Consider the following 121,896-nt stretch of genomic DNA (forward strand, 5'->3'; position numbering starts at 1 on the left):
CTTTAGGTTGCTTTACTAGACACCAGATCCTAGATATAACTTACGATAGTCATCTTGATTTTATAATTTATTGCAGGTACCCCTATCCACGCGTTCTTGCATGCTCATGGGTAACACGCCTCTTTATATATATATATATATATATATGTAGGTATACCTATTCGCACACGTATCATTTACCATAATGGTGTAACACTTATACCTACACGTGGATGTTTTTTTTCTTCCTCTTTGCAAGTTGATTCTTGGATCATAATTCTCGTCAGGCTTTCGTCGATGCGAAGTTTGGTTTCACATATGTATACTGATCTTATCTTTGATTTTTCTTGAAAATAAATCGATTACCTTTTCCTCAATTTCCTTGAGTCCGACGCAGGCATAACCGATCAGATTAGATTACCCGGCTCCTCAAGTGTTTTCCTAGAAACCAAACCAAACCAAACCAAACGAAACCAAACCAAACCGCACCCAATGTTTGTTTAGCATCGCATGCCTATGGCCGGAGTTCAAATAGACGAGAACGTCACCCTGTTTCCACTTTCCTATTATGTATAGATGCCTGTTGAAATATAATGTGTACCCAGTACCTACCTACCTACCTACCTACCTACCTACCTACCTACCTACCTACCGCGAGGAATTCATTATGTGCGTGCGTCGGAATTTCCCGACCAATGAGGAAACAAGCATGAAAAAGAAAAACGAAAAAAAAAAGAAAGAAAAAACAATCGAAAGACAGAAACGAAAAAAGTCACTACGTCAGCTTGCTTCTTACGGACGGATCCATTCTCTCTCCATAGGTAACAGTTTTTCTACCATCCATGTTCTACGAATTTATTTATTTACTTATTGGATTGAAAAAAAAAAAAAAAAAAATTGTGTTTAATAATAAAAAAACTCTCCAAGAATGAAGTTTTATTCATAGTTGCGATAATCACGCATTGGATACACAATGCGAATGATGATGGGGAAAAGTTTGTCATCGTTTGTATGGCGCGTCGAGTGTTAGGTCGAGAGTAGGTAGGAGAACAAACGATATTCCATTTGTACGAATATCCGCTAGGAAATAGCGTGGCTTTTTAACAGCGAACTAGAAATCAGCGGGGCAGATCGGGCATCAAACTATGTGTAGATACGAAGAGCCCGAGGTACGTACGTACCTACGTACGTACGTGACTGACCTCGATTGTAGGTACAGTGTGGAATTAATTATTTGAGAGAGTATAATAACGAGCGCGTACATTAAAGTTTGATCTTAATTAGCTGTAACTTAATTAGGATCAACGCCGTGACGGTTGGGTTGGGGCAGGTCTGCGTCCACGTCCACGTCCACCTCACGACCATACTCGCGAGGTGCTTGCTCGGTATCCGTGCAATAATTAAGACCGTCGTCGTTCAAGCCTCTCGTGCAGCTCCTGCAGCAACAGCAGCAGCAGAAACAGTAGCAGGAAAGGAGCCGCGATCACTGCATGAAGTCGCTTGTTGTAAGAATACTGAAAACTAAACGAACCCGCCGAGTCCAACGCTAATCTTAATTGCTCCGTACGATTACGCCTCCATCGATCCCTGCTGCTTTCCTGATAGTTCATCCGTGCTGGCCTAACCAGACACCTGGGGCTCTCCTCCAATCTTATCGCGGCATAATTTATGTACCTACCCGGCTACTTATACTGGAATAATCTCAACCCCTTATTCACCCCGAGCAACTATCCGCGGTTTTATAACACCGGCTCTGTAATTAGCTGGAATCAACTTGTGTAGGTATGTATGTACCGGCAATGAGAACTTGCGGTGTTATAGTCAAAGTGCAGCGCCGCTTGGATTACCGGAGTACCTTTTCCCGTCGATAGGGATCTCGATTCGGCGATGCTATTCGACTAATCATCGTTCGATTCGTTATTCGATTACCTTATCCTTATATATAGAGTTCACTATATGGTCGAAAGAAAGTCAAGAGCTGAAAAGTTAATCAGAATTTCAATTTTACACGGTAGCTTAGTGCACGGTAAATGTCAGCACGCTACGGGGTTTTCTCTCTCTCTCTCTCTTTTTTCTCTGTTTATTTATGAGGCTGAAGTTAGTAACGTTGACGTAACGAAACACTGGGGGGGATGAATCACTATATTGAAAGTTTATAGTGAGTTTGAAATAGTTGAGTTTTCAAAATGTTAATACATTTTGACTTGTTACGATTTACTGAATTTCAGCCTTTTGATAACTTATATTACAATACGATATATTTGTGATTTAATCCATGCAGCTTCTTCTTACGTTCTTTGATCAGTGCTGGTTGATTTCTTGCATATATAGGTTGCGTGCATATATAAATACATCTGCACAGCTGTATATACCTCAGGTTTCCTCTCTTCTCCGGTTATATTTATTTACCGGCTGCAGGAAGCTGTTAATTCCGCGAGGTCTGTATAGGAGCTATAAATTAAAGGTCAGAACGGTTCAAACCGTGTAAAGTATAAAAATCAACCATTCGCTTACGGCGTTAATCTCTTTAAAACTTTCGAACCGAGATGACGACGAACGATCTATTCCCTCATTCAAGAATTATTGCGAGATTTGCGAATCACATGCCTTCCCCTTCCTCCTCGAAAGCATCGACTTCGTTAATTCGCAAACCCTTTCATCAAGAGACACAAGACACATAACATCGAATGCTCGAGTTGCGTGTGTATAGGACACGCTGTATTATTCGCACTCGGAGAGGCTGATGCCATGGGATTGCGAAAATAGGCGGATACGCACCGCGCTTAACTTTTCTTTTCTTAAGGATCTAGGCGCATGTGGAAACGGGCACATAGGATACGAGGCCCAGTTTTGCGGTGCGCAATTCCTATGTACCTACCTATCTACCTACCTCGCTACCTACCAATCGTGTCAACGCGGGTGCGCGGAATGGAATCATTAGTGTCAGGCGGTCTCCACCGTCTCTCAGCGGCACACAGCTAATGGCTGCGGAGCATAGAAACAAAATAATAGTATTGTACCTCCGTACCGAACCGATCAGATTTCTATCGTTAACAAGACACGTGAGTACATATACCACGGCCATCCCAGTCGCCCATAACTTAGTAGCCACTCCCACTATTTACTGTTTACACAATTCACATTTTATACATTTATGTACAAGAACCGCACACTATTCGTATACCTACTATGTGCCTCCACGCGTTAATTCCTCAAGTATCTTTCGAAGATAAACGCCTTCTTCAACGTCGATGCAGTTCATTTCCAATTCTACCAAATCATCTGTCGTGCAAGGTACTTGGCACTTTTTTTTTACTTTTTTGGTTTTTTTTTTTTTTTAAGCTCTCACTCGGACAATTTGTGTCAAATACTAATGAAAAATATTTAGAGATCGCCACCAGTTATCGTAATGTGTACGTAAAAATGGATAAAAAATATTACAACGATTGGTAGCGATCTAAAAACATTTTTCTACCTCATCCAGGGTTTACGACAGTGTTTTGTATTCAGTGTTTGTTTTAAAAAAAAATAATAATTAAAAAAATGAACCATCCTGGTATCTATAGTCTTGGTTTCAAGTAGCAACGCAGATGCAGCTTGAGAAAGAAAGAGAGGTTGGCGTTGTTGGTTCATTTCGAATATGAGGGTGACGAAGAAACGGGTGATTGAAAGTCCCGATTAAGGACAGTCGATCGGTGGAACTTGCTGTACGTGTCGCTGTCATGTACCAGGCAAATATATAGTGCATGTTGTTGCCGTCCAATGGGGCAGGTTCGTATGGGTATTATCGGTTTGCTCGATGGAGCGCCGGGCTGCGTGGGCCTCGCGTGGTTTATTTCGCTGTCATTTTATAAACGATTCCTCCGCGGTGCTGCAGGTTCCCCCCTTCCTTCCTTCCTCTCACCTCAGTCACCTCACCCTAGTCTTCTTAATGACCGTATACACGCAGGTACTACTCGTGCAGACACTACGACGTAACCACGAGTAGTTCTGTGTAAAAATGGTAAAAATCAAATTGCGGACAGGATCGAGGCCTCTACTAAACTCTTCTACGTCAGTAAATGTGCTTAAGGTACGCACCCAAGGCGGGCTTGCATGACGAATATACTTTATGTCTTGCGATATATCGACGATAAACGATATGCAATATGACGGGGCTTAACAGGATTCAAATCACAGTGTAAATACTGATCGATAATACCGATTTACGATTAGCTAGCTACAAGCTTTTTCTTCAGTCTTCAACTTGCTCCTTCTTCATGGGCAGCAGATGAGCATCGATATCTGGATCATGTGGGAAATAAAGCAGGGCGAAGGGGCTTCTCATGGGTACCTTTACGCTGGGTATAGGATCACATGGGATCGCAGGGTGTTTCTGAATGAACTTGGGCGAGACTGAATGAACCTCTTCCTCCGTCGAACTGGATTGGTCACGTAATGCCATAAGTCGACGGTGCGTGGTCTCAGCTTGCCGACGACGACGACGACGTAAGTAAGTAAGTACAAGTACACGTGAGAGTAATGCTTACTCTCCCACAACGAGGAGGAGCGGCATGAGAGGAGAGATGATATTATAATGGCTAATGTTGGACATGAGAGCCTCGACGAACGGTGGACAGGAAGTTGAGTGAAGAAGACTTCCTCTCGGACTGCCGGTCAAGCCAGCCACTCACAATCAGCCAGCCGGGCTGCACTAGGAACTTCGCATCGCGACGTCAGGATCCTCCGACCAACTCCACCTCCTGCACGCGATTCATTCATCCGTTCGTTCATTCATCCATTTCTACGTTCATTCATCCTTTTCACGATACCTACCTACATACCTACATATTCTATTTACGTTATGCAACAGGCTTGTAAAATTTTTTATCTCATCGATTTTAGCTCGTAGTTTACTTATTAACGCTATTTCGATTTCTTCTTATACTTCTTATTTTGCTTTTATCGGTTCACGAATATGACTAGAAGGGAATCGGTTTCTTGAGACAAATAGTGGAAACGAAACGGAGAATAATAAAAATAAAACCAAACACATTTGCCCGGGCAGAACGGCACGCCTTGCGCTCGATCTAGACTGGTAATTACGGTTCATCGTCCTCCAAAATTTCCTTCGCCTCAGAGGATTCTATATGTATATATGTGTATATGACATACGATACTCACGTTTTTTACATGACTGTACGAAATTTCGCGGGCAAAGGGATTTATAATTAATTGATTATCCTTAAAGAGATTTCGGGATTCTTTTATTCGTAAAAAATATTATTATAGTAGGTATAGGTATAATTTTTTTTTCCTGACTCTTCACAATGCAGACGTGTTTTAACGAATTTTTGTAAAAAATATTTCTACTCCTTCTCATTATTTTGTATTATATTCTTGAGAAATTCAGGCTAATAACTTCATGCACGTCTCACTGTAAAAACCGTCCGACTGCACACGATTCTGTCGATTCACGATGATCGGCTATATCTGTGATAGTTTTTTAAATTTATTCTAAAAGGGTTCAATGTCTAATTCAGCAGCTAGATGTAACAGTTACAATTAGTTTGAGGATCGTTTTGCGTGATCCTGTTTTGCGTATAGTCTCGTTTTTACCGTTCGATCGCAAGGCGCCATTTCGGCTCGGGCGTCCAACTTAATATCGATCGTTTCCTTTCGTATACGAGGGATAAAAATTGAAAAGGAGAAAAATAAAGGGGTGTAAAAAAAAATGTGTTGCGACTACTTTTTCTTCAACATCTTTGCTGGGGCAAAAAGCGTGGATAATTTAAATTACATTTCTCATCATAACGCTGCGTGGAGAGAGGAGAACGCGGAGAGCTGGTTAAACCAACACCAGACCTTTTTATACGCTCGTGCAACCTGTATTCTCCTGCGATATAGCTTATATATATATACTACTTGCGACGACGCCCTGACCCCCACCTAGCATAAGATGGGGAAGAAGAAGAAGACGAAGAAGAAGAAGAAGAACCGAGGCAGCTTCTCGACCTGGACTAATTCCATCGCACGTTAAAACATGATCTGTTGTTACGGATTCCGATGCCCCTTAAATATATCGCTGAATAATATATATCTGTATATACATGTATTAGGGTGGCGCAAAAAAATCGACTATTATTTTTTTTTTTTAGTCTCGTGTGACAAAATATTAGGTTTTGATTTGAAATTTTTTTTTGAGCTGTCCTTTGGAGTTGGCTCTTAAAGCATCAAAAACTAACATTTTGTCACACGAGACTCAGAAAAAAAAGTCGGTTTTTTTGCGCCACCCTAATATATATATAAATATATACCGTCTTACAGGGTTGTTTTCGAATTTTTGTGCTCCAAAAGAAACAAAATTCCCTGAAAATCTTAAGTCTATACATCAACTCTAAAATAATCCGCTTTGTAATTGAAGTATCCTATGGAAATGACGTGGGAAATGCTTTTTTTCCTCTTTGAAATTTTACAAGTCGTTGACGAATATACCGACAATAATGAAAAATACATATTTTTGTTGAGAATTGAACGATGTAGAAAAAGGTTCGATGCATAAAATTCGTAAACGAAAGCGTTCACACACACATATATATATGTTAATTAACGTTGAAAGTTTAATTTATAGAAATTATATAATATTCATATTAATATTATATAAATATTCTGTCAAATATAGCTATGAATTAAACAAGTGTTATCATAAAATATATTACATTTTTATTTTCCATTATTGTCGGTGAATAATATAATTAAATAAATAAACCTTTCACCGTGAAGGTAAAAATACATGAATCGATTATTGTCTATAAAAATAATTCTTTTATCTTCTTCGACTTTACGGTTGCAAAAAATATGCAAATTGGAACGAATTTTCTTTTCGGTGGTGCTCGGAAAATGTCGAGAGTGAAAAACTCGGCCTAATTATTCCGACTTTTTAGTCTCAAGCATGGGAAGAAAAAGCGTTGAAGGTTACTCTCGAATATCACGTCCCTGTCTTATGGGGTTATACATACATACGTAAGGAGGTATTATATGGTCAGAGGCTACGATCCTGGGCACGGATGTGTCCGCAGTTCGCGGTCAGAACAATGGAGTACAGAGAGAGGCGAAGCAGAGTCAAGTCGAGTCGACTCGAGTCGGCTGCTGTGCGTAACTATAATAAGGATCGTCGGCAAGAGGCAAGAGGCAAGAGGCAAGAGGCAAGAAGGGCGTGGATGGAGGAGCAATACGCGCCATATATCAACACTGGACCGATAACGAGGTCTCTGGCAGGCTACCGCGCAGTCTCCATCCTCCTCCTCCTCCTCCTCCTCCTCCTCTTCCTCTTCATGCCGCTTCTTATTCTCCCCCTCATCCTCCCCCTGCAGCATCGCCAATTCTCCTTCGAGCACCTGCGGCTTGCCTCGAATCCACTCTGTGACATGGCATCCCGTTCTTTCGACTTGTTAGGGAATTCCTTTTCATCCAAATCTTATCGGTACCTATATATGTATACCTGGTATATCCTTGATTTGAAATTTTATTATAACTTGATGTTGATTTCAAATCTTCGTGTCATTTTGGATCATTTGATTGCCTCCTTTAAGAGGAAGGAAACGTGCATGCAATAGCTGGATTGCCATCTTGCAATTGCCACTATCTTGGTATATAGAAATGAACATTGAAGTTGACTGAGGAATTATAAAATAAAGTCCACTTTTTGTGTTAGTTTTCGTTCCGTAAAGTGACGCTTTATACGGCAGCGAACAAAGTTGCGGAATAAAGTCTTTATTCCGTAGTTTTGATGCGCAGTTCGAAGTGCGCATCCGAAACTGCCGAATAAAGTAGCTTCGTCGAACAGATCGCGACATAACCTCACTCTTCGTTTTGCTTTTAAATCCCCATACCGTAAAAAATATTGTATCTGGCATGCCCGTAAACCGTTTTTTGGCTCGGATAATTTCAGTACTCGCTTCCGGCTCGCCTTCAGCTCGTCCTGAAATCTTTATCCTTGCCAAAAAAACAGGCGGTTTACGGGCATGCCACATAAATATCTATTTTTTTTTTCTATGAGATCAGTTTCAAAATCGGGTTGAGTTGAAAAACCTTTTACGATAGCAGGGCGGTCTTCAGGGCGTTCCGTTCACCGCGATTATACGCTGTAGGTATCCGTACCTGCGTTCAGAGTGTGGAAATGCTTTCAAGACGGATATACACACGTGTAATCCACGGTGCGGGGCACACTAGAGGCTAGATTGATATCGCGCAGCTGGGTTATGAATAAATAAATGAGTAAACAGCGTTTAACCATTAATGGAAGGATATTTATTAATTGTCGAGGGGGTTAGATGCCGGCCGATATCCTGCACTCACTCCGAGCTCTGCAGGATGCAAATGGAGCCGATCAGATACTCCATGCTGTACGCGCGTTATAGCTATAATACTGCATTGTTCGCGAGTTTTATGCAATCCCCCCGTTATAGGAACTATAGATACGCTGCAATGAGAAGAAGAGATGAGTATGGCGGAACCTTTTTACGAAGGCATCTTTTTTTATCCTTAATATTCAATTTCAATCTACTTAGTTTCTTCTTTTTTTCATTATTTGTTTATGAACTTCATTCGGAGAATTTGATTTACGGATATTCCGAACGTCTACCTAACGACTGCATGGTCCATCGAAAACTAAACTAAAATCCGTGAGGACGAATAACCGTCATAAATTTGAAAGACAGTTCATTGCGATGTATGTTATCTAAACAATTTTCACAGTTGTCGGTGTTGAGCACAATTACTTCCAGCGACAATTGACAGAATTTTTTAGGTTACGTTTATGATCGCTCTCGGATTGTGGCGCGTGCGCATTAAATTTCAACGTACGACTAACCATGCAGTCGTTAGAAATTCACTCTGTAGAACCTCTGGTTCATTACCTACAACGAAAAACTCCTGAAAGAATATATAAAAAAATGCAAAAATAACGGCCGAAGGTTAACTGAAAACAATAGAACGTGAGTGTAAAACTTGATTCTTGACCTCAGTATGTTGAAAAGGGTAGTATTCTTGAAAATAAAGATCTAAAGGTGCGAAACAAATCTTGTTTAACAAATTTTGAGTTTACGTTTTCTTTTTCAGGTTAAAAATTATTTTTCTCTACAATCTTATTACTTTGTTATTACATTCTTGAACAGATTTTCAATACGAAATCGTTCCAAAATTTGTTTCGTACACCTTTTGACCTTCATTTCGACAAAGAATACCACCTTTTACCCAAAGAACTTTTGTGAGTGTTCATCTGTTCTTGGTGGAAACTTGAGAGCAGCAATAAGGAGAAAAACGACACTCAAAGGGGAGCGGAGGTATCGAATAACGCGTTTCGGAACCGGGTTGGTAATTCGCATTCGAATGTTCGCCGTTTTCCCGCGCGACGACGATCGCGCCCCACGTCTCATCCCAGCGAGGAAGGGGGGAGGGGGGTGCGCACTGTATGCATTTGTTGGGACATTGTGGTGCATATAAGGCAGTAGGGTATAAATCAAAGGGCGGCTAATATACCGCGAACTGGACTGCAGAGCCGGCCGTAGTGCCGCGAGAGAGGATAGAGACAGAGAGAGAGAGAGAGAGAGAGAGAGAGAGTGAGCCGGTAACGCAGCGCGGCGTCGAGTCTTTTTATCGACCGAGTAAGACAATACGCATTTACATACGCCGCGCGGGCCCGCCGAAGAGTATATGGGCCTTATTGGAGGGGCCCCGCTTCCCTAGCAATTACTGGGCCGCCCGCGGCGGCTTCGCGGTCCTCTTGTTGGGCCCCTCTTCCTTCTTCTCTTTCATCCTGCTGCTGCTGTTGCTGCTTCTTCTTCTTCTTCTTCTTCTTCTTCTTCTTCTTCTTCTTCTTCTCTGCAGCTCTTCGCCGCGCTTCAATTTTGCCGAATTTTGTATTCTGACGGGCCCAGTCGCTATCCCTACCCTTACCCCCCCCCCCCTCCGCCCCTTGCGCTTCTCCTCACTTGACAAAGCTCACCGCATACCGAGTAGCACCGGCTTCAGATCCAATCGCGAAATATTCAACTCCGTTTCGGTCCCACGTTTCGGAAGGTTCAGGCTCCGTTCAGCCCCCCCCCCCCCCCCTCCATGATCAGCCTTAACCACCAGGGAAATTCTCGAAATTTATACAACTGATCTCAAACTTGTGGAAAAAAAATTCAATTTCTAAGTTGTTATTTCAAAGTTGTAGCGATCATATTATTATTGATATTTTGTGTGATTATAGTGATAATTGTAACATTGATCTGTTTGATATAAACATGTACCTACTTTTTTTCTCCTAAATGTTGCCTCATTCTTGGTAATATTAATATTGTTGCTTAACTGCTGAGCTGTGATGTGAAACAGAAAAATTATTCGTAGACAAGATCGTGAAAATTTTTGAAAAAATTTTTTTCCTTCTTCGATAGATTTTTTTCCCTAGTTTGATCGATGATGAATTGATTTTCCAAATTTAGATCTGGATCGATGAGGTCCGACGAAAATCGCTGTTGATGCAGTAACAAGGATTGATAATAAACGATCAGGCATCGAATCTCTTGAGTTTTGGTTCAGGACTTCGGGTGTCCCGCGGGCTCTTTCGGGGACGGCGAAGGTTGATATGTAGAAGAATTTAGGGACGACGGCGAGCGCAAAGGTCCACCTTGCAGCGGCCGAGCCCTTTGAAGTCTAAAAACAATGCCATTGTCTCTTCAAGTCTAGCGAGTCTGCGTCTGAAGGGTTTCGCTCTGACTGTTGGCGCATTTCAGATTTTTACTCTTTTTGTCGCGATGTGTTTTTATCTTTTCTTTCTACTTTCTTCTCCCGCGTTTTTTTTTCACATTTATCCAGCCGAGGTTCTTTTTTCAAATGTTTTATTTATTTGTTTACTTGTTTTTTTTTTTTTTTGGTTTTTTTTGTTTTTTTTTTTCATCTTCTTTTCGCTAACTTCTCTTATATATACCGGAGGCTACCGGCATAAAGAAATCGGCTACCGAACAGTAAAGTTTCGTCTTCGCGTAACGTTCTTTAGCGATGAAAAAGAAAAAGGTAACTCGTGGAGGGTAAAAAATTTCACATATAAATGAGATGGTAAAAATAAACGAATTGGTAAAAGTATTCAATTATTTAAACCGTATACCGTAAAACTATCGTCAGACGGGTTACCGAAAAAACTGTACATCATAAACGTAATATGTAAGCCGGTCCATTATATACATACATATACATATATATATATATATATATATATATATACGAATATTCGTAGAAAAGTAAAAAAATGATAAGAAACAAAATAAAAAAAAACTTACAGATTAATGTATCGCGGTATAAGTCGAGCTGAATTACGGGCATAAGCGAAGGAATAAGATGAATAAAAATAAGTGAACTTGTCGCAGATATATATATATATGAAAAAAAAAAAAAAAATGAATAAATAATTAAAATAAATAAAGAAATGAAAGAAAGAAAGGAAAATAAGACCAACATAATTATGGTTAATGTGCGTGCGGCGAAAATTGAGCCGCGGCAGCAGCAACGTGATTCAAAATTAATAGGTATTTCATTGAGCGGGCATTACGGTAGCAAGAAGCATTTATTGAGGGACACAACGACGGGCCAACGAAACCGCGTTTATTAATAGGTACAATTAAACCAACGTACGTAATCAATTATACCACTGGATTATAATTTGATATCATTAATTCGTGTTGGTAGGTTGCTGCTGTTGTTGTTGTTGTCGTCGTCGTATTTGGAATGGAAGGTATTATAGGTATGTATTAAGTATACCTACACGTATATATGATACGGAAGGTATATATGTATATACATATGTGGGTATAATAATATAAAGGTAGCCGAGAATCTTTTCCTCGATTAACGTCCAACGCCATTACACCGAGCTCTCGATCAATTAAACCGTTGTGTGTACAAAGCCGCAGTGTGTATAAGGGATTCACGTTGGATGTAAAGTCCGTAAAATTTGAGAAAAGTGACAAATTAATTGAGAAATTAGACGGAACGAATAAGGCGAACGACATGAGGTAAAAACAGAGCAGAGAGGGTAAGAGTAAAATGAACCGAAAGTAAAAAAGAAAGAAAGAAAGAAAGAAAGAAAGAAAAAAAAGAGATAATTAAACTGTCCCAGTGTCTTTCTAATGACAGACATTATATCTCCAAGCGCGATTAAATACTCTGTAAATTTAGGCACGTATATATTAGGTATCTTTCTGTTTATCTAATCGCAAGGGTCTCTGCGGATGAACTTCGAAATGTCAGGTTTAATTACGCTCGATGTATTTTTTGATACGGTCTGCAGGGGTGCCTTATACAATCCCACATGCGGTATGTAATAGATTTAATTCTAAATGTATTAATGATATATACATACGCGTTAAAACGTTCCTCCTATACACATATAATGTACGTACGTATGTATAGGTATGCAGGTGAACTCTGCGGGTGAGATAACGAAACGCTTTTTCATTCACTTCACCGCACCTCGCTGCTCGCGGTGGTCTAGTTCCTCTTAATTAACCAATTAACGAATATATCGTCTCTCTCTCTCTCTCTCTCTCTCTCTCTCTCTCTCTCTCTTTCGCACACACACTCACCTGTGACAGAAACACCGCGTAGCTTTGTCACACGTCGTAATGACCAAGGAATGAGATAAAAAAAAAAAAAAGAAAAAGGAATATAAGAAGAATCGTTATTTCGCTTTCAATTATTGACGATAATTCTTTTTTTTTTTTTTTTTTTTTTGTTGCAAATTTCCTTTACAATTAAGCAAAAAATAAAATGAGAGAAGGAGAAAAACAGGAGAAGAAAATAAATTGTGACGAAACAGAGAGAGAGAGAGAGAGAGAGAGAATCAGGAATTTCGCAGGAAATTACCGAATCATATATTCGTCACGCTTCTGTAGTGATAACTGATGATATGGACTTTTCGGATATTTAGGGTTTTATAGGGGAATTTTGAAAGCCTCAGATGAAGGATTTGAAATTTGAAAATCTGTGTGATCATAGTTTGATGCGAATTGTTGGGCAGACTGTGTAGATTTCTCTCATGAGATTCTAAATACTATGCGAAACCTGCATATTATCTCGGCGAGATTTGAAAGACGATTATATGGAACCCAGCGCTATACGACGTTTTATAGCCACTTAACGTTGTTGACTCTCTCGGTATGTTGAGATTTATCGCGAATCTAAGCAACGGACATAAATAAAAGAAGACAAATAGAATGAAACTTAAAAATCCAGAGGAAATCTTAGAGAAACAACGATTATAATTTCTAACTTTACATTTTCTCGACACTCTTCCAAGCGGGTCGTCCTAGTTGACTTTGACGTGACGTATGTACGTACAAATATCCCATTCCATACAAAATTCTGAACAAAAACATTATCACAAATTTTCATTTGACGCAGAAATAAAAAAAAAAAATTGTAATTATTCTACGAAATCGTATTAATACTAAATTCTTAGCATTTATATCATATCTTTATTGCTCTTTCGAATGAAATTTTGTCAAAATTGACTATCGTTATCCTGCATTCATTCGAAAGATGAACCAACTCGCAGCCCGGGTTTCGTGCGTATTTTTTCGGCGTTTTCTTGCCCGTAAATCCGCTCGGAAATCCTAATCTCTAATCTAAATCCATGATCCAGTTACATCGCTGGCAATCCCCGGAGCTGGAGGCGGACGGATGGATAATCGAGACGGTCACGTCGCGAGTTCCCACCGCGACACGTAACACGTGGTGGCCCCCGGGACCTGGGAGACGACCCCCGAGGATCCAGGAGACCTCGATGACCTTTAACCCTGGACGCGATGCCCCTTCTACATATAAATGGGAAAATACGCTGCCATTTATCGGGTTCTGGTCTGCACGCGTTGTCGTCTGCCTCGTGTATCGCATAAATTACGTCATTACGGCCATGTCGCGAATACATGTTATGTATATATATATATATATATCTAATGCCTCTTATACATACTTCACGTGATATTTGTCTTTGGCAAAAAAAATTCTTCAAATTTATGCCCGAGATATCTACAAACTGAAGGATCAGCAGAAATTTGATGACTTATTTGATGAAATTATCAGAGAGTGTTATAAAGCGGCCGGGCAATTCAGATTTTATACTCGTTCAATGGGATTTGGAATCAATTTGCTGCCATGGATTGATTTCAAAAAGTTTAAGAAGTCATATTTACGGGGGGGGGGGGGGGGGGGGGAGGTATTTTTAGGAGTTTTTATTTTATTTAAAGAAAATGAAAACACTTAGAGCAATTTGAGTTTGAAGGTTTTATTATTTATTGTTTGAAGAAAATATTAGAATTTTTTTTATTGAAATTAGTAACAAAATGGCGCATATACGTAGCGAGCTACGTGGACTCGAGGACTTTTGCGGTGCCGGTAATGGATAGAATATAGTTTTTGAGTTCAAAACACCTTTTCGGGTTCGAGATCGTAACCTAGATGTTACGAAGAAAAAATCTCAAACAGATACCATCTTATTAATCGGTGACCAATCGACAGCAAACCGCCCCTAACAATTCCGCACTTGGCTGTCCTCGTCTTTTATCCGAAAGAATAATCGAACCGAAATTCGAGTGTTGCATCACCTTAACGTCCCTGTTTCGTTTTCAGTACTGATTTTTATGAACGATGATTAATTGGACCACGACACGAAGAAATAAATTAATATACATATATATTAGGTTGCTCCTTATTTAGGGTGTTGACGAATTTTTGCCGCTCCACCCCCCAAATCAACCTCTAATAATTCGAAAACAATTGCCTAATTTTTTCAGATTTCTACCTCAACTCTGGGATAGTTTGCTTTGTGATCGAAGTTTCTTATGGAAATAATATGAGATGAACTTGTTTCCTCGGTATATATTTTGTTGCAAGAGTAATGATATTGAAAAAAGTCTGTAACCGCGAGGTTTTAGTGGGCATTAGTGCTACTATCTGTAAAAAAATTTACATCACGATGCCAGCAAGTCTAGACGAATTGCACTTCCTCTAAATAAAAAAAAAAGGTCAGATTTCGAGGGTGTGCAATTCGTCGAGATTGCGTGAGATGATTATGTGAATTTTTTCCCAAACGGCAGCACTAATGCCGACTAAAACCTCACGGTTACAAATTTTTTTTCAACATTATTACTTTTACAATAAAATATATACTGAAAAAAAAGTTTTCCCCATATTATTTCCATAAGAAACTTCGACCACGAAGCGGACTATCTTAGAATTGAGGTAAAAATCTAAAAAAACTAGGCAATTGTTTTCTAATCATTTGAAGTCGATTTGGGGGTGGGGTTGCAATAATTCGTCAACACCCTAAATAAGGGACACCCTAATATATACATTATACAAGTCCGTAAGATTTACACATAAAAATAAATACAAAATATTACGATAATTCGTAGTAACCTCTAAATATTTTCCTACCTCCTCCAGGTTATACCTAAAAAAAAAAAAGAAAAGAAAATCGTTAAAACATGAACCACCATAGTACGCACACATTGGACAATTCGGACGCGATAAGCATCGCGGGCAAATCTTGGAGTGTAATTCAAGGACGTCAAAAAAGCGATACGAGAGTGCTGCAGGGTGTTCGATGTTCTCGGGGCCTCATGGGGCCCGGTTCATAGGTCGCCGGGTCTCGGGTAGATCGTCCGGGTCGTCGGGGTCGGCGAGGTCGCCGGGCCAGCTACGCGGGCCCCACGTTCTCCGCTTTCGAGGTTGGCTTATGGAACCTCCGGAGGTTCGAGCCGTGCACCTCGGCTCCGGTGCTCCGGGTCTTCAGGGTCTCCTTCGAATCCCACAGGCCGCATTTTACCGCGATATCTTACGCGTCTGAGAGATCGTCAAGATCGGCGCAACTTGTATCACGCCGCATATTTCCGGAAGGAAAATTCGCCGCGAAACACGTTCCATTAAAATAAGAATACATGTTTTATTAGTCAGGAAATTTTCGTCTTCGGAGTCGAAAACTCTCGTGTATCCGAGAAATTTTTTAAATTTGAAAAAAAAAAAAAAATTCTAAGATTGTTAGTTAAATGCGAAATAAAATTAAGCCTCGTTAATAATCATCAACATTTATTAATCATTCAGTCTTGTTTAAATTGAGATTTTAATTACCTACTTAAACATTTTTCTAACAAAACTGGTTAAATTAAACATTCAGTATCTTCCCAAAGACAACACAGGTCCACAAAGAAAAAAAAAAAAAACATTCGATCAAAGAACCATAAGAAAAAATTACTAAATCATGGTTCTGATGAACCTTCATGGTTTTTTCAAAATCTTTCACATTGATTCCCAATTCTGACTTCAGGTTCGTCGTGTTTGGCGGTAAAAAATACACAAGAAAAATATAGTCTGACCCCCATCACGCATAACTTTTTTTTTTTATCTTTTTTTTGTAGACCTGTGCAATCTTTAAATTAAATTTACACACACCGTATCTATAGTTCTTCTAGATTTCTCAACACTTTATTCTCGTCTCGAGTAAAATCTCGACGAGAAAACTTTAAGCTCAGCTTGCAACGTGCTACGGATTGTGCGCAGCGCATCTGGATCGGCGCGCTTGTGCGTTTAGTTCGTCGTCGTCGTCGTCGGTTGACGTTTGACATTTGAGAAGAGCGTGGGTCAGGCGGGTCGCGTAGGTCGCGCATTGAGCGCAGCCCTGACCCTTGGCCCATCCATCCCCCACCATCAAAAACTGCCCGAGAAATTCCGTCGCGCGGGTGCCGCCTGCGGCTGCGATCAGGTTCACAATCAGTACGAATCGAAACAAACCAGCCGCCGCGACGCGTTTGACGAATAAACGCCGAATAATTGTTATTGAAATAAGTCGGAGAATTTTGTTGTTTTTTGTTGTTTTTTTTTTTTTTGTTACTTAAAATCAATCGATTCATCTTCATTTATAACACATCAAGCGGGTGAAAAAAGTAAAAGCAATGATTTCTCATATCATTTTATAATATAATAATAATATTGGAAAATATTCTTAATGGAAAGAATTAATTTATTAAACTAATAATTAGTGAAAACTATGTAACTATTAGAAAAATTTTAATATTTTTTTTATTTTACAAATATATTTTATAAATTGATTACTTTTAGGTTTTACTATTTTTTATAACGTAATCATCGGTCTTTGTTATTTTAAAGAATGTGTTTTTTATTTCAATTATTTATTATAAAGTTTCTATTCTTTTACGTTCTTTTGACGTGATCGTTACCTGGAACGTGTGAAATGCTCCAGGCGAAGTGTGTGACAGATTTTCCAAAGGAATCTAGAACGACTTTGAAAGTTGATTGTTTCTGCCGTTTGTACGCTCCGCGCTGACTTGTGTGTTACATTGGTGATGCAGCCTGCGAGTTTTTTTCTGCCTGCGTTGCGTTTTGCCGCCTGCAATTATATTTAACAGTACCGCATTTTAAACGTGAGATACTGCAACACCTGTCACCGAATTACTCCTGCAGTGCACCTGCTCTACATCCCTAATAATACCCTGCGTTTAGATCTATTCAGTACAGTATTGGTAGGTACTTGGTGAAACGCACGTAAAAGAGTTTCACAAAATTAACTATGTAACACTTATTAACACTAATACGGTGGTTCAACAACCTGGCGAATGAATCGAAGCTTCTAGCCGACAAAGATTAATTACCTCAAGCACGTATTACAGGTGTAACGTTGAGTGCAGCAGAGTATTCATTTCTGTTGGAACGATTTTGCTATTTTTATTAAGTTCTATTTTTATATTTTTTCAAAGAAGTGAGGATTTTATGGCGAACGTAAACTTTCGTCGGTTTTAAGCAGTAGAATATCATGTATATGTACATTAGGGTGGTCCTTATTTAAAGTGTTGACGAAGTTTTGCCACTTCAACCTCCAAATCAACTTCAAATAATTAAAAAACAATTATCTAATTTTTTTAGATTTTTACCTCAATTCTAAGATAGTCCGCTTTGTGGTTGAAGTTTCTTATGGAAATAATATGGGAAAAACTTTTTTCTCAGTATATATTTTATTGTAAAAGTAATAATGTTGAAAATAAAATTTGTAACCGTGAGGTTTCAGTCGGCATTAGTGCTAACGTTTGGGAAAAAATTCACATAATCATCTCACGCAATCTCGACGAATTGCACACACTCGAAATCTGACCTTTTTTTTTTTATTTAGATGAAGTGCAATTCGTCCAGATTTGCTGGTATCGTGATGTAAATTTTTTTACAGATAGTAGCACTAATGCTCACTAAAACCTCGCGGTTACAGACTTTTTTCAATATCATTACTCTTGCAACAAAATATATACTGAGGAAACAAGTTTATTTCATGTTATTTCCATAAGAAACTTCGATCACAAAGCGAACTATCCCAGAGTTGAGGTTGAAATTTGAAAAAATTAGGCAATTACTTTCGAATTATTTGAAATTGATTTGGGGGGTGGGGTGGCAAAAATTCGTCAACACCCTAAATAAGGACCATCTTAATGTACATCTTGGGGTTGATTGGTAGAATTAGTCTCAAATTTTATCAACGTCATTGTCATCATTAGGGCCCGGATTAATATATAAATACACATTTTTTTATTTAAATCATTTTTATTCCTTGTCAGGTTTTTCGCATATTAAAGTAATATACTTGGTGGCAGAAAATGCAGTTTCTATTTTCCATATTTCAGTTCTTTGAGTCTGTATTATATGCGCATATTTTTTGATTATTAATACATATCCATCAGGGTCCTAATCATTGTACATGTTCTTTTTTGTTGGTCGACATCGTTAGCGACCGATTTTCGATGTTATGACCGTCAGATCAGATGAAGTGAACTCGTTGATGTACATACATAATTATATACGGTGTGTATTTTTTGCCATCCGTTTGGCGTAGGTCAAAGGCTCGACGGCTCTCGACTACTACTCGGCACGTCGTCGTCGTGTCGTATAAGATAATAGACGTCAAATGTCGTGTCAAAGTTCAAGTGTCATAAGGCTAGCTCATTGTAGGCAAATGCCACCTTATAACACCAACTGCTTTTCTGCTTTGCACGCATTATATATATATATATAATGATAAAAATTGTAGAACATTCGAAACCTGTCGAAAAAATCTAAAAAAAACGAGTGCTTTTCAATTTTTTTTCTCGTTACGATATAATTTTATAGATAAAAAAAAAAATAAGTTTCCGAAAGTTTCAGTTCAAAATTTGAATTTTGAAAGGTCGCTCATAATTTTTTTTCAATTTTTTGGTGCATTTCTTTAGATCTTTTCGAGCGACCTTTTAATATTCATATTAAAATTTCATCAATTTTTTTTCTTTTATTTAGTAAGAAATAATCGATAACAATACACCACGACATGAATTAAAAATCAAACAAAATACTGAAAATACAATTTTTTTAATTCAATTTTTTGACGATTTTTGACATTTTTTAAAATTTAGAACGACGTCTTAAAATTTTTTTTTTGAGCTCTTCTTTGGAGTGGGCTCTTAAAACATCAAAAACTAACATTTTGTCACACGAGACTCAAAAAAAAAAAAAGTATTCGGTTTTTTTGCACCACCTTAATATATATATTGTTTTCACTTTGAAAAGCACTCGTTTGTTTTTTAGATTAGTTTTTTCGTCTGGTATCGAATATTCTACAATTTTTCAAAACCATCTTATTGATCGACACAATCTGTAAAATTATGAAAAATCATGTATCAGCTACCAAAATTTTCAAGCCTACAGTCGGAGTGGGAAGATTTTTCTTTCTTATCGTTTTCAAGCTTAATCTATTAAAAAAACGTTAAAAAAATTAGAAGTGCGAGTCATTTTATCATATGTCATTGCTGAAACATTTTCATAAGTCTCACCGGATTTTTGAATATTTTATAGATTTTTTGGAACCATATTACGACTTGCAATTTTTCTTATCATCAAAATGAAGAGGAAAAAAATGTCTCGCGAAAAATCTGACAAAGTTCTCAACAATCTAATGTGAAATACAAAAATGTTTGAGCAATCATCCATAGTATAACGACTACCGCTTCTAATTTTATGAAGTTTTGTTTTGAAAACTGTAAGAAGGAAAAATCTCACTTCGGCTCTAAGCTTGACAATTTTTATGCCTTGATTATGCCTTTTATGCATTGATTAAATGCCCACGCGGTTCGCTCGCTCCTCTGTCTCCCCCTTAATTTTATCCCCGTGTTGCGAGAAGAGAGCTGATCTCTGACTCTAAACGAGCCTCACACCTCGCGGAAGCCTCGAAGCGAATAGTGTGTGTACGTGTGTGTGTGTGTGCAGTTCCCTTAAGCCGTAAGAAAATTCTACCAACGCTCACAATTACCGCGACCAACTTCCATCGCGCGTGTCGTGGAAATCAAGACTCTGGTATATCCAGCTACTTCAACACTTCCGCACCATTGTTAAGCCTTGATCCGATTATACGGTTACAGATCGGTTAATTGCACAATTGATAAACACTCGCTCGAAAGTTGTTTAATTCGTACAAGTTCACTGTTGTGGAAATCATTTTTATCGTTTTTTGACAAAGCTGATATAATTATATAGGTAAGCATATGTCATATTTCATCGGTTCATCATTAATTTGTATAATCGAACAATTCTTCGAAAATTAATTTCTTAGCTTCAGTCTCCTTTTTTTTTGTCTATTCTCGTCTATTCTCGTCAGATCATCTGTCAATAAAATTTGCTAAAATTGCTTAAACATCATCAAACGTTGTATACCTATACATTTTTTAGAACAATTATAAAGCAGCGAAAAATTTCACAGAGAATCCTTGTGTTTTCATCGACACAAGTCCCTAAAAATCAGTTGTTGTTTCGGGAATATAGGCTTTGGAAGGCGCGTGTATAAATTTTTTATATCAAAATTAATCAAGCACAAAGCTTCAAGGGGGACTTGAAATCAAATATATCACTCAAAAACTGCACAACCGATTTGCAGACGCGTAAAAAACAGGACAAGTCGATTATCGCAAGAGTCTGAGGGTCTCGTTCTTCACGCGAAATATGACGTTGCATCTCCTTCCGGTAAACCAGCGAGTCAATGAACGGAATGGATGCATTGACGGAATCAATCTCAGCATCCTGCCTATCCTTGATAATCAACCGTGCAGTTTTTTGACTGATTTCTTTGACCCCAAGTCTCCTTAAAGCTTTACAATTCATAATAGTCCCAAAATCCATAGATAAAAAAAAAATCTAAATCGCCGTTCTTACGAAGTCTGTATATCTCGAAAGCTGCTGATTTTTCGAATCAGTTTGCAGAAAATCCAGTCAATCCAACCGAGATCCAATTTCCACAAGGATTCCACGGAGTACGTCCTTTCGACCCTTTGCGATAAAAAATGGTTATTTTTTTCTCTAATTCTCTCCAGTAAAAATCAAATGTACAATATTAAACACGAAGTGTTTACCACCGTTTCGTCATCTAAATAACCGAACCTCGTTTCGACGCGGATTTTGGTACAAAATGCTGCTGGATATAAACGAATTCGAAATCGATCTACGCCGAATTTCGGACGAGTCGCGGGACCCGAGAGAGGATCGAGGCAGATATATTTATCCCTGCATGGCCTGGAAGAGCAGCTCTTCTCGACAACGCCTCCTCCAGCCTCCACCACCTCCCGGAGGTCCGCCCACCGGGGTCCTCCTCGATCCCGAGGCTCCTTCTTCTCGCCGCGAACTCCCACGCGACGCGATCTCGACTCTCTTCTCCCAGCCTCTCGCCTTCCACGGCCTCTCCTTCATCTCGTTCGCTTATAGGTATTACGTGGATACCTATGGAGGCTCGAGTTCAGACGCTGGACCCGGACCCACCCAGCATCCTTCTCTGGCGCCGCTCGCTCTCGACGATTAAAACCGCGCGACTCACCTTCGGGTATCAGCGAATTCGACCTCAATTTCTACTTCGGGTGATCGATAGTTTGGATTCTTATTGGCATGAATTTAAAAGATAGCTGAATAGGAATAAAGAAATTAAAATGGGGCCTGATTTTGGATGGATCGTTTTGGTTTGATTTATTTTATTTGATTTTTTTTTTCTTTTGTTTTGTTTGTCAGTAAAAAAAACTATAAATTTTCATTCTATTTCTCTGCGATGGTTTGCCGAAAAAAATTTAAGGAAAAGAAATACTATTATTATAATGACAAGCTTAAATATGTATAATATTTGTAATTTAAAATCCTTCAAAAACGATTAAGAAGGAAAAAAAAAACAATCCATCGTATTCCTTTCTCTCGCATTGAAAGGATATTTTCATGGATTTTGAGTATATATAAGTTATATAAATTTTACGTTCACTCAACGAAGGATTATCTAATTATAAAATGAATAAATCAACATAATCGATTCTGAACCTATCAACCTCTTGGAAAGCAATTGATATACATACATGTACACTGACGAGTTACAAGATCCTCGTAAATTTCAGAAACTGAACGTGTTGTAAATCACTAATTAATTTGAAAGGTACACTAAGGAGAGAAATAAGAAATAGAAGCAAAAAAAAAACAAAAAAAAAAAAAACATGGCGATTGAAATAAAGAAGGATTGTAACAGCCGTAGTGTAATCTAGCAATTTAAGACGCACGGTGCGATGGTCGTAAGTGATACACGTACACAACTGCATCAGATTTCACCAACGCGGGTAATAAATTTTCCTAACTAATGTGCGGAAAATTAGTCGAGGTTTATTTGACTTTACGATCTTCCGTGGCTATGTATGTATATCTTATACTTACATGTGTGCACACTGTACATAATAGGTAGGTAACTACGTTCATATGCGCGTTTAAGTTCGCAAATAAGTATTTTCTATACCTTCAAGTTATACGTATATGATGTACACAAAGTTTTTCACTAACGGATATTATATGTATAACATTTACACACACGTAATATACAACCTAACTCGAAAAGGTGTGTAATATTATGTCTGCGATGTGTAAAGAAATAATTCTCATTAGCCGAGACATGCGACGAGAGTGGTGTACTTGTATTAATAAACGTTTAGTGCAAATAAAGGAGAAGAGAAAAGAAACAGGAGACGAAAGAGAAATAGAGAAAGATTAATGAATACGGTAAAATATACGCGCCATAATTCATTGTACCATTTACATTATTTCTATGGAAACGGGGAACATAAAGCACATGTAGTGGATAATAAATGCAATGCTTGAAAGTATAGTTTTTTTGTTTATTGAACAAAAAATGAAAAACGTTGGAACCGTTCGAAAGGTTAATTGCAACGAGAAATCGGTACTCGAAAAAATTATTTGATGACGTGAATTTAAAGGAAAAAAAGAATTTCGTAAGTTTAAAAATAGCTATTTATGTGGCATGCCCGTAAGCCGCTTGTGTTTTTGGCAAGGATAAAGATTTCAGGACGAGCTGAAGGCGAGCCGGAAGCGAGTACTGAAATTATCCGAGCCAAAAAACGGTTTACGGGCATGCCACATAGAATATTTTTTACGGTATGGGGATTGAAAAGCAAAACGAAGAGTGAGGTTATGTCGCGATCTGTTCGACGAAGCTACTTTATTCGGCAGTTTCGGATGCGCACTTCGAACTGCGCATCAAAACTACGGAATAAAGACTTTATTCCGCAACTTTGTTCGCTGCTGTATAAAGCGTCACTTTACGGAACGAAAACTGCCACAAAAAGTTGACTTTCCAATGCCTATGCCGTAAAAAAAAATTGTTCTAAAAAGTTGTTTCACGCATTTCGGATGATTGAATTTTTAATTGAAAAAACTTAGCTAAGTGAACAACTTTTCGATATTCCAGATTCCAGCAATTCTATGTTATAATCGAGAGGGCGGTGTTTACTGCTTGTTACTGTGTTATGTGGACACAGAGCTACCTACGGCATAGTTGACAGTGTTACAGTAGACAGGGACTAATAGACCTTATCGCTAGAAGTGTATTTATGCATGCCGACGCCGCGGCGATTGACAGACAAGGTTTATGCCCGAGCTGCTGACTTTATCGAGTGTTAAAACGCACCTCGGATACCTATAATACTTGCTGCAAGCCGACGCGTGTTATTCGATCACAGCTCGTTTGTCTATGATAACCGTATTTAATATTTCTAATCCATAATAAATGTGCGCCATTTTTGTTTCAAAACATACCTACTTTATGCATTCTCGCGAAAAACCAGATCATTCAAATTCTAAACTTCTCGATTATGTGTGATATTTAAAACTGTTATTCGCAGTCTGAAGTGATTCGTCGTTCTGGTGCAAGTGAAATGAAACTTTGAAATTTTTCCCAATTCAACGTGTAAACGCGACATGTTTAGTCTTGGCTACGGTTTTCAAATTTTATCAGATTTCTTCAGAGGTAAGATTATCTTTAAAATTTTATATGCATATACTTTTTACGCTGTTTTTTTTATAGTATTATGGTGAAATAGTCAAAGCTCAATTTTTTTCTTCTGTAATCGATCGGCACCTGCTTAATTTCAAGTTTCATTTGTTAAATACGTGCAGTTATTGAATTTATGTGAGAAAATGAGGACAGAAGATGACCAAAAATTGAAGCGTATTTTATCGATAATTTTTTAAATAAGAAGAAAAAATTTACACGTATAATACAAAGACCGGTTTTTCGAAAGGTTGTATTCATGCCTAAGAATTACCGGCGCCTCGTCCGCCACTGATTTGCATATACCTACTGCAGTAGTTCAAAAAAGCTTCGAAAACACGGAATTCCAGTGGTTAGTAATCAAGGTACAAGAGCGGTGACATGAAAAATAGATGGTCAAAAACACGATGAATCGGTGAATGACTCTTCTTCACCTCGCACCATCATCGTCACCGTAATCGTGCCGATGAACAAAAAATAACATAATAAAAATGTCGGGCCCGTCGTCTCATTATACAAAGACGCCGAAAAATTCCACGAACTATGTTATTACAGGTGGAGTATGAAAATTATAGAAACAGTCAACAGTCTCACGTGATCCAGGTGTTGCGGCTGCGTCAGCGTAATTTTTCCCAGATTTTTTTCTTGCAAAGAAATTCCTTGAAACTGGGTATAAAAGTGAGGTCGCTGATTTCAAAAATGGGGTTAGATTTAAGAAATTTTTGAAATTCAAAATGGCTGGTCTGTTATGGTACACTGAAAATTTGAAAGTGATCGGAATGGTTTGAAAATACACATTCAGGGGTTTTGTGGTCACCAAATACAACCCCGAAAACCCACGAGTAACAAATTTCAAGCGAATCGGATCAATTTTTGTATTTTCAATCCGCCATATTAGATATGCTATCTTCAATTTGGAAATTTTTATATTGGATTCTGTTTTAGCGAGCAAAAAAAAAAAAAAAAAACATTATAAGTAACAAATTTCAAGAAAATCGGATCGATTTTGATATTTTCAGGCCGACATATTGGATCCGGTATTTTGAATTTCAAAATATCGACATTGGATTTGTTTTCAGCGACTCTAAAAACCCAGGATTACAGAGTTTCACTTTCACAATCCCCACAACCTTCCCACAATTACATTTATTCTGTAAAAACAGGCATTTTTAACATATTGTTTATCTATAGCGTTCAATATATTCGCGGAATCCTCATAATCCCTCTTAAAACATCAAAAAAAGAAGAAAAAAAACTGACATCCTTATCTCAAAAATTGTATATCAACCTTGAATAATCGATTCAAAAATGGTGTCTCATAATATTTGAGACGATCTACCGTAAAGGGGTAAAAGGACTTAGATTCAAAATTGCTTTTGAAACGGATATATTGCATCTAATGCATCTAATGCAGCTGTGAATTCGTAACAACGGGTAAGTATGTACATACATGCACTGTTGCACACATGTATAACACGAGACATGCACGATATATGGAAATCGTAGTAGCGGCATCAAGTTCACGAGGTCCAATTAAACGGGCGTTCTCCACTGCATTATATGTATATAGTTGTAAGATTTTTTATTGCCTTAATTGACTCGTTAATGAGACGCGATTGGAAAATTAAAAGAGGCATAAAAAATTAGTTTGGAAAAACGAACGAGAGAGAGAGAGAGAGAGAGGAGAGGGGGTAGAAAAATCTGTACCTTCTTACATGTATATATGTATATGTATATACACCGTCCGCGGTTAACAACCACCCTCCATCTCTCCTCCTTCTTCTTCTTCTACAGTCGATCCGATCCTCGGTGGTCAGTCTCGTATACATCACTGATCAATTACGAGGGCTGCCCTGATTTATCAACGTATTTCTAATCAACTAGCCGGCTATGCGATGCCCTGTATCGGGGGGATGGGGGCCACCAGGACCCCTGAATCGGTATTAGTTAACGTTGTCAGATAGCCGGGCGCACCGGCTACGCTGCCGGCTTCATGCTCCTGGATCGATCCTCCAGGTCCAGCATGCTAAACAGTGTTCGGCTTCGTGGGTGGCGTCTGCATTTAAAGTCGACTTCGCCCGGAGAAACGCAGGGCTCAACCGGACCTGACGATATCCGCTTGACGTATCGACCTTGATCAATCCGATCATCCGGCATCGAGTCTTTGTCCAAATTTTTACCGCCATGATCGCGTCGTTTCTTTAAGAGCCCACTTCAAAGGACAGTCCAAAAAAAAAAATTTTAAGAGGTCGCTCCACATTTTTTAAAACGTGAGAAATCGTCAAAAATCGATTTTTAAAAAAAAATTTTGTCTCGTTACGGAATAATTTTATGGACAAAAAAAAAATAAGTTTCCGAAAGTTTCAGTTCAAAATTTAAATTTTGAAAGGTCGCTCATAATTTTTTTTCAATTTTTTGGTGCATTGACGCTTAGCAATCAGGGTTTATCAAACTGGTTCAATCTGATCGAAGGTGCTTTGTGGAAGTTTTTCTGCAGAGCTACGCCATCATAATTAATTTTCTTATACTTTGCGGACACTTTTTATATATAACGGATAATCCTTCGTATAGGTGCGATGAAATCGACTCGAAATTAATTGACAGTATTTGATTTGTGTGACCTCCATCGTTAAAAGTCTTCCATTTTTTAATGTTCCAGATTCCGAGATCAACGCAGCATCGGATGACACCTTCGTCGGAAAGCCTTTCGGTGAGTCTTTGCAACTCGACTTTAATTATTCGTTAATATAATGGTGATTCGATAATCGCTTAAGTGAGGAAGCTTCATTTCTTTAATCTAAGTTTCGCCAACAAAAAATTCACAATTTCACGCTTTCGGAGTTTTTCAAATTCGGAATTTCAACTCCGCCCCATTTAAGTACTCATTTCGACCCTCTTTCCCGCAAACTAACACCATACTGCAGCCACTGTGCAGTGGAGGTAGGATTCTATGAACTGTAATCGCCACTGAGTTACGAGCGGAAACTGCAGCAATTTTATGCCACGGAGCGATCTCTTTACCGATATAATTGCCCAAGAGTAAATTGCCTTTCCGTGAAAATTACTCGTTATTGCACTACGCCTTAGTGTCTGTAATTCCTTTTTCAGCAGCACGATTTCGAAGAAGGGTTAACGCCCCAATCCGATTCACCTAAGCTCATCAGGCTTCTTGTGCTATCCAAACGAAAGTGTTTTTCTTGGCCCATTTAGTCCATTGATAAAAATTATGGAACTCGATGGGACATTCAGTCTGACCCTTGCAAAGAACCCCATCAATTAATGCGGAGTCAAACCACATAATGGCTTATATACATCGTATCAAATCACGGTCTTACCTTAGTAAATAAATTTTCCTTGGAGGTAAGAGAGGCCGGAAGATGGTTGTAAAAGTAATCCAAGACCGAAAGCATGAAAACGCGAGCGACCTTCTCGCCCGATCCACCATGGGCAGATTTTGCACGAGGAGATGGAAAGCAGCGGATACCTGCTCACATTGCACGCGTGTGCTGCACGTCTCTCTGATGAACTTGCACGCTGCAGTTGCATTTCTGCTGCTGGTGCAGCTACTGCACGCCGTGCCAAAGACATATAATATATACGCGTGTGTGCATGCTTCGGATGATTTGCACGCGATGCTATAAATTAGCTCAAGCTGAATTTTTTCCCCTTAGCCGCGGCAGGCTCTGATTCAAGATTATTTATTTTACTTATTTATTTCTTTTTTTTCTCTCTTTCTTTCCTTACCGTATCTACGCTTTCCTGCCACGGAATGATCGTTTTCTCGTATATATCTCGAGAGCGAGAACCGATGCATATATTTCCAGCTTCAGCTCTGCGTCTGTATCCTGCAAGTTTAATACTCCGTTCAAACTGTCAATTGAGCAATTAGATTGTGTATTTATAATCCCTCTTCCAGCTTCTATACATATATGTTCGTATAATGCGTGTATGTATATATATATATATGTAATATTTTCTGCGGATAAAATACCGGCGATAACTTACCGAACGACGGCTGTATAATACCGGTGTCATTCAATCTGGATATCGTTCACTATGATTTATCGTATAAAAACTCGATTAACATCGACATCTTCTGCTGCTGCTGCTGCTGCTGCTGCTGTTGATCTGTTACTCCATGCGTTAAGATCACTTGCTTCGATTTACGGTCTTAAATTATATGTAACAGAATTGCATGTATACACAAGTTAAGGTGAAATTCAGGACTAATTAAGCTAACAGGAAAAAAAAAAAAAATATCCGATATACTCATCAGTAATTAATACGATTTCAGAAACCGAAGGAAATCATTCGTCGGATATTCATTCAGATAATAATTATTCACAATTATTTTTTCACCGTTAAAATTATTCCTCAAAGTGTGTAAGTAAATGGATCAATATTCTATTGCGGGTGTGAATAATCAAAGTGTAGAAATTATTTCTAATTCTTATTTTAATTCTTTTTCTCTTCACGCTGAACTTTTATTGTAAAAAGAACAATAATTTCAATATGGACGTAAAGGACGAAACAAATCTATCCACCATATCATACCACCGCGAAAACGCGAAACGTTATACTTGGAACTGCGCCATCAGTTAAACGCGATTCGTACGTATATATATAATATACAACCTGCAGGTATTAATAATAAGGGCGTGAGAGAAAGAGAGAGAGAGAGAGAGAGAGAGAGAAAGAGAAAGAGAAAGAACTCGGTTCTCGGTCAGCATACCCGAGTATAAGGTCCACTTTTTTACTTCGAGCAATTTTTGTTGGCCTGCTTGTTTTGTCGTCTCTCCCCCTCTTCTCTCTTCCCTTTCTTTTTATTTCACTTCCTAGCTTTTTCGTATGAAATAATCCATCGTCCAGATCTCTATACGCACGCTAGATGCATGAACGTATAATCCGTCTATGGGTTTTAGGTTGGTACCACTGCTGGGGATGCGTATAGAACTTAATTCCACTCTCTTTCGTCGTCGACGTTGTTGATCATGGTTTTTTTTTTTTTTTTTTTAAACCCTTTTTTTCACAACTTTTTCTTTCTTTCTTTTTTTCTTTACGCACAATTTTCCTCTCCCTTTACCTGCGCGCGCACGGCGCTTCGGTCGGTAGCTCTGCACCAGGAGGAGGCCTTCCTTGGGCCTTGAAAGTCTCCCTTCGGTCGTGTCCGGCACGCCCACGGCTACCACTGCCACGGGTCCAGCGGCGATAGAAGCTGAGGAGATGTGCTGCGCCGGCAATCAACAGTTTTACACCTCGATTACTCACCTACACCATCTCACACGTGTTACGATCCGCTAGATGCACTCAGGGTTCGCTTGTCCATCGCTCACGTGCATGCTTCTCGAACCCTCTTCTTCTTCTTCTTCTTCTTCTTCTTCTTCTTCTTCTTCTTCTTCTTCTTCTTCTTCTTCTTCTTCTTCTTCCTGGGATGCAGTAAGCACTCCGGTACAGCAGTGATCTCATCGATAATAATACAAGGAGACTTGATACCGCGTGTAAACGACCAACTACTCGAAATCATACTCTTTTCGATATTTTGTTTTTTATAAGGCAATCGTCGAGGAACTTCGTTTAATTATATGCATATGACAAATCGTAGTTTATTGCTTCAAATTTTATTTATAATTGCGCTGGTCGGTAAGTCAACGGCTGAAAAGAGTTGAGAAAATTGATTATAAAATGCAGAAGACATCCGATGATTTCATTCTGCGGTTACCTTAAATCGAGGGAACACAAGACAGCTGCGAATAGTCAAACTGCTTTATTCTTTCAATTCACCAAACTTTTATCATAAAAAAATAAAGAAAAAAACGAGATTCCATTGTTTGGAAAATGAGAGAATTGCAAATTACGCGAGTCGCGTACGGTACGTCGTCCTGTTGAACAGAAAATCTAAAGTTTTTCCGAAATTCTTCGGCCTCTTTCTTTATCGACGTTATATGGAAATTTAGAAATCACACGTCCGTAATATGAGGGAAAAACGACTGCTCTTTACACTTAATAATCATACATACATTGAACTCGGTGACAGATATTTCGAATAAATATATAGGTATATGTATATTATGCACACAGACGCAGCTCACCAAGAACCCGCTTGTATCTACTTATACACACCTAACTTCACTCTGGATGGATCTTTTGAAATTTAAAACTACTCAAGAAACGGCTGTATGAAATGAATTTGAATACATTATCACTTATATGCGGGTAAATATTATCTATACTTATAAATATCTGGAAGAGTGCGTGCAGAGTTTAGTCTGCTGACGACGCGACTTCCCGCTGCATGAAATCACTTCGGAGTACCTATTATCGTATTTATTTTCTTTTTTTTTATTTTCTTTTTTTTTTCTACTTTTTCTTTTTCAAACACGAGGAAAAAGAAGGTGATAAACCTGACGTTAAACGGCTTATTTATTACTTAGCCACGTATACCTTATTACGAATTTGAATCGAACCTCTTTTTGTCCACATCTTCGAACCGGAAAACTCGACGATCTGGCTGCGAGACGTCTCGCTCAGTCGGCATTGCAGGCGTTTTAATTGAGATCTTATGGACGTGGAATGGATATTCATGGTCCGTAAATCAACGGACGTTTCCTTATAAAACGCGGTTTATAACGTGACTTTGTTATCACCGGATTTCACCCGGGATTTCATTTTGTGAAAAATATTTCTTCGTTACTTCACCGAGGCGTAGGTAGTAATAATCCCATCGAAGTACCCGTGTCTTTTGATTAAAATTAATGACTAAATGTTTATTATACGTAAGTCGCGTTATTCTTCCGATCATTCGTAAGGTTGAATAAATTTCTGAATATTTTAGTCACTTTGCGGTGTTAAATTAATTTTTGTTATACATAATTTTCAACCAAACTTACTTACTTATTATCGAAATCAATATTCATATCGATTTCGTCGATTGTATTACACTTTTTTACAGCAACGATGTGAATCTTTTACTTTTCTCAATTCAACGTCTATACAATATTTCTTCTAAGTTTTAGTGCGTGTATAAACGGGAACAGAAAGCGAAGCGTTTACCTCCGTGTCGTAATATTACATATATATATACATATACATATATATAATACATAGTACAATATTATGCTGTCGGCTGAGCGAGACATTATGTAATACATAAAATACGACGACGTTTATTATCCGGTAGGTATAATTGAAAATGCATTTTATCGAAGTTAATTTATATTGAAACAATTAAGCATTAATGTCCGTTGATAATTTCTGCCTTTGGCCGTTACTCTCGCCGCTAGTATAGTCGAGATATATGTCTATGTATACTATATATACTATATATATATATATATATATATATATATATATATATATTAGGTGCATTACTACACGCATCTCTCTTTTTATCACTACCTACGAGTCAAAAAAGAAAAAAAAAAACCTGAAAAAATCTCACCCGTTAAAGATAACTTACCTGTAATATTTTATACAGATATATTATTTAAACATATTAGCGAGGTTGAATTTTTTCTTACGTACCTTTACTTACTTTTCATCTAATTCAAGTATTATCCATTAATTCTAATAAAATTACTACGGTTGCGCGGTGAATCGTTATTAATGTAGAAAGTAGTACAACAACACCTGTAACTATAGACTTAACGGGTTTTTCAAATCACTCTACTAAACCGGAACAGATGTGATATAGTGAATTATTATTACAGCGCTGCAATAATTTATTGACCATATTACGTTGTAGTACGTACGTGTTTTTTTTTTTTTTTCTTTGTCGAAATATTTGGTCAGAATTAGTCTAATTCATAGAGAATGTTCTCGGGTTTGATTTTCATTTTGTTACGAAAAAATGCGATCTAACAAAAAATTTTCTGTGTATTTGAGGGAAATTGAAGTGGATACAATTTTTGGAAATACAAATGTGATCGATATTAAATCTAGACACTGTAATCTATAATTTTAATTTCAGGAATCAAGCATTTGCTTATAGAGTATATAAATTCTGCTCCAATTATAATCCGTACATGTCAAATAGATCTGATGCTCCTCGCGTAGACGGTGTACCTATTCATATCTATCTATCTATCTATCTATTTATCTATCTATCCATCTACTACGTGTATAAGAGCAACGCGAGTGAAAGCCGAGGTGAGAAAGATACAGATCGATTGATAATGATCCAATATAATGGTACATCAGCGTGAAGTAATTGCGCAGTAATGCTGCTGGCTCATTTATTTGTTTGATTTGAATAGATGAATTTATAGTTTAATATTACATAAGTAATAATTTATTTATAAATGAATAGAGAAACAAAATTAAAAAAAAAAAATCACAGTACTCTTAATTCCTACCTTCTTCTTGTATCTGAATCAATGCGAATTCACGTCCCGCGGGAGAAGCGTAATTTTTATCCAAACCAGGAAGAGCAGCAAAATCGAATGAAAAAGAAAAAGATAAGGTAAACGAAGAAGAAAAAGAATTACTACGAAAAGCAAGGGAACGGGAGGAAGAGGAGCAAATCTCTCCGCGGGGTCGTCACGGGGCAAAAAGTCACGCTGGATAAATCTATAGCAACGGCTCTCGGCTATTATTGTGGAGCCAACCATAGCCGGCTAGCATGGGTTCAGGTGACCGGAAGTGCGTCATTGGCGGACGTGCAGCACCGAGAGAACCAGCTGGGTCTATACTCAGCGCTTCGATAACCATGCCGAGTCGCGATATCATCTCAATTCCACTCAGCTCAGCTCAGCTCAGCTCAGCTCAGCTCAGCTCAACTCAGATCTACGTGCTCATTTATGATACACAATACGTCTTCTTCGTCCAACACTAATTCCTCTCCTCGTCTCCTTCCGGAATAGAAGTGTGAGTTGTATACAGTGAAGGAGAAATTCCATGAGTGCCAATCAATCAAACTTCATGATCAATTAGTGCAGGTTTTTGGGACATTCTTCAAACGTATGTGAATGAAAATTGTATTTGATCCTGATTTAAGGTCTATGCTATGTACGAAATGTACGTCATACTGACCGTGGAAATGCTTGACAAGTGGACCACGTTTTGGGAACGTTAAACCATGAATCCATCGCATTTTTCTGCCATAGAATAATTTCGATTCTAGGTTAAAAGGATTTCCGGTATTGTTTATTTTACATGGAAGTGTCTGCTAGTCGATGTTACAGAGTTTGCGAATGCAATCGGCGATCGGCGATCAGCTTTCCGGACCCGACACATCGATCTCTCCGTCTCTCTCATCCAGAGGTAAGAAGCTGCCAAGTGCTTCCCAGCTTAACGCGGCACCCAAGGAACCAGAGCCCCGCCTCCTGGGCACGAGTTGTTCTTTATAGATCGAAGATTATATCGATTGTTGGCGAGCCAAAGAAAAAGAGAGAGAGAGAGAGAGAGAGAGAGAGAGAGAGAGAGAGAGAGAGAGGGAGTATCGGTTTGCCGAATTGAAACGCCGCGAGTATGGAACAAGATGGGCAAACTCATGGTGAGGAAGCTCTCGCGATGGCCGCCTTCCTTAGCCATTACGTCAAAACGATACCGGATTGGAGAATTGTCGTCGTTGGATATCCTTTTTCTTTTTTGGCTTATTGAAAAAAATATATATTCTATTTTTCGAGCATATATATATAACTGCCGAGATAGTCCGCGTATGAAGAAGAGGATGTGTAATGTTGACATTTTTATATGTGATCTACGTTGATCATAATATATCCTGAATGACGTAGTCTGATTGATTCTCGAGGCCGTTGACTTGACGTAAAACACGTGGAAATTTTTCACATCTCGATTAAACTTCGGTTAAAGTGCTCCCTCGTGTTTCTTCTCGTTCGTATATCGTATTTTTCTTTCTACCCTGGTGGATTCGGATCACGCTTCGCGTACCCAGAACTATGCCTGCAGACCGTCGATATAATGCACCGGGAACTTTCATTGACTAAATTTTTTTCTCTCTTTCTCTCTCTCTCTCTCTTTCTCCTTGACAACAAACCTGTACATCCATTGCAACGAACGAAAATCCTGACGAACTTGGCTCGCGTCGCGACTGAAGAACTATAGCTGAGCTTGAATTGCGAGCTAAGTTTACCGTCCATCTCTCTGCGGTACTTCTTTTTGCGACCGGACTTTAATACTCTCGGTGTATCATTATAGCGGAGCCAAGTGAGCCAGTCGTTCTTGGCAGATCACGGACTGTGCATTGAGTGACCGCAACAATACACTCGTTTGAAACCCCATTTTTTCGGCCCAATTTCTTTTTCTTCTTCTTCTTCTTCTTCTTCTTCTTCCTGTTCTCTCTCTCTGCGGGTCATCACGCTCGTTCGACTGCCCGACAGGTGATCCTTGACGAGCTTTGTAACGTCGAATGAATTATTGTAGGATACTCCGTAGACGAGGTTGGTTCAATCGTCTTCACCATTCCCGATCTCTAGGATTCTTGAGAGTCTCTTAAAAGAGGGTAATTGAACCGAGATAGCGGTGATTATTTCTCGAATCATTCAATGTGCGACTCTATATCCTTGTAATCTGGACCAATGAAATCACCAAAAAATTCATTCAAGTCCCTATTCACCAACCAACATCCTTAACCAAGACAAGGAACCTACGGATGGGTGAAAAAACACACAGTTGTAGCATCTCGTTATATTATTACACAAACCATGGAGGTAAGACGCGTGAACGGGTCTTTCAAGATTACTTGAGGAGTGAATTATGCTTGTACAGCTGTATATCTACTGGACACACATCGGTCAATCCTACACTCGTGAGTTATACACGAAAGGAAACACTTGGACGATCGACTGATCATCGAGAGTGAGTGCTGCTGATGCTGCTGTTGCTGCAAACGTGGCAATGGAAGGGAGCAGTTGATGGATCTTGAGTGGATCTCGTCTTGGTCATGTCGATATATTGAATAGTTTACAGCTTTTAGAATAAAATTCTAGATCTTTCGCTGTTTCTTCTCTCTTCTTCGTATGCCCTCCCCCTCCCTCTCCTCTTCATCTTACGTCTTCCATGACTACTCGGCTGCAGATCTCTTTTCCATGGAAGTGGGTAACCACTACCACCATATCCTTCCTTCCCTCGGTTCCACAGCTACCCCCGAGGCACCTTCCCAAACAATTTTCTCGTCTCCACCGGCGTGCAGATCGCTCGTAAATAAAAGATAATCTATTCCACACCGGAGATAAAAAAATGAACAATGCAGCTTCGGGTCAGTTTGTCTCGGCGAGGCGCATCCGAGCGCCAACCATGCACTTTCAACGGCGAACAGACCGACCAACTACTACTGCTGCTGCCGCTTTTGCCGATGCTGTACTCCAGGGTGAACGATCTTCCAGTTATTCATTTTTAGCCTCGCTCATTCCTTCGATTTTATGACGCAAAAATTATTAAATTGCACTTTGTGCCGCTCGAGCGTCGGGGCGGCTGGTCCGCTTCCTAAGAACGGAAGAGAACCGAGCATCGAGAAGTACTTCGAGTACAACTCGAAGCTCTCTTTCCACGTGACGTAGCCATCCGTACACTCCAATCCTGCCTGAGACCATCTTACACGATTAATCGCAATAAAAGTATATCATCGTTTGATTTTACTCTGCAGAAACGATTCTTCACCATCGGGTCCAAGTCATTCATCTCTGATCATGCGGTTTAGCTTCACCGCACCGTGATCTTAGTTAGCTATGGAAAGAAAAAGGAGACCAGCATCGAGTGCGACTGGTTAGGTTACATACCTACACTAATTCGTAAGAGAAATCTCATTTTGTTGCAGTTACTTGGAAATGAGTATACCTATATAGTAAAATCAGCATCTTCTCGGTATAGTTTTGAAATATAGTAATTAAATACTACATTTATTGTCGGTTGGAACGTTAAATCTGTTTCTTCATTGGACTGCATTTTTTCTGTCCAACAGGCTGTTGAAATTACTTTCAATTGTAGGATTAAAAATTTAATAACCACCATAGAATTTTCGATTATTTGTAAAGCAAAGAAAAAAAATCGAAACTCGTTTTCGTATCGAATAATCCTTGTGTGAAATTGTAAACAGCGATATATGTATACTCTGAGTGCCATGGATGCCTGAATGATATGAAAATGGGCGTAATAGGAAATGGCCTGCTGGAGATTCGAGTTATCTAAAACACACTAAATTCACTTGTCCGTCATATTATATATATATAGGGTGTATTATAATTGCGTAGTACATTTCACGGGATGGTAATTGAGAGAGAGAGAGAGAGAGAGAGCTCGTTGAGTCGTTCTACGATTTTGTAAGTCGACTCAAGTCTTAAGTCGAACGCTCGCGGCTGCGTAAACGCGTCACGTGTCGACGATGGCGTCTCGTGAATATTATGTGAAAAAAAAGCGCATTCCGTGAACGTCGAACGTCTTCATTGCCGCTGCAGCGCTTCGGAGTTATTAATCGTAAATCTCCCATTATCGGTCTCTCTTCTTTGACGTTGGTCGTCGCATCGGCGACACGAGTTCCTCTCTTCTCTTTCTCTCTTCTACCTCTCTCTCTCTCTCTCTCTCTCTCTTTTTCTCTCTTATCCTCGGGCATTTCGGAGAGGCGACCGCAGGAAATTAATCGCCTAGTCTCGGATTACCTCGCGTTACTAATTGGATATCGATGCAAACACACGACCGGCAACCCTGGTCTAATAATGTTATCTGATTGCCCGATGAACGTTAGAATTTTATGCTCGCGGACATATTTCATCGACCCTCGTTCTCCGTTGTGTTTGTTTGTTTGTTTGCTTTTTTTTTTTGAATTCTGATCAATTCCGCTTTTCCGTGTGTCTGAGAGGAAAATATATATTTTCTTTTCTAAACTAGTGATTACCTATTTCTTATTCTGATTCAATCAGATTTAATTACATATTTATTTATTTTGGTTTTTGTCTTTGTCTTCTCGCTTTAGACTGGATCAATTTTATTGTCATTTTGATATCCGGTCTCCGATTCTTCAGTTCTTTATTTTCATTATTTTTCTTATTCCTGTTTTTATTTCTACTCTTCTCTTTCATTTCGTTCGTGGGGCAACGGTACTACTCTAATTTCCATCGGTCATCCATCGGAGGGGGAATTTCTGTGTCGTGATGCAGGATCGAACGCGGAGAGTTAAAAGTCAACCATGTAAAATTTGTTAACGTCAATCGTTCCAGCTATGCCCATTCAACCAGATCGACCGCTTTTATCAATGACTTTTGTAACCCCGAAATCTCTCCATCTCTCTCTCTTTAATCCTCCTCCCCCCCTCCCTCTCTTTCCTCTCCTCTTTTCTCTCGACGTAAATTCGGCCCGTGACGTATATATACATTCTGTAGCTGCACTAAATTTAATTTATCCATGTTTTAACGACTGTTTCTCGAGTCAGGTGAATATTGCGATCGTCTTTTGCTCGAATGCGATTTATTAAGCAACATATTGCGAGAATATGTGAGGCGTAAAGTTTACTCGATGTTGTTTTCTTCTACTCGGTTCACTCAATTCACTTATTTGCGCAGCTTTACTGATGCGGTAAAGAAGTATCGAGTCATCAACGTATGTATGGAAAAAAGTTGCGAAAGTAATGATATTCAGGTTGTAAAATTTGCAAGGAGAGACAATTTTGACGGTGTCGTCGAGACGACAACGACAACGACAACGACGCGATTACGGCTTAAAAAATATCCTACGAAGTGTATAAAGTAAACACGAAAATTCTAAACTTGTTGCGAGAAGGTATGTTTTGAAATTGTCGTTAATTGAAACGGTGAATCCCTAATTCGTTATTCCCGAGAAGCGATTCGATATTTAACAAATTTACGATTGATGTTTGACGTTCGATATATACGTACGCTTTCGGCGCCTCGGACGTCTCAATTTATATACTTACAAAGTTACATGAAAGATTTGTCGTAAAAACGCGAGATCTCTTCAACGCTTGCTTATAACTCGATGATAATTAGCCGGAGTAAGGAATGAAAAATAAATTATAGGCGTATAATTATGCGTGGCATGTATCGGTACAGCAATAAACTATACAATACAACGCGAAAGGGCGTGGCTAAAAATTCGGCGAATATTTTCGACGATAATCAACGGTGTACAAGAATTCCGCAAATCTTGATCAGTGCAGGATAATCACGGCACAAGTGGGGAAAATCCGTTATATCCATGTTTGAATAGTCTTCTACGTTTATCTACTCATTTATTCAAATAATATAATATCGCATATTCGTGCTCATTTATCTTCTCTCAAGTGAACGATGAATTAATAAGGAAACCGGTATAAAATATAAATATTGAGCTCATTTGAAAGGGGGGGAAAAAAAAGAAACGGTTTAATATTAAGCTTGAAAAATTTCTGAAAATAACAAACGGACCGAATGTCAGTAATTTTCAATAATAATTTAGGTACATTACCAGTAATTGCATACAATTTCAATGAACTCAAAAATTGGTCTTTTCGAAATCGGAACAAACCTTCTAACTTCCATTTTCTAATCACGCTGTTCTCTATAAATCTAGCGACTTGTTCCGGCTTTCCCCACGAATTACGTTGATGACGATCTTAAGTTTCTTTCCGTAACAGCTCCGGGTTGTCTAGACGTAAAAAACCCGATCCAGACGACATCCCAGGTTCCAGGGTATCCGCCTTCATTCCGACCCGAAACGCTGTGCCTGGTCAGGATATCCTATCTTTTCTCTGGATTTTAGTGCCGTTGCGACGAGCTCAATACGACGTCTCAATTAACTCGCTCATTCTCTTGCAGCCTCCTCATATATTTATGTATATATATATATATATACATACATAGGTTTGTTTACACTATATATTGAAATGCTTTTAGGTGTCCACGATGGTGGTTTTTTTTTTCTTCTTCTTCTTCTTCTTTCTCTTCTCTCGTCGTGTTTTCATCCTTTTGGACCGATAAATGTGGCCAGGAAACGAGGCTGTAACGAGACATCGACGTGAAAGTGTCAGTTTTATGAGGGATTATATATAAAAAGCTCTCGAATTCCCGATGGAGAGATCCCGTTTGATTGGAAAGAAATAACCTTAAATAGTCCATGAAACAATGATGTGAAATCAATGAGAAGAGAAGAAGAAAAAAATAATGATAAATGAACAAAATGTATATAATAGCTATTTATGTGGCATGCCGGTTTACGGCCTCTTTTTTTTTTGACAAGGATAAAGATTTCAGGACGAGCTGAAGGCGAGCCGGAAGCGAGTACTGAAATTATCCGAGCCAAAAAACGGTTTACGGGCATGCCACATAGAATATTTTTTACGGTATGGGGATTGAAAAGCAAAACGAAGAGTGAGGTTATGTCGCGATCTGTTCGACGAAGCTACTTTATTCGGCAGTTTCGGATGCGCACTTCGAACTGCGCATCAAAACTACGGAATAAAGACTTTATTCCGCAACTTTGTTCGCTGCCGTATAAAGCGTCACTTTACGAAACGAAAACTGCCACAAAAAGTGGACTTTCCAATGCCCCTGCAGTAAAAAAAAAATTGATACGGAACAGAAATTATACACAGATTTAAGTGAGAATTATTCTTCAATCAACGGTTTTTCTTTTTCTTCTCTTCTCTAGAAAGCGTTATTCAATAATCTCAACTCTTATATCCTCTACGTTCCTATTCGTATTACTATTATTATTATTATTATCCATTGCGCAATGGGTTCGAGCACTCGAACTATGCCTACAAGTATTTGCTCGCATCCTGCACTCGCTGGACCGATCTTTAAGCACGTATGTATTTACTGACTTAAGGTACAAGGTACACCTGCCCGTAATATCTGCTTAGCAAAACAGGCGATCGTATACGGTTGTAAAAAATTGAGCGTCGAAAATTCTTTTGTCGGTTAATATACGACGTAATGCCAATATATAGATTTAATATTTTCAGTAACTAATTACGGGAACAATTACAGTTTCTTCGTGTACCTCTACGTGTTTTTCCTTGATTATAGTTCACCTGAGGTACATACACGCCTCGACTAATATACTTTGCGACTGTGCACAGTGCGGTTCGTATACTCTGACCTCGTAATTAGGGATACTTTGCTTTCCGTAACGCGATAAAATCCTCTGATAATTTTACTGGTCAAGTCGATAATCTTTTCTTCCATTTATTATCCCTGCATTCCTTATCCTTGACTCTTGATCTTCTTGTATGTATATATATATGCAAAGTTGAACGTACATTTGCGTTACGAAATAAAGAAGAAATAAATTAGGCTTCGCTTATTTTCGTTTTTTAAAGCCAATTTCTCTCTTGCTTATCGTTAGTCCGATGTATCGTAATTGAAGAGGAATATTTTTATTATCGCATGTGTTTTTTACAATGTCGATGTATTTTTATCGTTTTTTTTTTTTCGACAATTTTCTTATACTTTTTCAACACACGCCGATTGTTAACGTTAAGTGTTGATCGTTTTGCCGTTATTTAGAGATATTTTCGACGAGTTGCTATAAGCCCGCAAACGGTATATTCCTTGCTAACGGTATCAAGTATACAAAACTCATTGAACAAGTTGCACCTGCAACAAGACTACAAGCCGCGAATTGTTTCAAACTCCATTTGAATAATTGCCAAATTACTGTCTACCGTAGGTATTATCATTTCTTTTGGACCGGCTAAAACTCACCACAATTTATCATATCGGCTGATAAATTCTCAACGTCTTCGCGTCAAAGTATACCGTTAGGATCAATTCATCGATCATTAATTCAATCCCTGCAGCCGTAACTCTAAGTGTTGCGATCTTCGGGTTAATTTGACGACAAGTGTTTTTTTCTTTTCTATTTTTTTCTCCCATTCGTATATAACTTTATAGACATTCGTATTTCGCGTCTTGCCAACTTCTCTTTAAAGGTTAATTCGCGTAATTCCTTATCGCGGCGTCTTCTTTGAAACCGCAGTCCGATTAACGGATATTATACTGCAGTCAAGTTCACTGCTTGTCGTCACGACGCGATGCTGCAGTTCGAAGAGGTTGATTTCCTCGTCGATGATATATATACATATATATATAGCTGTGTATACGACGATTAAAACGGTTTTAATTACCGCCGCCATCAAGGCATTCGCGTGTCCTCCTGTAACGTATAAACCACATCATACTATATGGGATGCATGCATGGGGAATCGACTTGAGGCACCTCGCGAGGCGCGCGCGCGCCGGCTTCTACGCTCAAAACGTATAATTTTAGACACGTAGTTCCTTACGAAGAAGAAGAAGAAGAAGAGGAATAATGTGGCAATAAAATGAACGAAAAGTATGTATCGTCCATCCAGCGCTCACGCATCGCTGCGTCGTGTCACGACCACCAGTTCCATTCCAGTATCAACCCTCTTTCTCTCTCCCTCACTCTCTTTCTCTCTAAGTGGCTGTGCGGTGTTACTACGCGTGTGGAGTACACGCTTAACAAGTGCGCGGTGGATATCTGGTTTAATAGTTAGGCGAGGATATAGTGTACCTGCGTATTTGCGGCCTCTCTCACAAGCTCTCTTGCCGTTATATTGCTACAGCCTTCGAATACGAGTCAACCTGCCGCCGGTAGCCTCCGTGGCTACCTAATCCGTCTGTCCGCATCACGTTTTATTACCCTCGGTAGCTCGCGTTTCCTTCAAATTTCGATATCAGTCCGCGACCCGAGATGTCCTGATACTTAAATGCGAATTGAACTTTTGGTCCGACGCGAGGGTGGCGGAGGGGCAACTTATTCTAAAAAAAAAAAACATATATTTTATAACAGAATGTGATGTTACTAAAGATAATATTGAATAAATTTAACGAGATCGAAAAGGAAAATGGATAGAATTGAATGACGTTTGACTTACGTTCGGATACGTAAAATCGGTTTCAGGTGGGGGAAATTAATCTGCAGAGACAGGTTGGACACAACAATTACGTTAAAATTTATTATTAATGAGAAATTATGTAAGGAACTTACCAGGTTGTTGAGCGAGATAAAAATATGTTTCTATATCTAAGAATCTAGATCCTTATATTGTATAATACAATCAGGATCGATTTTTTGCACACTATGAAAACGAGTCTCATTTTTTTTAACGCGATTTATCGTAAAATTAAATCACCGTTGTTATCGTCAAATTCCTGGAACGAAATGACGGTAAAAAAGATGGAGGGAAAAGAAAGACGGGAATTATCCATTTTACCAATATACGGGAGCTGCTGACGGGCGTGAACTGGACGTAAATCATCGCCGATGTTGAAATTGCTTTTGTCTGAATCCTCTGCAATTAATTTCTACCGTTAGCAAAAAATAGGCGGAGGGAAGCTGCGGTACATGAAGACGTTGTAACCTCTTGTCTCGCAGGAGCTCCCTCAGGAACCTGAACGCGCCTATCCAGGCTCCTCCGGTCGTAAATCCTCGGAATAAATACACGCTCGATATACGCCGCTGGTTAGTAACGTGCGGTGGGCTCCGGTTTTCTGGATAAATGCACTCACGGCTTATTACTTACTGCACTCGACTCGCTGCTCTTACGTTACACGCGAACTTTCAATCACTCGAATTTAACGACACTGCGAGCGATGATGGCGATGATTTTTCTTCAAGAAGTTCAAATCACGGTAGCACGAATAGTAAGCCGGAATCGGTGATTCAATGAGCTTGAAGGTAGCAACGTTAGTGGCTATAAATGAAACATTTTTTTTTTTTTTTTTTTTTTCTAAGAAGAGGAATAAGAAGAAGAAGAAGAAGAAGACGAACCGATATCTTGCAGCCTAGAGATTGTCTGAAACTCAGTATAAACTGTACAATGAAGCAAAACAGATTATTGTAAATTAGAAGATCATTGATTGAGGGAAATACGATATGAAAAAAAGAAAAGTAAAAAGAAAATATGTACGCAATATAAATAGGAATACAGGAACAAGACGAGAAGGAAGAGGGGAAAAGATCTTTAAAACAAAATAAGTTAAAACTAGAAAATAACGACAGAATGAGATATTTACTACAGAAGTTCCCTCGGACGGGAATACTAATAGTACATAGAAAAAACATACAAACAAATTGATATAACTTATAAGCTAAATAGTGAGGAAGCAACAAAATGAAAATTAGCACTGAACGAAGATAGTAGGAGAAAAGAAAGAAAGAATAAAACTATATTTAACGAGTAAATAGATAAAAATAAATAGAAATATATTGTATATAAAGTGTAGAAATAAATAGAAATATCAATGAGCGGAAATAGATGAATAAATATAAGGTAAAACAAAATAAAATAACGAAATAAAAGAAGAGTAATTGGGAGATAAATGAAGATGTACATCAAAACATCAAGACAAGATATCAATAAAACGATTGGTAAGAAGAGAGCGAGTGAATGAGTGATTCGATTTATTTACCTCGACTTGTAATAAACCGTACGGCACAAAAACATCCAAGTATTATACGTCAACAATTAAATTAACAATAATCTCATAGACTGTTGATCAGCTAGGATAGAAAGATAGACTGGATCAGTGAGTAATAGCAATTGGCACAGTCAGATCTTAGGTATATCGCATTTTAGATACTAACCTTTTATTTGTAATATCGAAAAAGATTTGAACAATATCGTAAATATTAACAAAAAATAATAGTCATAATGGGGATACAATTAGAAGTTTAGAATTAATTATTCCGAGTCTCGACTGATTTCAAGAGTATGACAAAAGTCTGGATTTAAACAATTCAAGTTACCACGCAATTTATTTTCAAAAGTTTGACTGACTAGAATGATCGCTAATCATTGCTCATTTCAAAAATCAAAATCTCCAACAAATCGTCTTTCGTTACTTTACTTAAATATTTTTCAAAATCTCGATGTATCTACAGTTCGAAATATCGATCCTTCCAAGTTTTTGACCCCCCCCCCCCCAACGCCCCTAACGTCGTCAGATATCGCTATAAAATTTGACAGGTCAAAACAGAGAGGAATTATCGTCGTACGTCCCACACTTGAAGTAACCCGCAGTCGAGTTTGTGCCGTAAGTGCTATACTAGGGAAAAGAGAGAGAGGGAACCGCAGTGACAGGTATAGAGCGTTCGTTCGGCCGTGTGTCGCGGCTGATTGTGCTCCTACTCCTTCAGGGCGAGACAGACTCCGTGTGGCCGGAGCGACTCCCCATGTGACCGATCCCCCACCTAATTCCGTTGTACCTGCGAGATCAGGGCCTGCCTACCTGCTGCCCGCTGCCCCGCTCCCATTCCGACGCGGACCCTCGCGGCAGGTGCACCGAACGAAGTGCTGAGTGCTGCGCTCACCTGCGCTCTGCTTGGCTCTCTCACCTACTTACATCGCAAGTGTCGCATATATATTTCGGTGATTTCCGTCACATTCCCGAGACGAGAAACGAGATAGTAATTCGCAGTGCCGGTGACGATGAGGAAGTGAGGAATAATCAATTCATCATCCTCGATGCAACCGACTACGTTGCAGCATCTGATTTTTTTCTTACTTATGTACAATAGTGTGAAAAAGTGATTTTATTTCATTTAAACACAAGTCGGTTGATTGGAAACCACGAGAGACATGTTAGAGGCGGTGAAAATTCATCCGCGATTTATCGTCGTCGTCAGCATTATCATCGACGTCAAATTCTTCATCTGTGTTAAAGAGTGAACGGTATCTTTATTTATTTATTTTTTTTTTAAAACCACCCTTCCTGTCTGTCTGTATACCTGAATCATCGTCCCACGTGCAGAGCTCGTGTCACATGGGATTTACGCCGGAAGACGACGACGTGTCGAGCTTAATTAGAGGATCCACCGGCTATAGGCTTTAGTCCGGTCCATGAATTAGCTAGCCATCCAGCAGCCTCCCGGAACGCCGCCACCGTCGCCAAGCTAATTAAGTGACAGTTCGAACCGTGGGATAAATCGACAGGTGCACTCTGGCCAAGGTCGACGACGCTATAGAAGGTCGAACGTTGCGTTTAGCCCTTTCTCCGTACGACTCGATATCGCACCTCAAACGTAAAGTGTCCCGCTCTCGTCGCGACGAGAGTCCCGATCGTCGTCGAAGGGAATCAATCTGTCGATCGTTGCAGAGAAATCCGACGTCCTATCTCCGCACCTCCCTCTCAAACTCCCTCCTACACCCCCACCCTCATCATCCCCCTTATTTCAACGCTGACGCTGCGGGTAAAACTTTGCAAACTGGACATTTTGACGAACGTTACACCGGGACGATCGGAGTGGCGATGTCCGCGGGTCGTTGAGAGGATGAGGGAGCTCGACACCGAGAGTCCCGTCGTCTGGCCGGCTTGGTGCTATACTGGTGAGTCGATTTTCTTCTCTTCCTGTTTCTTTTTCTTTTCTTTTTACCCTAAGAAGCTTCCCCCAAGTCGTCGAGGAGGTCGTGTTGTAGTTGGTGACGTTGTCGTAGAGATTCGTGATCAGGAAAAATCGTTATTGTGCGATTTTGGAATCGGCTGGAATTCAGGAAACTGTAATGAAACAAAATACAATCATAATTCGACATTTTAGTTCCGTAAAAATCGTTTTACAATCAAGAAATCTGTCACTTTTTTCACAATGTTTTGTTACGATAACGATAACTTCAAACTTGTTCAAAACGAAACGGCGCTTCGATTCTGATAACCATTCTCTCGACTCTCGGTTTCGCAATCCAATATTTCTTTTTTCAATCTTTCTAAAAAAATTGTCCACGTTTCTCAGATCTCAAAGTGTCCGGCATTTTGGTGTCTTTGAGGTTGTATCGTTGAATTCGATCATTCGTTTATTCACTCGTAAAGTATTCGTCGGAAAGATTGCACTGCAGAGTAGCAGCAGTTTGGTATCTATTTGTGTGAGAAAAATTATTTTGACAATTTTTTGCGGAATTTTTTTAGGCCTTTAATTGTTGCTTTTTGCTCGGTGACAATCGTTAACTGTCAATGTCACTCGTGGAAAATCAATATACCGACGATAATTAAGATTTATTTCTTCGACGGTTGATAACTTGATTAATTGGGAAAATCTTATAATGACGTTGCGATTTGGTGATTTGTTTCCCGAAAAAAACTTCCGTCATTTTTAGGTTGCAGCCTCGGCCTGGATCGGGGATCTATTAATCGAGAGATAATACTAACGCGGTTCGCTGAGCCGGAACGTATATCGCGGATCTCGCATTGACGAGTTTTCACGCTTAGAACCGTGCTTCCTCTTCTCCTAATTCTTCTACCTTCTAATACACGAAATTAGGAACTAATCGTAAAATACCGCGAGAACTCTCCGCCACTGTGGTCGATTCGATCTGACGTCTCACTCGGTTATCGTGATCTCTTCCATTTGTGGTTTTGTATTAAATTTATGATCAATCGAAATGTGTGAAGATTTAGTTGATTTAATATTATCGAATAAATAGACTTTATTTTCGAATAAATTGTAGATAGTTTTTATACAAGTAATAGACTCGATTGATAATAATTGAACCAACTACGAATTTTCGATCGTTCAGTGTTTGGTTCTTGATTTTTATTTTTGTCTTTTCACTTACAATTAATTAGATTTAATCTTAAAATTCATATTTTATAATATCCAACAAAAATTGCAAGTTTTCACTGAAATTCTATTGAAAATTGAAAAGCAAACACGAATGATAAAGGAATAAATATTTGCAACGAGAACGCAATGGTTATAGATCGCAGAAGAACCCGCAATATGATCGAATAACCGGATTGAGAATTGACTGGTTGTTTGTTCTTGTCTGCACCCGGTTTATCGAGTGATTCCTTGCAAAAAAAACTGCAAAAGACAACCGCAATGTTATTCTAATCAGAGCCTCGGGGAATATTAACTGAAACATTGTCGCGATTGTTATATATTCTAATTAAGCTATAAAAAGTTTCAATCACCTGTTATCATCGCACCCGCGTGTCGCAGGCATATGACGGCAATTACTTGTGGAAATTAATGTCATTACAGCGGGTTAAACGGTCAGACGTTGAGAAGAAAGCAAATGAGAAAAATTTAATTACCGACACTTCGCATAAACAAGCATACATATATATATATATACCTACACACACAAACACGCATTATATGTATATGCATATGATTATATTCCAGTCCCCAAAGGACGCCGCTTAATTATACTCAAAGTCCTCGAAAATCTCGCTAAAAAATCTCAAGTGTTATCGCCCTTGCGTTAAAGTGTATTTACTTTGGCTAATCAAATGTACCGTTTTCAATTTCGAGGCCGGGGGGGAATAGTTGTAAAAAATAAAACCACAAGATCCTGCTGATGATAAAGAAGCTGTCGGTATTATTGTAGTAACGAAGAGAGGAATAGAATTTTGTTGGAACGAACTGGGTAAAAGGGTTACGGAATGAAAAAAATATACACAGTGACAAAAGAAATTTAGGTATACGTCTATAGGAGATGATTTTAGCGCAGCTGTATGACGCCGTCAGGCATTTATACGTACTGATATTACACTACGTCGAATAGGACGAATGATTGATTGCGTACAAAGTTTTTAATCGTAAATTGCTTTTTGCTCGATGTTCGCCGGATGAGGAGGTGAGTGCGTATATAATACCTTAAGGTACGAGGCGTTTCTCTTCTTCATTCTATTTTTTTCGATACATTACGCGGCGATGCGCGTTGCACCAACACAGACGCCTGAATCTCGTGTAGAAATTAACACAAGCATTGCCTAGGAGCCTGCAGGTCGCGGCTCCCGCTGACCCCGGCTAAAAGTCGAATTATGCAGTGTACACAGGCCATAAATTAACGTTTTTTGTCGGCGCTCACCGCTGGTAAAAGGTTTCTTTTTTGGCTCTGGTTTCAAACGGTAAAGCGAATCCAATCGCGTTTGCCTAGCCCCGTGGCGTGGCTTCGTTCGTATTAAAAACTTTTCGTCTGTAATGATCGACGTCTGCTCACTGAACACCGAACACACGGCCCACTGTCAGATTAATAATTTACTCCGGATGTACGCAATTTAGCTACTCACCACATAGAAGAACGAAACACAAAATCAAATCGAACACTTCTACGCAAATTGTACGAATTCAGAATTTGCCGTTATTTCAGAATGATCTTCGATGCAAACGCGGTACATTTGTGAGAATGATGTTAAAGTAACGTTACAGTAACGATGCATGGTTAGGGAGAAATCGCGTTACTTTGCACATTTAGGATTTTCTCAAACTTAGTAAACCATGATAAACGAAACATAATACATAAACAAAGTTAACTTGATGATTTTTTCTCCTCTGACGTTTCGTTACGTTGACGTTACTAACTTCAGCCTCCTGAGCATATTCATACTTCATTCTCAATATTTACACAAAGTTGCGGTAGTTTAGCACCGCAATGGACTTGAAGAAATATTAGCCACTGTCATTCGTATAGAAACCTAATCAACTGTTTCGTTATTTATTCGACAGACTGATATCTATTTTGTTTATGGATCGCGGAATGGTTTGCAATCACAGAGAATGCACTACTGTTCGTTGTTTTTTGCTTTTTTACTTCGATCTAATCGACTTGTTTGGCAGAAATGAAACTCGATGAGTCTTTTCGCAACGACCGTATTCATCATCTCGAACACGAATCCTCCAAGCTTGAGAAAATTGGGCGTGTCTATCACTATGGGTATACCATTCGATATAGCGGCGGCGTCGACTCAGGCCTCAAACGAAAGCTGGCAAGTCATTTTAGGCAATAATAGCCAAGCTATTAGTTCCAAACAGCGAGGCTTCCTTGGACAACAGCAACAACCGCTTTGGGCTATGTCTTGCAGAGGACTTGATTCTGTGTAGTAGTAGCGACTAGTCTATTTCTAATCAGCAGCGTGAAAGTAGCTATGCTGAGTATTCTACCTCTAGACTTACTCATTCATACAGGGTTTACAGGCCAGGTTATAGTTTGTCCTAATAGTCCTGCAACGCTGAATCGAATCTTATAATAACTTTTTTCTTTCCTATCTTGTCGGAATTTTCAAACTCTTTTTTTTTTCCTTATTTCAATCGATTTGTACAAAGGTCGAGGCTGTGAATGCAAAAAGTGAAAAAGCTGTTGAATTCACTCCGAAACAGGTTTTATAATCATCGAATATCTTACTCTACGATTAATGAGCTATAGTATCCGATTTTTACCCTATGAGACTTGAAATCCGTAATCTCGAAGGGATTTCGAAGGGATGGATATAAAGCCTGCGGATTCAAGGGTGCTCTGTAAAAAAAATCAAAAAAATCATGCCCGTACGGTGACGCTAACAACTATTGTGGCCCGCTAATCGAACAGCTAATTAACTAATAATACTACACTCCGTACATAAGTGGATTATCTGCTAGATTTGGTATTTGGAGAAAACCGCAAATCCTAAAGGCGATCAGGCGTACGGGGTTAATCATGGCCCGTGTGTGTGTGTGTATGAAGAGAGATCGTTAGCGGATACAAACTGCATATCAGCTATACATAGTATAGCCGAGTCCATTAGTCGCGTATGTACAAGAAACTTGCGGGTCTGTTTGGCGTCGGTCAAAACTTTATTCCCTATACTTGTGTGTATGTATATACATACATACCAGTTATAATGCTGCACGTGTTGAAGGTAGGAACCTAACGTACCTTCTACTCGGTCTTTGCATTGTACTGCAGATATGCTTGCTGATTACAATTAAGATATGGTATAGCTGCGGCTTACACGCGCAACGATTACTATCCTCCAATCTTTTCAGCCAATGTCTTATTGTGTTATCGGCGACTTATTGTATCCGCGGTCTCTTGCGATTCGACGATTGATCTGTGAACCTGGTTGAGTAACTAGGATCGATAGGTTCGACCGTTTCATCGAAGATCAGAAATCAGTATCTTACAAAAGTGAATCGAAGTTGTCGGTTATTTATCGATACAGGCTCGAAAATTTATTTCATGTCGTCTGTGGTTGATGAGAAAAAAGCAATTTTTTTTATCGCACTACGGTATTCTGGACTTAATTTTCTCGCGATGAAAGTTGGTTGGAATTTTTATTTTTCACAGACTATATTGTGCAAGTATAACTTTCTCTGTGAATTTTAAAGCGCGATGTCGGAACTGCCAATTTTATCGCTTGGACATCTTGTCAGTCACTAATCCTCGGTAGTTTGAGAATGACAAAAAATACAGAGAGAGAGATAGAGAAAAAGAGAAAGAGAGTGGGAGTTGTAGAGAAAAGAAAGAAGGAAAGTTCGAAAAGCTGGTAAATTATACCTTCGTTTACTTTGGCGAGGGTTTGTCTAAGCGTCTTCTTTCACCGACCCCCTAAATACACCTTAATATTCTCGTTTCAACTCACGTAATTCCTCAGCTTAATGGTTTATATATGTACTCTAGACTCGAATTCTTAAAACCACCTGTTTGGTAAGGAGTTGTGGGAAAAATATATTTTCAACTTTACGTCACGGTGTGTGTGTGCGTGTGTGTGTGTGTGTGTGAGTGGTCGCATCTTCAATTCACTTTTTACAGACGCGTCAAGCGAGTCAGTAATCTCACCAAACAAATGTATTCACGATGCAGTGACCGACCATTCATTCATCCTTAATCATAATAATTCGGCTGTTCAAGTATTCACTTCCAAATTGATAATCGTTGATCAGTACCTTCTTTTTTGATGAGAATAACTCTGTTGTTCTTCTAAAAGTAATTCTCTCCAGAAAAACCCCATATAGCCATTTCCGTTCGTTGGTATTTTAGAATCGCCTTTATCCGAAAATACGACAACCTTAGCGATTAGGAATCGGATCAACTTATCAAATTGCAGAGTTACGTTTTTTTTTCATCGCCAATCTCGACTCCACTGTAGTAAAAACGACTTAATTTTTTCGGCAAGAGCCGTGAAGTGTGATTGTAAGTGTGAGGTACCGAGTCTCCGCATATTTAGATGTCACCGACGGCGTCTGCATCCCACGATGACCGGCACTTGGCACCGTGTCGGTATGACGTCTGGCTTGAGCGTCCCTTTCGAATACCAAATAGCCCGAAGGCTTTTGCTTCAGCCCCCGCGCAGCCGGTCTCTAAAAACCCTTTGTTGTCCAGTCGACTTCCTGTACGTAAATTCAAACACTATTTCTTCGTTTCTTGTTTTTTTTTTTTTTGTTTCTTCTTTCTTTTTTTTTCGTACCACGACGACTTCGAATCCGCCCACGCTTTGTTGAATTTTTTCCCCCATTCTCAGGGACATCAAATGTTCTAAACGCTATTCAACCTAGGGCTGAGAAAAAAAAAAATAGATAAAGAGACGACGGACTGAGACGTGATTTAGTCAGAAACTGGAAAAACGAGAAATTAGAAGAATTCGCGATCGGACTGTTGCAGAGACCGTCTCTTGGAAGGGGGGGAGATAAGGAGAGCAGAACAGAGAATAAGGAGAGAAATATGTGAGTGAAAATCAGGAAGGGTGCACCGTAAATATATTTAAATGCTGTAAATATGCCGGGAGATGCGGTAAAACGGCGAGTTTACGAGGATGGTGTGTATGTGAAGTGGGGGAGGGGGAGGAGGATGCGAGAGAGACTCGCGCAAGCACGGACGAGAAAGGACGGGGACGATCATGAAAATGAGCCGATGGAGATCTCTGGGTTGATATAGTCATGTTTTCAGCCATTATTTCAACTCGACACTTTCTTAAGGACGTCTACGACCCTTGGAACGCTCTTACGCGGCCCTTCAACTTCCTAATACGCCTAATTGTGTTTAAGACTATATACCGAAGGTTTCCAATATGCATAATTATAAGCCAGTACAGCGGAATTCGAATCTCATTACACCGTCGCGTTGTTGTGTTGTTAACATCGGACGGCAATTGAATCCAATGCTGCTGCACCCTCAGAGATAAAGCGACGACGTCCAACATCTTCAAGGCGTGAATGGAGGACCGCGTTGGAATTATTTTCAGTCAACAACGACGCTCGCTTCGCTTGAATACTTTAAACAGGGTCATCCTTTCTCACGGTTTAGACAGTTTGAACGTCTTATTGATGCTCTAAAAAATGTTTGATATATAGACAAATTCAAAGGGATCGTGGACAGATCATGCGGGAAAGACGTCGATGAAATTTACTTCGCATCAAGATTTCTTCAAAGTATACTTATCTCGACATTTCTTACTTTAACTTACTTGTCTTTTCTTGGGGATTCGGAGAGTGGAAAGGCAACCGGAGCACACCGTTGACGATGGTATGTGCGAAACGGGATGGGAATATTAACGTCTTTTTCAAGTAAGGAGAGGCGATTGGTCGGGCGAAGGTTAGTTGCTTGTTAAGACGTGGATAACACTCGCCGCCGATGCGTGTAACCTGACCTGACTGCAACTGCAGGGTGCTGCTGCTGCTGCCACGGAGGAAGAGAAGAAGACCGCGGCTTTCCTCCTCCTCCTCCTCCTCATCCTCATCCTCATCCTCGTAGCCTGCTGTTTTTATCTCCCCATATTTCAGGATGATTCCACGGTTAATGCTACGTCCTGGGAATACGAGCGCGACCGTATTGCCTCCCCGATTGAACCGCACCCGGCTCTGGCACTGGTTCATGGTTGACAACTCACCTAACGCTCCCAACCAAGTTCCTACTTACTTTATCCCCGTGCATAAGCCAACTACCGTAATTCCACCATCACGTATCCTGCGCTCCGCTTCTGGGAATAATCTGTGTGTGAACGTTGGCGTTATTATTATTAGTTTTTTTTTTTTTCTTTTGTTTATCTCCTGTACAAGTTAACACGTATGTGTGTATTTACCTCGAAATGCCCGTTGAACGATAAATTTTATTAAAATTTGAACATTTTCATGCAATCAAAGTGTTCGCTGATGTTATCTTTCTTTTTTCTTTTCTCACAGACTCAAAAACATCGTCTTTCCGTGTATTTTTAAAGCCATCTTTTTTTCACGTATTTTATTTACCCAACCACTCAACATCATCCTTCGCCTACAACCTGTATCAGGTTGCACTCTTGCGGGTTTGCAGGTACGAGATCCTTCACGACGTTACGTAACCAATAACAAAGAAACTACTTATCGTCTATTTAGACACGCATAGATCGTTGGTAGATTTTCTTCAGGGCAGTAAACTGTTTCGAATTCAATCTTCCAAAATTTTTTTTTCTGCTTCCAATTTGACGTGCCTGCGGTAACGATGTAGAAAAACCTCCGAAACGTGACAGTCTTTAACAAATTCCAGTTCGGTATTAATTCTCTTGATTCACCATTCCAGATCTCGTAGAGCAGAATCAGGGTCTTCTTATCGTTTCGAAATATCCAAAGTGTTTTTAAAATTCTAAAAATCTAAAATCCTACAGATATGAAAATTTATCAATATGATCAGGTGCAACTTTCTTTCAAGTCAGTTGATTCCGTTATTCGCGCGGACTTTCCGTTGGTCGTAAAAAAAAAAAAAACAAAAAAAAACGTCCCACGTTGAAAATAAAAGTATTACAAAATTGTTCATGCATTTTGGCTTGTCAGTGATTTATTTTTTCTTTTCCACTTCTTTTCGTTCCCCTTTCTTTTTCAACATCCTCAACCTGACTCTCCATAGTAGAGCCGTTCGCGGAGCCACTTAACGCTGAGTTTTACTCACCCGCCGACGAGTGTTGAAGCCCGGCCTTTCAGTGCATCCATGAATGTGAAAGATGGTGCAATAAAGAGGTGCAAGAACGTTAGTCGTGGCACTGGACTCTTTTGATTGCCCTTCGGTCTTCCGGCTTGCAGGTATATAAACGCAAAGCTGCTGACGATTAGCCGTTGCATATTGAAATTGTTGCGATTCTCGCTGGCACGCCAATTATTGTACTTGTCGAATGGCAAATTCTTGCTAGCTAATCGTTCATCGTGAATCACTTCACGTCTCAGCACATCCTCGGCTAATTTGCCAGGGTGTTATGCAACCCCCCCTCCCTCCCTTCTGACCCTTTTGTTTCAGAACACGAGACTGAATTCTATTGTTTTTTAATCGACTTTACGTTACGCTTTGAAAAACTCGATCTACCGCTTTCGTTAAAATGCGGACACACCTGACTCACCGTCCACGTTCTGACTCAGGGATATTTGAGTTTGCTGCACACCAACGGCTCAAGAAAAACCATAAGACAGATTCCGTTCGCCGTCACGTTTTAGACCCGAGGCTATTATTCGGTGGTAATTTGCTGACAATAATACGTGCTCTGCACCGCGTTGCGACATCCAGTCCTTTATTCTCGGGTCAACATCGTACAGACAAATAGATAAACAAATACCATTGTCAATTGGTTCGTAAAGCAATTTCAGCCATTATCGACTGCACCCAATATTCGTGACCTCGACTCCCCGCAAACTTTTCTTTTCTAACTTTAATAGCTGGCCTCTCGTCGAGTATGTTAAATCTGTTCTCAAAAAAGCTCTTCAAATCATTTATACTCGTTAAACAATTCCCTGGTTGTTGTGATGGAAATTAGGCGAAAAGGTCGGCTACAAATCGATTCTGAGATAAAAAGTTTTTGAGCCTGAAACCTGTGAAAAAAAAAAAAAATCCTACGCAAATGAACTTAGGATTTACTTTCGAGTATAAAAATGCAAGATTTAAAAGTATCGGGTCAACCGATTTTTCCGACGATTTCGCATCCACCGCAAACGGTAATTCTGTTGAAGATAATTCCCTTACATGCATATATGTATATATATATATATATATATATATATATATATATATATATATACACGCGTCTCGAGGATCGTAAAGGACGAAATATTTGAACAGTTACTTTAACGTTTATTGCCGCACGAGGGCTGCAGAATTGCACGAAAGAAGTTGTCGGGTATAATTAGCCCGCGACAGTGCGGTCGACTTTACTTTTTTACTGCACTATAGAGCGGCATCAACCTTTGACCAATAAAAATTCGCGCCCGATGGTCTTACCGTCAGCTTATCCAGGGCTGCAATATTTGCACCACGAATCTGTCAATTAGCGAATTTCAACTTGGCCAACGTCTTCGCTTAAATAATCTTTCGGATTATAATTTTTTCATTTATGATATGTTGGAGGTGAAAAATGTTGCCACGCGTATAACTTGTCAAACTTTGTGGAGAAATTTGTTTATCGGCACATGGATCGTTATCCGGACTTGTTTTCCAACCGTTCGGTCTATCACAGCTTGGCTGGACGACTCTGACGCGACGCCGCGACGGAGCGAAATTAACGACGCATTTCACAATTGGTTCATTAGCCGGGGGCGTCGTAGGCATGCGTGTGACATTGCGTTTCAATTAACAGGCATTGATCGCCGAGTTGAGTAGGTGGTGACCACCAGGTCGACTCTCAGCCACGCATTTCCCAGTCTATAGCCGGCTATTCGACGTCGTCGATGAACGCGAAGAGGTCGTATCGCGATAAAACGAGATCGTTAACTCCGGCGCTTGCGCGTCGGTGAGAAAACGTGAAATTTCAACTCTGCGGGTTGCTGTATCGAAAAAGAAGAAGAAGAAGAAGAAGAAGAAGCGGAAACTTATACGCACCATACGAAGTCCCGGTAAAATCGCGTCCAATAAACGTTCTTTAGTGTCTTCGAGTTCTCGGTTATTATCTGCATTTATTACTTTCTTCGACATTCGAGGCGCGATATTACTTTAGGCATGTATCGTCTAACGAACGTACCTAGGAGCATTAGAAATCGGCTTTATTTGAAATGTATAAAAGTGTCAGAAAATTGGTAGAATTTATCTACCTAGCTCGGTATATTTACATTTATCGTTGACGGTGATCAAAAATGACAGAAACTGGCGTAATTAATGCCGCAGGTCACACGCAGCATCTGGTTGTACATATCGAGCAGGTTTATCGGTCATTACAGTTGAGTTTCGATGCCAATTTGACGGACGTTGTATAGGTAATTAATTGGGCCTCGAATGTGGTACATTCATACATACATACATACGTACATAAATACTGTTGGCCAGCGTGCTACGTCGCTACTTACGCTATTGGTGGCGTGAATATTTATGGTAGAGCCAATCATTGTAAATCATTCTAATTCACCTCATAACCATATGATCCAAACACACGCACGCGTTATGTAAACGTACAGACTACCATTCATTGATGAAATTAGCATCCGAATAGCATTGCAGGGATTCTTTATCGCTATTCTACACTCCCACATGCATATACCATTTGCATAGATAGATACATTTACAACTACGGAGCTGTTACATCTGATTCACTTTCGATATATCACCGATTGTTAACTATATTAAGATGATAACTCGATCTTAGATCGTTTCTCGAAAACTTTAATGCTTTGTGTTGTAAATATACGTAATATGCGCACAATGACGTTTCTCAGAATACTAAAGAAGAAGACGACGTTTTTTTCTTCCGATATGGTTCCTGCGCAACAGGCATGAATTTCTCTCTCTCCACGGGCTACCGTTCGATGTGCCAAGAAAAGAAGAAGAAGAAGACCTGCAAGCGGCCTTGAGATGAAAAGGATAGAAAAAAGTGCACGGAAAGGTATACATACAAAAGAGAGAAGTAGTCATGAAAAAATAAACCAGATAAACATTCAACTAAGAAGGCAAGGGGCCTGCCGCAACGGCAGCACCGGCAGCATCATCATCGAAGGTTGATTGCCGGACGCCTCGAACATCCGACGACCGCGACGCCGGGCCGCGCCTGCAACTGCAGTTCTGCTCTGATCCATGTATGGACGTGTATGGACACGTTACCACACGCATGATGGTGGAGGTGTAGGTACCTCGGGTTAGGCATATACATATATGCGTGTAGGAGCGAAGTGGTGGCTGGACAGCAGTTCAGTCAGTGATGGAGATCGCTGGCTGGGCAGGCAGTACTAATTAACTGAGGAATGCTGTATCTAGATTGAAATCTGGGTGACCCGCCGCCCCGGGGGCACCTCGGCCAACCTCACCTTCTCCTACCGCTTCTTCTTCTTCTTCTTCTTCTTCTTCTTCTTCTTCTTCTTCTTCTCTGACTCTTGTGCTCAGCTCTGACTTCACCGCGAGTCGTAAACGGCGGGGAACATCAGCGCGGCTTATATATTCGACGCCCGGCATGTTCACTAGAACAGTGCAAGTGGTTACTGAAGTAGTTTTGATATTATTGGTTTGCATCAAACTGATGACGATCGATTAACCGATAATCGGCTTTTCGCAACACGTATATGTGCCGATTTCCTTGTGGTGGGTATTACTGATCCAAAATACGTCTACTACACGGTGCCAAAGTTTATAAGTTGCACTTGGTATCTCCTTCGACGTGATGGATTTCGAACAACGTTCAGTGCGCGGTGAAACTCGTTCTCCTCTGCAGTATCAGATACTGCGTAAATCGATGTTATATGTATCTGGGACAGACCGGGCAAGGGAGTTTAATCTGCCTACCTTCAATAATTGCCGGTAATTAATCAGGTGTATCGTGGTCTATTTTTACACAGAGTTCTCCCGAGCTAAGTGATCCATGCAATGAGTTGATCGGTCAACTCACCTACTTGGATTGCGACGAGTGGCAGCTCAGTTTAAATTACCACCCACTTATACTTTCCAGTATTATTATCTTCATTATTATTAACTTACGAGGATATTGCGGTTCTCAGCGACGAATATCAGACGTGGATTTGACAAGCTCCGCATGTGGGATGTTACCATAGAAATCGATCATCTAAAATACAGATCAATGTACAACCTTGCCACTATTGGAATCGATCGATACTTTTGATCTACCATTCTGCGATAATGTAGACGTGCACGAGTAGTACAGGTATAACATATGTGCAAAAGGTTCTGAATAACAATCCATCAAAACTCCCACGCGTCGTTCAGTTTGCATGGTTTGTAACCTCGAGTTCGGAACTCAGGCTCGATTCATCCGCAGAGTAAGCGGCTCGAATCTGCAGCTTACTGATCTTACAACTCGTATCTACTAGAATTGTAGGGGAATAAATTTTTTCAAATAGATCCAAATTAAGCAATGATATTGCATCTGCTCGAATCGATCACAACTACACGGAAAAAATGAAACAGTAGGTTTTACGCAAGGCTGCAGGGAAGTAAGGACACGTGAGGTTTTTAGGTGAAATACACTTCCTAAAATGCAGAACTTCGTAATGTGCATTCCATTTGTAGTAACTCCTCTTTTCCTCCACTTTTCTGTAAAATAATCTCCTTTTCTTTTCTCCGTGCAACGATTAATTCCGGCAACGAGTATCAATACCATTAGTCGGGTATCAGATTTTCCTCGTATCGTGTATCTATCGTATCGCGTCTACGGCTGTCATAATTTCACGGTGATATACGGTGCAGAGCATGCATCAGGTGGAGGGGTGCTGCCGCCTTCCTGGTTAACAAGAGCGAGCAATAGATACTTGCTCAACTGTCAACAGCTGTCAAACAGAGTCTGGCGGTGTTGCTTTGCGACGGAGGTGTGTACGCTTCCAGATACAAATGTTGGTATCTTACCGTGCGTGTCTGCGTGTCTGCGTGTCTGCGTGCTCGAGGTTCTTACGATCTCGAGTATCTGCAGCAACGCCGCGAGGAGTCGAGGGCAAGACAAACAGCGACTGCCCACGCAGCGGCTATACGACGGGTAAGATATCTCGGTAAGGGGACTCCGGGGCCCCGATGGATCCCATAGATCGTTTCCTGAGCTTGATCGAGGAGTGTTTAAACGACGGCGCCAACAGGGGGTCCTCATTCGTGTTCTTAACTACGGCCACAACCGATCGAACTCCGATCGGCGTGATCCTTCAAGAAGTGAAGTGACCTGCCCGGCTGAATCGGGGACCGATTTCAATTTTGATCAGTTTTTATTCGTAATATCACGTGGAGGAGGATATAGACACGAGGAGAAAAGAATTCATCGCATAATCTTTTCGAACCGAGTTTTCATTAATACGTCGGCATATATTACAGTTTTTTCTATTTCTTCCTGCCTTTTTTTTTTCCTCGTCTTGTCTTTTAGAGACGGGAAATGTGCGACTAATCTACAACTTATCAGAATCGCATCGTATGCCAGCGGGTGATATTGTGCGCCCGAAACATCCAGTTGCTCCTGTAGTAATGAATGGATCTTTCGCGCCTCGCCCACGCCTGACTGCCTCTCCGCCCGCCCGGCTCCACACTTCGAATTTCATATTATACCGTATGGCGTGTGAAAGGCTTCGGGTAATTAATTATCTTGAGCGATCGCTGGGCAGGAGCTCGAGCAAGGATCGGTTGGGAGGAGCACTCGCCGCGCCTCGATGATCTCCTCTATCAGCTACTATGCGAGCCGCTGACGTCTAGAATTCAATCATGAGATGTGCACCTTATTATACCCACTTAAGTACTCGAATCAAAAGCTTGTCGTCGCGTCGATCGGTAATTATACGAGCTTGCGAAAGAAGGGCAAACACGACATATTAAGGGACATTGCTATGATTGGTCGATGAGACTGTTTCTTGGATTGCAGATCGTATATCATTTGTTGTGTCACGTTTTGCAGGACTTTTAACCCGCTATAACTTGAATGGTTACATCAGACTTGACGACACGATTTCTGGGTCCAAGATCGAAAGTATATTCAAACTTAAATCAATCTTGTCCGACGAAATGTTGTGATGATTGAGAAGAGGAAAAAAATAACGAATTGAATATGTATAACGCTCATTTTGAACCGGTCTCATCACCATGTCGTGTCGTGTCGTGTCGCTACGTGACGTTCACCTGCCGGTCGATCGGACCTAAGCGACAGGTAAGAAACTAGGACTGCGGATTGAGGCGGCCGGGGAACGTGGCTTGAGCAGCTCTCTTCCTGGACGCGAACAGAAGTTGTTTCAAGCCAGCGACGAGGAGGGGCCCGTCACGAACTCCAGGCTAATTGTCCAGAAGATTGCACCCGCGGTTGCCACCGCTCCAGCCGCACTCCTGCGCTTCGCTCTCTGCCCCACCCTGCGACTCCTGTCCAGAGCATAGCTGTATATTTGCCTCGACCTCAACCCGGAACATGGAAATCCGAACAATGTCGCTTAATGAGGGCATCGCTGCAAACACACAGGTGGAGAGAGTCCTTCGGCTGATGGTTCTTTACTGATTCGTCTAACGAGTCGAGATGCTTTCTTGACGTGACCTCAGCCATTATATCTACTGCGGAAAACCCTTGGTACAAAGTTCATGGTTCACTCTGATAGGTTGCTTGGGGTGAATTTCTTGGGGTACCAGAGTTAACGTCAATTTGAAAGATCTACATAATCCAGGAGGTTGAAGCGAAAGAAAATGAGTGTAGTTAATAGAGCTGTTGAATTCCAAAGTCTAGAGGAAAAAAGGAATGAAAAGGCGGACGGGGGAAGGGGCAGAAGGGGTTGGTGGGGTATAGCACAGATAAAGGACAACTCTATATTATATGCCCAAAACCTTTTAGACCGTAACGTCAGATTGCGAAGACAAAACCATTCATCCAGCCAGAGGTAGGCCGTCGAGCTGATAGTCGGTCGGGCAGCTAGGCAGACAGGCAGGCCGGACGAGCACATACCATTGCCTTATGCGACGTGTGACTCCTGACTCGTGACTCGTGACTTGAGTGGGCCCGATCCATGGTCTGCGCAGCTCCTTGCCTCCTTACCAGCAGTGCGTCGTCGGCACCACGGGCCCACCGCACGCGCTTCGCTGCAGTGTAAACGCACTTTGGCCACAGTGTATGGGTCTCTATCCGTTGTATTGTTAGCGTGTCTGCACCAGAGCTGAGGGTTCAAACGGCGCGGGGTCACGCAGGTCGTTGATACGCGGCCTTGGTTCTCCCCGAGGCGGATCGAATCGGGTATGAAGAGTTTTTTTCTTTCAATTACCGTTCAGTCCGCTTCTGCAGCTTCGTTTTTCACTCAAGTGACAGCCTCGCGTCGACATCTTTGAAAGTTAATTCCTCCATATTTATGGTACACGCGTAATAAATGCTCATACTGTGATGCTCGACCGCCGCCACGCCGCCAGGACGACGGTACAGGGTAATGGTTGGATATCTCAATTGTTATTTGTCGTTAATGTCACTTGTTTGTCCTATTAGGAATAGCCTGTACAGTCGAAGGCAGGAAGAGACTAGCGGCGACAAACTGTTGCGCATGTTGATGTAACGTCGGAGCTGGGATGTTAACGTTGAAATCGGAATGGAGAAATCTACATCTTACTGCACCTTTGCGCCGCCGGGAATATGTCGCGTCCTTCACGATTCAGATTTCATTGAGATACTAAGATTATACGGAAAAATTGTCCACTCGCCAGCGCGATACATTTGTGGTGCCTAACCGTCAGGAACGAGTCTCAAAGTCAAATGTATTGGAAGAATTGTGAGCCTAGAATTGTTCAGCCATAGGCATCGCCAGAGGTGGGAAGAGGGAATAAAATTCGCGGTTTAGTTAGGCGACTGCCTTTTGAACGGATATCTCAACGCTTAGGTACCGGGTGTCCGAACAAAGGTGTCAGGTGGTTTGGTTTGGTTCGGCGTTAGAGAAACGCTAATCCTTTAATATCACTTTACAACCTCGTCTCTCGATCTCGAAGTGTCAGGTCGGGCGTGACATTAGTCCGGCGTTATCTTGACCCAGGATCTCGGCCGCGGGCGGGTCGGTACCATAGACCTGGCAGCCGGGCACCGATATCTGGGGACATCTCACGCCGATATTCCTTCTCTGGGTTCGACAGGGTCTGGGCTCCATGCAGCTAGTGGGCTTATCACCTGCCCGCCCGCAGCACCGCGACACAACCAAGGCACGGAGTCGAGGCCTTGGACACGTGTGCAAACTGCGAATGCACACCTGGATGACGCGACGCGGCACAACGCGGCGCGGCGGCTGGGCGCGGCCGGTGTGCAGCATAAATCGCTCTCCAGAAGTGGAGCGACACCGTTTCCACGTGTTGGTGATCAGGGGTGCGCGCCTCCTCTTCACCGCGCACGTTCAGAGGACGCCTGACCTCACCGGAGAACCTCGATGACCCGAACCGGTCCGCCCTGCGTCCAATGTGGAGCAGCGGTTCTCAGCCGGCAGGCAATTGGCCACCGAGCTAGACGTCGAGACCGAACGATTTCCGAGACTGAAGGAATCGGGAACGCGTTTCGTACCGATGTCCGTCCGTGGCGCGCAGAGTGTCTGCAGACTTTTATTCGGGCTGAATTGTTTCTCACTAAAAAGAGAAAGTAAGTTAGGTGTGTAGGTACGGGTAGAACCCGAGACGCGTGGCGTAACGTAAAAAATTATTACTTTTTAGGCTACTACCTACCTATCTACCTACCTACCTACTATCTTTCGTATTGCCCGTTTGCTTGTTTGCTTCGCTTGTGTGTTCTCACTCAGTGAGCTCGGGTACCAGACCCGGGAACGCTAATTTTGTAACCGTTATACAGATCGATACGTATCCTTGGCCTCTCTTTCGACACCGGCCTACGTATAATACGTACGCCTCGTGCTATCGCGCACGCTTATGTCTACGTTGCGATAAATGATACTTGGGATTGAATCGAAATAAAAGTTTTGTCTTCCTTCCCTCGACTTGCGACCGATTCATCGGCTCTTCGCACCTACCGGCATTACGATTTTTATTCGAGCTTTTAGAAATCGGGGGGTGGTGGTGGATGTTGCCGTTAACCTGTCGCGAGGTAAGAGGCTGTTTGGATCCTCGTCGTTGGGTCGTTATTTCTGGGATTGACGAGGGGACTCGGGTTACTCGATCTCTTGCCAATGCTTATTAAGCCATGTCGTGTATACGATTGGTTTTAGAGGACGTTAAATCAGCGTGGGAGTGGGATACGGCAACAAAGTATAGACGCCTTCGTCGGAATTCATTGCTCGTTGTGCTTCGTGATAAACATTTTCAGGTTCTCTGGTGTCCCCGTTGATGAAGGGAACCTTTAACACTCTGTCGATCGATACTGCAACGTTCGATCCTACGATCGACACTCGCGTAGCACACTCAGAGTGTTAAAGTGTTCGATATATTGATAATAAAAGATCGGTTTCAGTTTATCAATTCGCAAGATAAGCCCAACGACTAGCGCAATTGCCCGCGGTTGTACGACGTTGATCGATCACCTCACGGTACCGTCTAGCCGTACGGATATCATTCTTTCCAATTATATGAACACTGAATGGCTGTGGCAAGGATCGAAGAGGATGATAAAATAATAGACTGAACAAAATCGGCGAAAAAAGAAAGAAATAAATAAAATATCAGGCAGCCGTCGCGTTACGCCTGTTCAACCTCAAACCAGTTCCGCGTAAGATCCTCATTAAAGATCTATTTTCTCAGGATAGCTTCTGCATTCTTGACTCTCTGTGATTCGTAATTCGCTGAATATCCGATGCTTTTCCTAATTCACAATGCTATATTATCAGGGGTCAAAATTTTTGGTACTTATATTGGAAAAAGATATTCCGTAATAACGTTCATGATTGGTAGCCCAAAATTAATGGATAATGGTTATTGGTGAACGTGTGTGCGTGAGACAAAAAGAGGGGCGGGGGGGAGGGGGGGCGGTGGGGCAGAATGTACGATTTTTCTTTACACTCGGCGAAGCAGAGCGTAGCTTACTACTTCGAGACGTACAAGTCGTGGTTTCTGTTTCCCGTCAAGCTGGAAGCAGGGAGCGGGAGAGGAGGAGAGGAGAGGAGAGACTCTCCGAGGGGGACAGAGAGCTGACGAGAGAGTAAAGAGTTACGCAACGGTAAACCATCATCACCTTTATAACAGTGTCACCTCTGACTTTTGCGGAGCGCTGTTGACACCGGGCGTATCTGCCTTTATGTATGCATAAGGCCTGTATGTATAACGCGCCTCACGTGTGGCGTTCGTGTTTGCCGTCTTACTTGGCTTCGCGACTCGCTCGTTCTTCCTCGGTTGCTTTCGCGACGCGTTATGTGTACCCACGTACGTACGTACGTACCTACGTACTTTTATGTAGGAACGCACAATGCGGAGAGGAGGTTTTGCGTCAGCGATTTTGACCCCGACGACAGCCTGGTATAACCTCTTGCGGTCCAGCTGGTCAGAATCACCGTGCATAATTCCGACCATCAACCATCTTCGCTCTTTCATTTCAAAGTCACAGTCCACTTGCCGCATACCTACTCTAATCTACAGTCTATGGATATGGTGCTTGGATCTCTCTGAATTTTGCAACTCCAAGTTCCTCCTGCGAGTCTTGATCATTGTCAAAGTAGACAAGTAGGTATGTCATTTTGCATCTTTAATTTTTTATCGTGACTATATACATATATAGATATGTATGTATATATACACAAGAGAGAACGATTTTAATCCACTACTTAATCCGCGTTCTTTTCTGCGATTGCGTCATACCACGACACCCGTCTATACACATACGTGTGAAATTTCCACGATTATGCGACAGTGTCCGGAGACAGATAACCATGTTGGTCGAAGAAGTGACGCCGCGGCGCGGCGCTTCACGTCCTCTTGAAGGGAGAGGACGAAGAAGGAGGGGTGCGTGTAGATATGGCACGAGGTTCGTCATAAACGTCTTCATCCGTAAGATACGAGTCGCCGTGGGCGAGATCGCGCGTTTAACCTTTACGAGGTGGGGTACATATATGCATGTGTACACGGGGACCTCCATACTACTGTCTTGTACGTTGCTTGCGTGCAGCGCAGGACGTGCAGGACGCATCTTAAGTTTTGTTATAACAACCATCGGAAGGTCACTCGTACCCATAGGGTTTCACTCCCGTTCGAGGTTCAGTCACACGATTTCGGGAAACCAAGAAATTATCTTAGTCGGATTCCAACGCTCGATTGAATTCTCATTACTATTCATATTTCGCATTACCACTTGGCAGCGTACAGGTACTATTACTGCAAAGATTCAGCTGTGAAGTAACTTGAATTGCTTATATATGATCAATTACTTTGTTTACAATTACTTACAATAACAATTATCTTTTTACGATAGTTTCACATAATTTTCGAATGGTAACTCGAGATAATCGAAACAACAACTAGAACGTATAAAATTATTCAAAATTCTAAGATCATCGTTAACGCATCCTGGCGCCGGTCTCACTGCGTCGAATTGATCGTCGGCTTTCATTACCTGACGCAGGCTTAAGCTGGAACGATTCAACATCGTCGGTTCGACCTTCTTCGAACACAGTAAAGTTGAGCTGTGCCAGACGATCGGATGTGGACCAATCTCGTGTTTCGAGGGCAGAGTCTATCTTCCAAATTGTTATTTGTATTCCGGTCCCGCTGAAATTCCTCGAGGATTAGTGTGTTGGCGTCGGTCTGTGTGTGGGTTGGCCAGAGCACTGCTGCACAATAACATACGTATGCCATGCCTACACGCAACTGCGACTTAAAACCCTCTCATCCTGCTCACGATGCGGTATATGCCAGACTCTCGACTCTCTCGTGCACACCGTCTACCCGTTTGCGGAGGACTCTAGCCTCCAGCAGTCACCGATCGGAGGTCGAGACCTCACCGTGTCAGAGGTGATGCCGCACCCCGCATTGTGCCCTGCCCACGTGACGGGAGTACGCGTCGTCATTCATGTCACTCTCTGCCTCCCTTCCCCCCCCCCGCCCCTCTCTTCGTTTCTTCGCCGATGTAATCCAACTATTCCTTGGATTTCTCGTTCCATTGCTCGTTCCCTCGTGGATCTGAAAGATGAGAGACCGTGATGAATTTTTTTTTTTTTTCTTTCGAATCGTCGATTGATTTATGTACGCACCTTTTAGAGTTGAGAGATATTTGCAATATTAAAATCAGGATTCGTTTCTTTTTTTTTTTTTTTGGTAATAAAATTTCTAGATGATACTCTTGATATAATAAATCTTTGGTGATTTGATGTGTATCATAGCTTGCATTATACACTTTTCGTTACTTAAATCGAATAGCGTTAAATTGAGAGTAAATGAGCTGGCGAGTTTTTAATAGTCGTAAAGCAATTAATTTCATCGTGTAATAAATCTCGTCGCGAGAGGGTTCGGATTATCTTATTCTATACCCAGAAACTGCGCGGAATAAGTGCGTGATAATAAAGTTTAGTAAAAAATTGAATAACATTAAGTAGCGATGAAAGTATAATCTTATTCCGTTTCGAAATTCTTTCAAACTTTTTTCACCTGACATTTCAGCCGAAATAAGTAAATTCACGTGTGTGAATTTTTACGACGCTGATATGGAACTGCACTAAAACGAGTTGAAAGGTATGAGTCACGGCGAAGACTTATGTGTGACAACAAGTTATTGAAACAGAGACAATGAGTTGTCCATCGACGCCGTTCCGAAGCTGGAAGTATTTAACAATTGCTTCTTATCAAGCGTGAAATCATTTTTGACACGCGAGTTAGTTGGCTCGCTATACATGTATGTACACGTATATATCTATGTGTAACATACCCACACGAAGGTTGGCTGCATAAAGCGTGGGGCGTATGATACGGGTGAAGAATTATATACGTCGAAGAATGCACATAGGAAGCCTCCACTTTCTCTATTTTATGTTTATTAAAATGCTTATGGTAGGTTTATAGATTAGAGTTTAAGAGGCTCGAAACATGTCGACTCATTTATATACGAACATACATACATAGAAGTAATCTCGTTCTTTCCTCTTTGTTTGTTACAGGTAAGCTCTCTTCGGCCACATCCTATAACGCGTCTTCCGCTCAGGAGACACGTGAAAAAACTAAAAACCTCCGGTGACTATAATCTCGTGAGTTTTTTTTTTTTTTAGGACATATTTATGTGCTACTATTCTGAGAAGAGTTAGGTATCTATAACTACTTTTATTTAGCTACAAATTTCAAACTCTGAGGTTCGAAAACGTAAGGATTCGTTAAAATCAGAAGAAGAAAAAAAAAAAAAAAATGATTTTGATGATCGAAACCAATACTAAATACATCATCAAAGGTGATGAAAAGTAAGAAAATTGTACCAATGCGCCTGTTTTGCGCAAAAAAAAATTGCATCCGTTTTTTCCTCGTGTACGCGATAACGAAACAAAGAGATTCGACCTCCTGGTGGTATAATGAAGATGTGGATCTTGTTGTAACAAGAGGTGGTACGTGGCAGGAGCTATTAATTCATGCATGCATTGTTGTGTGTCAAGGCGTGTCTGTCGGCAGATGGTCGTGACGAGATATCGCAAAGGAGTCCGTGCCGTGCTAAACTTATCCCTGCAAGTCGTTGCGGCTGCATGCCGCAGCGCAGCTTCTTCATGAAATAATTTAACTCCGAAAGGATCATGAACCAGAGACAGAACACCAGACGACTAGGTGCAGCTAGTCGAATTTTATCGCTTTTCCTCGCGACCTACGTCGTGGGCCCATTTATGGGTTCTTCACCATCACGCCCCAATAACTTTCAGGAATTTTCTATACCGCACGATTACACCACCACAGCCGTTTTACATAAAACATGAATCTAGTCTTCACAATTCCCAGTTCAGATCTCTCCAATTTACAAGTAAATGTTGCGCTCTCGCGCGATATCCCGTTCCTCGCATCTAATTTCGCCTAAGCTGCTCAATTGACCATATGCCGTAGTGGCCATTTGATGATTTGTTCTTTTTTTTTTTTTTTTTTTCTTCTTCTTCTTCCTTCATCATCTTATTTCATACCAACACTTCCACTAAGTGGTTATCTCTGATCTATGATCTATAAATCAATGCGAATTATTACTCGGCCAATCGTCAGTCCCGCGTGCGTTTGTGCGAATATTTATTTACCGACATGCAGGCAATGCAGCTTGGAGAATTTTCAACGACACTCGCACTTCACCGTGTCTGTTGGCCATAAGAACGCCTCTGGCCGGGTCAAAGGTCAGGCTGAAAGGAAGGTTCAACCGCGGCGTCGAGACCCGGGGCCCGGGGCGAGGATAAGGCCCGCCGCAGGCCACCAGACCCGAGTCAGGCTGTATTATCAAGGATCTGCAGGTCGTCGCCGACTCGCGACAGCCGCGTCAAACACATGTTACATCGCGCCACCAGGCCCCGAGTCTTCTTCACTTCCTCAACGTCCTTGGTCGGCACGAATCACTGTGAAACGAGTATTCAATTACCCACACCGCACCGGTGTACGCAACGCACACTCACTCACATACGTGTTTGTACTGAAATTTTTACGCCACGCCTACGAACAGACGGAAATAACTTTGCAACGCTCACTTGTATGCAGATCTCAGTATTATTGTATATTATGTAGCCATCTAATAGTATGCATGTAATACATTACATATGCAAAACAATTATTCGGGAAGCGTGAAAAATCGCGTGATTAATTTTATATTTATCCTGTCATATGGGGTCTTACGCGCTCGCGTGATTTCTTTTTATTTATGGATTTTGTGAACTATAAGGCGCGTGACTTTTTCCTAAATCGATAATTAAGTGAACAAAGTATTGGATATTTAACTAGACGCCTCGAAGAACATGCATGAATTTTTTCAGAATTTTTGGAGCACTTAAAATAGCCATAATAAGGTTAGGCAGCGAAATACTCGATGTGACAGCCAACGTATACTGATGAAAACCATGTGACAGGGTGAGCATTCTGATTAGTTGAATCCTATGGTAGTTCAGTGTTTCACCTAGAAGAGTTTCTTTGAATCCTTATTGGGTTACCTAAAAGCGACTTGGTCCGATACAAGGCATTCCAAAGACTTTACAGTCTTCGTGAAACCTTTTGAACTGCTGAACTGTGGACTTGTGGATGGTTGGGATCCCTTTTCTCGGGACGAAATAACTGCCGAGAGATGAAGGTAGCCCGAAATATGGCGGTTGGGTCCCTATTGCAGATAAGTTTCCCTGTTGGATACCGAAACGGAGTTGGAAACGCCGCGACGCGACGGTTCATTAGCGCGGTATATCAGAGCCCGACATTCCTCGGGACGACCTTTCGACCGTCCGGGGTCATCGCGAGAGGGAGTTCAGGGTCCCGACCCAGGTAACTTTCGTGTATCGGGTGTCTCGAAAAATCCACCAGCCGTTTCATTTCTCGTATAGCTGCTCAGCACGTGGGGCAGCAGCGAGTGTATACATATACATCAACGATTCTCATCTCCTCATCACGTCCTTCTGATCATGCGTAAGATAATTCCGTGCCTCTTGGCTAGCAGAAAAGTGGAGAATATCCTCGTGCACCACTCTATACGCATGCTTACCTCGCGCGCTAATTAATATCACTTCACACTTTCCCTACCATATGTGTGCTCACACTCCCTAAATGAAAATAAACGGAAAATTCCAATGCTGAAGGTTGGTGCTCGTGTATCATGGCGAGATTGCAACACGGGCGTGATGATGACGCGTTGGTATATCCAATTCATAACGTCTTTTATCAAATTCGTTATTAATCATGCTGCCCAGTGACGACAAGGGACGTGATTGGGGAAAAAGGGAAGACTTGGGCTGACCGTGTTTTGCAATGTTGACATAACTTGTTACTCACCGCATATATCAGCCGATTTTTGGCACAAGTTGAATTGAAATGTCTTCTCTGAGATTAATCACCTGTCATGTTCATCTTTTCTTATTTGCATATATAATTACGATAAATCGACGAACATGAGACTTGGGCAAAAGGGACGTGTAGTGATTCTTCAACTTTATGAATTTGAAATTCTACTCGGTCTTTACGTTAGAAACAGTAAAGATTTTTCATAGGTTTGACTTGGTTGTAGAGCAAAACCCAGATATTGCAACTCTTTCGAGACTGCTGCTGCTAACAGTGTTAAAAATTTTTGCCCTGCGAGTACAACTCAACACTCAAGCTGGTGCAGTCTGTCTAATCGTAACATGCAGACGTACTTCAGGGTCACTTAAGCGTGTTTATGACTGTGAAGTATCTCGAAATATTGTTCAGTCATCCAGAGGCGTCGCCGAGATTTTTGGTCAGGTAGTTAGGTAGTCGGCGGTGGTGAGGGTCTTGGACCAGAGAATAAGCGACGACGTCGTCTGCTAATCCTCTTAACTTCTCAGTTTCGTTCAGCGTGTCCGCATCCACGATGAATAATGATTTGGCACACGGTCTTCGCCACGCGGGTACAGGGGTGAAGGTGGCTGGTTAATGGAATGGAAGCATATGAGAAGAGGGCAAAGGTGGAAGAGAGGGTCGAGGTGCCGCGTGTCCTCCGAGCGACCCAAAACGTGTTTTCACATCGTGTCTCGCCTCGTTCCATACCTTACCTTTCTTCACCTCACCTCACCTCACCTACACGAATCTCTTCACAGGCTGACTCTGAGATGAAGAAACGACGAAAGAATCTGTTTCCAGTGAACTGGAACCATCAATAAAAGGCTGCCAGTAAAATGATCGATCATTCGAGAAGTCGTCGTATCTACCGCAGGAACTCATCATCCTCAACTTGATTAAATGAAAATAACAAAGCAGTTTTTGCGATAACACTTGTAACGGCTGCGTGTCGATTGTGTGAGCTGGGTAGGAAGGTATTCGTCTACCGGTTGGAACGTCAGCGCAGCTGACGCGAAACGCGGAATGACACAGACAATTGGCAAACTACGCTAGTGGTTGGTGGGTACCTACCTGCGGCGATGACTCGCGGACCGGCTGCCAGTGGCGTCGGGTAGGTAACGATGACCTTCGCATGACCTCCGGCAGCCTCGACCCTTTGTCGCCGCGAAGCTTCTCACCGAGGAATAAGAAGAAACCCTCGGAAGAAACCACTATAATCTATCTTGGTGAGTAGCCGCGTCATCGCACGAGGTGCAAGATGCAAGGCTGCTATGCCATGCTGCAAACGGTGCCTTTTATACTCGGTTTCTCTTCTCGCGGAGCTGCAGGTCTTCGAGTGCCGCAGGTACCTGCCGGCATCGTACAGTCGGAAGTTACGATGGGAAGACAACGCTTCGTCCCTGTTTTACGAGCCGACATCTGTCCGATGCATGCGCTCGCAAAACGCAACTCGGCACTGACCTCGTGGCCGTTTTCCTCTCACCCCGTAACCGGGGTCACCGTACCCACCTTGGGGCCTTACGACGATTCTTGAGAATGCCGCGATTGAGACGTCGCGTCGTCGTCGTCCGGTCCCAGTTACTTGGTAACCAAAATTACCGGCCCTCGTAGAGGAACCTGCGCGTCCCTCTTTCAGGTTCGCGAAGATGCCGCCGACATCTCGGCTCCTTCTTTATTTCTACCTTGTAGTGTACGGAGTTTCAGGTCCTCGACGGCGTCCCTTTGTGACTCCCGCTCGCGGATCCTCCAAACTTTCGTTCGGTAATTACCAGAGTTTTTAGTACATCCTTTTCTAACCGTTATCCACGATCCTGCGGTAAAAAATATTCCCACTTTACTTCCCGAGGACTGTCTCTTAATTCGCTTCTTCTTCTTCTTCTTCTTTTCTCTCCCCACCTCCCATGGGGTCCGGGACGATCACGATGCCGAAAGCCAAAAGCCATTTCTTTCAACTGTTGGGTATCCGGGAGCTTCTTTTCCACGGTAACCATGAAACGTCTCTTTGTGTGCTGAAATATGGGATGAACTCTGGGCGGCGAAAAGTTTATGGCGAATTACGAGTACACTGGTTCTCTTACAAAAATCGAATGTGATTAGTGCTGAAGAGTAATCCTAAATCCAACAGGCTTCTACATTTGAGATTGGGAAAGAATTAACCTAATCATAAGGGACGTTTCTTAAAACTGTTGCCACTTCATACAACAGTAAACAGTTGCTTTTCAATTGCAATGAGTTGAAATCGCAAAGCAGACATTGAACAGAACAAAGTAGTGAGCTACTCTACCATTCTCTAAATATCAATCAGTGAACAGTTACTGATCAATAGTGATAAGTATAGGAAAGAGTGAATAGTAATCGAATGCAACATGCAGTAGAATGTTACGGTATATTGAATCGCTAAGATTGACACACCGGTTGAATCCGTAATCGAGCGATGAACCGAGTTCACTGATTGATTCTTCACTACTATATAATTGCTGCCTAGTTGAAATCTATTTTAGAGATTAAAACGTATATAGATGACGGAAATTTTGACCAAACGCAAAATCGTTTTTTACTTCCCAAAGAAAAAAAAAGAATCTTTCAACTATAGTCTACAGGGCTTAGAGCCCCACTCAATTGTTTAGGAACGTTCAGAAGGTGTAACGTTTCTCGAGACAATAGGAGCTAATCGGTTTCAGGAATGCGTTGCTTATTGGCTGGCACGAACGCGGCTGCCCCCTTTTCGAGTCAGCAACTCGGCTGAGGAGAACGACAGCGACACTGAGTTTTCGTCGTCGTCGTCGTCGCCGTCATCGTTTGACCTTCGCTCCAAACTCGGGGCGCGGCTACCTGGACGCCTGACACCACGATGCTCCGCGCCGCTGCCACGCCAGTAATAAACACTTGCTGATCACGTGGCCGTGCCATTGTGTCGCACCTTCGCTCTTTTAGCTCTGTTCCATGACACGTCCACCTCCTCCTCGTCCTCCTCCTCCTCCTCCACCTCCTCCTCCGTGCCTCCCGCTATATCACCGACTGTAAACAGCTGACGTGCTTTGTTAAAGAGCGCCTCACACCCAGCCGACCCAAGGTCATTCCGGTCGCATAAGAGATTTCAACGCCATGGTCCTCTACGGACATCCTCGATACTGTCCACCACTCCACTCGCGCTCGTCGTGCACTCGATTTTCATTATGCCGAATAACGGAGACGCTTTTTCACATGACCTTTTAGCGCTAAGTAACTACGACAGTTCACGATTTCAAATATTTACACATCTTAATGCAGAAAGTAGGCAGAAAATTTTGCGCTTGGAGGTATGCCGATCAAATCGATGTATTCAAATTAAACAGACCGTCGAATTAATGCAAGAAATTATTAGCATAATATTGCTAAAAAGTAGCACAAAACTATTCATTTACATTACTTGGATATATCAATTTTTGAAGTGGTCATACGTCGGAGGAAAACATTATTTAAGGGTTAATAATGCAATTGTTTGTTTCCGAAAGTGAGAAGTTTACAAGAAATGAACACCAATCTGGTGCCTAAGCTGAGTATTTTAGGGAAAAACTTAGAAACTATTGATAGTATTTTGGTAGGTAGTAATTTACGCAGAATAGAATCGATAAAGAATCGCTAAGAAATTAACAAAATTGTACGAAAAATTGTTGACTTTTCACGACCTTCCGTGATTGGATCGATACTTGAACTGCATAGCGGCTCCCGGATGTATCGGAAACGACGTGACGTCATCTGAAAGGAAGCGAATCCGATATGGAAATACATCCGGCTCCGGTTTCTCATAAGTAGCAAGCAACTGTTCGTGCCAAAGCGGCGACTTGAGTATATATCCTCTGAAAGATCCTCAATGACTTTTTCGTTTGGATCTTTCATTTCTTAATCTTATTCGATCTATAATTTGTTAGAGACTGGCACAGTGGCGCTAGAGATCTCAGTCCGTTTGGAGAAATTCGAGAATATCACCTTACTAATTAAATATCCAGTAAATGGCTACACACTCGCCTTGCGGTGAAAGCGTTCCATTCACGTTTTCCGTGGTTTTGAATAATGATCACTGTCTTTGATATCGTGGCTGGTTAATTATACTGTTACTGGAATTGAATCTCGATTGAAAATTTCATTTCCGCAGTTCAGATTCATCGTCTTCAGATTTATCACATCTGATTGTTGAAAACGAAAATATTGATCATGCTTCGTCGATGTACGGAAAATACTTGTTCAAATGATGGTGAGGTCGAATCAGGGTATGAGGGGTCGTCGGGGCTATACGTGACATTCTTTGCTTTACTAATGTATGATATAATATAATATAATAATCTATCCGAAGAAGCTTTTAACGCGGGAATAATTAATGCTACCCAAAATACATTCGCCGGCTATTATTATTCCTGTCACAGAGCACTTCTTTTCTGACCCCGCAGGTCAATTCGTTTACCAAGAGGCTGTGCAGGATAATTTATGCTCCCCACCAACGGCATTCGGCTCCGTCTGGCTACTACTTGAGTTCCTCCGGTCACACTGTATTCGGCTACGCGGCCACATCTTAGCCGCGCACCTATTTTTTTTCTATATTTTATTTTATTTCATCTCATTCTATTTTTTCCCTCTCTTTCTCTCCTCTCGCCAACGTCACTTTATCGTGGCTATTACTGAGGCAGGCATTTAACTGTTTACTTCGTAGAATAACAGCCGGAAGTTGAGCGTGGATGTGCCGCGATGATGAACAAATTTCTTTCCGCATCACTTCACTCAGCGTATAAATTCGCCTCTATAATATGGTATTTAATTCAGCGGATTAAACGTATATCAAGAAAAATCACTTCCTAAATCTCTCCTCTCCGTGTATGACTGAAACCGGATTGTCTGAATTCGGGTGAAATCTCGACTTAAGCTGACGCCTTACGTGGTTTACGCATGCAATTTCATTCAGGTGTCTGTTATAGCATTTATGGAAGATTCTTGAGTATTTCGTCACGTAGACATCTACCTGAAGTCGAGATGTGTAGGAAAAATTAGCCGTCAAATATGTGCCACATGAAGGTTGTATGACTTGTTACCGTTTATGAGAACTCGAATTTTTTGCCGCACCTGTCACAGGTACTCACTACATACAATACGCACTGCAGGAGAGTATATAAATCAAATTTAGGAAGCCGAAGCCTCTATTTGCCTAACTGTATCGCCGCGGTTGAGAGCACTGCAGAAAGAAGAAGAAGAAGAAGAAGAAGAAGAAACTGTGTGTGTACACCCACCTGACGTAGAAGAAGTAGCACCTATAAATACGGGTTTCAGAGCTGAGGCAGCGGGGCGTGATGATTTTGTGAACAAACTGCAGAAACTCATCATCATCATCATCTTCTTGTCTTTTATCTTCTGCTTCTTCTTCTTCTTCTTCTTTCCGAGGAGGAGGTCTAAACGTCGCACCGGTAAACTAACACGTCAATAAATAAATAAAACCGACGGTATACAGTGTGGTAGGCAGGTATGATGATGATGATGCTTCTGCTGCTGCTGCTGCTGCTACTGCTACTTCTGCTTCTGAGCACGACCTCATCCTTTGCCTTGGTGTGATCGTAAAGTAAACTTTGTCGTTGAATCGCTCCCGATGATGCGGCGGTGGCGGTCGAGCTGCTCCATGACGTGCCTTTTCTGAAAGCAACGGACGTGTGATGAAAAAAAAAAGAAAAGAAAAAGATGAAGAAAAGAAAGGAAAAGAATAAAATAAAAATAAATAAAGAAACATACGAAGGGAAATAAAACACACGAGTAAAATTGTTTGGAAAAAGATGTGCGAGAAATTGAACCAACAGCCTAAGCATTGTTCGCCCCGTACCTCGCTGCACCACCCTGGAGACGGATGAACGTTCTGGTCGGACCGATTCGGTGGACGCCTTAGAAAACCTTCTTCTCTTCGCGAAGGTACACCCAGGGTGTGAAATCTCGTAACGACGTGTTAAAATCAACTAACATCGCTCACGTGTTACAGCTATCGTTAACAACGGTAAGCCTCTTATAGATTGCTACACCTTTCTCTTACCAGTACTAACTGGCTACAAAGCAGAACTCATTTGTCGTCCCGGTCCTGCTGTTACAAGAACTACGTTTACGCCTAAGGGGTCATCTTTCGTCGTCTTGGTCCAAGGTATGATTGTCTAGTCGCATTTTTCAACATTGCACCAATAAAACTCGGGTAACACGATAAGGATTCGTGCGCTCAAAATCCTTATCTTGTTGATTGAAAATTTGAAATTCGGAGTCTCGTGCAGATCGAGTTGATCGGAATCGCGTACGTAATTAATTCGTCGGTCCCGTTTTCTCCCACCATAGAGTTTTCCCCCCTGCGTTGAAAGGTGTGCGCATCACAACCGATGAACCGTGCGTGTTTCACTGTCTCTGTGCGCAATAGAGCCGTTTTTGTACCCAGGACATGTACCTGTGCTTGAACGGCTTTTTAATTAGGTACCCACTTGTGTTAAAGTCGACCAAATGAACGAACGAACGAACGAACTAACTCCATATAGAAGCGGCGGTAGCTACACGGCTGGTGGTGAACTAGCCCGAACACGTTCAGCAAATATCATAACCGTCGGAGCTTTCGACTCCTGGTTATAGTAGTGCGTCGAGTTATTTGCTCGCCCGACGCGGGCTTTGCCCTCTGAATATTTGACCAGCCTGAAAAACGGTATGGAATGAATCCCGTGTGTAATACTCACCGGCTCTCCGCATATATAGTTTGACGTACCACGTTATACTTATATTTGTATGCGAAACGTATAAGAGATGCCTGCATCTGTACGAATGGACGGTGTGTTCTAATGCACACATTTACCTGTCTCTGTGGTCGTCTGTGTGTGTAAGCAAATATGCATATACGAATTATGTACGCCATATAGTGCAGTGTGTAAGTATATTACGCACCTGTTCAAGTATACCAAGTATACCTAACTGCGATCAAGTATTATGTATGTACACGTCTGTCGAGAGACGGATAGCAGCTAGAGACCGGGTGCTGATGTGGAGTATAAGAAAAACACACCGAGTCCGTAAGCCCTGGAGAGTTACGTATAGACCGAGTGACAAACGATCCCCAGGTGTCATTTCTCTGATTTCATTGCCCACGGCTCTCGATTTGTGCACCAAATCTAACCACGACAGACACTGCAGGCCAACGTTCGTGTCCAAAAAGTCACGAGTGCCTGCCTATCTACCCATATCTTATATTCTTTCTAGTCCACGAAACTGCAAATCTCCACTCTATGGAGCATGCATGACTATCACTGAGTTCCTTATGTAGTTCCAGAATTTCATAGCTTGTTGGATACAGCAGTAGCCGTGCGCATACCCAAAGCTAATTACGGTTCAATCAACCCTGGATGATCTCCTCGTCGTCCTCGGCAATTGCTGCACCGATGCACGAGTGACCGCAAACTACGAAGCGGATCACAGGAACGTCAGTTGAACGAGTATCGCTGAGTGGCAAGTCGTGTCGCGTGCCCCAAGGGCCGACCTTTTTGTGCCGTTTAATTGCGATCCCAAGTTACCCGCGTTGTTATCTCGCCCTGCTCCGGACCGGGTGCAGGTATGTCTTGCTGCTGGATCGCAAGTCGCGCTTCTCCATCTCGCGGTAGCAGACACTGACTCCCTTCTTTCTCTTTTCTTTCTATCGTCCTCGTTCTCTCGACTAGTGACTATATCAAATCGCGGACCCGTTGCTGCCGAAGGAGAAAAAGAGAAAGAAGAGAAAATCAAGATCAGGAGGAAGAAGAAGAAGAAGAAGAAGAAGAAGAACACGTAGATTAGATGAAAGAGGAATTGTAATTTGTTCGCTTTTCCAATACATCCAAGAAATGAAGGAAGTCAGGATCTTATTGATATGAAGTACATGAACTGCCAACAAACATCTGGACGACGATGTCGAACAGCATTGATGGAAGCAAGCAAAAGAAGAGCTTCGCCACGGTTGACAGACTCTGGCGTTGAGGGTCCGCTTCTTCTAACCACGAACCAACCTAATCGTTGATTCCGTACAAGGCGTGCCTTAAGCCTACGCGGTTATTTCTAGTTTGGGCACACACACACACACCATACGACAATCGCTCCAGCAGCTAACCGATTTTAAAAATATATTTATCTCGAGTTTTTTCCCGCGTTTAGGTCTACATGACGTGCATACAGCTACGCATATTATCGCCTTTTATCCTCATTTACGAAACACGCTTCAAGATGGACCGAAACCCTACTAAAGTCACTCGAATTTTATTCAAATATTCATCTTTCAAATGAATGCTCCCATCCTCCTTTAGGATAATTTTGTGAACCATGGGTTGAAAAGTTGACTGGTTTATCGTACCCTCGATCCTCGCGCGAGTATCTACGAGTGACTTGTTCCCGTGTTGTACCTTCAATGTGATGTAGAACCGAAACGATGGAGTGTTGACGGGCTGGTGTAATTTTGGGATCAACGTGTCCTCGTACGCGGGTACCTGCATATATACCTACGAAACGCTGAAATTATCGTCATCTTCATCGGATTCTCTGACCAACACGCACCCATCGATACTTGCACTGCGTACGCGTATCAACGCGATATAGCTCGTGCAGGTTGTCTGCTCGTTAAAATTATTCAAATATCGATGCTACCATTCGATAACCATTCACGCTCTTACGTTCGTCGTCGCGTCTTTTCTCGATCTCTCTAACCTGTATACCAATGCCGATCGGAGAGGCAAGCCCTTCCATGCGACGACAATTGCTACGCCAACGCTTTCTCATACTTGAATTTAGAAAAATAAAACCAACAACAGTGATAGAAAGAAATTTATCTACGGACTGACAAGAGAGAAAATCTTAAGCATGAAAATGGAAGATGGTAATTGACCACAAAGAGTGATCATAAATGTCGTGGAACAGAATCGGATGAATGGTCAACTAACTCAAATGAACTTTATGAAAATCGAGTATTCGTTAACTTTGTCGCAAAGCGATACCTAATTACGTTATTTTAGTGAAGTGTGACCTACGACCCGTCATCAATTGCTGACGATTATCACTGCAAAGTGGTTAGGCACCCAACTCGACCGAAGGGCCATAAATTTTTTCGATTTGTCAAATTGCTATCTTGATCGCCATGCGAGCACCATTTTAGGACAATACCGATGGCCAAAGGGGCTGCATTCCCGCCTCCTGCAAAGTCCGAAAAGACGGTGGAGATAGCTGGTTATCTTTGGCGAACGGAGGAGCCGAGGTGCGCGACTTGATAAGATCGCTCACGGAGTGCAGTTTCGGCTCTCAAGGTAAGGGAGTAGTGAGTTCGCTTTGCTCGGCGAAGATTCTGCGCCGTTAACGACTGCCATAAATTATCGGATGTATTCCGAGCTGCTACCGGACACTGACCTTTGTCCCTCTTTCGGATGAATACAAAGCGGGAAACTACCGCAAAGCTACACGTAACACTGGGTAATCGCTGCGGCCAAGAATTACGGGTAAAACCGATCCCTCCATTTATTGCTAACATAAATCCTCCCATCCTAGCGCCACTTGTCGCGGATTCCTTATACAGGATCCTTGAACGCGGACGGAAAGTCTGCGTTTGTTCAGGGATCAGGGCTGCTACGTAAGCTCACGGAAATTTGAAACAGTCGGTCAGGTCTTGGTTAATCAATTGGCGATTCGATCAATTCCAATCACGGTCGTGATCCATTTGATCCTTGTCATTGAGACGCGAAACGATTTTATTGAGCTTCTTGGAACCAAAGTTTTTAAGTTTTTTTTACATGTACAGAATTTCAGTTGCGTGGCTTATCCGTTCACCGTGATGATTGAAATTTTTATCACCCAGTCAATTTTTTTTCAGACGTTCGTAGAAAAGGTTACAAAAATTTTCACGTATTTGGAATGATAAAGAGATAGAGAGAGAGAGAAAGATGGAGAGATAGCGCCACGTGTTAGTTTACTACAGAAGGATTATGTCCACCGGGGCGAAACGTGCCTAACAACCTCGGAAAGTTTACGACTCCGAATTACTGCCCAATTATGGAAATTCGTACCGGCTAATGAATCCGTTTCTGCCACCTCGTATTCCCTACGAGAAGCATATAATTTTTTCAACTATGTACGGATATGACCTTACATAATGACAAAATTTTATTATTGAACCATTCGTGGAACGATCTCGCAACCTTTCTCTCTCTCTCTCTCTCTCTCTCTCTCTCTCTTTCTCTTGGTGAAATCTATATTTTATTTGATTGGAGAAAATATACTTCTCGTTTCGATTACCGGCTTCATGAAAAAGAGTGTGACGACGTCGAGTGGATTTTGGAATAGGCGTAGTCGCGTGTGTGCAACAAGGACGACGTCGGATATACTGAAACGGCTACCATCATACAATCCCACGCAAGTTGTGTTCGGGTAATACGAGGTGTGTTTAACCGAAACGTGCACCTGCTATTAACGCTATTTAAATGATATTCGGGCTCATTGCGAACGTGACTATCGAACCAATGGGTACCCGCCTAGAACCACTCGACTAACTTCACTGGTTTACCCGATCGTGTCTCTCCGAGAGCTGGTGAAATAATCATAATTATTCTTCACCGTTCCGAGGAGCCACTTTGTACGTCAATAGTTTAAACATCTTGTCGTCTTGCACTGCTACTCTGCAACTACTTGCCAGTTGTCAACTACATCGAACTCACGGATGAGCATTAGAGAGTTAAGTAAACAGGTGACAAAAAACTATGACAAATAAGTGCACCTGCTTTACACGAGACGGGTTTTTGGGACGTAGACAAGAAGGAAAGAAAAAAGATTTGACAAAAAAAAATTGTCGCTGTTCATCCCTGTTGAATGATTTCATTTTGTTCAGAATTGTAATTTTTGAAGTAAAAGAGCGTTCGTCGAGGAGACCTAATTGCTTATGTAAGTAGTTTTCTTGGCGAACTCAGGTTCTCAGACTTATTTTAGTTTATTGACAATCAACAATTCATGCTAGTTGTAAGTATACAGAAATCTACCAAATATAATATTTGGAGAAAATAACTCAATCTTATGTGAACAGTGAACACGTAAGTGTAAAATTTTCTACAATGGACCAGTCGCGATAAATATATTTCAGTTGATTTTTCATAACTGATGAAATGTTTTCGCAGCGATGATAATATCATGAAATTATTGTGTTGGTACAGTTCAAGTTTACATTTTCCACCTGGGAATTTCCGAGTGTTGAAAAATTTCATACACGCCACCCATGCGTTGTAGTATCATTCCGGATGTAACGGTAGATTTTATAATACACTTGACCGGGGTGAAAAATAAAACCTAAATTTTAATACGTGAGTGAGATATCCGAGAGAGATACGATTAAATCTTTTTCTTCGCGTACCGCAGCTGCGGACGGTGAATTCTGATACAATGTGAAATAAGAAGAAGGGAAACGTAAAGTGAGGAAAAATAAAGAAACGAAAAGGAAAAAACGAGTGAAAAGCATTAAACCAACTTTACGCTATGCGCGAGTTTATTGCCTTGTGAGACTTCGGGCATCGCTGAAGATGCAGTTTCTTTTTTTTTTTTTTTAAACTTTATAACAGGTATTCAGGTACACATAGGATAAGAGCTACTGTTATACCCACCAAAAATCTGAGTGCAGCGAGCGAAGCTGTAGGATTAAAGCTGCGGAATCTGAGATTAAAGTTTTCATTTAGATGCAGGTCTTGGTTAGAAGTGCCTAATAGGGGTCAATGGGAAAACGCGGTGCGGAATGAGCGCGGTTTATATCTTCATTTTCAGAATATATTACTCCATATGCGTATATCCGCGAGAAACCAAGAAGATCGGCAAAGCGTGTAACGAAGGCGTCCGAATAATTAGGTTCTATTTTATGCGTCGGTATTTTACTCACTTGTTAGCTCATATTCCCCCGCGTGGAGACATTTCCTTGTCACTTATTGGTTTTTAGGTACACGTTCATACGTCCATTATACACGCACATTGCACTCATGGGATATGTGTAGACGAAAAGGGTGTATAGAGAGAACGAAAGAAAGGAGGAAAAATTTACAACCGACAAGATTTTAATTACGGTAATTACCCCGCGGTGGGAACTTGATTCTGATCTTATTCCTTACACTGCGCACATGTATATATATATATATATATATATACCTACTGAAAAACAAACGTAAACACGCACATACGTACACACAAGTGGAAACCGAGTCGTCAGAGGCATTAGACGTACACATGCACACACGCACATGCGGTTTTACCTACAAAACATATGCGCACTTCGTATACTCGGTACTATACGCCGATTAATTATCTTTAGAAATTGACGCTGTAAAATTAATTGACTTCTGAATCTACGAGGCGTAATGTTTATACAACTTTATATACCGCGACTTCGAATGCTTTGCCCATATCTTCATCTTCGAGAAGATAATAAACTTATTCTCATATGTACGCGTCTGTGCTGTACCTTCCTTACGATCCAGCACCTCCGACATTTCTGCTATCTGATTGTCAAGCAGGATCATCCGAGTTCTATCCTCGATCGCGATCGATCTGAGATATCTTGGAGAAAGCGACGAGACGGAAAAATACAGTCCATCCGGGATGAGTTGCAGGATTTCTTTTTATCTTCGAAATTCAAAAAATCTCGCGGTATTTTTTTTCTTCAAAGTACCCTATACTTGAATATCTTTGAATTTTTGTTTCTGGAATGAATATCGTAGAAAAGCAGGAAGTGGGTTGATAGACAGAAGGCATCGAAGGTCGAAATATGCGCTGGAATAATTAGATACACGTAAACTCTAACCACAAGACGACCTCTGGATACCAATAAGCGGTCATTTCTTGCCGACCGAGATCGATACTCAGCGACGACGACGGCAGCGGCCATTCGTTACAGTTTGTAATCATTCAAGTCGAACGGTCGACCATATTTTCACTGGTGCATGACGATCCGCGGCTGCGGTATAGCTTTGCTTCGGAAATACACAGCATCAAATATTTCAGAGCGATGTACACAGATCAGGTACCTAAATCTTGCTGAATAGTAGTCCATATCCTTGTTTTCATATATTACAATCAAATCAAAGGCTTGAACCCTAAAGAAGTGAGATGGTTGACCGCAGTTGAAACTCCTCCTCACTTCTTCTTGCGTCCTGCGTAAAATTTCCTCAAATTAAGGGTGTTTTATTGTTTCAGGTGAGGTGGCGGGTGAGACCGTATCCTCGGGCGGCGGTACTCGAGTTGGAGACCGCGGCGAAGCGGCCGATCTAGCGACTCACACGGAGACGAACGACGGTGACACCCTGGCTGCTAACGCAGCGGTGGACGGCAGGGACGCCCGGGGCGGCAGCCCTCAGGGTGCGCACCTTTCTGGAGCCGCGACCCCCAGGCCGCCCCGAGGTCGCAGGCGGCAGAACCAAAACGGACTCGACACCGCTCAGGTGAGAAAAATCTCCTCCAAATCCGCCAGGATTGGTCTCGACTCAAACCCCACGATAATCCACCAGAGATTGCTGATCAATCGCTCGATAATTTTTCCGCCAAATCTTTTATCCCGCTGGAATATTGTTTTATGCTTCTCAGAGACTTAGGAAGGTATCCCAAGTCGATCTCTCTGATTTGATTTCTTTTGCAATATGTTATTGTAGACTGTAGTATTTTTTTTATCTGCCATCAAACACTCTTAGGGGGTGAAAGCGACCCCCAAAGATGGGCATCGAACGGGGTTATTTCTGGATGCATTTAATGGATTTGAATGAAACCAATATTGAACTGTTTCTATTCATTGATCAAACATTTCAGTGTTGGTTTCATTCAAATCCATCAATCCTGCTGGTGCTGATATTTTAAGGTCATTTTCACCACCTCTGAGTGTTTAATGGCAGATGAAAAAACTAGTTGTCGCTAAGTTTTTGGTCTATTATACCATATTCGAACAGAAATCAAGTCGGAGAGATCGACCTGGGATACCTTCCTTGTCACAGACCTCGGTGAGAAACGAGTAACGATTTGTTTGTTTATCCTGTTGTCTTTTCTGTTGATTGTGTTTGTTTGTATTGTAAATACGTAAAGACTTGCACTGTGTATTGTGGAAGAAGGGGGGCAGTTTGTGCACCGAGTTGAAGCAACTTCAGCGTCAGCAGCAGCAGCATTATAAGAAGAAGCGAGACTTGCGCGAGACGCTTAGTGTCACGGCGGCGTTGCCCGCGAGGAGTCAACTGTTACGCCACACGCTGCCTTCATTACCATATCTCAGATGCAATCTGTTCATAGGATTAATGCTAGGAGATATTTCCCTGCCTCTGACTGACTATGTCTGTGCATGTATGTGCTTACCTACATTGAGGTCTTTCTAAGCGAATATAGACAGAATTTACCCTCTTACCGGCAGACGGCTGTCGGATAACGTTGGATTACCTGCAACGAACAATAAGTCTAATCTCTTGCGCCTTGATTAACGCATGTCCAATATTCACCTGCATTTTTTCCATCATCGTGGAATCGTATTTCTTACGATTTTTCTTCTTCTCCTTCACCCGATTATCCCTTCGAAGCGTGAGTAGTAATAAATGACGTCAACGGGGTTTGAATTTTGTATATTTCAGGTAAAAACGGAGCGGCTAACACCCGACAATAATTCGACGTCGTCGAGGAGCGTGACCCCGCTGTCGCTGAGTCATCCAGGTACGCCTCCTAATGCGACGTCACTCGGGGGACCGGAAGGCCCCCAGCCTCCGCATCATCTCAAGCACATGGAGCAGATGATGGGCAGAAACTACAGCGACTTCATGAGGAGTCTCGCAGCAAAGTACAATAACGCCCATCCGAACGAGTAAGCGAGACGCACAAGCTATTCTTACTATCTTTGGCACCGATTAACTCGTTCGAAGATCTTTTAACTTTGGATAAACAGTAATAACAACACTGAATTACAAATTATTTGAATTATCCCGAGCGTTCATTGGGACTTCATTAATCTAGATCAAAGATCTGCGACGATTTGTCAGATTGGGAAAACTGATATACACGTACAAACTATACATTGATAAATCGTGATTGTATAATATATATAGCTATATCGTAAAGAGATATACACGTGGAAAAAAAAATAGTGCAAAACAAAATTCAAATTATCCGACATACTCGTTTACCGACACGACGCGACGAGGCGAGGTGACAAATCGGGTTTCTCGATCTTATCAGTGGTCTGCACAGTTGGTGACGCCTAATTCCACGGTACAAATATTGTACACATGCATTACACACATATCGCGCGCGTTGGCCGGCGTCGCACGGCTGAACCGTGTCGTACGGGTTTATAATTTCATAATTCGTTCGACAGTGCGCGATCGTATCTGTGAGGCGATATAGCTGCGAGGTATACGAGAGACCCGTCGGTTATACAGATGAAATGTGTACCTACCTAACTGCACGTAACGCGTATCTGTAACGGGAAAATAGTTTCAAATGATCGGCAAACGATCACGCAATGGTAATTAGAAAAATTGGAATATCTGTCCACACCTCGCCTGTCGCATTCCGCCACGCGAGATAAAACGCGTTCCGTGCGGTGCGCAGCATCGGGACTCTGTCATCGCGCGGAAAAACCTGTCATTTCTCCGCACTCGAGTCGTGAACGAGAATATTTTTTTTTCTTTACCAGTTACTTCAGCACCCCGAGAAACGGGTTCACACCCGGTCTCGACCCGAGGTTTCCGGCCTTCAAGGCCGGATCAGCGCCGTTTGTGGGCCTTATGGCACCGCTGGTGGCACCACAGCCTCAAACCGTCCCGACGACCTCGCCTCTGTCGAATAACGACGCGAAAGAACAGAAGCAGGAAACAGTGTTCAACAATCCAGTCTTCCCAGCGATGCTTGATATGTCATCGACTCAGGCCCTCATCCACATGGTCAGGACTGCCAACGCGGCGCAGAACGTAGCTGAGCTCGAGACTTACCTGAAGGGTGAGTGCTTGCTTTACTCTTTACGCCGTCGTCGCCGTCCTTGATATCGTAGTTCTGAAATCTAACCTCTTTGCATCTGTTCACAACAAACAGGTGCCAACAAGAGGGACGCGGCTGTTACGAGCCCTCTCGATCTCTCAAATTCCGGGGGATTCGCACCCCGTAAGAGACAGCGGACTGAAATTAAGAGGCCCGAAAGCGTCTCGCCGAAGCCAAAACCAGCCCAACGTACCAGCACACCGCCACCCGTCAGGTGTCCATCCTTGTGCGGTCACATGCCTTGCGGCGATGGTCAGTCCGTCAACAGGTGGTCCGTCGACGACGTCGTCAACTACGTCTCGTCCATCGATATATGCTCCGAGTATGCCCAGGTGAGTTTCTCCATCACTATTATTTCCTGGCTATTCTTGTTTGTAACATTCCATGAACTTCACATGTCACGCGTCGATGGGCAACCTAAACGTTAACCAATTACTGCATTATATACACCGCTCGACAACTACTTTGCACTTACCAGAAATCAGTCCAAGTCCCTATGGTGTGATCAGTGGAATGTACGCGTCATGGAAAATCGCGATTACTGTTACGTCCATGCGGACGATATTTCGATTTATCCTCGATCGGGGAATAGACAGTCCCTCTCGATGCAACTGCGGAGTAGGTATTTCAGCGAATAAAGCAGTGCCGCGGGTATAGACACATCAGTCAATTGGACAGGAGCAGGAAGACTTACGGGTCCATTCCGTCGTCGTCGCGGTCCCAGGGAGCGTTGTAATGACCCTGCTGCATACAGTCGGGACTTGCAGCTTGGTGCCTTCAACCTCTCGACGTGTTCTTACCTTCCGGACACCTCGGATACACGAGAGTCAGTCTCTGACTCGCTTTCTCTCGAACATACAAGGATCCCGGCATACCGAGATTCTACCGGTGAAATTTCCCTGTCGTCTAGGTTCCATGCATTCTTCATGTATAACACACGCCGAAGTCTCCTGCCGCATGTGCAGAAATTGTGATACGGATTTTGTGCTTAGGTTGGTGAGAAGAAAAAAAACTTGAATTCATTTTCATGGAAGATACGATACAGTTTAAAGACAACTTCTTGATTGAAAATATGGAAGTAAAGGGACTTTTTTGTTGATTCTATTTGACACATGTTTTGCAAGTTCAAACATTGCCTGGAGGGTTGAATACACGTCTTGGAAAAAGATTGAGAGCTCTTACGGTAGTGTAGGATCAATTTATCTGAAAAAGAAAGCAAGAAAATTAAGGAAAAAATTAATGCCAAAAGTACAAATCCTTACCGTTTTTGAAATGGAAAATTTCTGGAAAGTCTAGACTACGCAGATTTGCAGGTACCCATCGGCTCAAGTGACACATTAGGCTGTTCGTTGTAATTAGGTATGCTAATTAGACAATTTAACGGGACACGTGCTACGCCGATAAAATTTACGGTTATGAAAGCAGATTCTTTACGTGATAAAATCTGGCATAAACATACTTTGAGAATCGTGGCTTATTTGCGAATCGAAAGGTGTTAAAATCTATCCATCAACGTTGTTGATCATCGATCGTTGTACACCATTACCGAGAGTTTCTGTAGTCAGCCTGAAACATGTCTCACCGATAGTAGTTATTGTGCAATTCTTACTAGAGATAAAAATATCTCAATTGTTCATTTTGCTCGAGTTTCCCCCGTGGTAGAGGTGTTTGCAGGATAAGAGAACCGAGCCCCGTCACTTTCTCGGATACCGTTGCATGCGGCCGGTGTTATATATTTTAATCACGGAGCACCTGGTCGATCTGCGTCCTTGTATTGTCACTCAGAGCAAAAAGATATTAGGTGAAAAAAAGAGGGGAGAACAACAGAGACGTCGTCGGCACAGAGGTTCGTGTAGCACAACGTGCAGCCAATCGGTTGCGTGATCGCGCGTGTATAATAAAATCTATTCCACGTTGTGTGGATACTTGGATAGCTTGTAGGGGGGGTTACACAACCGATCTATCTCGAGAGGTTTATACCTACTCTCAGCACCAATGTGACGACTCGAACGGAGTCTCGAGTTCGCTTCACTCCACTCCACTCCACTCGACTCTAGTCGAGCGAGAGATCCAGTTAAGGATTTTGTCTACTAAATCAAGTCTCGCAAGATTCAACTTTCCCCGCCGTGGTTCATCCCGTCGTATATGTATATATATATATAAACATACACGTATGTATGGACGTATATGCTTAGTAAAAAAAAAAACTTGAGAATTGCGCAACGGTCTGCTAAACTCCTGTCTTCCTCCTACCGCCATCTCCGCTAAGGTAATCTCTTCAGGCGACACTACGCTTCCACCGAACCCTGCTTCATCCTACTACCTATCACGGATTTCCTGTCCAAATTTCAAGAAACACTGGCATTCATTCTCTGTTGATACGCGGAATGGTTATTTTTCATCTATTATTGCGCGATTTTATGAAAATTTGCATTGTTCAAAGTTAGGAAATGCTGTTGAGTCGTATCTAAAGGACTTTGAATTCGTACGTGAAATTTGTTTTTACGTCAATAGCTTTTTGTTACGTTTATAGTCTGTACAGAAAAGTTATCCCTGAGGTGAATACAGTAGGCAAAGTGAAGAAAAAAATTTATGATTGGAAGGGTTCAGACTCCTCAAATGATTATTGAGGGTTACCAAATACAGATCGGGGTACTTTAAGGAAATCATTTCATTATAGTTTTCCATTGGAATCAACGTCGAGTAAAGACGTGTACGATATTCCGTAATCGAAGAGCTAAAAGGGGTAAGAATATCAAGGCGCACCGCCGCATAAGCTTCTAAGGTAGAAAAGGGTTTCAATTCCGTATCCGTTTCTCGCCTCTTCCCATACGAGTTCGTCCCATTCGTTGGGTGATCGACTGGCGCACGTCGTGTAGGGTATACCTAGCCATATACTTTCTAACGAGCAAGAGCAGAGCATGATCTGAACCAGGTTGACCTCTTGTTACATCGGAGTTAACATGTAACACCTTCACACACGTACCGCACTCTGCAACGGGCTTGCCGCCGCAATCAATTAATCATTAATAAGCGATAATCGTGAGTCGAGACAAAGCACGAGAACGCTTTGCATTGGATTGCATCCCATAGCGGCGACCGATGGGAAGAAAATATTCACCAGCCGATTCCAACAGTATGTAGTATACACCTTTGTTCCTGTTCTCCATCATGGACCGAACCCATCTTGCTTTTGTCCGATTAATTCGGCTGACCTTGGATGGTTCTTGATTCCAAGCTTGATTGCAAGTACGAATTGGTCCTGGACCACCCCTTGGTAGTAATCTAAAGACCTTCCGGGTGGTCCGTAGCTTCCTGTAATTTACCGAGAGGGAGAGAGACCTTTGCTCGGCACCACCGGGCCACCGGGCTAGAAGCTGAAGGAACCGCCACGGTGTGTGGCAGTAATAATCTGATTGTTAGCTAAGTTTTGTAGCGAAGAAAACTGAGATTACACCTGCGCTTAATACAACACAAAGTTAAATGGTAAATGCAAAGTTTTTATCGTTAATTTTTGCTTACATAATTACGAGGAACCTCGATCCAATATTGCTTACTTTATTAGAACGCGCCACTGCAGGTATCATCGAAAAAAACGCGACGCCTCAATAATATCGGTTTCTAATTTTTGGCCTATGCAAATCCGAATAAGTAGAAAGCGGTGTTTCCTCATGTGAATGGATTTCGACCATTGCTTTGGCGGCGGTTAATGGTTCCTGATCGAGCAGCGCGTGGTCGGTCATCGGTCAGCGATCGGCGGACCTGGTTTCCTCCTAACCGCGGCTGCAATCTCGTCGATGGGACTAATTGGTCCGTTCAGCCACGTGCGCGCTTTCTCTCTTTCAACCCGCTTTATCTCATCATCTGTCAATAATCCGATGCCTATCAAGCCTTCAACCGATCGTTTCAGACAAGCATCAACGGTTCCTGATAGTTCGCAATACGATTAAAAAAATATATTGTGCATTCCTCTGGTTATTCCGCGTTCTTGATCCACAATTTCTGTCTTTATGTTTCATTTGATACTCTATTCCCTTTTACTCTGCACTCTTACACTTGTAATCACTTATAAAACATTACGTGCTCATCTGCAATCGTACAATGTTCTTCGTCGAACTTGCGGCGGTCCTAATTTCCTCGTATAACTGTTATATGTACGCCGATACGAGATAGATAATGGTAATGAGCTGTAGATCGTGTTCCCCATCCTCGAGCCATCACTCACGTTTTCATACTCGTGGTTGCCTCACGCTGACTCCTCCATCGCCAGCTGGCGGTTAGTCGTTTTCACTGCAACGCCATTATACCGCGAGATCAGCCACGATCATATGCTCTGCTTATACGTATAACCCACACATGACCCAGCTAGAAGATATGCACCATTGTTATACCGAGGGCCGCAGTAATGACCAGGCATGGAATCACATCGGTGATAAATGTCGTAGCCCGAGGATAGAAGTAACAATAATCTGAATGAATTATCACTGAATCCAAGGAATCGCTACACATTGACGCCAGATGTCTTAGGAAGCTTTCCAAAATATGCAGATTTTCACGTCCGGGATTTCGTTAAACGATTATACAATTTGAGGGTGAAAATTGGGGGAAGAAGAATGCTCGTAATCACTTTGAAGAAGCTTGCGCCTGGTGTTCATCACTCGTTTAACTTCTTGTTCACGTCTTGTGCAGTAGCTTACCCGGATTGTTCTACTATCCAAAGAAGTGTTTCCATTTCACACTTCGTTCACGCGACACAAAGGATGTTTTCCTTCTGCTGAACCGCCTATTGTTTGACGTAAAAACTCCGTCAACTCGCGCATTGTGCTCGCGTCAACCCCTGTCGCCACTGTCTTCCTGAATCAAGTCCATACACTGGGCGTCAAACGATCTTACGACCAGTATTGTGTCATCGTTCAAGCCTACAAGCCAGCGCTCGATTAGGAACTTCAGAAATAGGTAGTCTGAGGTGTTTTACTCGATTCGTTTTTCAGATTTATTACTTTTACTCCACTTAAATTTCTTCAAAAAGTGATAATTTTTTAGCTTGTTTTTTACGCTCTGGGTAAAGCCAATTAACCAACTTCTAAACGATACACGAATCTGAATATATCTAGATAGCAATACATCTTATCTCGAACTCTTTTGGCCGGGGACAGTAAAACGGTGTGCAGTTATAACGGAACGTTGTACTGTTATGCAGCTAGGCGGTGTCCCGCTGCGTCAAGAATGAGAGTCACCAATCATGTTCCTCACGAACGACACCTGCCAGTCGAACGAGCGGACGTCAGGGTTCCTTATTCGACCTTGTCGAGGCCGGACTCATCGGAACTGAATGTCATCTCGAGTTTGCAGGTGCCTGTCAGACGGGCTGGATTTCTCTTTGAGATTTCCCGCACTGACCGACGAAACTACTTCGGGGAAATCTCAGTCACCATAGGCTGTATACTTGTATAGGTTCCCACGTGAATATCAAGTGATCGTTGAGAGTTTTTCTTCGGTCAAAGAATTCCGCGCGCTATACCTAGATTGAACCTTTAACTTTCCCTACGGAAGACACGTAGAGAAGGATGGATACCTATCTCGTTATCATTTGCGAGGCATTATGCAACTGGCGCGCGGCTGCTTTGAAGCGCTCGATTGCAATACGCGCGGCGACGTAAACGAGCTGGGAATCACGAATCACGTGCTCTGATATGTGCCCCCTTTTCCTCTTCGGCTGACGCTCGTAATACCTAGAACGAACCGCGTAGTTAAACGTGGTTGATGAATGAGCTGCCCTCACCTTTGCTTCACCTCCATACCTACCTACCAACCTACCTACCTGATCACGTGATCCACCAACGCGGAGGTCCCTTCCGTGTGACAGATCTGGGTTGCGCTACACGTCGTCACGCCATTTCGCTCATAGACGAGCTCACTCGCGTTATGTTACATTGCATCACTTTGCCAACCCTTCGTCGTATTTATCGCGTAGTAGCATTGCAGATGAACGTGAGGGCGCCTTAAGTATTAGTCGATTCAGCAAAAATAGAGAAAATCGAGGATTGGAGACAGCTTTTACGGTTCGTCGTTGTGCTCATCTTTGTCGGACTAATGCTAAACCATATAATATATAGACATATTCATGTACGCTCAGATGGAGGAAAAGGCTTTTGCATCTGTGTGGGAGGTATAGAATCAGGCTGACAGTTTCGAGGATGTACGAGACGAATAGCCTTTCTACGTGAACTATGAAGTCATGCGCATTGCGATTAGTCAAGCAAGCGTGGCGTGCCCTAATGGGCATCGTTAACTTTGCCTGTTAAGAGGAGAGCTCGATGAATATAAGCGATTGTGACAGGAAGGAAAGAAGGCATTAGCACCAAAGCAGACTCGCGATTCCCTCGATTCACTCATTCCCATTAGCCATTACGGCACGAACGTTGCTTACTCTTCTCGGGCGGCTAATTGTCATGAAATTAAACGTTGGAAAGCGCGTCACTTCGTCGGGGATTATGGTAAAATGTCTACGTCAAATTCATTCTTCCGGTGTTTCAAAGAATCGGTTAACACTCATTTTCTTTAACTTTTTCCCTTCGAACTTATGTCTCCACTACTCGACATCGTGTCTTCTGTAATTTTGTCGATTCAGTCACGGTCCGTGTGACGGTCTGCAGGTGCTTGTTAATTGTAACCGCGTGAAGACTACGTCCAGAGATCCAGTACCAGCGCTAATGCAACTACACAATCAGCAGCTCTTCCAATCATCGATGTTGTTCATCTTACCGTCTCGGTCTATGAGCTTGACTTATTTGTCGAAATAACTGCAGGCCCTTCGAGCATCACCGAGGAATAATAATGGTCGACCGCTTTAGTAAGTTGGTTTGACTTGTACACGTTTCTAGCTGTGTTGCGTTCTTCGATGTTGGCGCGTTAAGGTAGCAATCGAACGAATAAGAATATCGGAAAGCCTAAAGTGTTAAGAAGATTTATTACCCTCGGTATATCAGGCAGCGACGGTGGTGGTGGTGGTGGTGGTGCCGCTGCCGATCGATCCAACCGAGATACAGGACGGATGGAGGATACTTTCCCAGTACCTGACCGACTGCCGTCTGAATAAGCGAACAAGATAATGCTATTTAAAGCGAATTGAGTATATCGTGTGCACACAATGAGGTAACAACCCGGTGGTAGGTACCGGGGATGGGATCGCCATCGCCTATACCATACCATACGAGCAAGGCAGTCTGAGGCAGTCAGGCATCGACATGATTTAGAAATGCGGCCGTGTCGAAATCACACAACGTGGAACATGTGTCTGATTGTGAGAGACGTGCGAGGCATGTGACCCCGCCGGTTGTACCCATATGTACGCCTTTTGCTCGACTCTGATATCTTCAACACATCTACAAATATAGGCCGAGCTGTTCGTACGTCGTTACACACCCGTGTTTGCTCCAGTGATATATCATACACCACGTATAATGCATGCATGCATGCTTGCGCGCATCGCCACGGTGGATGAGAAAGAGAGAAGAACACGTACCTACCCGAAGACCAGCCAGCTCACCTCACATACGGTAACACCGCAGACGCCACCAACTCTCTTCAACTCTACACAGAGTCGTGCAACATTGCTTCTGATCTCGCTAGCTGCTAACCAGCCGCGTTATTCGAGCATATGATAAACATGATATGCTCCGTGTTTCCCCCCCCCCCCCCCCCTGCTGCGCCAGATAGCATTGCTGGTGCCAATTTAACAGAACGGGATTGTCATATTACTGTCTGTTTGTCAGTTTCTTCGTGAATTCAAAAAATTAGCAGCATCTATAGATCCCTTAGTATTATGTCACGATCTACATATCGACAGACCGTCGCTTTTATACATCAATTCACCTACTTTTCATTTACCTCGTATACAGCGATGGGGCTACACCCTTGCGTCATGGTAGATATATGGAGTCCACACACGTCTGGTAAACGTTTTCCAATCGTTAGATATGATCACTATGATATCTACAATTGTATATGGTGCAAAAAAAAAAAAAAAATCCTCGACTGCGTGGAATGGTGGTTTTGAATCAAACCGATAAGATCTCCACGTTAAACTTGTGACAGTATAACTGCAGAGCAATTATGAAATGGCGGAGGGGGTGAAATAACCGGAATGACGCGAGCTGTACCCGTGTAATCTGTGGCGTTGCTTCCGGCTACGGCAGCAGCAGGCTGTTGCCGCGGCGGGAAATACGTCCCTTGGTATATATGCTGGTCGAGACGCCGGTGAGGAGCTTAAGAAGAGGAGCAGCAGCACACGGCGCCGATTTAACCCTCTTCCAAAAATAAATCACGAAACGCTGATCATTAAGCCCGCGTTTCGTCCCGGGGCGAGGCAGGCGCAAGAACTTCGCGTAGCTTGGAGGGATTATGCAGACCGCGTGCTGAGAGATGGTAGACCGGTGGTTACCCAACCCACCACTGGCCTCATCGCCTCGGGGGTACTTGTGAATTCAAAACTCACTTAAATACGGATAGGCGCAGAGGTTACAACGTTTTACAAGGGAAGAATTGACCGGTTCATTGAACATTCGTGAAAGGTCAACTCTGGAAGTGGAATAAAAAGTAGAAAACTGCGTGCTCTTTGTTTACTGAAAGTAATAATTTAACAACTTCTTCTTTTGAGAAAATACGGTGATTCAGTCGACGTCGGGTTTGATGTGCCAAGAAAACCGCCTGCCATTTTAATGGAATCTGCCATTTTTTTCTCACCACAAACAACACGCCTGTAACGCAGAACTGCAAAATTACAACCCGACCACTGCCCATAAGTATACAATGTCGCGGTTCCAACTTTGTCAAATGGAAACGACGACGACGGTAATTGCTCAAAAGTTGAGAAAAATTACTGCATGACAATGTTCTCCTCGGAAACGATAGAGCCAAGACCGGCTTCCCAGGGAGAGAGTACCTGCTGTTTTGAAAGAAACTATACCATACCTCGGACCCTCCTCTGCCTTCTTACTCTTCGACTTCTTCTTCTTTTTCTTCATCTCCTTCTTCTTCTTCATCTTCTTCTTCGGGCTGCTGAACGTAGACCCGGTCGAATGCTGCCGGCGGGGACAATTACGCAGATGTGCGGCTGGGAGGACGCGCGTGAGCGTGAGCCTGGCGTGCCGTCGAGGGGCCCCTTCTGGGCCCAGACGCGCACGGCGCGCACCTACGCGACGTAGATACACGCTTCGCGGCCCAACCACCTCGGGGAATTAGTATGCGGAAGATCCGGAGTGTGGGCTTATACTCTCGTCCATGTGAGCTTGTGGGTGTGCGTGCTCGCCGAGTGATTACAGAGCTCGAGCCTCTGCTTGCCCCTGGCGCGTGCGTTCGAGTTCGCCTTCACGTCCCGTCAGCCATCATCCTCCTGGTCCCGAGCTCGAAGCCTCGAAGCCTCGAAGCCTCGAAGCCTCGAAACTTCGAAGCCTCCAAGTTCTAAGAATTGACTCTCAACCGCCGTCGACCGCCACCCGTCTCCTCGTCCCCCGTTCATCCATCCATCCATCCATCCATCCATCCATCCGAAGGAGAGTTTTATTGCGGGAGAATTGGGTGAGCTCGACTGATACGCCGTATGGCGAGGCCATCTCGATCATCGACGTATCTTCACGGACAAATGGCCGCTTCTGGCAGCGGGTAATTCGCCTCCAGCTCGCGGTAATGCGCTAACGGAAGCAGAGCGGGTTAGGAATACGAGTACGAGGGTATACTGGGGATAATTGAGATGAGAAATAATGATGGGAATGATGGTTATCCACGGAATGATGGTATGATTTGATCCGCGACAACGACGACCCTGGATCGTGGTGGCAACGGCAACGGCAACGGCAACGGATATGCACCGGCGCGTAAAATCAAGTCGACCGAAATGTAAAAAGTAGCGCGCGAAGCGATGCGAGGACAACACGGCATCGTCGACCTAATAACAGTCATCGGGGAATTCCACGGGCTGAAGGCACCGCGAAGAAGACTCGAGAGTCTCGACTAAGAATACGGGGAAAAAGCCGCAAGCTTCGTGCAAGGTGGTTTGTGAGGTTGGCCTCTACACAGCCATGATGACCGTCGCCAACTCCTCCTGCTCCACCGGCAGCTATGCCCACGGATTCGATGACGCGAGGCGAACCGACCTCCATAATGACACCTCCAATCTAGATCGGTGCTGTGATGATCGTCGGCTTCTCCGTCGCCCGGAGAAACCGCGCCTTCACGGTCTTAAGCCCATCCGTGCGTAAATGGTGCCGATGACACAGCCCTGCGGGACGTAGCGGTCCTGTACCTATACATCTTGCGAATGTCGCGCGCGAAGTTGGAAAGCATCGTGAGACTTATTCGAAACTGACAAACTTGGATCATTTGGGATAACGATTACTGGTTGAAGAACTACTTGCGTATCAATTGTAGCAGCGCAATATCGTCTGATTGGAAACAGGAGAACGGTAACGAAATAATATCGCTACGTCAAACAGTACATTGTTTGCTCGCCTCTGTGCTGTTCTCGATCTCGAGTCAAGAGGTTGCAGGCTGGATCGAGCTGTGGTGCGGGCTGAACCTGCCCGGAGCGACCTCTGACATTTGTGGCTTTGTTACCCCCGTGCGAGCTAGTAGGTAATAGTTTGGAGGTATTACTTTTTTCTCTTTACTTTTTTTGCATCGTTTCGATTTCTTCATTATGTACTTTTCTTTTTTTTTTTTGTTTATTTTATTCCTTCAGAAAAGTTGTTACACTGCTGGTCAGTGAGTCGCTCTACTTACCATTGGCCAAGAAGAGAGGGTCTGGGTAGAAGTTGAACCTGGTCACAGGTCATGCACAGAAGGTGGAGATGTATTCTGGTAGCTTTATTATCGGTAGGTGCACTGATCTATCGAGAATTGAGCAATTACCAGGGGATAATTAGACGGTTTATAACTCAATAAATTACGTAGTTCTGCAGCGGCAGTATATAGGCGGTGCGCTTTTGCTTAACGGAAAGACAATGCCGTTCGACGGCTGTGTATTCCGCAGGGTACGGTTATGGAAGAACAATGCCGAGCACTCGGCCGGTGCGAGCAGGCTGATAGGGTCAGGGGGTCAGACCCCTGAGGGAGCTCGCATGACTCTGATGCTCTTCACCTGCCCTCCTCCCTCTTTCTCCCCGTCCCCTGCCCCCGCAGGAACGGAGCTCGCGATGCCCTCCCCCTGAGTCCTGCCATTTCTTCATCTCAACGGGGCACCCGCAGCCGCAGCCTGGTCCGATCCCAATGAAAGATCACGTGATCATAAATTATCCTCTTTGTTCACAAATAATCATGCTCTGATTACCGCGCCGGCGACGGTACCTACCTACATCCTGAACACAATGGGTCCTCTCTCCATCCAACCGCGGCTGACCCTCGGAGCGTTCGTTTCAGCGAATCTTGAATATCTCTCTAGCTACGGGAAATCGACCTGCCGAAATTGCACCACCTGGGGGCTCCGCTCTGCGCCCCCTTTGTGAAATCCTCTTCACCCGCTCTTCGCCTCCGCAGACACCCGAGCATGCATCTTCTCCCAAGCGCAGATCGAGATTCCCCGGTGCACTGCATTCGTACGTGTTCGTCCGCCGTTCGCGTCCCGTGGGCCCGGGGGGTCCGCAGAAGGTCATCTCGAGGTCTCGTAATGACGGACCCCAACTCTGCAATCACGGCAGCCCGAGAGACCGGCCACGTGGCGCGCAGACACTGCAACTAACCTCCCGGAGCGTTTACCCTGGTAAACATTGTGCATCGGTCTTGCGGCTTCGCTAATGGAACTGTATGGACTTTATATTCGCGAACGGGATGAAACACGATCGGGGTAGGCAGGAAGTGTTTCGCGATTTCGAAAACACCCGACCCCGCTCTCATTCGACTTATCCCATTCGCACGATCGCAGTGAATATTCACCTTCTCCTAATCGTAAGTGCAAAAAAATCTCGGGACATTCACTCCGCCAGCTATCTATCGCTGGTCCTAATCTGGTGCGCAGTCGTCCCACTACGCGGATTGCCTATACACGAGACGTCAACGACTACCCATTTCCCCAAAGATATATCGTCGCCTCTGTAACCCTTCTCAATTCTTTACCGATCCGCTATACCTACTATAAGCCGTCGTCATTGTTTGTTATCTAACACATTACCCACCGTCCGTCTCTCTCTTTCTCTCTCTCTCTCTCTCTCTCCCTCTATGGAGCAGGGAATGAAACAACACGTTTCGTGTCGAGACTCAGTCACGATTCATTGTCCACGATTCCTCTGCATATACCTATACATATACCCTCCTTCGGCAGCCTCGATTTCTTATGTAAACAGATACGCGGTTCAGTTTCCCTAACCACGCGGCAATACATTGGACGGGGATAGGAATTGATCATTAGTCACCAGTCATTAGCCATTTGTCATTACAAATCGAGACCTCAACGGCACAGCAATGATTACGCGACAGTTTCCATTCCGTTCAATGCTTTTCTGCTCTTACATATTTACGTGTCTACAATATTTACGTCCACGGTAACGCCAGTTTGACGATCTTGTTTACTCGATCGCGTTCTGGTGGATTGTAACTTCGAGAAGTGACGAGAAACTTCAGTCGGTAAAGTTGGTAGGTACACGGTGCTGGAAGCCTTTCAGGCCACAATGCACAGTGTCATGGGATTAAATGACCGGTGGTCTCACGGGCTGGATAAGGCCCCATCTTCTCCTCTCTCTCTCTTATGGGACCGAACCGATAAGCACCTCCATCGCGGCGAGTCACTCCCTTGTAATTACATACCGCAACCAACAGGGGGGTTGGGGCAACCGACGGAAGAGGGAGAGGGGGGAAAGGACTTGGTGGTTCCACGGTACTGTATACCGACAATTAGCCTCTTTTTGACTCCCTGTTTATTGGCCCAACAATTGATTTCGATAACAATAATGTTCCCGTTCTTCTTCTTCTTCTTCTTCTTCTTCTTCTTCTTCTCTTTTATCAAATCCTTTTTCAACTTCTATTCTTCCTTCTGTGGCACTTCCCACGGGGAACTTGATTATATTTTTTTTACTTTCCACTCGTTTCCTTTTTTTTCGATCACGTCGACGATGTAGGAGAAGACTTTTAAGGCGTGCTCTTATGTTATCGAGTAGACGTAGTGTGCGATACACGTAAAGTGAGATCTTGATTTGCTTGTCTTTTAGGTGTTACATTTGTTGTAATTATAAGATAACGGCACGTTGGAAATTGCGTGATAATCGTTAAGTGCGAACCCATCCGATTCATTGCTTGACTATCCGGCACATTACACGCTTTTTTGGCGTGAATATGTAAAAAAGAAAAAAAAAAACCAAAAAAAGAAAAACACTCTCTGGTTACAAAACATTAATATCAGATTTTTTCTACCTCATCAGATTCGCCAGTAAGACTACGGGAAGTTATGTTCAAATCCACGATTTGTGGTAATGTGTTTATAAGAACCGGTAATTCGAACTAACTGGTCGGTTAAAGGTGCTTATGGCTTTCATTCGGGAAGGCATTGATTAAAGTATTGATTACAATTAGCATACTTATCACCGTAGTGGCCTATAGTTACTACTAAAGTTTGTATATCTGATTTGCCGTCTCAATTGCGAGGATGTATTATTCATAGGGAAGACAGAAGTAAAAGTTTAAAGTTGTGGTACGAATACAGCGATATCGACGCATGATTTTGTGTCTAGACTCACACTCTTATCAATGCATATATCTTTCTTTAACGACGTAACCAATAAAATTAATCCATCTAACATCTTATGCAATATTTATGAACACGTTTCCGATACGGTGAAGCACATTGATTTAACTTTATACAAAATAGATTACTACAGATAAGTGCGATTAGTGCAGCAGTATGGATCTACAGAAATGGATTTAAGACTCCGTATGTATATATAACTCTCGGTAAATAGATATTAGAATTGTATACCTATATTTTTCACTCGTTTTTGAATATTTATTATAGATACAAAGCAAAATTAATACGACGACAACGAACGATAGCTGGTTTCGTGTAACGATCTTGACTGCGAAAAGTATTAAATGACTATACTACGTGAAAAAAAAGTTTCTAAATTATGTTTCACGGATTGATCACCATCATTACAAGTATAGCCCACAACCTTTGACCGGATACCACGAGACAAACAGCCTTGAATCGCGATGTTGAACACCCGCGGTATATATAAGCAAAATTAACATAAATCGGCAATTTAATCAGGAATTCTTTCACCTTCCGCTCCTGTTGACCAGGCGAAGACCTGTCGTGTACACACAGAGGCTCATAAATGTTCCGACTTTTATCATAATTTTAATCTCTCGAAGACTACGGGCACGGAGGTGTATTAACTCGCAATAATTTCGGCCAGAGGTGGAGAAGCTGCTGCCCGTTCGATCCCATCCGACGGCTCCTGCCACGACGCAGCAACGACGGAGCTACTTTTTCTTTATTTCCATTTTGTTATTATTTCTCGTGTGCTCTTTTTTCTCTCGCTGCAATGTCGCCCTGTCGCGCTGTCAATAATACAATGGCGGTGATTATACGGTGAGTTAGGGGGACTGACTAGTCGCTCTTTGGGCCGGTCCCCATGGTCCCATTGACACTCCTTTTATTGGACTTCTCGGAGACGAGGAGCAGGGGCCCCGCGAACGGTCCATATAGATGATATCACGTGGGACCCATGTCGCTCCTTCAGGTTCCTCTCCTCCGCGATGTTAACCGGAATCGATTACTTCCAGAAGAGAGAACACTCTTCCTCACCCTCCGCCTACTGTCCAACATTTTATAAACGCGCACCCGGTAACGCTGAAACTCTCCAAGAGCCAAAACAACTCTAAGAGTTATCTCGCTGGTGCTGTTGCATTATTGAATGACTCTATCTCGTCATCGGGGGGGTTGGCTCTAACTACTGGATACCCTTGTGATCCTGACGGTGTTGCAGTGTCTGAAGAGATTGCAATGCACCCGGTTAGGCAAGACGAAAATAGTGGTAGACGAAATTGATCAATCCTGGAATAAGGCCGCAGCGTAACCCTTGGCGCGCGAACCTAACGGTACCAAATTGCTGACATAGAAGTGTATATCCAGCGCGGAATAGTGCTCTGGAAGAGGAAGCCGCCATCTCGAGTACAGCACACGGAAAGTCGACCACCTGTGCCACAAGCCGCGTGGTTTCGTTCGACTATGCGATGCTTTTTCTTTCCGCACAACGCCGAGACGCTGGAATCAACCCAAGGAGTCCAATTATCGTTTGGAATACGCCTAGTCGCTACCATACATCGTTCGTCAAGTGCTCGAGTACATACGCACACTTGCTCTGTCTCCACGATGATGAGGTGTTTGTGTAGCAGGTAGACCCGCTACGTGGACACACACTCATCATCGACGGAGGACGGCGTCCTCAACGGAAGGCCCTCCGGGGATGCGCCGGAGAGCTGAGAGCTAGAAGTAGAAGTAGACGTAGAAGAAAAAAGAGAGAAGGAAAAAGGAGAAGAAAAATAAGAAGAGGAAGAAATTTGTTTGACGATTACCGCGCGACGTTCTCCTCCGATCCCCCGGGCCCCATCTTCGCGCAATGGCGGGGGGGAGGGCACCGTGTACACGACACAGAGAAGGACAGCCGGATAGATGGATAGAGAAATAAACTGTGCGCGATGCTCGAGGACGCGGAACGATCTGCAGGTTGACCGAACGTCCGTGCCTCCCCCTACTCCGTAGAACCACCCACCACGATGCTCATGGACAGATCTGTATCACCTCATCTCAATGGTATCTGTGTACCTACGTACCCACCGTGTCGTAGCCACTCCGCACAGCCGACAACTATTTTTGTCATTTTCTTCATTCTACGATATCCCTTCTCACCTGGTCGCGATCGGTACTGTTATAATATAGCCATGTCCATGGAGAAAACCAACCTGCCCGTACCCTGAGGTCCTTTACAGGGTACGGATCGGTGAGCTCAGCTGCATGAACGGGAAAAAACTGCGTTGTATATATACATAGTATACTTACACTCATCTGGAACGGATCGGATAGACATTGACGATCAGAGAACGGTTAAATGATCTTACGGAAATCTTGTAGAACGTATAAACAGCAAGTATATTCATATTGCATTCCACAAATGCCTCCATTCGACTCCCAAGTACTATCCATGATCGAAAATCCATGCAAGCATGCTAACATGTGATAAGATTCAAAGCTACGGTGGTTTTGTCAAGTGAGGAAGAGTCCAGCACAACACCCACCCACCTATCCTGCCATGTCCTGTCCTATCCTATCCTATCCTATCGTGCCTCATTCATAAACAAGTTGGCTAACAAATCGGAAAACTGCCAAGACCATAACTTCTGTGGTTCGCGGCTGCGTTAACCGGTGCTGATTTACAGAGCCGTTAATTACATCGGCGTGCACCGGCGTACAGCATCGACGCGAAGGGGAGGATGGACGCCCGTATCCTCGTTGCAGAGCGTAATTATTTCCACGGTGAAACCCGTTCTCAATCTCTCGGGCTCGACTTCTGCTGAAACCCTGCGTAGATCTGTCGCGGTGACGCGAATCTGAGAAGAAGAAGAAGAAGAAGAAGAAGAAAAAGAAAAAAGATCTTATTTCTACGCCAGATCCACGGAAAGATCTACCGCATGGCAATGACTTTTATCCCTACCTTGTGTGCTCTTCATCCATCTCCTGCACTCACCATCACTCAAGCCATCATTTTCTCGTTCTGTTTTTATACGTTATTGCATAAAATTATTAGGCATTGTTTGCGTTCGTCTGAATAACTACGTGAAGAAAGTATTACGATGCACGTTCTCTGTAGTATTATTATAAATAATCTTCGAAGGAGGCTGAAATCTGAACGATAAACCAGCAGCAGCTTACACACACGTGTATATATATATATATATACACGTATATATATATATATATGCATGTGTATACAAAAAGGGAAGCTGTTATGCACTGATTGGTCCTCACTGACTCGTCGGCCAATGCCGAGCGCTCGCGACTATAAAACCAACCGGAGGGAGGCAGGGAGGAATAAGGAGGGCACGAGGGATAGAAAGAGTGCGAGGGAGATAAGAGAAAACATTCCTGCACGTCACCGTGGCCGCCCAGTGGCTACCCGCGTCCCAACCGCGGGAGACTCTTATATAATTAACCATTAAATTATAAGTTTGGCTATTGAACCACCGCGAGCAGACTAGAAGTAATTACGGTGCGAAAAGAGAACGTTAAAAAAAATGTAAGAAATAAGAAAGCACGGTAAAGAAAAGAAAAACAAGCTGACTAAATAGAGAATGAAAAATTCAAATAAAGTAATGAAAGAAAGGCTGATTTTTGCCCTATACGAAAGCTCCGTATATATACAATATACAATATACAGTATATGTATATACTTAAAAAGCAAATGTTTAACAATGATGTTGAAAAATGAAGGACTGATCACGCGGAAAGGTGCTGGCATGCTTTGCTCAAGCTTTTTCGTCCTTTTTTTCTACTTCTTCACCTGCACTGTGGGGCGAAAGGTATATAGAAGGAGGGTACGAATATTCTGCTGCTACCGCACCTTCATCTTTCCAGTTTAATGATTGCACGGTAGATCCGATTGATCGTTACGGTTTTTAATGATCACAGCGCGCATTAATGATGGCGAGATACCTGGACGAGTTAGCATGTGTGTGGAATTTTCAGCGTGCGATGATCATGGTAAATTGTCCTGTGTGGTACCAAAGAAGAAGAAGAAGAAGAAGCAGAAGTTGGCGTTTTCTGAATGGGTAGAAAATCGTGAGAATTTTCCCAGTGTTTAGTTGAAATATAGTCCCTACTCCGACCGAGTACTACTATTTCCTCAAGTGAATTCGTATCAGATATCGCGATTACAAAAAGAGCACGCGGCTCGTTGAACCGCGGAGAGCGTTTCACCGCACGAGTCGCGACCTCTGCACTCTGAGTTGGCGCGAGATAAGCTCAAGCTGCAAAAGGTAAAGCGAAGAGTCGCGGAGAGCTACGTAGATATACACATATGCAAACAAACTGCAATCTATCCAGCCTGGTCGGAAAAGTGCAGAACCCAAGAGGCGGTAGCTCTCTCACTTACAACTGGCATTAATTAACACGAGTTCGTTAGTAACCTTATCCCGCTGAGCAGATGTGTCAAATAAATAAACTGGCGATGCGAAAATGAAGCGGAAAATGGCCACGACTGCACAACGTTGCGATACGTTCACGGCTCAAAGTCAACGTGTGCATAAGTTTTGGAGTTCTTCATCAACGAACACTTTGCAAAAGATGTCCTGTCATCAAGAGGTGAAATTTTCTGGAACACTCGACGTAGTTAAAGCTCGTTTTGAAAAATTGGTCACCCGTGAGGAGAAGCGGCAGCAGCAGACGGTATATAAAGATTAGTAAATCGAAGCGGATTGCGTGGGTGGAGCACGCTGCACCCCATCTTAACCTCTTTAGAGTCGACCACACACGACGCGATCAGATCCTCGCTTCCCCTGGAGCGTCCCTCAGCTTTCTCTCTCTTTCTCTCTCTCTGTCTCGGCTCAGGACGTCAAGAGGCAGCAGTGCAACGTGGTCTCGTCGATCGAGATGCACTTTGACTTTCAGCTCGTAGAAGCTGTGCAGCACCGCATCGCATCCCGCGTTACTCGTTTGCAGGCTTGTTAACTCCGACTAGCTCTTATAACTCTGACCTTGTCCCCCGAGTGAACTGCCCCGTGGAATCGATTCTATGGGGCCAAAACGTCGCCGGCGTGACCGCCGCCCTTATTAAGCGGAAATGGTAGAAACTCTTCAAGTGCCTGGTCCTAGCTGCTGCTGGGCTCTGGAGTTGGCGGACTCGTGGAAACGGCTACTTTCATGGAGAACCGTAACTCGGATAGCTTCCAGTGTAGGTATCACGGGATCTCGAGACAACATTGTTCATTGTCCTCTGTCGGTGCTTTTGGAATGGCGGCAGCCCGTTGATCCACTTACGCATTAATTCGGTTTTCTCTAACCCGTCTTGCGCAACGTGCCGTGCCGCGACGCTGTGCCTCAGGTCTCGACAAAAACTCAATCAACGAGTGAAATAGTATCGATTAAAATGTAATCAAAGGAGGTAGTGCTGCCGAGCTGTGTACCTGCTCCGTACGTGGAAGGGCATATAAGCGACTTTGAAACTCTTGACGAGAGCGCAAACTCAACGCCCGATCACTATCGGCCCCCAGGCGCCGTTCTGATCTTTTCAAAGCGCCTTCGACCGATCAAACGCATTTCCGGGAATCTCGAATATCATCGATGATAATTCACGTATCTGCAAACTTTTTAATTTGAACTCTGATGCGGCTGAACATAGTCGTCACCTTGATCTTGGTTGATATTTGAAAAACAAATAATTTGAGGACTCGCTTACCATCGAAAAAACACTCCTTACCTGCCGATTGTGGGTGAACTTTATTTGACAAAAAATGGATACCAGGAAATCTGACCTGCAACTCACCGTACTGAACGACTAGACTTCTACATTGGACGCTCCGAACAATCAGCCGCGTTATTGCTGCGGGCAGATGCCTCGGTGGTAATAATTATCACTGGGCTACCCCCTGGTGCCCTGTAATTAATAACATAGCAGGCTCTTTGTGCCTGAAGATCGACCCCCGCTTCTGACGATCTCTGAAAGTGCTTTTCAAATTATCCTGCACCTTCGTTCCACTTGTTTCTTTTCAATATAACAGTTAGTTAGTTCGTTAGTTGAGTGGATTATAAGGAACGAGGTTAGTTAGCAAGTTCGTAGCTCTTGTGGTGCTAGCAGTGCCCGCGATACGGCGTTCTCAGAAATAAATCGGAACGCTGCGGGTAGGTACGTATCCACCGTGAATCATTCGCGCGCTGGTTTCACTTCAATGTGTAAGTCAAGTCAAGTCAAGTCAAGTCAAGTCAAGTCAAGTCGGGTGGTGGGTAGTAAATGAGTAACCTAATGCGCCTCGGAGAGCCTGCAAATTGATCGATCATTTTGACGAGGATTGGAACGGAGGTGGCCCAGTGTGCGGCAATTTCATCTTTGGGTGTGCATTATGGTAGAAACACTGGGGAACGTTAGCGAACTTTTTATATGTATACACTGGCTGTCATTTTTCTTCAATTTAGTATACACGTAATACCTTCTTTGTTGCAGGTAAGAATCCATTACTGCTTAATGCCTTGCGCCGCCAATACCTCGACTGGCAGCCGTAAGTACCTAATTTAAACTAGACTCGGTTACAATCCTTCGTCTCTAAGTGTTGACCTCCATTACTCACAGTTGGTACGGACAATTCGTGAACGCTTTCAACCGGCTCGTTTGAACACCGCGAGAACGAAGCAGCGCGCTGCTTAATGTCGAAAGAGAAAAGAAAAAATAATTATGTAATTGCAAATTTTGCAAAAGTGAGGGAGCGAAAAAAGGGAGGGGGGATGAGGATCAGAGAAATCGACGAAGGCATTAAGCCTCGGATGTTGTAGAGGCGGGTGAAGTAACCGGATACACGTTGTTGAAGTTGGCTTAAAGGACGGACCACCGCTCGACCGAGCGTAAATCTCATTTCTCGAGGCATTAAGGCATATTTGTCTATTAGAAGGTATATAAGGATCCAGCCTCGACGTCGTCGTCGTAGTCGTCGTCTTCGACTCGAGATCGCATCGCTCCTCGTAACTGAGCGTTGTCAACAGATCGTTAAGATTTACTTTGCCGTCCTCCTCCACCTCCTCCTCCTTCCTTCTCGGCGGAGGCGGCTGCAGGTGTGCACCTCATGCGACAGTCTCCGGGCTCTTCTACCACACGGAGTTGCGGCGTGCGTGAAGAGGAGCCCCCGAGGCAGGGACTCTGTGTCGTATATCGGTGACTCGAATCGTCATCCGTCATTGCCAACGTTCACTGTGACGTTCATGAAGTGCTTCTTGCGCGGCAAAAGGATTCTTCACGAAATCTTGCTGCGCCGACCCCCGACGGTGAAAGCACCGAAGTCCGGTAGTTAGACAACCTTAGATATTATATGTCAAATTCTCCAATAGCCGGACTCTAGGAATGTTTCTTGGACCCGTGTCACACGCGTGTGGATCACAAAGCGTGCTCTTTGTTACCACCGATGGTTTCTGCAGTCTGCAGATGTACTTTACTCGAGAAACCTCGGGTCGCGACTATGAGGCGAACAATACCAGTTTATCATTCGCACGGTTTACTCGTAGCGGCACGTGTGCCACGGCGGCGGTGTTATTTCCGTCGAGGAAACATAAGTATAAGTAGCGTTCATCATGCTACCGTGCAGCAAGAAGAACGCGCCCGCTGTTAAGCGTGCCACGGAATATTACCTCGACGTTGCAGTTCTTGCCTTGAAACCGATTTGTTCTTGTTCGTACATATGGGAGGCACATCATGGAGCCATGGGATCGGGTCAACGAGGGCAGTGCGTGGGTCGCGTCACTTGCCCGATGGCAAACGATCCGCAAATATCTCTTCGAGACCGCGTACGGCTTCAGGCTCTCCTCTCCGCCCGGTAAGAACCTAAGTTTTAAGCACCGTCTGGAGCTCTCTTCGGACATGATTGCATTTGCATTAAACACGCTCACGGCAACGCAGATTTATCTGTCCTAGGGTTTATTTATTTAGAGTTATGGCAACGCTGAGTCAGTCCGACCCCACGGCGACCGATGCCGACCAATAACGTATGGTAATGCGGGCTCGATTGATTTTTCTGCTTTTATTGCCTTCGTACTTGTGTTCGTACACAACTGCCGCGGTACCGTCTGTAAGAGGATATCATCCAGTACCTTCCATTTTTCTTCTCGTTTCGAATATTTCACGACGTTACTCAGAATCATTATTCTTCTATATTTCGCTTAGAGCTAACTAATAATTGGTGACACACATAATCTTTGGGACCGATCAGTTTCTATAATTATTGATATAATGAAACCGGCTATAAATCCGTTCCTTTTTTTTATATACATGTATACATATATAAACTGTTTATAGTAACCGTTACCAATTTCCGGAGACTTTCAATGCCTCGACTGTAAAAATCGGCATCGTCCTATAAGCATCAGTACGTGTTCCACACGCAACGAGCGCGGTAATGTCACTGGATAACGAATCCTTCGAATGGAAAGAGCTGATAGATACAATGGTTGAGTTGTGAAGGTATTACCGTTGATTTTTGTCTGTGGTAACAGCACGGATAATACCTAATACCTTGCCAGTACTATCGAGGGCCGCAATATACTTGCTGGAGAACATGACACTTTGTCATATTTATAGAGTCTCTGTTGCAACGAGTAGGTAGGTAGGTAGGTAGGAGGTAGGTAGGTAGATACCTACGTCACGTTCGAAACGGGGCTGTTCTGCTGCAGCCGCCTTCTGTTCTCGTAGTCACCGCCGGCTGGCTTGCCAGGCAGCGTGATTTGATCTCGCGTAAAATGTGATACGGATTAGACAGTTTATATCTCACTCCGCGGTCGGTCGGACTGTTTAGCTGCATGCTGCGGCGTTATGCCTTCCTACCTTCTCCTCCTCCTCCTCCTCCTCCTCCTCCTCCTCCTCTTCGGCTTGTGCACCAAGGTATATTGGAAAGGTGGACGAGCGGAGCCTCGCGCCTCTGACTTATGGCTACGGTGCGCTACAGTGGCGCACTAGATGCGATTCCCCGGTACCCCAACTAAACAACTCAGCGGAGGATTGCCGGCTGACACATGTGTGTGGGAGACTCCGGCTCGTTACGTCACGACGATGAGATCTGCCTAGCCACGTACGTCACCTCTTGGACCGAACTCGAACCGACTCCTCGAAAGCTGCACTCGCATTCTTACATGTACCTGCAGAGTTTCTTATCCACCGTATAGTGTGTGGGTATGAGGTGAGAAGAAGAGGAGAAAATCTTTGAGAACAAAAGTACGAGTATATACACACACGTAGATATGTGTGTCTTATTTTCTTTCGTACAACGCACAACTCGAACTCTGACGGCAATCATAGCTGGTCACGGATCAGTTGGCACAGAATATATTCATCGTCTTACACGGATTCTGCATCACGCATGGAGTTTACTGACTCGAGTGACTTTTTTTTATACCGAAGACGAATCCGCTGACAGATGCTGTCTATCGATCACGTCGCATTTTCGAGAAAATTGGATTTGAAAAAAAGTATCCATTTTTACTCTAAGCAGTGAATGACAATGTCGATGATCTAATGACTCGGGCCTCGCCCGGAAACTTTCATTCGAGATTAATTGGTTGAGAAAAAATGAAGCATCTTTTTGCCTCGGGTTTTCGGATCGAAGATACCCGGGAGACCGGTAACCGTCAAGTGTAACGGGAAGAGCGATGAAGATCACAAAAGGAATGACAACGATGTGAACCCGGTGTAGGCCGGACACGAAAGTGCGCGACATCAGTTCGGGTCACGGTTGACCGGGAGTCGGTGAGCGTGAGCAAAGAGTGCAGAGAGGACGGCACGGCGTTCACTCCCTTCGTTGAGAGGATCGAGCGATCCTCTCCGCTGGTTCGACATGGAGTACAAAGTTAATCAATTAGGACTGAAACAACGATCCGAGTCAAAGAAGTGACCAGCGCGCAGCGTCTTGAATCACGTACGCCGATGTAGCGCCTGACGGAGGAGTGACCGGACCTCGCCTCTTCGCGAGGTCTCACGATCATACGACCCATTTATGTCGGATTAACCGCTTCCTAAAGACCGCTTAAAGCTTATTCGGTTCGTCAGAAATTGTGAATCGGCGTTTTCGAAACCGTCTCGAGAACACCGAGACCGATCGAAGAAAATGAAGGATAAACTACTACGAGCCGGTTCCTTAATTCAAAAGCCATTCTGATATAGCGATTTTATCATGGGTACTCGTCTGCTGTAAATACTGCAACTCACGATTCCGAAATATTAACCAGACGTCTTGGACAACCTAGATCTTCATGCAATGCTTGATCGCGAGCGAATCATTGGATGGAGAAAACTGTGGTTTCAATTTATGGAACTTTTTCACTTCCTTCCTGTGATACTCTGAAGATGAAATCCTTGTATGGCGGTGAGCCGAAATGCAGCAGAAGCATTTGGCAAAAGGTCGGTTCAAAGAACCCATGATGGGGGAGGGGGGATCCGACGACCAAACTGTCGGAGAACTTGTTGTGTCTCGAAAGATCAAAGGCTGCCGCGACTCACCAGGGCTCCGTTTAAAACGCCGTTGGTTATTCTCTCTGTTGGACAGTAGTACAAGGTGTCGCCAGAGTTATTAGCGGCGAACAAGCAATTAGTTATTTACATGTCTACACGCAAGTCTTTGAATGATACCGCGTTTACATCTCTTCAAAGGGGCAATTAAATCCTCGTTGGTGACTCTCTAAACACGATGTGTGCACAAGCACGAGATATTTAAAAACAATCAAGACGAAACGGACATGCTGCATGATTTCGGTTATATATATACTACTATCCGGACAAATCTAGACAAAGAGTTTCCTGCACCTCGACGCCGAAGTCATTTCTCCGTAATTATCAAAATTCAAGTGATGTATAAATTATTTTCAAGCATCTCACCGGGATTCCACAAATGTCTTCGTCCGTTAGTAGCTTATAATCAAAACCTCTTCGACCCAAGATGTCTTCGTCGGCATTTACGCAACACCTGCAGCCTGGAATCGTCCGGTCTCGGGCAACCTTGCGTTACTTTTTATAGTCTCGGGCGTAGGTAGCCTCCGTGACATTATCCCCGTCGCTTTTATACACACGTGAACGATCGGCTCACCGGTCCTCTCGTCAGGCACCAAAATGTCAGTCTCGCGTTCGAGGAGACGGTGATCGATGTCGTTCAGCCGCTAACTCTCGCTACTCTTTCGGTGCCCCACCCGCAGCACAGCATCAGGCAGATGAGAATCAGGATCCCAGTTACAGTCGACTCCGTCGTCCGCTTGCAGCGATAAGCGATAGCGCTGCAGCCTACATACCAACGCCGAAGACCACCACCACCACCACTTCGCTCTGCGTTGTTTCCTGGATCGTCCCCGCGGACCCCGCCCTCTCTTTGGATCGAGAATACTACCGATCCTATTGTCAACTCGACCCCCTGGCCAGAAAGCATCGCCAACAAGCTCGATGAATCGAGTAGCTGGTGTATAGGTACCATCCTGGTGGCGAACAACGTGTAACTTGGGATGATATCTTGTATCGCTTTGTCCGTCGCCGTCGCAAAGCAGTCTATGCGCATTTTGGTACGGGATATCGGTGCGAATTTCGCATTCGTGAAATTCCACGGCGGTGCAACAACTGTTGGCCGTCCAAGGTGCTGCGCATAGCCCGGACTCACGTGCCTACCAGAGTAGATCTTGCCGCGATATCTATCCAACCTCCCGGAGGTCTAGTCGCCGTGCAGAGTACGGTCGCACCACATGTCGAGTACCCGGGTTCACCTGAGGTCATTGCAAGGTTGCCTTTCAAGACACACCAACCAGCCCGAGTCTCGCCACGCCACGCCACGCCACGCCGCGCCGTGCTTGCTTCGCACTCCGTCGCACCTAGCCGCCTAGCTCTTCTCCCTCCTAGGAAGTATACCAGCATCCAGATTCCTCCGCGTTTCTATCCAACATTCAATTCACCCCCCGCAGTATTTACGTGTGGTCCCCAAACACCAGTTTCCGGTGCGTTAGCACTTCTCCTACCCTGAAAATCAGGGAGATTATATAGCAAGAGCTCAGGAGTGTCTGTATCACTGGTATCAGCAGCATTTCGATCTCTCTATCAGTCTGAAGAAATGTCAGGCAAGTAAAAAGCGCCAAAAATTCTACTCCTATTCTGAGAATGTGCACCCTTACTGTGAGATGACGATGAAGTGATCGGGATAGCAGGAATTTGTATACGTACCTTTGGTAGGATATAACGAGCATCGTATAGTGATGCTAATTGAAGATGAGAAGAAAGAGAGAGAGAGAGTAAGAAAAAAATGTATAAAAAATATCGAACGAAGCAGCCGTCGGACAGTCGGTCCGAAGGTAGCTTCTGGACCCGTTTCAAAAGTCAATCACTTTTATCGTATGATCGACGAACGGAGAGAAGCAACCGCGGTCGAGTCACCCGGATGGATGAAGCAAATGGTAGCCGCTCATTGTCGGAGACAAATCTCAATGATCGGCGCTGATCCTTGTTGCGGCGGCGGGGTGGAGGATCAGGAGAGCTTAGGTACGTCAGCTCGTGAGTAGCTCCCGATGCAGCTTCTCTCGTCCATGGGAAACTCGGCTAAAGGTACCTGTACGAATGTCTTGTATGATAATAATACATTTAACTGCTATTCAGCGCGATCCGATGTGGGAACACGATTCGAAGGAAACCGTGTTCTCGAGCACGCGGTTGTTCTACGAGGTTTCTTCAGCCTATGTTCTTCCGTGTTTCTACTCGTCGCCTACTTCACCACTTTCTGCATCCCGTTCTCTCGTCCACGTCGTATATTGCCACGTAATGACTCCATGTGTACCGCAAGGACGTTTACAGGGTGTCCAGTGACCTGAAAGACTTGAAAATCTTTTGGAATTTCTCTTAGGTGCAGTCTTGTGAAATATGAAATCGTAGAGCTGATGATTGGAATTCCACGACTACTTACATTCGTTTACAACACATTCCTACATTGTGGAATTTTGCGTTGTATCTGGCAATTTGCTACGGCTTTGCTTATGGTGTAAATTTTCACAGTCCAATAACGGCTGGAAATTTTCTTCTCTACACTCGAATTGTACATACAGATGAGAAGAATTTTTATTCGCTCAACCGAAACGAGAGAATGGAATTATCTGAGGAGAATTGTTGTGCCTACGAATGCGGAAATAATCGGTACCAGAACTGAATCACGGGTGTTTTCGTAACGGATAATCGCGTGCCGAAGATGTTCTAACCCCTAAACGATGGTCATCGCACGTTTCCGGTGTGCAGTTTGCTCGGGTTCAGGTGCCTCGGTAAATATCCTCGTCGCATGCAGACCGGCGCGACGGTCAGTTCGTTGGTCTAGAATCAGGGAACCGGGAGAGGCACGAGGCGAGCCAGCAACCAGGCCAGATCATATGAATAAGACGTGTTCGCGAAAGCGTATAGCTGCTTCATTACCAGGAAACCAGTTAGTTATGCTAATGTCAACTTATAAACCCTTCATTACTGCTGATGAGCAATTAATACGCCTGACTGCCCACCTGCTCTCTCGACTGCCCTCCCTTCGCTCCGCTAGTCTTCGCTAATGTTCTTTGAATGTCCCTCAATTATACGGTGACAGGGACCAGGGCGAAACGACTCTTCTTTTTCCGCCGTTCAACCACACTCACTGCCTGAACTGCACTTCTCTTGAAAACGATCGTATTCATGTCTCACTGAAAAGCTTCTTACAACTGGAACGGTTGCATGGGTTCTCATAACATTTGAATCTTTGAGGCTTGTGAAATCGATGCAAAAACATTTTACGCGGATCATCGTTTGTCCGTATGTATAGGTACGATTGGATACTAGACGCTCGTCCTTACGGCATTTGCTGATAAATTTTCAACGTGCACTTTTTCTCGGTCCGGGTAATATTTTTTTACCGTCATCGGAGTAAGCACACCACGTACGTGGTAACCGCGAGCAAGTGAGACACGGATCTGGATTCAGATCATTACGCCGAAGTAAAACTTGAGCCAAGCACCGGACGGACTGAGGTGTAGTCCTCGTCCTTGTGTTCCATTTGCTTCAGGCTGACGTGCCGACGACACCGACGGTATAATCGGGAGAATGACTTCCTCTAGCAGAAGCTGAAACGCCTTAGAGAGTCCTCGTTATCGTTGCCCCTCTCTTTATGGCTTAACTTTACGAAATACGTTGAAGACCGTGGAATTCTGCTCAACTGATTTAAAATATAACCTTTTACCAAGGATCCACCTCGGTCGTAAATACAGATATTCGAAAGAAGAAGAGAAAAAAGAAAAAAAAAAATGGAAATTAGGAAGGAAAAAGAATTGTCAACTTTGCATGCATTACGTGGACGTATAAAATAAGGCTGAACGGGCGTAAAATGTTAATTATTTCAAGGCTGTTGCAGCGTCGGGGTCGGTCGAAAGAGCAACAAAGAAACGAAAAAGGTAACCAATAAATAAAACGACAAAACAGTCGAGAGGATCGAGAATACGTGGGCAGATGAGGTGGTGCATAGTAGCGTGATTTAAAAACTGAATCAATTAACATTTCGCCGGTGGTGTGGTGCCGCATATATATATATATATATATATACATGCATACGAAACCTGCGTACCGCATTAGCATATTTATACTTCTTAAATCTCTAGAGAGTCCCGTCGCCGGCGCGGCGTGTGTGTCAGGATATCGTGGGTCCCGCGAGCGAAGAAACGTTCCAAGTTCATTAAAACAAGAAGATGGAAGATGAAGAAAAAGAAAAAGAAGAAGCAGTCGAAGAAGACGAAGACGAAACCTCAGCGCGCCGGCACACAAATCGTCGATCGATCGCACATAATTTTCTCAAGGCAATAAATACGGGCCTCCGCCTCTATGAGTTCGGCTTCGACCGACAATCGATAGCCGCGGACGTACGTCGGAAGCTGCGCACCGGCTCCCGGCTTCTCACCGCGGCTTCTCTCCTGCCGCCCGTCACCCACCGATCCCAGATCCGATCGAACCGGAGCACCGGGAACGCAGGCCTCTGGGCCTCCGGGCCCCGGCAGCACCGGGATGTTGATCTGGTTAGGCCGGTGCCAGCGGCGTATGCGGTCCGCGTCTCCCACCAGCCGCCGTCGCGGGGCGTCGCGGGGTGACCTCGGCAGGGAGTGGCGGGTCACCGGTCCTCGAGCCGATCGCGGCGGCGTCGTCGTCGCGACGCGGACCCACCCGACCCAGCCAACCGCCGAGGGCCCAGGGGCCCAGCCCAACCTAACCTTAGGTAACCCCGTTTCGCCGACGTTCCTGCAGCCGACCGCTTCCCGGGCCTCTGATCCAGCTGCACCAGACGCTCTCGCTTAGGTAGGTGTACCTGTGTGTTCGCCGCTGCTGACCGCTTCGCGGTACTTTTTGCACGGCGAGATCGACATGCGGGACCTCGCGTGCACGTCGTTTGACATTTTCACAATACTTTTTGTTACCCCCCTGCTCCGTCTGCCGCTTCATCTCCCTTTTTCTTCTTCCGAGCCTTTGCGTGTCATTCAATTTCTTCCAGCTTCGCTCCATTCGCTGAACTTGCTCGCGAAACGGGTGTAGTACGCAGGTTTGACTGAACTACTGTGCGTGAACTATTTCAGCAGATATTGTTCCGAGCGCGGAGAGAGCCTGATGATCGCCATATCCTGTTGACCCCCATTTCCTGAGACAAATCTCACCGCGGTTAAATTTACTGTCTTGGCTGCTTTCCAATTTAACGATTTTACACACCTCTTGGCATGCTAGGTATAGCTGCGAATGTTATGCTACTGTGCGTTAATGCGTGTACCTACATAGTCATTTACAGATTAAACTCAGATGGCCAGTCACCTGGTGTATTTAAAAGTGATGGAAAACCTCAGGGTGATTCGCCTCGAGAAACACAAAATTCTCGATATCTCATGTATGTTTGATGTATCACATGCGAGGCTCTTGAGGACTTATTATAATTGCTCGAGGACACCATGCGTGCGAATAACGAATTGGAATTCTGGCCATCACGGTGTCCTGCGCGACTATAGCGCAGCACGCAAAGCGTTGTTTTTCAACTTTATTCTTGGTCGTCGTCGTCGTCTTCTTCTTCCTCTTCTTCTCCTTCTTCTTCTTCTTCGTATTCTTCCACTTCAGTACCAACCAATTACCGTTCCTTAGAGTGCCATGTTGGATTTTGATTTACGCTTAGTGGCAATCACAGGCATGTCCTTCGACTCTTCTTAGATTTACGTATGCCTCGACACGGTGACTGTTTCACCCAACGAACGACTAAAAAGTTATTACTTATCGCTTGAAGAATCGCACGTTCTCCCGTTTGAAATAACTGGAATGAAATTGTGCTCTTCCTGGCCGTAACGTCAGCATCTACGTAATTGATGTGACGGGTGGTAACGCGCGGAGATGAACGAGTAAAATGTCGGAAAGGTGTTTCAGACTTTTCAGAAGAACTTGAACCATCCAGATCGACACGTAAAAATGGATTACTAGATTACTCCCTCCCAAATCCCCTTCAACTGCAGGACCGACCCAAAAATGAAAATTCCGGTCTCTAACCAGACAGCACGTTCGAAAAGTTATATCTTTATTTCATAGAGAACCGCAGTATTTGCGAATGATCGAAAGAGATTTCGTACGGTGGTTTCTATAATTCGTCCGACAACCGGTCTGCACTGACGCATGAATATGTATATCGATAAATCTGTCGATCCCAGGTGAACCCGTTGATTATTTTAACATTCCACTCCACTCTACTCCCGATGGTCACTCGGCGCGTATTTTACAGTAGACGTGTCTTGGAGGCTTGGGGGCTTCTCCGTTTGTTCGAGAAGCAGGCTGAAGCGACCACCAGTTGAGGCTGAAGAGCGGGAGCCACGCCACGCCAGGCCTCTGCCGAGTAAAGAAACCCCTTGAAAACTAATACGATAGGTTCGCGCCGCGACGGCGAGGGTCAACAGCGGACGTAGTTGCGGTCACAGGGATATATCATCTTCGTGCTGCACCGCGGGCGACCCGGGAAGACAACCTGTATTTTCTCCACCCAGTTCCAAACTCCACAGGCTCGGGCTCCGTCCCGAAGACCCCCAAGCGTATGTTGCGGACGACTTGGTCGGCATCAATTACTCCTTCTTCAAACACGTTATTAGCAACTATCGTTCCATAACGCCATAACCTACTCGCGAAGATCAGGATAACCGAAATGCCGACCCGAGGCGACCTGACATAGAGTTCAGCGTGTATGCTAATCGAGGAGGAGAGAGGAGAACTCCTTTCCACGTAGGTGTCTGAATTCCGAATTCGTTGATTCATGTTCGGAACTGGGTCCATCGGGACGCGCATAAGGACGTAGCAAAATCTCGGCGAAATAAACCTCGCTTAATTCGCTAATATTCATTCGCATGTACAAGAAACCCCCGTCATCCTCTCGCTAATTGCTCGCCGCTGCATGGCGAGCTCCAGTCGTACAGCTCGTACTTAATTGCCTCTTATAACTTCTCTCGCAAAAAATGCTAATGAATCTCCCTCCGCCTCTTCATTCCTCCCCAACTCGCATCCGTATCTCATCTTCTTGCGGTGATCTATAAACTGCGACATCTGATACGGTCGTTTCTACCCAGCATTGAAAGAATCAGAAGGACTGTTTTCAAAATTTTGCAAGTTGTTTTGTCATGACAAATACCGAGATATGATCGACTCGAAATCACAGTTAAAGAAAAAAAAAAAAAAAATCACCGCGAACCAAGTTTTATGTAAATCTGACCGGTAATAAATCAGTTGACCAAAAGATCGGAGAAAACTAGTATTCGACAAATCTTTTCCGATGAAAAATGTCGGTTTCAAAGGATAACAACTATCTTGTAGATCGTAAAGCTCCGTTAAAGCAACGCCCGCAAACAACCCATCCGAGGTTGGATATCGTCTTACCGCTGAATCAATTCCGGTCGAATGGTTCGGTCCCTGCAATCGATGGCCACCGCGACCAAGGATGAGTTATATAAAACGAAACCCTTATCCAGTGCTTTTATGGCGCAGTAATTAGCGATCACTCGAGCTGAAGGCAGCAGCACCTAGAGAGTAACCGGCAGCATCAGCATCAGCATCAGCATCAGCATCAACATCATAAACACAAAGAGGTCGAGACACGCGTGCTGTGGAGACCGGTTGTGGGCTGCTCGATGCCGTTCGTGCGTATGGCCTAGCCGGAGAATAAGAAGGTTGGATCGGAGAAAGAGCGACTGTATCGCGTATGCCCACGTAAGTTGGTAGTTGCGTGCAGCATCCGGCGGGGTTTGCTACAACACCCGGAATATTTCATTCATAACGAGTGTCGGTGCGTTGGTAGCAGTTGGTAGGGTCTCGTCGTATTCCTCGAAGGAAACGAGGAGCAGGTCAACCGGCTGCAGCTCGATCACTTTCCAGCATCCGTGAGTGCTGTTCCTTCTAATTGCCCGGCTGGTACTCTCCTCTCGAACGGATCCCCGGGGCACTCGTATCCTCACCCCGCCCCTGCATCATCCCGACTGCCCACCTCCTGCCCCCAGGTGAATGAAATTGTTCGGTCCTCTTTCTCCGGCTTGAAGAAATTTATTTGCCACCGACGTGTGTTGCTGCCTCACGTGAATGTATGCCTTGAGAGATGTATCGCGTGTCCCAACCGACCGACCGTCCTTCTGTGGTCTATTCAAAGAGAAATTTCACCCGGTGTTGGTATAAATGCTGACGACGCTTGATGCTGCGCCGCGTCTCGGCGCTGCTGTTTTCGATGTCGATGCCCGTCTTCCCGCACGATTGTTATTAACTGCCAAGACCGATGGTTTGTTATTATATACATGTAGTGTCTGTGTGCACGATGTGGGTATTGCAGGATCGCCTGAGACGATATTTTTAGACGTTTAATTACAACGTAGACACACTGCAGTTCTATACGCGTTGTTCATCACTACGTACGTACGTAATCACAGTTGCCGTCCTACGTACGTTCGAATTCATCTCGAATACCAGCATAAATTAGCAAGGGCGTTAGCCTCGGCTTCTTTTTGACAAAACACGAAAAGAAATAGGATTTGTTGAATCTAGCAAATGGATTTATAAGTTGGTTAGCAAAATCATCTCACTTAAGTCGATTGAAATTCACGCCCGTTTACTTAACATCGTGAACCATTATGCAGATCAGCGTTTATTCTTGTTTTTTTAAAAATTTTTTCACGGTTTCACTCAATTTGTTATATCAGTCCCAGACAAAAAAATATCGCAGTTCAAATTCTTTATGTTATGTGTGCACGAAGCCGGATCTATAAATATGAATGTACACATCGTAAATTACTTGGGCGTTTCTCTGTCGAATTAATGGGATGGATCGAGAATGGAGATACTAGTCAAGAACAAAAATACAAGTTTGTAGAGCAGTCAAAGTTATACGTACCTTCAAACTTGTCACACTGAATAAAAATATTATAAAGTGGTTCCCAGATTAACATCCAAAGTGAATAATGATATGCGAAAGAGGTTTAATAATAATTTGTACTTTTTTCCAAATATTAGAGTTAAATTTCAGGATTAGTCATAACTTCTATCTGCTTATAACGTAGAATGAACAATTATTAAATCATAATACAATATATAAATTATTTATCTACACAAATAATTTTCATAATACAAACAGATAGAAAAAGCAATCAAATTCAGCCAGTTTGATTATCCCCTTCTCTTTTCTACTGAACTAACCACATGTGCTTGATATTTATTTTTCAGAACTTCCGGGAGCACCGAATAGACGGCGCTGCGCTTCCGCTTCTTTCCGAGGACCACCTGACGGGTCCAATGAGAATGAAGTTGGGCCCGGCACTTAAGCTGCGGGCACTTCTTGCCCGGAAACTCGGGGCCTGCACGGTTTGTCTGCATTGCGCCCATTGTCACCAGACCCCGCTTCCGGCGCTGAGCGCCGCGGCGGCGGCGGTGGCGACGACGCAAACCCCCGGAAGGCGGCCGAGCAGTACCGGAAACTGACAAATAGCGGCGGAGACTCCGGGGCCTGAGGTCGATCTGAACCGAGCCCTGAGAATAGAACGCCGGGCTGCAAGGCCCGTCCGAAAACCGGAAGTCGTCTTCAAGAAGCCGATAAAGCAATGACGTCGGCTCTCTTCGAACTCCGCGATCCGGAGACTCCGCCATTTATATTTTTTCTACTCACGTCTTCACTTCGAGCAATCCCCTCCCTCCACACCGATCGAGCGTACTTCAGAGCTACACGTATCTGTTAAACTTCGAGTGATATATTTATTGAGGTACGGACTTGACTCTCTCTTTCTCCCTCTCTCTCTCTCTCTCTCTCTCTTTTTCTCTCATTAGTAAAAGACGTGTTAGGTTTTCTTTTTTATTTTTTATCTTCATTTCCTTGTATTTCTTACGAAGTCCGCCACCCGCCGTTAATTCAAAACGATTGTTATGTTGATAAATAATTGAAGTGACACTTCATCGCTTGATATTTTAACTTCAATATTATATAGTCTTTGTGTCAAGTTTGTTGTTATTCAGTTTTACGGGTGAAAACTGTGCCGCGTTAGTTCAGTATTCAAAATCACGTATACGTCCGAGTTGTTTGCGATGAGTTTCAAAGACTGCATCATACAGCAATTGAACTGATTTCAAGTATATGATAATTGATCCTTAATCTTCGTGACGAACTACTCAATCATAGTTTCGAGTACAGGCTGTCGTACTTTCTCAATCGCCAATAGTACTTAACGTCAAAACGTGAACGTCGGAGTTGAAAAAAAAAAACGTAGCCCTACTTTTGCACTGAAGGCTCGTTAACTTATAGTTTTAACTCACCGTTGATAATTTTTATTCACAACTTTTACCAAATCACTACTTTACTGGGACAAGTGACGGTAAGTTAAAATTTTTCGTAATAATGAAAACCGGACGAGAAACAAAATCTTACAACAATATTAAACGAATCGTGAACTCTACTAGCATGTCTTCATATTAATATTGTAAAATGCTAACAAATATTAATATGGTATATATTTTATGGACATGGTTTCACACATGTTGATTAGAAACATACTTACCTGCTAGATGCTACAGTGCCTTGGGGAGAAAAATTTGTTTGTTAAAATCGATCCTAAAGCGTTAGGTTAGGAGCGCAAAAATTGTACAATAAATATTTATACACATATTCATATATCTGTATATATTTAAACACGATACACTCCGTAGTTGTGTACAGAATTTTTTTTTTTTTTTTTTCGTATAATTCCTGATTTTGTTAAATCAATTTTATCGCAGGACGAACGTCAATGATTACACAGAAATTTAACGTGTGGAGGCCACAGGAAGACATTAATATGTTATGTATGTGAATATAGTTTAAAATATATATTTAAGGGACGAAGAAAGAAGTTGAAACACTGTAAGAAAAAAGAAAGAAATACCTAAATTAACGGTACTATTATGTATACCCATGTGCAATAACAATAATATTTCGATATATATATAAATATATATATATGTGAGGTATAAAATAATTATAATGTGTGTGTATGTATATAACTTTATAGGAAATACGAATTTGCTCAAATCGTTGTTTCTTTTTTTTTTATATTTTAACAAAGTTTTTATATATCTATATATAAATATATATATATTAATGAATAATAATTATAATATACTAAATTATATTTTTGCTAACATTCTCTACGTGCAAAATTTTTAAATAGAATTATTAAGAGAAATCGCAAATGAAAACCAAACGACGCGCGCAGGCATGCACACACACTCACACGATGGACGGTATTCAGTAACGTTGTGAAAAATCATGTTTTCGTCTACGACTATAGGCGAGTGCGCTATGATTGTATGTACGATACATGAATAATGGTATCCAGCTGGGGCGGATAATGTACATTTTTTGAAAAGTCTTTATTTATTTAGAGGATAACCGTTGCCTTATTGTATTCATACCTAAGTAAAGTAAAGATAAAAATTAGAACGTATTTTAGGGTAAGACAGTGAACACTTAGTAGTTACATGATTATATAGTCTTAAGGGACACAAGTAGCTTATATATATATACATGGATCATGTAAAAGGAGACCCAGTTTATTATTCGAGCAGTATTTTTAGATTTATACCTTGAGCTGAATTTACTGCATATTGAGAATAAATTTTTTCTTTTGTTTTTTTATCGACGACAGACTTATTATGGTTCGCCTTTAATTCGGTGAAAACATTTACTGAAGTATCCCGCTGTACAAACAAAACTATATGTAATTTCATTTCTTCTCTGTATATAACTGATACTAGTTATATTCATTCTAACGATTACTATC

The 121,896-nt window shown here is 42.8% G+C and overlaps 1 protein-coding gene across 2 annotated transcripts; it reads left to right on the forward strand.

Moving 5' to 3' along the window:
* Positions 1-45,497: 45,497 nt before the first annotated feature.
* LOC124407848 lies at positions 45,498-120,411 on the forward strand. Of its 2 annotated transcripts, XM_046884380.1 has the most exons (7): positions 45,498-45,683; positions 83,046-83,290; positions 84,455-84,681; positions 85,513-85,814; positions 85,908-86,185; positions 106,052-106,106; positions 119,315-119,551. In XM_046884380.1, exons 1-7 carry the CDS (start codon positions 45,629-45,631, stop codon positions 119,410-119,412), a joined length of 1,260 nt encoding a protein of 419 aa, XP_046740336.1. In that variant the 5' UTR covers positions 45,498-45,628; the 3' UTR covers positions 119,413-119,551. The 2 variants fall into 2 exon arrangements, with proteins under 2 accessions (XP_046740336.1, XP_046740335.1); XM_046884379.1 differs by lacking the exon at positions 106,052-106,106 and having other exon boundaries at positions 119,315-120,411.
* Positions 120,412-121,896: the final 1,485 nt, after the last annotated feature.

Source organism: Diprion similis, chromosome 7, assembly GCF_021155765.1.
Source record: "Diprion similis isolate iyDipSimi1 chromosome 7, iyDipSimi1.1, whole genome shotgun sequence".
Classification (NCBI taxonomy): Eukaryota; Metazoa; Arthropoda; class Insecta; order Hymenoptera; family Diprionidae; genus Diprion; species Diprion similis.

What these genes read in the sequence shown, in the direction of transcription:
- LOC124407848 (XM_046884379.1), top strand. Translation starts at nt 45,629, where the DNA reads ATGAGGGAGCTCGACACCGAGAGTCCCGTCGTCTGGCCGGCTTGGTGC. An exon ending in AATAACGCCCATCCGAACGA is followed by an intron (nt 84,682 to 85,512) that starts GTAAGCGAGACG and finishes TTTCTTTACCAG; the next exon opens with TTACTTCAGCACCCCGAGAA. An exon ending in TATGCTCCGAGTATGCCCAG is followed by an intron (nt 86,186 to 119,314) that starts GTGAGTTTCTCC and finishes TTTATTTTTCAG; the next exon opens with AACTTCCGGGAGCACCGAAT.